Consider the following 144,179-nt stretch of genomic DNA (forward strand, 5'->3'; position numbering starts at 1 on the left):
ATACACAATACATGTATTGCAGGTCCAGGACTGCTTTTCAGCCGAAGACATCGACCTTGCAGATGTTCCGCAACATTTTGGGACAGCATGATAAAGATTATCACAGCTATTACACAGAATAGCGGTATCAGTCTCGATAACAAGTTGATGGCAAGCGAGACATAAACTCGTATCTTTCGAGGACGACATCATAAAATGTAACAAAATTACCAAAAGTGCAGTCTCATGGGGAATGTAGACAGCAAAAGCAACAACAACAATGGTTTCACAAAACACTTCTCACCTAAAAAGTAGAGCAAACGTTAGCGTCGTGCAGTAGCCCCACAAGACTGCGGTAGTGAAGGAGCTGGCTCGTCTTTTTATAGCAGGAGTTCGCAGAAAAAACGTGGACGGAACAACCGACGCATATCAGTGCAGATAAGATGCAGCCCGCTGTTGATCAGGATGTAAAAACTCTTCTTGACATGATGATGATGATACCTTCTTGAACATGAAAGACTTCATAATAATTGGGGTTTACGTCGCGAAACAAAATCTGATATCATGAGCGACGCCACAGCGGTCGGCCTGTGGATTGCTTTTGCCCACCTGACATCAACTTGTATCCTGCCACCAAGTCTCTGGCGTCCTTGGCCCGGTCCGAGCCCGCGATCTCGGGTTCAGTAGGCGAACACACTACCGACTCAGCCACAGATGCCGGTTCACGGGCGACTTGAGCAACACAATTATGTTAACTGTGCCATCAAGTAATTCAGTTTCCTACATATGGTTTGTGATCAATTGAACTTCACTTTGTAAGCCTGAAAGCTAAAGAAGCCCCAATTACTGCTTAGAATCGCCCCCTTATAATTCAGTGACTCTATTTGATGCGTTAATGTGTTCACACACCTTAAGAACTCAACACAATATGACAAACACACACAATATGGCACACAGAACACAATAAGAGAAAATCTTGATGGTTTCTAATATGTGGTATAGATGGGCGTCTTGTAGCTGGCCTTGCATAGGCAGGCCTATACAAGGCCAGCTACAAGACGCCTACAATTAGACATTAGTTTTCATATGTTTACCCGATGTCTTGTAGATCACTAATTTTGGACGTCTAAATAATGGTAAGACTTCTAGATGTCTCGCCAACGTCTAGTTTGGTCTTTAGTCCTAAAGTCTAAGGTTAGAACACGTCTAACTGATTGGACTACCATGTGTTACCTGAGTATCTGCTTCCCTAAAAACAATGTTGCGCATTAGTAAGTGCTAAGAACCAGGACACGATAACCATAGAGACTGACAGTTGCGTGTCAAGTCCCGTGGCTGTGAATGCTCGGTATCACTTAGCATGAACTTTCCATATTCCTTCTTTCAGTGGAGCTGGTAAAACGAATAATCAAAAAGATCCGTTATAGCTCAAAGCGGAACCTATTCATGACTGACTATTTTTCAATAGACCAGGAGCACTAATACCGTTCTAATTGAGGCCCAAATCTTGTCTCCATTCGCTGCTCTGAGTGGAGGTCAGGGGGAATGATCTCGAACGAGTGCCCATGGCCTGCGATGAAATTCAACTGACCGTTAAATGGCGAAACTCGAATGTATCCCAAAGGCAAGGAAAGTATATACATAGTCAAGGAGCCCGACACATAACAAGCGAACAAGCAACTCAGTTCGGCACACTCGAACACAATTGATCCGGGCAGGTGCCTCCCTTCTCCGAAGGAAATTCTGCCTTTCACACACTGCTTACGGACTCGAAATTTGTTGAACAGCACCTTTCTATTTGCAAAATTGATATACTCACATTGTGGTGATATACTCACATTCCGAGAATAAAATAAAGAACATCACCAAGTTTGCGGCTGTGACAGAGACTCAGGAACGACTATGGGTGCCTTAGTCTCCGTCATCGGAATTGATTATGGAATACATCGAGGAAAGAGCATTACAATCTTCACCGAATCACACGAAGGTATTCCTACGCTACGTGGACGATTGCTTCTGCATTCTCAAGAAATCGGACGTGGATGCCTCCTTGACACACATCAACAGCGTGCAGCCTTCCATACAATTCACTGATGAACATGAAACAGACAACCGCCTGCCCTTTCTCGACGTGCTGGTCACAAGGCATGTGAAGAACCTGTAGTTCACTGCCTAGAGAAAGCCAATACACACCGGACGATACCTGCCATTTGACTCCAACCGCCCCTCATGTCGCAAGGCACCGGTTGCCTCATCCATCCTGTTGAGGGCCAAAAGCATCTGCTCCACAGAAGAAGGCAGAAAGAAGGAAGAGAAGGTAGTCATGGCTGATCTGCTAAGAAGCGGCTACAAGAAAAACTTTATTCAAAGAATCTCGCGTCGCCAGTTTCACAAGACGGATGACCGAACACGTGCGTCAGATACTCCTGTACATCGAGTGAAGCGCATTACTATCCCCTATGTGAGAGGTATCAGCGAAGCCTTGGTACGTGTGCTCGCCAAGGAAGGCATACGCGTGCCCCACAAACCTGTGGTTGACGCTCGGACACCTGATACCGCCGCCGAAAGATCGCCCCCCTAAAGAAAAGGCACAAGGTCTTATCTACTGTTCTGACTGCCACGCATCGTACATTGGGGAAACAAAGAACTTCAACCAAAGACTACACAACACAAAAAAGACGTTCGCAAGTATGATCTGGAACGCAACGCGCTTGCTGAGCACTGCCAAGTGAAGGACCACGTCATCGACTTTGACAGTGCTCAGCTTGTCGACTTTGAGAGTGATTTCACGAGAAGGCTTCTAGTTGAGTCATGGCATATCCGGTCGACCCCTGGAAACCTGAACCGGTCCTTGGGAACTTTACTAACCATATACGTCAACGCACTACGACACGTGAACTCCAAAATTAAAGAGGAGTGCGCGACATGAGCGATTTCACCAATGCAGAAACATTCCGGAACTAAGGCTTGGGTGGAATTGCGGAGGATTGTGCAACGAAACCGATGTACAGTTGGCCACACTACACGCAGTAGCGCAATACCTTTTCGTGAAAGCAAGCGCCACCTGTGGCACTAATGGCTCATGGTAACTTAGAGCGTCTTAGAGCATTACCGGACGGCCTGGGGCGGAGTTAGAAGAACCACAGATTGAGAAGTTACCCGTCAAAAAGAACTCGTTACAAGTTAAGTTACCGTGTGAAAAATGTAACTAAGTTAATAACGAAGTTCTTCATCCTGAAATGTAACTCGCAGTTACTGAGTTACTTAAAAAAAAGAACGAGTTACTTCCAAGCTACTTCGGACACAAAATAGGATTACGCAGGTGCAGCGCGCGTGAGCAGTTGAGTTAGACCTTAAGTTGCCTGTGGAGGAGTGCAACACGCTTAGTTGGTTTATGTCCAACAATAGAGCCCTCCCCTGTTTGTAGACAAATGGCGTCATAATATTCGACAGCGCCACAAATTAGATAGAATTGAACTACGCTCGACGCTGGAGGTGAACAAGGTCGCGACCGAAAGCCACGGTCTTGAGGGGACTACGATATGGTTCCTTAAAGGGACGCGACCCTCGGTCCTGCTTTTCTTTCAGTGGGAGGCAGCGAACAAGTGCCTGTTCGTGGAACCCAAACCTCTGCTTCCGATTGGTTTCGGTTTCAATCTGACTACCAATGTCATGATGACATTTCTCTGGTAGAGGTCTATTAGAACGCTTTGCATCTTACTCCCTGTGGGTGCACAATGGTTCAGCTTCATTTCAATGGCAGCGGTTCTTACTTCCTGAATAAAATGCCGACATTGATTGAATATCACGTTTTATGGCAAAAAAATGTCATGAAGGAACCGGAGAGAAAGCAAGAAAATATGTGGACGTGAGTGCAAAGCGAGTTAAAAGTAACTTGGAACTTAACTTAAGTTACTTTGGCAAAGTTACCTGAAAAAGGAACGAGTTCCTCTGAATGTTACCACGGCGCAAAAGTACCGAGTTAAGTTACAAGTTACCAAAAAAAGGAACTTAGTTACAGTAACGAGTTACCTCGAACTCTGAGAAGAGCAACAACACAATTTCCGGTGAGCAGCAGGCTTAACCGTGGTAAACCATAACCGAAGCAGACGACGGAGCACTGTCGCTTAAAGTTCCCATCCTGCTTTGCCCTGCGCGCTTGGTAGCGCGCGCATCTTTGTCAAATCGTCTACTGAGCTACAAACGAACAGAAAGTAAGAACGTACTAGAGCGCCATTCGTGTCTTTCTCCAGCCTTTGCGCTGCCCTCGTTCCACTGTATTTCCCTGTCAGATCTTCCATCGTGCTATCTGCGTATTTATTCATAGATTGTCACCGTGCTTCATTGTTACGGGGGATAGGGCCAAATATATAAAGGTGATTTAAATAAAAATCGATTTGAATAAAATAAATGCGATATTTTTATTTGAAAAATTGCGACGGGCCCAGTCGTGTCCGAGCCGTGGTGTTTCACATGAAAACGTCACGTCTTCGATTCCTTTGCTGCTTTGTGGGATTTTAGTCTCTACAAGTTTCTACAACACAGGTCACTAATACAAGACTCTATTCATTTATTCGATCCATATTTATTAAAACCAAAGAATGACCCGGCAAAACAGGCGCGCGCCGTCTCCCATCGCCGCAGCGCCTGGGGCTCTTTGATGGGCTGTGGCTTCTCCCCCCTTCTGGATGCACTCCGTCGTCTTTCTAGGTCACCTTCATACTCGTACACGTCGAAGTTGCCCCGCTGGCAGAGATTGAGTGGTTGCTGTGCGCGCCGGCAGTCGAAGTCGCGTCCTCCGCTAATTCCCTTCGGCGCTATCGTAGCTCCCTCGATAGCTATAGGCCGGACTTTGGTGTGTCTTTGATTGTTCCTCTCGAGACGCCCTTTCTTCTGATTGCCGTTTCCTCCGATTCTGATCATATTTTTCATATTTTAGCTTCATATATATCGTCAGTCTGGCAAAATTTTGATATTTCAACTTTGCAAATTTGTAAAATTATGGTTATTGCTGTTGAAGCCCATATCACTTAAGGTAGAACCTCTCAAGCGCTTTCCAACAACACCTCGATCGTCGTCATAGCTTCACGTGTTTCCGAGATAGACTACCCAAGGTATATCTAAACCGGTAGCGTAACTCCCGTAGGCCTCTGTGTCTTCAGAATGACGCCATCATAGAGACGGTCAGCGCCATCCATCCGTTGCGCGGATTACTACGAGTGTAAATAAATGACGCCAGCAGTATGACTAATAAGCAGTGCATAAGTAGCAATGTCACGTTTACATTCACGCACTTCGTTTGCGTCGTATTCCCTTTCCGTTTTCCTGACCGAACCATACTACTCACGCAGGGCAAGTATAGCTGACGAGAACAGATGAAAATAAATCATATCAGGCTTAATGACACATATCGATTCGAAGTGCATACAGTTATCACAGATTTTGACAACTCAAAGCAGAAGGGCATCGTGATTACCAGAAATTAGAAAGCTTTACTTAAGGTCCATTTCTCACCTGGAGCTATATTTACACGTAGTGATTAGACGTTTGCATTTCTTCAATGACTGGCCATAATGGGTTCATTGCCAAAAAGAACAAAAAGAAACATGACATTGTTGGTGCACAGCTGATTCCTGCTAGCACTCACGCCATCTTGGCCGGTCGTGCCATGACAAAATTTTTTGTTTTGTTTTTGTTTGTTTCGCGGTGCTTCAACAGGAGATGCGTTGTATTCATCTGTTCACTCGTGTTAATCTTGGTCTACAGCTCCGAGATGTGAACGTCGTTTCCTGTTTAGCCCAAAAAGTGTACGAACTTCTCATTACACGGCACGGATACTACAGATGCACGGATAAACAAGCCCACCGTGACACATGCGCGGGGGAGCGGGATACGGAAATGTACACGGGTGGTAGATGACTTCGTATATGTACACGAGTGGGGGCAACATATATTTTTTTCTACATTGAAATTATGAATAACCTATTAGTACACACACACGCCATGCCCATGTTGCAAAGTTTCTTTTTTTTTACGACCTTACCTTTACTACCAATACCCAGGATCGCTCGCGTCTCATGATGACCGCCTTGCCGATGGATCTGATTTGGTATTTTCGCTTGTTTTCGCTACCAGTTTAGATATACATTGGACTACCTGCAATGTGCGCGCACCTCTACATCTCCCTCTCTCGCATGCGCCCAGAGATTGTGTCAGCCGCCGCAATGACCCTGTTGGATAGAATCCTACATGTTTAAGCTTTCTGGATTTCGCCGGTTGGTTGCCACCGGTTTATGACTCACCGCCGTCAAATTCAGCATAATTTTCTTGCGCCGAAAATTGTGACCTGCATGGCTACCAAACCCTTCCTACAGATGTTTTCACGAAACAAAAAAAAAACACGATTTTTTTTTGCAACCCTAGTTGAAAGTGCGATATTCTCGGTGTGTCCCGTGCTACTCTGTCTCGTTGTCGCTTTATGGCGTTTATTATGTTTAGGTAGCTTTTATGTTTATCTGTTCGTTCGGTGTATCACAAAAATCCCCAGCTCAATACTTCAGAAATGGCTAACGCTATCGAAAGCGTTCTCCTTTGTTTAGTATCCTCGAGACATACACTGTAAGAAAAAAAAGGAGTAAAATAGGCAGTAATTGCAGCTTCTAGTCCCTTAGATTGCAATAATTCCCTATTTTAGTCCCCTAACCCCGACATTTACTCCCCAGGACTGCAAATTGTCACTGAACTTCGCAAATGGTCTTCCGAATGGAACAGACTACGTAAATATGTGCTCTTGGTCAAGTTGACGGCATACCGCTGTATAACTCAGCCAACTTAGAAATTTTCCACCCACACAGATTAAGAAACAGTTAGGGCTTCTTTTTTCGCAAATTGTGCCCTATGTATGTCGGAAGAGTTTATATCATTCGATATATTACAGTTGACGGTTTGATTCCAAGTATTTTCATGCATGCACACGAATTATGTACCTGGAACTGTTTGAACAAAGCGTGAAATGCAATCTCCGCTCTGTGACATTCATTTACTCCCGGAAGGGACTATTTTTTGTGGCAATGCATTTAGTCCCTAAAAGGTGTAAAATTACTCCTTTGTTTCTTAGAGTGTAGGTGAAAAGCTCACTAGGGAGGACCTCATATGCATATACTCATTAATTCAATAGAAATCGTAACTATTGAAGTATACTTTGTAAGTTTTTCGGAACGTCCGCCGTGCGAATTGGGTCGGGACTTTCAGCGAAAAATGTTCCATAAGAAAGAGAAAAAAGAAACGCGCATACACCTGGTGATTTCTTCGAGTAACTACTTTTTTACGGTTTTCAAATTTTATTTGTGGAGGAGCGGAGTAATACGCCCTATCGCTCACCTATCCGGCTCTCTACTGCGTGCGTGTCCATCAACCTGCGTCACACATGGGGCTGACGAAAGATACGGAGACCGGCCTCGGTGGCTCAGTCGGTAGCGTGTTCGCCTTCTGATCCCGAGATCGCGGGTTCGAACCCGGCCGAGGACGGGCCAACAACAACAACAGCCAACAACTTGGTGGCAAGGTACAAGTTGCTTAGACACGCCGTCTTCCGCGAGGGACGTTAAATACGGGGTGCCGTGTGATGAGCTTTCATCGCACGTTAAAGAACCCTCAGGTGGGCAAAAGCAATCCACAGACCGACCGCTGTGGCGTCGCTCATAATCTCAGTTGTCTTGCGACGTAAACACCCAATTATATAAAGATACGGAGCACCCGCAAGAAGTGTTTTGGTATTCCTCCTCCCTCTCTATCTGACTCGGCACTGCCCGTGGTGCATTCGATATCATCGCACAATCCGACCAACTTAATCACAGCACCGCGAGCGCTGTGTACCAGACGAAGAGAGAAGGAGAGAAACTACCCATGCGCATCTTGCGACTGCACCCTGTAGTCTGTTTCCTCCCCTGTGTGGACCAAACTGATGACCACCAAATTCCACCAAATAGCATTGTTGAAACTGATTTTATTAGTTACATAATAGCGCAGCCCAGTTTCTGTGGTGGTGGTAGCTATGGTATCCTAGCACTCCGCGATCTGCCTTTCCATTCGCCAGCGTGTATCTTGAGCGAACGTGCACCTTTACAAAGTATGAAGAGAATCCAGGGTAAACAGTCGATTCAAAATCGGATAATCTCCTGATGAACTCGTTTGATTCAAAACCCGACTTGGTTCGGATAACTGGTTAGGATGTTGCAGGTCCTTGAACCGGATTTTTCATGCGTTGAGCTTTCGTCCCTCGAGTAAAACGGTTGGAAGTGCGATTGTCTCCGTGTATCGAGTCGCTTACATGATCGCATACCATGCGACAACTCAGTTCGAAGCGCAATTGTCGCGTTGATGTAAACGCGGCATAGGATGCACTTCGTCCACATAACAGAAGAGGACAGCTTTGATACAGGCCGGTCATCCACGCCATAAGCTATAGCCTCTGCTTTCCCACTTCGGCAGATAGCACCACGGCAAGCCTTCCAGACGAGATTGCATTTCAAGTTTACGTCGCCTTCGACAACGTCCTGCACACCGCTTTCAGCAACGAAAAGGAAGCACAGAAGTACGCCGTCGTGTTCTTCAATGCGGTAAGCTACTGGTTTGCATCCACAGTTACGTTTTATATGTGGCGGAGAAGAGCCTATTAGAGGCGTTGTGACACCAAGGTGATTGCGGTTTTTACACAATACACGCATTGTTGTGTTCGTGAGAGTATTGAGGCAATATTTATTTTTCTACATCTTGTGGATCGCGAGATACAAGCACCCGAGGAAACTTCGGCGTGAAGCTCTCACGTCAGAGGAGCCAGAACCTCATATATTCCTATGGAATCTCGTAAACACGTCACATCTCAACTCCGCCACGTGTGCACACGCGGTGTTTGGACCACCTCGAAAAAAAGACAAACAAGAAATGCTCAATGCGCGCCAACGGTTTCTGGTGATGATTCCACTGCAAATATTCGCACGTGTCTGAGAACAGCCGTATTGCGCGAAGGGGGCAGTAGTGAAGTTCGGTGGAGGCTGTGCATATAATAATGATGCACGTGGTTGATTCCTGCAACATTGTAAACGAATGTAGAACACACAGCGTAGAAGGTAAGGACATCGGAACGTGCTATATAAGGGTTGCGTAAATACTGGTCGCTGGCGTTGCCTTTATGACGGACGTATCTCGTACGTTTGGTCGCCCTGCAGCCAAGGTCAAACATTCACATGAAGGGGCATCTTCAAGCAGCAAGAGACAGGGACAAGAACACGCAGAACAATACGGTCTGCTTTACTAGCAACTAGGCAACAGATTACAACAAAGGCATTTCTGTTATGGTTGTAGAACTTTTAATAACTGCTTAATTTAATGCTATCTCAGTGTCAACTACCTCATTTTGCAACTTTGCTCAGTTTCATCCGCATGAAGTATGACGTCTTGCAAACAGCTCGAAGGCGGTGTAGAGCTTTTCCAGTGACAACTGGGTTCTAAAATGGAACAGCATTTTCAAGGTTATATATTTATTAAAGTACATCCAATACGGTTTCATTAGGATAAACAGTTGCCATTAAGAATAATTTGGCTTCCTTTGTGTAGATCACACAGTAATATTGGTGCACAATAGCGGGGACACCCTACATAAGCAGTATACGGATGTGCGGTTGGCATTTATGCACAAAACATTTATGGAAAGCGATCAGCGTGCAGAGGACGGTCCAGAATACCATCCGGTGCGACCGCCCGTTTCTTTTGAATAATTCCGCTGCTCCAGTCAAAGCCCGCCCACGCTGGACAGGTGTTACTCCTAGAGTCACTAAATAGGGAGTAGAGAAGCGTCACTGAGCCACGCCGTCGAGCGAGCGGGCCACCTTGTGTCAGGCGCGGCTCCGTCGCCTAGCAATGGGACGCCATTCTCCCCCTTCTCTCACGGAGAACAACGAGCTGTCGAGCCAGCACGCAACTCAGAAAACCAGATGCCAGAAAACCGGTTTCGCGTGGAGGCGACTTAACATGGGTTGTGACTTCTTGGAAGGCGAAACCACGTAACACTATCGGTCGAATCGCGGACACCGAACGACGGCTATGAACGGCGGAAAAGGAATGCGATACGCTGTACCCCTATTTGTGGATCAGTCGACATCCTCCTCTCTCTTCGCGCGATTACTTCCCCATGCAAAAGATACAGAGATGTACGTACATTGAAGCTATTTATATTTACAGAATTTAGGGATCGGCCAGCCGAATCCGCGAACCTCAAATCCTCGAATCCTCGAATCCTAGGCAGGGATTCTAGATTCTTGCATCCAAATCACAGTGCTCAAAACTGCGAATCGGATCTTTCGAATCCACCAAACCTTTGTTTGTTTCTCTTTAAAATTGACGCCTCCGAAGTCCACCAAACGCCTGATTGGTCGGCGGGCCCCGTGGCGCGACAAAACCACAGCATGAAGCTCCGACATTACAATTCTAAAAGTAGCATGGTTTTGCTTTTGATTGTTTCTCAGTTTTATGGAAGAATCCAGACTCGAGAGTGTATGCACGTATTTCCTGTAGTCCATGCACAACATCTTTAATAAATAGCATTTAAGAAGGAATATATAAGTTTTTCTCAATTTTCTCCTGAAACAACAATAATAGGTGATGACGATGAGATGGGATGTTTCACCGCGGTGGTGCTTTACCCAACCCTACTGGGTCATTCCATGCCGAACGTCCCAGGCATTGCGCTCGACCGTCTCGAATTTCTTTCATAAAAATTGTAGTTTATTATTACCTTGGTACAAATGCCCTGCCAGCTTATTTTTCACGAAAAAGAAAATTTCGCCCTCTGGCTGCCTCCCGAAATTTCCGACCGGGCGAGTTACTGCCTCTTTTTAAAAAAATCAGGAAAAATTAATTTTTTTGCCAATCTCAACCAGACATCTTCTGCGTGATCAGAATGAGTGGGGCTTTCACATCACGAACCGTCTGAGTTCGGTCGGCTGATTTATTCACCGGTTTACGCCCACTGAAAATTGTCAAATTTAGGAAATTTCAAGATTTTCTATTTGATATTTACAATCTGTTCAGAGTCGGTTCTACTGCTCAGTCCTCTTCTCCCCGAAGTATTTAACGATACAAAATGTTTGAAACTAGGCGGACGTAAACCGAACAAGGCAAAAATTGTCAAAATCGCGAAAAACTGCTATGTAGCCTACTTTCATCCGCGTATTTCACACTGAGGCGCTCGTAAAAAAATACTACACAAACTGCTATTGACAGGACAGCCCTTCAACATTTATTTTACGAAGTTTCATCAAAACACTTTTTGTTTTAGCAGCGAAAAAAAAAATAAAAGTTTACGATTCCCGCACTTACTCTGGAAGCTCACTTCACTGCACTAAGCGACTGCGCTTCCCCCTTCGGTCCGTGCTCTTTCTTCGGCAAGTGCATCTACTTTGACACGTCGAATGCGTGAGTCACTGAATAGGTTGTCAGGCCAGCAGAAATGGTTGACAAAAAAAGTGGCATGAAATGGTGAAATTTGAGTGTCCCTGTTACGTAGACAGCGGTTTCGAGTCGCTCCGGCAGTTCCAGCTTCCTGTTTTGCACCATGCTGTCCGGTACCCAGAGAACGACTATGCCTTTAACATTGTTCTTCGCCCACGTGTATAGCTGATACGGTGTAAGTATTTGTCCTTGGTAAGGTCTTTGAAGACTTGCCCTTGCTGCTAAACGCTTCACTGTATCGCCGATACCATCATACGCGCTCTTGCCATGGCAAGTCGCAAAAAAGTTCCATTCCGCGTCAACTCCAAAGTCATCATTGTGATAACACAGATTTGCAAAATTATTCTTATTCTTTTATTGCGTTGCCGCGCCGTCCGAAAAGTACTGGATCCTTCTGAGTTTTGGAAGATCGCTATGGAGGAGTACCTTGAAACGCTCACTCTGAAATGTTGATACCTCAACAGTGCTGCTGTCTTCACGAAAGTACACGACAACCGGGTGTAAGGTGGCTTGCGTGTTATCCCAGTGGTACGATTGCGGGGCATCTTGAACAATAAAACTGTAATTTCCGGCAAAGTGCAAAAGAATAATCGCCTCGTCTTCTGTGATTTTTTATTTCAGCTCGCGTAAGTACTTGGCATGTTGCTTACTTATGAAATGGTGGGTCAGCATTTCCACGTGCTTTTCGCAAAAGTCCTCAGGCTTTAGCGCGATTGTCTCGAGACAACGACAGCGCGCGCCGGTGATCCACGGCTGGACCTCCACAACGTAAGGTCGATGATAGTCTATAAGTTCACTGTTATACGGAGGAGCGTCTCAACATGCTCAGTACTCGGACATGAGCCACGCGTGTTAAGCATGCACTCTTCCTTGTCCAGCTGCATGCTATCATCTCAAGGAGCTCTTCGGTCGTTTCTCTGAGGCCTACGGCGTTGACCAAGAGCTTCACGTTCCGGTGTTCCATACAGACACCAACCGTGTGGGTGCCGCAACCCCTAGCCAGCACGCAATGCGGAGGCCGCAGACTTGCAAACGAAGAGGAGCCACATTTCATGCTCGTGGTTGTCGGCCACTGTGTGTACATCTCCCGTAGGTTCATCAACAACTGTCGCTTTTGCTGGCCGTGCAACACGTCTTTTTTTTTTTTTTCGGAAGACAGTAGGAAACAGTGTCGTCTTCATGGAACGCCCTAACAGCAGTCTTGTTTTCATCACTCAGCGGACGACCTACCTTTCTCCTAGGGATGCGAAGAACCCCGGTCTCGTGTCTAATTTTCATCGCTTCTCGCACTTGTCGCTCTGAGGCACCAAAAACCTTCATTACAGCCTCACGTGACCAAGACATCGGAGCCAGTGTTAAGATCTGCAGCCTCCTTTCACTCAGCTCTTCTTCTGAATACTTTTCCTTCAGGTCGTTCATCAGTGACACTTAGCCACTCAGGATGAAATCATCGGTAACTTGATGAGAAGACGTTGATGGTTGAGGAAGCCCGAGATACGAATACACCCTCTTTTCCGCCTTCTTTTGAAGTCTCAAAGTTTTTCGCTTTGCATGTGACTCGCGAGCTTTCTGCCCACGCTTTTTCTTGAGAGGGGCTTCACCAACGGTTTCAAGTACATTGTTTATGTCAGCACCAAGTATATCCACCCCACTTTGGTCCGATGGGCCACTGGCCTCCTGAACTGGGTCCTCAAGTTCACTGGCTTCGTTTTCGTGCTTCTGCATGCTGTACACCTGTCGGTTGCACTCTTGACACAGTCGTTCCCCAGGAATGAGCCCAAGGGCCGGTTGAAGGCTGGCAAGGGCTACCGTTATAACAGACAACCCACGGCACTTCTTGAGATGTCGAGAGAAGGGATCGGAGCATCATTTCGATGCGATCAGTGTCGCATACTTCTTTAGGTACACGCAGTAGTGGTGTCCACAAACTGTACTAAGCGCCTCCGTTTTCTTGCAGCGTAATGTTAGGAGACGACGGTCTGCATCACTCAGTTCCACTAGTTTCAAGAGGTACTGCCGTTTCGTCTGCGATGTCTTCTGGCAACCCTGTGGGCCGAGCGAACACGGAGGAAGTTCGGTTGCTGGAATTAACAGACACAAGGTCGGCTTCAATGCACCACAACTGTGCTCAGCACACACACACACACACACACACACACACAAACAGCAAGGGTAACAATGTAAAGCGTACGTAAGAATTGGCTGTGTTATTGGTACTCACGTTCGTCGCATTGAGCAGAAGTCGTGGCTTCGCCTGCTTGCAAGGACAGGTGTACCTCTCCCATGAGTGAAAAAAAGCTCGGAGAGTTGTGGTGCCGTACACAACATTCGTTTCTCTCACACTGACAAGAGATACCTTGGGCACATTTATAGCATTGCTTCCACGATTGCTTTGCTCCGTAGCAGCCAAAGAGGTAAAACACCGCGCGTCCCCCCAAACTTCATTGCACCAGCCCCGCAAAGTGCCGCGGCTGTAGCCACCTAACAAGATTACGGTTATTCCGCTGTCCACGAAATAACCTTGTCATCGAAAGTAATAATCAGATGCCCCCACAGAGGGACGTTATCTCCCGAAGGGGGTCTGAACCTCGTATCTGTACGTCGCCAATAACGTTGCAGGTGGGAGCCGAACCGCGTCCGTGTGCCCGCGCCCGTGCGTCCGTGTGTCGGCGCGTGGTGCAGTGAAGTCAACTTGCGGAGCAACTCCTGTGTGCGCGGAGGTGGTAGACTTCAAAAAAAAAAAAAAAAAATTCGCTCCTAAAACAAAAAGTGTTTTAGGAGCAAAAAATTTTTAGAGTTCTTTTAATTTTTTTAGTTAATTTTTTTAGAGTTTAAGTTTAAGTATTTTGATAAAACTTCGTAAAATAAATTTGAAAGGCTGCCCTATCAACTGCAGTTTGTGTAGTATTTTTTACGAGCACCTCAGTGTGAAATACGCGGATGAAAGTAGGCTATATATAGCAGTTTTTCTCGAATTTTACAATTTTTTCCTCGTGCGGTTTACGTCCGCGGAGTTTCAAACATTTTTTATCTCTTTAAATACTTCCGGGAGAAGAGCGCTGAGCAGTAGAAACGACTGTGAACAGATTGTAAATATCAAAATACAAAATCTTGAAATTTCCTAAGTTTGACAGTTTTCAGTGGGCGTAAACCGGCGAATAAATCAGCCGACCGAGCTCAGACGATTGGTGGTGTGAAAGCCCCATTAATTGTGATCACGCAGAAGATGTCTGGTTGAGATTGGCGAAAAAGTAATTTTTCCTGAATTTCTTTAAAAAGAGGCAGTAACTCGCCTGGTCGGAAATTTCGGGAGGCAGCCACAAGGCGAATTTCCTTTTTTTTCCTGAAAAATAAGCTGGCAGGGCGTTTGTTCAAGGTAATAATAAACTGCAATTTTATGAAAGAAATCCGAGATGGTCGAGCGCAATGCCTGGGACGTTTGTCATGGAATGACCCTACAGCATTGAAAGTGAACTATTATTTAATTTGTTTTTCATTAAACAAAGATATCCAATTCTGCTTCAAGACCATTTCAGTAGGAGTGTTCTTTTTTTCCTGGCGTTTTAAACTCTTTTTAATGACAGGATTCGAAAGATTCGATATTCGTAAGATTTCTGGGTTCGCAAAACCTTCGTTGGATTCGGATTCGAAAAATGTGTATTCGTCTCGAACAGATTTCAATCAATTCAGCATATTTAATTAAACTCTTACAATAAACGTAGAAAAGATACACGCTATATTCCAGCATTCTTCCGACCACAAACCAACCGCCGGCCCATTAATTACTCTCCGTCGAAGACAATCGTCCCCACATGCAAAAAAAAAAGAAAGGAAAAAAGAACACAAAGAGTTGCACACGAAATACATTTTTACTAACCTAATACAATCAACTCGTGTTCTTTATGCGGAAGGAACTTTTCATTTGTTACTTACAGGTTTATTTATATAATCCCCTAATAATCTACTAATATAAAGAAATGCACACAGGCGAGGGGCACCCGCCAGGTGCGGCCTCATCGTCACACGGGGATGCATCGAAACAGGAACAACATTGAGCATAAAAGATTGTACAGGCGAGCTCCTTTAAACGGGGTTGCCGCATTCGTTCCAGCCGATTTCGCAACCATAGTGTCATTTTATTCCTCGTGGAGCAGTGACCACTGTGTCGAAAATTCCACGCGAAGCTGTAGTGGCGTAGCTTCATTGTTATTCGACGGAAGACATGGCAACAGCAGACGCCGGATGTTGGGAGTGTGCTGAACTCCTGATTCCCTGTCTGGGAAAACGAGAATACGTCACTCCCTAAGAACCGATGAGGGCGCGACCTTGAGGTCCTGCCGCGACCGTGGGCGCGTATCACAGAGTTACGTGGCGTCTGGACGGTGTCTTTCTCCTCTGAGTACATCCCTACTCACGTCTCAGATTAAGGAGTGACGTCACGCCACCGCAGCCTCTACTTCTGCGGTAGAGGCTGCTGGTAGTCTGTTTTTTTCTTAATTTCGTTTTAGCGCCGGGAAGCAGCTGTGGCTATCAGCTGCGTACAGACGAGGACAGATGGAGAGAAGACATAAAGATAGTCCAAATGAAGGGAATTGATATCTTTAATGGGTATGGTACACCGTCAAAGAACAATACAACGAAAAAATTTGGCGTTTCGAAACTCGTTCGAGATTCGTCATCAGAATGGACCCTTTTCACCCAGCTCAACCAGAGACCAAGCCTATGGAGGGCGTGAATGAGCAAACGGAGAACTGAGCAGCAAGTGAGTCAGCATGAGTGAGCAAACGCAGAGCTGAGCAGGGAGTGAGTGAGCATGAGTGAACGGCACTCACGGGTGCCGACCTCTGCTGTTTAATAGAGAGGTTCGTTGTTACACTCTGTCTGGGAGGTTCTAATAAATGCTATTCGCATTCGTTTCAGATAAATCTAATTTTTCAAAACATGACAAATCCGAAAATCAAGTTTGAAGTCGTGATGTTCCACGGTCAGGTAAGAACAAGTGATCATTATCATGATTGATGCGTACAAGTAGCGTTTTCTTTGTATTGAAACTTATCGTTTTGTTATGGGCTTGTGCGGAGGTCAGCAAGGACATGGCGGCTTGCTACTCCTCCTTTGGCAAACATGTGCCGAAGCAGCACACAATATTGGGCCCATATTGGCTGATCATTGGCGATTCGGGTCCAATATGGGACCCGCTACGCCAATATGGGGAAAATCCTGACAATATCGGCCCCATATTGCCCGTGTACAGCCAATATTGACTCAAAATGCAGGAAATGGTACGTGCCTGTCTTGCACAAATGCCCAAGCAGCACGGCAAGATTGGACGTTGAAGTGTGTGAAATGCCAAAATCAATACGTCGTTACATCCAACATCCTCCCGCAGATGATACACATTATTCGAAACTGTCAACATACGTGGCAATCCCATTATAACATTCACTACAACTCAACAACTCAACTATCCACTTTCCAGAGCCGTTTATAGAGAGAGTTTGGCCATTAGGAGGAGCCTAACTTGAAGTGCGTCTTGCGACGTCACGGCTAAGCGACCTCGCTCGCCGTGCTGTATTGTTGTCCCGTCGTCAGCCGCTTGCCGACGCCATATTGATGCTGATCGTTGTTTACGATGCAAGGAGGGAAGACATCTTGCGATGCCAATGCCAATCGGTCGAACCAACTGAGAACATGGTCGTTTGAGCGAAATCACGCGTCCTACAACTAATGCGCATGCTCGACAGACGGATAGGACGTTTCATACGTGCTAAATGATGCTGGTTTCTCTAATGATAACGGAATTGCGGCAGGTCAAGTAAAAAAAGCGCAATGTTTGAAAAGAAGGGATATCTCTTCTGTAACGCTTGGTGCTTTTAAGTTACTGCAGGCAGTGTGAGTTGCTGCGTATGTCCGTCACCGTCATGAAAGTGTTTCGCTCCTTTGTACTCTCGGAGCGGGTTGGAATTTTTTGGTGCATACACTATTGCGATCCCAATGAAGACTCCTGAGGGATGTTTGGCATTGGCAGTTTCGTGGGAGTGCCCGCCTAGCACTGTTGATCCTACTTTTCCTTTTTAGGGCGAGAGCAGTACTATTTTTGAAACGTGATGTGGGCAAGCTCTTGCTTGTCTCGTCCTACAGTTGGTAATACGACTGCCTGGGTGCTTCAGCAAGACGGGCGTAGCACCTGTTCTTCGTTTTTTCGGAGATGCGGTGTTGTTTCTGGAAAGCTATGCAACGTGGATCAATAAGAAGATCTGCAGAAATGAAAAAGCGAAACGAAGAGAGAAGTAATACCAGTGGTGGATATTAAACTGGATAATGCTTTATTATCACACGGCCTCCCCGTTGGCGTTCTCACGAAAATATTGGCGCAAAATGGGCTTGCCAATATGGGCAGCCCATATTGGTCCAATATGGAGCCTGGTTGTACTGCTCATATTGGTCCCATATTGGCAGCCCATATTGGACCAATATTGGCAATCTTGGTAGCCAATATGGTCCAGTATTGGACCAATATTGGCGTGCTGCTTGGGTGGTTAAGCGGCGCGAGAAGCGCGTGACAAACGGAAATGTAGTCGGTGTAGTCGCCTCCAGTCAAAGTGAGGGGTCGTAGGATTCCTTTTATGGCGGTAAAATGCGAAATTTAATATTTCCTCGCGAAAAACGGATATTCCGCGTTTCGAAATTATTGTTATTATTCTTTGGTGGTGAAAACACCTTCCTCCTGTAGACAAGAAAAAAGAATGCTAAGCAGGTCACAATAAATCCTATGCCCAAATTACAATCCCAAAATTCGCGGTCACCCCCCACCGGCGCACTCCGCCACTATGCTCAGTCGCTATGCTGGAAGCGGCCAGGATGTGAATTCAATGGGAGACAGCGTTTATGCCAATTAACAGCAAAATATAATACAATTTTTAAGATGTCATCGTCTAATAAAGGAGAACACCATGTAGAGAACCCCTAGAGACATGAAAGGCGCTAGCAGAATATGAACCTAGTGCACCCTGGCCAAATGAATTTTAGTGCATTGCGCCTATGGGGATTACGTCAATTTTTGCAGAGCGCCCGTGTTTAGACTGCGATTTTTCGACAAAGACAGTCAAATTCTGGAAATGTCATCGCCTATTGTTGTTCAGTACGTCCTCCAGGCCACATACCAACCACGGCACGATGTGTGAGTGTTAATCCTGATGCACCCAGGGCCTTCAAAGTTGCGACTCAGACAGGGCTCCCCTCCTAGGCCGCTCGACGGACTAAGTTCCAGTATTATCGAAGGAGTTCGAAAGGCGAACGGTCATTTTTTTCAGAACTCGAAAGGGCTGACAGGATAGACAACTTTATGCTGAGTGAGTAATATACAAATGATGCCGTTTTGTATTTTATATCGCTTTTATATTAAACTATACAACTTGATAAAAACGTCCATTTCGAGTGACGTTTTGGAAGTGATTTTGTCAACCGCGGCCTTTCAGGGTGCAACAGAGGAACAAGGTACGGGGTAATGTAAGCCCCATTTGGCCATTTCGAGGGCCGTTTTGGAAGCGATTTTGTCAAACGCGCCCTCTCAGGGTGCAACAGGGGGAGATACGCGGTTCTAACCCCGTGATCTTACTTTCACATATACATATTACAAAATCATCTTAGGACATCTTTAATATTTTTTTATATCAAATGATATTAAGTCCCGAAGATGATGAAATTGGCCATTTGGCCATTTCGAGGGCCGTTTTGGAAGCGATTTTGTCAAACGCGACCTCTCAAGGTGCAACAGGGGAACAAGGTACGGGGTTCAAACCCAGTGGTCTTACTTTCAGATATACGTACTACAAAATCAGCTTAAGACATCTCTAATATTATTTTTATATCTAATGATATTAAGCCGCGAAGTTGACGAAATTGGCCATTTGGCCATTTCGACTGCCGGTTTGGAAGCCATTTTATTAAAAGCGACCTCTCAGGGTGCAACAGGGGCGCAAGATACGGGGTTCAAACCCCGTGATCTTAATTTCACATACACATATTACAAATATCAGCTTAGGACATCTGTAGTATTATTGTTATATCAAATGATATTAAGCCCAGAAGTTGATGAAATTGGCCATTTGGCCATTTCGAGTGCCGTTCTGGAAGCGATTTTGTCAAACGTGACCTCTCAAGGTGCAATAGGGTAGCAAGATACGGGGTTCAAATCCCGTGACCTTACTTTCACATATACATATTACAAAATTAGCTTAGGACATCTTTAATATTATTGTTATATCAAATGATATTAAGCCCCGAAGGTGATGAAATTGGCCATTTGGCCATTTCGAGTGCCGTTCTGGAAGCGATTTTGTCAAACGCAACATCTCAGGGTGCAAAAGGGGAAAATGGTACGGGGCTCAAACTCCGAAATAGTATACATTCTGTAAAACCAGCTTAAGACATTTTTTATATTATTTTTATATAAGCTCATATGAAGCTCCAAATTTGATGGCATTTTATTTATTCTTTTTTTTTTTGCCTTCGCGAGTGACGTTTTGGAAGCAATTTCCTCAAACGCGACCTCTCCATGTACAGGGGAAACAGGTACGCCCTGTCACTACGATTAAAGGGGCTTTGCACGTTTTAAAGGACTCGATCTGCTGCCGAACGTTGTGGTAGCTCCTGTTACAATCCAAGTACAAGCCGTTCATAGTATCCTTTTGGCACCATGATGCAAGTCGTCTGAGTCATTGTAAAGGGCCCTGCTGCCGCCTTTTCCAAATTTTGCGGTGGTTTCCGATGCAATCACAGGAGAGGGGCATAACATAGCCGTCGCGTCTTTATATGTGTGTAAAATGTCTGCCACCGTGATTAAAGGGGCTTTTGTCCGTTTTAAAGGGCTCTGCTGCAGCCTTTTATGGAGTTTGCAGCCGCATTCGTTATAATTCCAGTAGAATGGCAATAGCATAAGCCGTTGCGAATACGTATATGACTTTGGAACTATGATACAAGGGGTATCGACCGTTTTAAAGGGCTCTGCTGCCGCATTTTCCGTATTTTGCGGTAGCCTCTGTTACAATCCCAGTAGAAGGGCATAGCACAAGCCATTGATGACATTTGATTGGCAGCATGATACAAGGGGTCTCGCCCGTTTTGAAGGGCAATTCTGCATCTTTTTTCGATATTTGCGGTCGCCTGTGTTATGATATCGGTAAGAGGCGGAGAGTTTTCATTTTCCCAGGGGGGGCAAGGGCGCACCGCGAAACAAGTACCCTGGCGGGGGTGGGGTGGGGGATATGTTTATTAAGAAAAAAAAAAGAAAGGTAAGCCAGATGGATGTCGGCGTGTTATTCCAAAAAATGTGAAAGGGGAAGACAAAAAAGGAAAAGAAAAAAGCAAAAGAAAACAAAAAGAAGGAAAGGAAAGAAAAATGAAGAACACAAAACTAATCACACACTCTGGCGGGATCTTATGATGTATGCAGAACTGGTATAAGAGGAAGGAAGAACAGAAAAAAAGAAAAACAGAGAGAACGTAAACAGTGAACATGTGCACAACTGAAGGCATTACGCCTTTGAAAACTGAGTGAAAGGAACAACAACAACAATAAATGAAGAAGTGATGATGACATGGGATGTTTCCCCGTGGTAGCCACAGGACTCTACCCCATTTCACAGTGGTTAATATGAGAGGATGAATTATGGTGAGAGTGAAGCAACGAACAAGGAACAAAATGCATTGAATCCTCGGTGTTTGACCCGAAATGCGCGCAATATAATGAATATGGTCAATGAAATGGACCACCGGGAGTTGAACCAGCTCCCAACGGATATGCGTTCCGAAGATTCTACCGTTGCACCTCACTGGCAGCTGCAGGTACCTTTTCGACTGCTTTCGTTTCATTGATCTGACTGCTTTGGGCGAAATTCAGTCAATGTGTTATGTCATCCTCTGTGTTTCTTCGCCTCACCTTCTACTGTGATAATGAGTATGGTGGGCGGATACATATTTTACAAATTGCAAGATGCATTTTTGGGGTTGGTGCCTCTTCGCTCTTTTGACCCGGGCGCTCCGAGCCCCAAAGGTTGGTGTCAGTCTCTTAGCGGGACTTCCCGGGGGAGGCGGCGCCCCCCCTAGTTCATGTTCCGGGGGGGCAAGGGCCCCCGCGCCCCCCCGCAGTCGGTGCCTATGATATCGGTGATATCGGTTGTTGATAATAAGTCTTTGGCAGCATGACACAAGGGGTTTTGCTCGTTTAAGAGGGCTCTGCTGCCACGTTTTCCGAATTTGGCGATCGCCTGTGTTGGCTTGTGATCGCCTTTTCCAAATTTTGCGGTCACCACTGTTCCCAGTACAAGAGTCTAGTATAAGTCGTTGATAATGACACCAGTGACTCTCTGTGGTGTATTCCTTGGATGCCCCTGCCATCATCGGGGTTGCAGAAAGGTTACTTTTTACTTTTCTCAAATAAGTTGGCAAGTGATGCAATGTTTCAGAAGGAGACTGTGGGTCATTTTTGGCAGGTAGACGTGTAAGCGAATTATGGACTTCTCTATGCGTGCTGCACTTCGAGAAAAATTGGTCGATTACCATGAACAGTGAAATTCAAACGGCTTCGTATCGAATTGGTATTTTCATCTGTGATGTCTTTTCCTCAGACTTTAGCACCAGTGCTCGTAGGTGTCTGCTGCCGTGTAAATATTCGATTTGCCGTGCAAGTTCACCTTTGTGCCCCGTATATTGGCAAGTTTTTTTCCTTGCCATATCTTCGCGGCTCTCTCATGCTGAATTCAAACGGCAGGTATCAGCTTTTAGTCCGTTGCGCAACTCGTATCAGCACCGAAGAGCAACGACAATTTCTTTTTTGTCATTGTTGTTGAGGCTGGCACTGTCATCAATACGCATAGAAGCCAAGATGCGGTACCCGGCGTGATAAGATGTCTGAGTGATTTCAAGTGGAGCGAACCATACCCAAGCAGCACAATGTACTGAAAGTCGAGTGCAATAGGGGTGGACGGGTAGGTGGAAGACCTTGAACGAACTGATAAAACTAAAGAACATTGATAAGACACATACCGTCCACCCCTATTGCACTCGACTTTCGGTACATCCCAAGCAGCACAATGCACTGAAAGTCGAGTGCAATAGGGGTGGACGGTATGTGTCTTATCGATGTTCCTTAGTTTCACGAGTCTGTTCAAGGCCTTCCACCTACCCGTCCACCCCTATTGCACCCGACTTTCAGTACATTTTGCTGCTTGGGATTGTGCTGCTTGGGATAGGGAGTATATCTTTATGTATACATATCTATGGGTGTATGCATTGGTGGCCAAGCTGTATCAGGAAATCTGATGAATTACAGGGCGGTGGTTGGAAATATTCAGAGGGAGTGTACACCTCCCTGGGGATGGGGGTAATGAAACCTCTGGAAAGGACCGCAATTATAGCAAAGTACCTTAGCGTAAACAGCTGAGCGGTATAGTCATTAGGCATTCGCATATAAAATTCTTCAATGAATAACTTTACTTGACACACCAACAGAAACAAGTTCTTCGTACATAGTTCTTCACGAACGATTATCCCAACGTTCAGGATCACTGAAATTGTCGGTTTACACACTGTATTGTTGATTTTGCTTGCATTTTCAACGTGAAAAAGAAAAAAATTAGGGAATGAGAACTAATTAAAAATTATCACAGAATGACCCTCTACATAACTACACCATCTATCTTTTTTTTCTGTCTGCGCCTCTCTATGCTCCGTATAGTTTTTCGCGCATGATATCCTGAGAGGCTGCCGTTATGCTGCAAGCCCATAAACTTAGTGTAATAATTAAGATGATGTCATTCTATGCACGTGTCTCCACTATTACTTCTCAATTTTCATATTACTTACAGTGTAGTTTATCAAAATGCACGTTCAGACCAGATCGCTGTAGCTACTTGTTGTGGTTCATGAGTCACGAGAACTGCTCGAATGTGAATGTACTTCCTAACGTCGACAGGAGCAGCACTACATCGAGCTTTGTTTATTGTAATGTAACTTTATTTTTTTATGTTGGGGTGTCTAATCGCCACCGGCGATATTCTACCCTGTTCCAGTTTCTACTCCCCTATACAGGCTATACTCAATCCTCTGCCAGTCTTCATACCATGGATCCATGCAACTGGTTATTGGAAATCTACAATAAACATTGGCGATCAAGTTGAAAGGTATAGGCAGGGATTGAAGGAACGGATCGCACTATCAAACCGCGTTATTGTTGTTTCGTTTCAAGTTGATCTAAACTCGCTGATTGCTATGCAATTTATTTTTGGAGCACCTCACATTTTCCACGTATAACTATACTACTCAATACAACAGACATCTGTCGACGTCTGTACGCCGCTCATAGCCGCAGTTACTTCGCGGCGCTAACACGCAATAAAAAAAAAAACGAATGCAACAAGATCCGTACGGTGCATCCGATGCACCCTACATTCGTAGTTGTAAGGGACGAATGTTTTCTCGGTAGAGATACTTTCACCCGCTGAATCATGTCGCGGAAATGTTTCCATTCCAGGCGGGAGGCGCCAGACGCGCATTGTCATTCAGAGATGCGATAACACACCACCGAACGCGTTTCAAAATGAACCCCCAGAAATAAGCTAATTTTCATGTTATTTTTTTTTCGTCACTGAGTTTCCTTTCCCACACTTCAGCCAATCAAATTTTCCTACCTGCGGAAGCCAAAATCTGACACGGGGATTTAAGTTACAACATCTGTTGTAATTGTCTGTTCTTGTGTTGTTGTAAATTCCCGTGTGACCTATAAACCTGCGACTATACCTACAAGTATGGGTAAACAGTATTGTAAATACACTAAAATAAAATTCACTCAGTAATCTCTACTTTTTCACCGCCTCGTGTGACCTTCGGTGTCGGTGATCTCCTGTATTCCTACCCACTGCTGGGATTTGGGCATATACACGCCTTTGATTCTGAATGTATTTAGCTCCGCACCAAAATCTCTGGTCCAACGAAGTCGCGTTTGATCAAATCATTGCCACTCGCAGACGCCACCGCTCGCATCGCCACAGCACTCGCAGACGGCAAATTGTCAATATCTTCCATTTCATTTAGTAATAACTCTGGATATCAACGTGATATCGTAGATGTCATCATTTAATTACGGAGTCTGTATATCCATGCTTAATAGCTATGAGGTCGCGGCCCATACGTGTTTTCCTTGCTACAGCCTGCGAAGTAGCGTTTGGTCAAATCGTTCATTTTCAAGCGACCAAAGAGCAAACAGGAGACACGATCACACACAAGTCGCTCTGTTGTTGTTTCGTGTTTGTTCTTTTGTCGCTTATGAATTTACACCAACCAGCCCAATCTATATACTTCAGACATTTTGCCAAATCGTCGTTCAAGTGGCACTCACTGGCGTCAAATTGTCCGTTTTCTCTATTTTAGCTCGTAATAACTCTTGATACCAACTTGGTACTGACGGTATCATCATAAAATTACGTAGTCTGTGTATCGTCTGCGGACCGTCGCTGTTGTCCTTGCTGCACCCTTACAACTCGCATTTAGTCAATTTGTCGTCCAGAAGGCTATCACAGGCGCAAGCCTGCCAATTTCATCCGGCAATCTCCCGATATCTGGAAAGTCTTATGCTCGTTCCCACAGTTATACATCGTCTTATTCTTTATCTTACGCGAAAGCTCCCGGGCGTGTTATCGGTGTTGTTATCAGGTCGGGGCGTGAAAAGGGAATTGTTCGCCTCAGATATGTCCTCCTCTTCTTGCCAAAATCTGTTCCTCCTCACGTACTCAGGCACCACCCTGTAAACTTAGCTTCCTTATGTAGTCCTCTGCTATCAGGTCAAGCCGGGTTTCAGAGCGGGTGTCCCTGAATGCTGCTCTTGATTATTCAACGTGACTTTCCACTGCAGTTTTCTTTCCTGTACTTGAATGAAGAACTCAGCAAATTACTTTCATTAGAAGTTCGCCTTCGTTATCTAGTAACAGTGACGGTTTTGAACGTGGCATGAGCTTTGTTAACGAAAGGAAACCTGAATCCTTCCAGCATGTCGATCCCGCTAGTATACAGACTGAAAACACATAGCCATATCCTAAAAGACAAAGCTACTGCCCTACATTTTGCCCATATATTTCAGAACAATTGCTACATTTGTTCCAGACTGAGGTTTGAACAAACGAATCCACGAATAGACGATTTTACAAGGGTGCGCGCGCCACCAAGCGCACGGCGCAAAGCAGCATGGGAACTTTGAGCGAAACTGCTCTGTCGTCTGCTTCGGTTATGGTTACCCGGCTGACGCTGCAGCAGCGCACACCGGGAATGTTGTTCTTTTTCTACCTCCGCCTCTTGCTGTCTCGTAAAGCTCTACGACGCTGGAAGTTCCCATGAGCCCTTGCGTGCCACACAAGCCCTGCTCTTCGTTCTTAGGGTGAGGGCACTACTATTTTTGAAACGTAATGTGGGCAAGCTGTCGCTTGTCCCATCCTACAGTTGGCAATACGATTTGTAAAATGGGCTATTCGCAGGTCAGATGGCAATTCGAGATCTATTCCCAGTAACGTTGTGTGCGCGTTTGACCCTGAGCGTTTATTGACATCATAAATATAACATTATTGATTGCCTTCTGTTTCCGCTGACTTTGACACGTTATCGTTGATGTATTAGCCCTATGCTGACGGCTTCTCCTGACAAATATGGCAACACGAACATAACAGATTTTTTATTTTTTTTCAGCCAGATATATGGCCGGGCACACATTCTCTCGACGGGAGTATATAACCACTCTAGGACTAATATCTAAGAATCATTAATTACCTTTTTTTTAATTCAGGGATTTACGATAGAACTGAAGAATGGAAGACATAAGTCGTTGCTAGCCATTCTGTTTCTTTTTTTTTTTTTTAGTCTTGAAATAAACACATGCTTTGAAATACCCATAACGGAAACCGGCGCACACCAGCAGCGCAGATTGCGTTCTGTAAATTATCCGGAACTGCACGGGGGTGTTGCAAAAAAAAAAAAAAAGGGTGCAGTTACATTGTAACAGTAGGAGACAGGAAAACAGGGGCTTTACGTCGCGAGACAACTGTGATCATGTTAAACGGATAGCATCCCTTTCACTTGATCACAGTTTTCCCACGAAGTAAAACCCCGAATTATCTGCGTTTCCGCCACCGAGGCAGAGCCTGGGTAGTACACCATGTTCGAACTATTTCTGTCGCCGCTGTAAAACATAGCACAACACGAGCACGAAAACAGTCCCCTAATCGCGGAATGCCGTTTGGACCCGACAGCAGGAACAGTTAATCGCGTTCTCCCACCAACGACGCAGCCGTGTGTCCCCCAGAAAGGAAAAAAAAAAACGTGACACTACATCCAAATTCGGCGAAGTACAGTCATAAATACAGCAAATATTTACACTGTTTCGCTCAACAAAACGTTCACAGGTCACGTCTCAGGTCACAGTTAAATGTGCTGTTTTGAGTGGCCCCATAGAAGTTCTAACGAGCCTCTCACGTTAGCAGGAGCAGGCCGCATTATTGCCCGTACGGGTGCCACTGCCACAGTATAAGGCTCGTGTATTGTCCCGTATTGTATACACGTAGGCGTGCTGAGGTGACAGTTGTCGTTGACCCGTCATTCATGGTAGTTTAGACCATTGTAGCTGCCATGTGACTACATTTGCCGGTTCTATTGAGCACTCGCAGTTCACCCTATGTAGTAGTCTACTCAGCGAGATCGTAACCTGAACACAATGGGGGAAAATGTTTGCAGGATGCTCACAAAAACGAACTTGTGCAAGAGCCGGGTAGTTCAAACTTCAGTAAACATATCGCCTTAAACTTCCAGTTTTTCTTATGCCGATAAACCAAGAACATCTCGAACGAAAAGTGGAGCTTCTAATACAGAAATCAGTGTGTTTAGCCCTCCACAAGGCACTGTGTGCACCGAACGCTCCTCTGTTTACCTTTACGAAGCGCGTACATGACTCCTCAGGCCAATTAAGAGCGTCCTGAAAACGCCACCCTGACATCATGCGCATTGACCTTGCGGACTTGCGTAACGTATGCTTCTGTACTGTACGAATTAAAGTGAAATTCCTTGGTAACAAGAACCCGTCGCATATTATTGTTCACACCGGGAGCATATATTTTACACCCTCCCGAATTTTTGCAGGTGATATAGAATACCGCTGCTACGCACACCACAATAACAACGAGAGAAAAAGTCGAGGCTCATCCGATGTGCAGGCAATAGACCTCTACCACAGAAACGTCATCAGGACCGTGGTAGACAGACTGAAACTGAAAAAAGATCGGAATTGGAGGACTGGGTTCCACGAATGGGCACTTGTCCGCTGCCGCCTATTGAGACAAAAGTAGGACCGAAGGTCGCGTCCCTTTCAGGGATCATCGTAATCCCCTCAAGACCCTTGGCTTTCGGGCGCTATACCTTGTTCGCATATAGCTTCGAGCGCAGTTCAACTCTACCAAATTGGTGGCGCTGTCGAAGACTATGACGTCATTTGTTTACAAACAGGGAGAGGTCAATAGGCAGAATCAGCTGTAAGTCGTGCAACAGTGCGTGGCGGAAGCTGCCACATTGACTTTTTTTGTTCCTTGCGCGAGTGTGGTTGACGCTAGTCGTATCTACTTGCCCACTTTCTCGTTTGAATTTATTACTTTGTTTTTACTTTTTCATACATTACCTTTGTTAGAACTTTCTTGTTCTAGTTTCTGTTTGTATCAGAAAGTATCGACCGTTTTTCACCGAAGTCCAACTTTCGGGTCGACTTGTTTCCGCTCGACACATACTCACGTTTATACGTTGCTTTACTGGTAACATCTCATTACGGCCCGAGTCTCATTACGGCCGAAGTCTCATTACGGCCGAAAGTCTCATTACGGCCGAAAATCCTTTAATCCCCAAGTGTCTCGTTACGGCCAAAGTCTCAATACGGCCGAAGGTAGTCTCATTACGGCCGAAGATGTCTCATAACGGCCAAAAAGAAAAAAGAAGCATCCACCATAGTAGCTCTGTATATACTGTGTTTTATGCTTCCCAAAATGTGTCCGAGGCGGTGTGCCCCCACAGCTTGTGTCACACACAATGGTTCATGCACACAATATTGCGACAGTGTTTCATGCATCCCTCGTGAAAAATGTTTTTATTGTCATATGTGTCACACGATATTTGTATGTGTTACGCCATTTTCTCTCAGTATTCAAGCAACATCCTACTCGTTGGTTCTGTGAGCAAACTGTGTGTGTGTGTGTGTTCTGAAAAGTACTCCACAAGGGAGCCCACTGGGAGCTCCAGGAGTCACATGACCTATGACCATGATCTTCTCCCCCACTAGCTGCCTTCTACAATTTACGTCCACCTGAAATTTACAAAAAAGTACATAAGCCACTGAACAAAATGACATATGCTCTTGTTTGATGATGACTATAAGACATATGCTGTCAAGCAGACTTTTTTTGCATATATTCGAAACATATTCAAGAATTATGGACAACAATGACAATTACGTCATAATAATGCAGCTGCATAGCCAGGAAACTATTTCAGGAGGTGTTTTATGAGGCTTGACATGGGGTGGAGGAGTCCCCCTCGTCAGTGCTTTATCCAGACCCCCCCTAACTTTTTTGCCTGTGCACCCCCTACAGGGGGTGCCCTTGCGATTTCAGCTTCAGATATGTCTGTAATGATATGTTAAGCTGTAATGACGTAACTATTCCAACAATTTTTTCCAACACCCTTCTCGTGCTTGGGATTCTGGATAAACCACTACCCCTTGTTCATTTTCGTGGGGCACTACATTAGAGCTTATGCCATTGCACTGATGTCACAATGTTAAAAGTGTGTGTCACTCTGGGCATTCGGAATTCTTCTAAGCTACAATATGTAAATTCAGAATATCCGAAGGGTAAACATCAGATGTTACCTGCAGGCTTCATGCTGAAACGCGTGTACGCAAAACACTTCCGCCGTGGTGGGCGACGCCGTTAGTGTAATCATACACGCAAGACAATTGCGGGCACATGGAGTAGTGGCAGCAACCTGAAAACGATACATTTTCTTGTTACATATGAGTAATCAAAAATATACATTCCCACATGTTTCGTTTTGTCGTTTGTAGGAAGCGCTAGTAAGGGAACAGCACTTGGTTGGTCACATGCAAGCCACAATGCGAGAGGTGCCGATATTTCGATTACGCGATCAAAAATTAAAAGTCTAGAACCATGCACACTTCCCCTTGCAACTACTTCCCCAGCATCGTGAGACATGACACCCATGACATGACACCATGTATTCACGCATAGTGTAATGATATGCAGGAATGAAAAAGATGCCAACATACCTGTAATCCAGTGTCCCATAAGTTTGATTCGATTTTTTGGCAGCTACCATGAAGAGCAAACGCACGATTCACAAGTTTCGTTTCGCCATTTTCATTGTGGATTTCGCAAGCGTCGAGCAATCCCACGTGACCTCCTTTGGATCAGTGAAAAGTGAAAATTACTCGCGTCATGAACATATATGTTCATCTCAGCGCAAATCACGTTTTGCATGCTATAGAAGGAGGGGGGATCAATACTCTCCCTTTCGTGTTTTGATATCTTGTTGTTTTGCTACTCTCACTTCGGAGTTCGGATGGTGTCTAGCAACGTTGGGTACCTCGTTTCTTGTGTGTGTGAGTGAGTGGTTGCTGTTTACGATGTGTTCATGTATCGCTTTGTAGTGCTGTAGTGTGCAAATTAGCGGACTTTATAGCGGCTCTCTATTTTCCGTCGTTGTCTTTCGAGTAGCGCCTGTTGTTCCGGTAAAAATCGAGTTCAATGAATCGCCACAGCCCCAACGTATATCGCGCAGTGTTGACCAAGACCAAGTCAAGCAGGAATTCTGGTGAGTAATGCTTTCGTAGATTGCCTGTCTTAGTAGTGTGCTGTCCACGCATAGTTAGATTCTCATAAGAGTAATTTAAATTAATCAAAACAGCTGAAGTGCCTGTAATAGATGTAACTCGGTATCCGTTCGTAGGTTTGCGCCGTTTCTAGTTGGTTGCGCGTTTAGGAACAACAAATTTATTCGAAGACGATAAGATACCGATAATGCATCACCGTACAGCAGCATTTACTCGTATCATTGTGAGCCATATTTCATTTGTTAAAATTTGTCGTCGTATTTCTTCAAAAATAAAAGCGCAAGTCGGCGTACTTGAATTGATCTCCAAGAACTGCTTACGTCGAACGTCTGCAAATGTTGTACTTATGTGCCTTCGCGCACCATAGTAGGCACAAAGCATATCTGATTAGAATAAATACTTCAAGAGGAAGTCATTCAAATACACTGTTATTTATAGCTGGTTTTCCATTCCAGGCATGGTATGTGGCTGCACGAAATATTCCGAAAAAGAAAAACAACAACATGGCTAATAGGATGTTGTTGCCCAGGGAGTCCTGGCGAAGAGGTGAGCTGTTAAGATCATCATAAGGTTCTGTTGTGAAGTGAGAAATTTTGTAGTAGTGCACGAATGTTAATTCGTGCACTACTTTTATAAAAAAGAAACCAGAAATGGAAAGTTATGCATGCATCATTTCGTGAATTGTAATGTATTATTATTTGATATTCACATGTTTCCATTAAGGGAATGAACTACTGAACCTATATTCATATCATGGTCATGCTCTGTGTTTACCTGGAAGTCACATTTTTAAGGCTTGTCATTCTTTTGTCTAAATGAATATTTATGTTAACGTTGTATGAAATAGCAGACACGTATCAACACGTGTGCAGCTTGTGCACATCAAAACGAGCCATGTAGAGACAAATGCTTGTTGTTGTTGTTTTTTTTAAATATTCTAGCCTATTCATGGTTGCTCATCGCTTCTTGCAGGTTTACTCATTCCAGAAGCAAGAATTGTATCATTGTAAGGCGAATGGAAATAAACTGACATCGACTGAGATAGGTGCTCTGTCATGGCCAATGACTGTAGGATGGCTCCAAAAGCGTCTCAACAAAGCCAATATTCATCTAGCTCTCTACAAGTAGCTAACTCCACATAGTAGCCTGCTTCACAGCCTACACTACCTTGTGGGAGTACACATTACACAATATGTTGCATTGTGCTGTGGTATGATAACATACCGTTTGTCTCGCAATATGTGTATATAAATATGATAAGGGCCCTAAGGGCACAGTGCATGGCTTATACCCTGCTGAATATATATCCATACCTGGCTGCGACATTGCATATCAATGCAAGTTACAATACACATTTTGACATTTGGCCGTTATGAGACATCTTCGGCCGTAATGAGACTGCCTTCGGCCGTATTGAGACTTTGGCCGTAATGAGACACTTGGGGATTAAAGGAGTATCGGCCGTATTGAGACTTTCGGCCGTATTGAGACATCGGCCGTAATGAGACTTCGGCCATAATGAGATACAATCGCTTTACTTTGTACGGGAATTTCCCAGTTCTCCAATTAACTTTACCACGACGTTCGTCATGTCGTGCAGTGGATCACAGTCGGATGCTTTCTCGTGATGTTGAAACGAAACGAATCATCAGTTCGCTGTGTCTGTCTTGTGCTTTACACGGCGCTGAAGTTTTTATCGATTCGAAGACGAATCATCTCTATCTGCAGTTCTTAAGCTTTACGGGGCCTGCTCTTACTTTGGAATCCAATGAAGTGGACGCCCACAAAAGCCTCACTTCAATCGATAAGTTCATCATGGACAAAGCGCAGTTTAGTGCCTCAGACATCCTGTTCGTCTTTTCGGGGTAAGAATATTTTGCATCGCTTTACCCTCCACTCTTTTCATAAATCCTACTTGCTCCGTTTTGCAGGCGGAAGGTCTTCACGAAAGGATGGAACAACGAGAAACAATATTCGCCTCAAGGTGCGACAGGGGTGATTATTTATTTTTTTAGTAGCAAAATGCACTATTGGCAAACATCACGCTATATTGAAGCCGATACGAAGGAAACGTCACAATTTTCAACCTAAACAACATTAATTGGTGCAAAACTTTACAGAACACTCGGATGGCCATGCAAAACACACGATCTGTTTGTTGACGGTACCCCCCAGACCATGCTACATAATGGTGGGCTCGAACTTTTCCACAAGGTTTGCTGCCTGATACACTCGAAGATATTCCCGGCATGCTTTCGACACAGATGTCGGCGCGGGTTCCTCTAAGGTTGACCAAGTAGGCATATTAACGACATGTCAATCAATCAATTAATCAATCATAATATTTTATTACACATACCAAGCACGCAAAGTTAAATGTGTGACTGCGAGGGCAGGCCTGTGATGCAGTCCCAAATATATACATGGTTCCAAAACACTGATAACATACAATAGCATGTCTTGTGGGAATAATTTAAAAGCTTTATCAAGATATGTCAAAAAAGCAGAGGGGTAAAAGAGAAAGAAGAATAGATAAATACCAAACATATGCTCAGCTATACCAAGGAACTAAAAAAAAAAGAAAAGATGATGATGAAATTTCTCAGCAACATTACAAGCGTGACATACAAAGGAATTTCAACTGCTCTTTGAATAAAAACGGGTTATTCAACTTCCCTAATTCCCCCGGCAACGAATTCCATATCTTAGATCCAATAAAAGTGAGCTCCTGTGTACCATAGTTTGTGCGAGGCAACGATATCCCCAGACACCTATCGTCTCTTATAAGGGAATATATGGAACTAAAGCGTGTTAAGTGGATAAAATGAGGAACATTAGAGTTATAAATGAGACGATGGGTAAAGAGGCTAAGCTTGTACGTAGTCAGAGCAAATACGTCCATGATTTATAGTAGTGAAAATGCAAAAGTGATTGATGTATCTGATTGAATATTTAGCACTGTGCGTAGAGCACGCTTTTGTAGGATTAAGAGCGGATGAAGAGTACTACGATAAGTGAGCCCATACACTTCTAGACCAAAGCTGATATGTGAGTGCATCAGTGCATATAGTACAGTTTAAGAAGAGCACTGATCGGAAGAAGATGTTTTGTTTCAGCAAGGGCATGGAGCCCTGGTAGTAACTTGCGTCTAATATTCGATATGTGGTTGTGTCAACAGAGGTGTTCATCCAACGTGACACCTAAGAATTTAACAGTCTTCACCCTCTTAAGTGCAATTGATGAAAAGCAAACAGTTAACTGACTTATATTTAAAGACTGTTGGCTAGGGTGAAACACAACATAGTTTGATTTAGTGTAATTTGGAACTAACCAGTTCTGCGACAACCAGAGCGATAGTTTGCTAAGGACAAGGTTAGCTCCATGAAACAAGCCCTCAGGTGTGCTGCCTTGTACGAATATGTTGGGGTCATCAGCGTACAATGTGCAGTCTTTGGCTAGGAACTTAGGCAAGTCATTGATAAAAACGAAACACAGGAATGGACCAAAGATTGACCCTTGCGGCACACCTACTTTGCACTCAGCCAAATCTGATTGGATGTGTCATTCGTTCCGGCTCTACTTTCTCCAGCATGCCCTCACCGTCGCAGTTCGTTACTACTTACCAGTGCCAACAAGACTTTTGGCATTCTCCAGTGGTGCCGCCCAGCGCTCACTCATTATTGCAGCATCAGCGTCGTCATGAATTCTAGGCGATGAACGAGAAGAGGGAATCTGTTCCAGCGTGAAAAGTGACACTGAAATTGGACAGGACCCATATGACGTCACCGCTAGCTTTCCGATCTCAGATTGACAGTTGTCTGCACACGGCTAGTGTGGAGTGTACTTGCGGAATTCACGGATAGATGTACTCATAGCTTGTCAAAAATAACCCCAAAGTGGAAAGCAAAGTTTTATTTTGCACCTGAGGTTACGTGAGAGCTACAGGACTCGAATGAACTTAAACATGCCCCCTATAAAATGCTATTGTCGTTTCCGCTAGCATCTTACACCTAACTAAGAGTATGGTTATCACACATCTGTACATATGAATGCATAGGGTGTCCGTTGCGTCTGGACTATTCAGTAAAGAGAACTCGATGCTATTCGCCTGTGGTGAGCGCAAGCGTTCACCCACCTATTACTCTGAATATGTCCTGGTTGTGTGACGAGTGTAATCTCTGCGCGCCTCAAGAGAGCTTTGTGGAAGAGACAATTCCATCAAATTGACTCTTGGATGACAAAATCTTTTTTTTTCTTTAAGTCGGAAACAGGCGGTGCCGCCTTCGAACGCGAGCTGGAACTTTCATGAATTGGAAGCACGTGTATGACCTGCACTTTTTCTCCCCTGTGAGCATAGAGGAATTGAAAGTGTCCCACCAAGAATAAACTAAGTGATAACAATGCGAAGAGTAAGGATGAAGGGAAATGCTCGTTGGGGTCTATCTTGCTCTGCGAACCCTGCGAGGCTTGTGACTGCATGACCCAACTGGTTGGGGCATTCCTTTCGGGAAACACTCTGATCCGTGGGGTAAACAATGGGCGCCTTCAAGTGGTCCATGGCTTCACCCTCGATGTGTCAACTAATGCGAACAACGATAACCTTATAATGATGCGAAACGCTGACACAGAAAATGTGTTGCCCCGTCCACTTTCCTGGCAGAATGGTTTATCGCATGGTGGTTTCATTGGGTTTGGAAGTACTCTCCAGTTTAAAGAAACGGGATCAACGGAGGTTCGTCTTATTTCCGATTGACGGGTGGGTAGAAGCCGGGAAGTAGAGAATCATGTAGAAAAATGGTGCAGGTGAAGAGGCGAATAAGGTATTTTGGCAGGGCGGCCTGTTCAGCTGCTCCATCGAACCATTAGAGCAGGGATTGCACGGTCTGCCGATGCGATTTTGGATTCGTAGGAATCTGCATCATACTGGACAATGCTGCCAAAAATGCATACTGCATCATGCAAATGTGAATAACTGGGTTCGTAAACCGCCCTTGACGTTCGGTCGTGACGTCAGTCGGTACGCCAAATCTGGATGATCAAGCAGCCGGGAAGGCCATGGTGTTGGAATGAGGTATATTTCGAACCTATGTGCCAACAAATTCACGCGCAGGACGGGGTAAATTCGTATTTTCTGCTGATGGTGGCAGCTGATTAGCCATATTTAGATGTATTATTAGTCGTTATCGTACCACCAGGATGGGTAAGATTGTGGCACGGGACAGCTACTGCGCTAACATCCCAAAACCCACGCCAAAGAAGTATACGTCTAACGAGGGATGTCCTTGACGATGCTTCGCCGGAAACCTTCCGTGACCGGGTACGTGTTGAGTAGCACGGATACCGGGGCTGGCCAAGCTGTGGGCGTTATCAATTACGTGCCGATGAACAATTAGTGAGACATATCGCTGTGTCCCGGTGGATGTGTCAAGGTTCCAGACCTGAGTACACACAGATAGAGGGACCTTGGATATGGCCATGTGCCTCTCTGAGATGTTATTTTCTGCTAGGTTAAGATTCGTATTTTGCTTCATGGGCCAGGGTATTGCAAGGTAATAACATCGCAAGTTGAGATGAGACATACCAGAACTGCTCCAGGTCGAGACACCGGATCAGCGACTTCGTTACAGCCGATTGGGCACTGGCTGAAGAATCAGGTGTCGCATCTTTCGTGGTGTGCAAAGAACTGTGAAACCGTGAAAGCTTTTCGGCTGAGGAAAAGCCGATAGTGTTTCATAGAGAGGTAAACCGTGCCCCGCCTAGACGAAAATCCTTGGAATATCCCTGCGCACACGGTAGGCGACGTATCTACACCACTGCACTGAGAACCACACCATGCTACTGCAGCCTCTCAAAAAATACACGTAAGTGCAGCTTATGCTATCCTGGTTAACTTCTGATAACCAAGGTACCTTCCATGTAGAGGAAACCTTGGTCGATAGAGTGTTCAACACTTTGGGCTGCACTCCTTGGGTAGAAAGGCTTGCAGACATACTCAAAAAGTGAAAATGATGTCCTTATGTCCTGACGTTTCTCGAAGATGCTTCGTGAAGTGCTAGATGTGCTGAAAAAGGTAGTGGTCGGGTATAGTGATGGCGCTGACAGCTGCATATAGACACCGCACTGCCACCACTCTCCAAAATCGTGTATGAGGACCATGTGCTGTGTCAAGGCCCATGGCTGCTGAGCAAAAATACGACACGCTTATCAAATCCTTCATTGCCATAACCAAGGATCCAGGTGGCAGACCCTCCGGCCGTACATGGACTATAGCGGGCCTTTTGTAAGGGTCTTGTCAGTAAGAGAGTGATGCGCTGGGTCATCTGTAGAATCTGCTGGGTCATCTCATCGGGATGGCATCAGGAAGAGCACCGAGAGTGGTGGTGTAGCGAATGGTTTCAGGAGGTACGAATGTTGGGCTGAAGAGTACTTTCACGAGCACGATGGCGACGTGAGTACGAAAGCAACAGTGCCAGGGGCTTGTTAGGCACATGATCATCTGTTCTTACGCCATGTCTTCTCATGTATTCGCTGCGCCTGGGGTAAAGCTGTGCCCTCGTCACAGAATATTTTGTCCTTGACGCATCTTCTCTGATTTTTTGTAGCATCGTCGGGATACTCTGCATTCTACGACGGTGTTTTAACGAATGATTTTCACGCAATCGTCATAGCGCCTGTTGTTGCAACTGGTTGAAATTCACTGGTTCATTGGTGACAAAGTGGCTGCAGTATTCACAGGAGCCAGCTTTTTTATTTATTTATTTTTTGATAAGGTCGTGTAACACGAACTGTAAATGTGGAGAGACCGGGAGCCCTTGTATGGAAAGCTATTATCAGCTATCTTGTGCACTACACAGTTATTTTACTGATATTTTGTTTACAGCAATGCAACAGCAGTCTGCGTTCTCCTTCTAGGTCTGACATGGGAGGGAGGAATATGCAACAGCAGCAGAAAGATAGTTATAGTGAGCGACATAGGCAAGAATTTCGAAGCCTTACCCAATGCTGGGTTCCAGCTCGCGCGTCTGTGAGTACACTACACGACATTTTTTTTTCAACATAACATATCTTCACAGAAATGCCTCCGCCTCAGGGTGGTTTGTGGAAAGACGGAAGGAAGCAAAACTAAAGAAGAAAGACCTCTCGGTGTACAACTCCGTCTCATTTGATCTATTCTTAGCGTAAGATGTTAAAATTTAGAGGATCTTTGGTGAGGATAGTCTATTTTTCGCACGTCATATGTTTAGTTTACGATATGCAATAGTGTGTGATACCTCACTCTAGGAATTTCAAAATGATGAGGTGCCTGGAGGTCATATACTTCCTCTGACTGCATCGCAAAGCTTTTACTTACCTTGCTGCCCCCCCCCCCCGCCCGTGAAACGTGGTAATGTGGAAGTGTCCCAAAACGTCTTATGTCGCTGGAACCTGAAATTATATCGGTTCAACCTGAGTGCACCGGTCGGTTTCGTGATTGGTTCTATGCCGCTATGATGTCATTCTTGAAATCGTTCTTGAGAGCTTGAAAGTGCTGGCGTACTAATAGTACTCTCGTATTACATTCAAAGACACTTCACGATAAAAATATGAAAAACAACCTCTGAGAACATACGTGTAAATAGCATTTGGAACACGTTTTGATTTGCGCACTCTGGAGTGTATCAGCTCTTTCAGGTATTCTCTTTATTACTTATTCGTGTTTTTACGGCTCCTCATCTTCGTAGCTGTCGTTATCGTACCTCCCCTCTTCAGTGCTCTATAATCCTTGATGGTGGAAGGAATAAAATGTCGGTACCGTACGGAACGCACAACCCCATGTAGGAGATGCGCAGCAAAAGACCATAGCGTCTAGCGTATTCGCATTCAAGTTTCTGGGTGCATGGTTTGAAATCGATATTTCAAAGTTGGTAGGGAGTAAGAAGCAGTATGAAAGCGAGAGTAAAAGGTGCCGCATATGTTCATGTGTAAGTGCAATCCGTCGCGATAGTATGTGCTCGTGGTAGCTTTGTTGTCCGTGCTGTCCCTTTGAAATGGTGTCCTCAGAATTCTAAGCTACTGCATGTGTGAAGGTTGCATACTGCTGAGAAGCGTTATTCTCAACGGAGTTTTCTACACCAATAATCTTTTAAGTATTCGAGTTATATTTGTATTATAAATTTTATATTATATAATTATAACTATTTGCGTTATTCTACTTTGTTCTATTTTTCAGGTTGGGCGCACCAACGGCGTGCACACCCCACTTTTACAAGCTAGGAGGCAACGTTGAGCTTTTCCGTCTCTCAGAATGTGCTATGAATAACATTACAAAAAATCTCGAGTAAGTATTACACGATGTGCGCCTGTTTTGCCTTGGAATAGGATCTCTGTGAGGCATCGTACTGTAACGGATACTAGAATATTAAGACATCCACTGCTGTCATATTCATGATCACGTATAGGTACGTTGCGATTTCAAAAAGTGATACAGGTTATTCCGCACTGAATAGCCCCAGCGCCCGTAGGTCCCGCTTTGCCACATAGAACTGGATAAACCAAATATATATATATACATATTTCACATGTTCAGATCCTTTAGGCCAGGTGTTTTAACACCAATGAAATCGTGGGCCGCATCGACCATGAATCACACCATGGAGGGCCGCACAAAAAAAAAGTCGTGAATGTAATAAAATATGGTAATGCAAAAACGCGTACAATAATAGGGGTTATTGTCTACCCAGACGGAACGCGTACAATTCTATACGGAAATGCTCTATTCGACAGATCAAGAGATATAAATGGCTACTCTTCAAAATGGGAGTGCGGATAATATCGAAAACGAGTTGGGAAAAAATATGTTGTTCTTCAATAACGATTGTGACCATGTTCATGGATATTAAAATTATTTCCTACTTACACCGTTTATTGCTGACCTTGTTTACAGTTCTTGGAACAAGGCAGAAATATCAGGGAGAAACAGCAAGCTGACACGTTGTTTCATAAAGGTTGATACATTGTCTTTTTTTTTTCTATGATTCCTACACTGTTAGGAAAATTTATACCTTTTGGGGTATAAACGGCTTGTCCCAGGGCGCATACCTTTTCAGGTATAAACACTATACCTCCTTCGAGGTATAGTAACTTCATACCTCCCTGAAGTTATATGATTTGCACCTCAAGGTTTAAACATATATCCCCAGAAAGTTACGTTTTTAAACCCAGGGTGTAATCTTAGAAAACGGGAAATATTCGACTTATTTCAGCGCTACATCAGAGTGGCACTTTCCTGATGCAGCTCGTAACAATATCATAATAAAATATTGAGCGACATGTGCTTTAACAACAACTACCGCGAGAAGGAAAAACAGGAAGAAAATACCTGGACACGCACACACACAAACGTACCCACAAACTCATATTCACAAAGTGCACGTGTAAAACGGAGAGGAGGGCTCGTGCAGATTACTCATCACGCAAGATGAAATGTGGGGAGGATTTGGTGTTTGGTGGAGAACAGATACTTGTACAATACATCGTTGCTTTGCAAAATGTGGGGGCCGCTTTCGTCCGGTAAGCAACTATATGAGTGACGACGCGCAGATTTGGTGAGATGATACTGTCTCCACCACAAGTTAGTGCGGTGCCACAGGTTCACAGCTAAAGGTATACAAAATGCCGAAGGTATAAAAGTAAGAGAAAAGTACCATATTATACCCTCAACTGCCGTGAAAGGTATAGCATCAGCCATTTATATCTTCCACATGGCTTAGACGAGGTATATACGTTGGTGATGAGGTATAAATATGGTAGTTTAGCCCTGATTTATACCTCCTTTATACTTCATCTATGCCTTTTCTTCTAACACTGTACAATTTAGCACACAATGACCCCTGCACATAACAGTTTCAACACCCAAGTTTTGCATCTTTTCTACCCTCTCCATTCCTTTAGAATTTCCTGTAGGCTGTGGATTCTATACGTTTGCAGACTTAGTACCAATATTAACACTCTTAACTTAACTTCATCTTACTCTGCACATTAGTTACAGTGTGGTTTACTATACGGTGCATGCAAAGACTAGGTTGCTGCAACCGCAAACTTCATGTTGCACTTCTTGGGCCACAAGAGGTGCTCACACACGCGCACGTATGTCCTGAGGATAGACTCGGGGTAGTTAGTACGAGATCATTCGGAATTTAACTTCAGCGTGAAAGACGGGACCAGGGGTGTGAAAACAGACAAGACAAAACCTGTCTAATATGGACAGAGGAGCATACGCCAGGTCAAGGGTAAAAGGAATGCCTGAAGTTCTGGTTGAATGCCTGAAGTTCTGGTTGCCTGATGGTCTATGCCTGATCTGGTGCGCAAGAACCCTGAGACACAGAATAGCTGACCGCGACCCGCGTATTTCAGAGTCGTGCTTCAGGCTTTCTACAGTATATCCTGTTGTTGCCATGTGGCAGGCGACAGGAATGTGCGTAGCTCTGACAACATTTCCTTCTACCATTCTCTAATACCTTTCTTTGTTATCAACTGGTGTGATTGTAGCACCTGCCTTCGCCTTACTCAATGGGATTCGCACAGCATACTACAAAAAATCGCAGGATAATGAGTAGTAAAATTCGTGATAATGTTTGTTTGTTGCGATCATCATCAAGCTTGTACAGCTCCCGTCAACCTTAATAATAACACCGGAAAAAATGGATAGCGATTACACCAACCCTTGGGCACAGGAGGAAATTTTAGTTGAACAAAATTATTCTGTGAGTTTAACGCAAGGATTTTGTTTATTTAACATTCCCCCAGTGCCCCCAGGGTGGCTGTTATCGCGCTCGGAAACGAGACCGAATTTTTTCCAGTGTTAATATTAAGGTTGACGGGAGCTGTAATACTCTAAGACTACTGCGTCATATCATGAGGGCTGATTTTTGTCCCTCCTTGCAACATTGTTTCCCAGTTATCCCGAGTTTTGTGTGATAGACAAGAAGTTGGAGTCCCAAGGTAAAGCCACAGCAGACAAACATGTTTTCATGTGAGAAAGTCCGTAGTCGAAAATATGTGGTATTACTCAGTCAATAAAACCACGCAGAGAGGTGCTTCCCCAATGTACATTGCACTAGAGAAGCAAATTCGCCTTTCATTGAGGCACACAAGTTTGTATTCTACAAACATGTGGTCGAACGCATATCTGATGGATTGTGTAAAGTGGAAATTAGGCCACTAAGTGAGGCTTGTAATAGCTCGATGTATCCAGTGCTCGTCATGAAACTTCATTAATGACATCGTGACTAGTGCGATACTGTTATTGTAATGTTGTACTGGATATGGAAACACACCGTTTATTGCTTATAATCTTGCAACTATGTCTTGTAAAGATAGTAGTGTAAGTGCGATGTCTTCTACGTATCACGGGCTCCTGCTAGCCCTGTGGTCTACATACCTGACACAGAACAATAACCCACGTCGTTATCTAATACATCCTTCGCGCGCACAGGCACTCACGTCATGACGACCACCTGCGGCCCCACGTTGCCCCAACTGACCCTGCGGGCCTACGTATAGACCCCTGCAAGCAAACATTCTCCAGATGGAAAACATAGCCGGATGTAGAACTTAAAACATTTTTATTGACCGCATTCAATGACACACACATACATTAGATTATGATGGGGTAGGCGATTCACCGCCGCTGAGGCGGTACACTGCCCTATTGCGCATTTTGAACGGATGAGGGAATTATGATGGGGGGGGGGCGCTTTCAGAGAGCGAGAGGGAAGACGAGGTGGAGCCGAGACGGTGTTGGAAGGCAGGTGTAAATACAAGGTTGAGCCTCATGCGGTGGGAGAGTGCAGTAAAGGGCCGCGGTAGTCGCAGGGGAAGTACGCGAGAAAGCGAGGGGTCTACATCCGGGAAAAGGGAGTGCGCTATGTCGTGTTGCCACTCAGTCTGCATCTTGGGGCCGGTGAGTGTCGAAAGCAGGTGTCTCCGGTCGCCCGAAGATATCTTTATGGGGGAAAAGCTGCGTGGTGATGGACGCTCAAGGCGGTTTTGTGTGCTTCTTCATTGCCACTGATGCTGACATGTCCGGCGATCCACAGCAATGTGACAGTGTGCCCTGCAACGGCCGCCTTCTCATAAACTTGCAGGATGTCAAAGACAACAGGACGGAAGGATCCATGAATCCCCAAGTTGGCCACACACTGCGCGGGTCATGAGTCTGTAAAGACGACCCAGGACTGAGCAGGGTTGGCTCATATTTTTTGCTTAACAAAGAGAATGGCGTAGAGCTCGGCACACGTAGATGATGTTCTGTGAGAAAGATGGTGACCACAGGAGACTGACTGAGATGGAATGACAAATGCCGAGGGCGAGGTATCCCGAGTAGATGACCCGTCAGTGAAAACCAACGTTGACGCCGTGTACCTGTCAGTCATCATGCCCAGGGTTCTACCATGCAGGACAGGAACAGTTAGGCGAGTGACTGGGCTTGACAGAGACCATGGAGGGGCACCGGCAGCCACTGTCTTCACCACGAAACGCGGAACGCTAGACTTCAGCTGAGCAATCACCGGGCGGACCTTGCAGTGCTTGCGTCTCAAGATCTTCGATACGAGCGGGTGCCGCCGATGAACGTTCAATGCACTGAATGCATTCAATGAACTGAGCATCTTGCATGACATAAGAGCGGCGAATATTTCGAATATGCTAAACGAGCGATAAGTATTCTGCCTGCCATATGAAAACCACGACACTCACTATAAATGTCATACTATGTTTATGTCAACCGAAATCAGAGGGTCGAAACCGGGACGAGCAATAGTTATTCTACTCGACGCATCATCATTATTTCTTAAAGCTAGCTACCACTACAAATTGTACACTATGTTAGCATCTCCAGGGACAGCGTGAAACAGCACAGATTTTGTATATAATGTACAATATAAAAGATTCATACGGGCAAAGGAGCAGAATCAAGGCGAGCGGCATCACCAAGTTTTACACTGCTTTCATGTCAGTCAAAGTCTGACGAACAGAAGGATAAAGCGACAGAATCAAAGTGAGCAGTGATTATCGTACTCGGCACATCGTACTCAACAACAACTTTATTTGATGATGATGACTGCGAATCTCCATCGCCAGGGGCGACACCCTTTCCCATTGCTAATCGTGATGTGGGAAATGGAATAGTGATTCTCCTCACAGTGAGGACCAAAGTCCTTGAATGGTGTCCCAAAACGTCAGAACAGCTTTGAGGTCAGAGCGTTGGTGGGCTGGATTCGGCCATGGACCAAGCAATTTTTCAAAGAGAGGAAGCAAGTGTACAGCTGATTGAGGATCCCAGAAAGTGTTGTTCGGGAAGGTTGGTAGTGTGGGAAATAGAGAAGCATGTGATCTAGATCTTCCAGATCACCTAAGTGACGGCATCTGGAAGAGTCAAAATCTAAACTTCTTCTAAACTACATATCAGAACAGAGCGAAATTTCTCCGAATTCAAACCCGTGTGAGGTGCTTATCCAAGCAATCGCGAATGTTTCGGGATTAAGAACCTCGTTCGCGATGCTTCCCGATGCAGCGTCGCGAACGCATAGGGCGCATCCCAAGTGGTACATGCCTTAAAATAGCCTTCGTCTTAGCACTGTACATATATGGGGTAGTTGGGAACGTGATCGTGTAGACATATCGCAGCATTTTAACCACGAACACAACACAGAAGAAGACAGAACACGATGACTGCATACGATAACATAGGTGTCATGTCTTCTGTGTTGTGTCCGTCGTTAAATTGCTGCGGTATGTCTATACCATCGCTTTCTTGGACAGTGAGATGGCGGCTTCACGGGAAGACACCTCTGGTTCAAGTTTCAATAAGACTGCCCATTTTCCCGTTGTAGTTAACTACATTTTTCAGTCTCTACTTTACATACTCGTGTTATCGAAAATGCTTCTCCCTCTTCTGTTCTCTCTCTCAAACACCTGCGCATGAGAATGATTCAGCAATGTGCGTACTGAATCAAATTTTACACATTCTTCTTTACATATCCCTGTCAAGGACAACTCAGGTTGTGTGAATAGAAATGAGTGAGTTGTATGCAAGCTAGATAAAACTACTAGTCTCAGTCACTAGTATAAATATTGGGGTAATGTAGTAAAATGTTGCACATTTCTACGCCATAGCGAAGGCATATAAAGTCCTCGTGAAAACCCCCCGGTCGCATAATTCTTGTCCGGTAAACTTGCAACGATCGGATTGAATTCCTTGCTGCCTTTGGGCACCACGGAAAAAAAAAGCGTCTTTCAAGACGTTGTTTATGGTTATGGGACAATCGGCTAGAAAGTTTAGTTGTTTTTTATCGACAGCAGCACTCACTCACTCAGCCTCTATATGTAACCCCGTTGGCAAGGTAACCCTATTGGTTGTTGTTGATAAACATTTCGGTCCCTTTAGTTATGCACTGAATGATATATGGTTTGGACGACGGTAAGCTTCATTTTCAAGAGATTCTACTCAGTGCGGAGCTTTCCATGTACTGTTGCATTCAGAGAAACTTCTCCAGTCTTCTAGAACTCTTTTTTGTGGTATGTGGTCTTAACAATGATAATCTTGAACATTCTAGACTTGCTTATTGAATGCGTTGTATTATTTGTTGTTGTTGTTGCACTATTGTCAGGGTGTCACTTTATTATATTTTTACCCCATGCAATGCCGCAAGGCCCATAGAGCACCACCATAAATAAATACAGAAATCCGTCTATTTCATAGACAGGGAAAACAGTAGCCCGCGGAGGTCGATGTGTCGGCTCGTGGGGTCATCTGGTGCAACGCGGGGGGGGGGGGGGGGCGCTGCACGCCGATCGACGGCGTATGTGTTGGGTAACGGCGCGTTACGTCATTGCTATGGTTGTGGTGTGTAGAGTACGGGGGCAGAGATTAGTTCTTTGTTGGTCTGGGCCACCTTTGCCATTACGGATGTAAAATATCTAACGTTGGTTTCTCCTGCAACTAAAGAGAGCTGCATCGAAAGCACCCTGAACACGCAAGAGAATGCTTCAGACGAAGGTACCAAAGAACACTGAGCTTCTATTACCTAGATCTTCCACACACAATGACTGATGAGAACGACTTCTGCACCAAAGTCATAGGAAAGCTGGAGGAATGGCAAAGCAGTGGCATCTGCAATGTGAGTTAACCATGTAATTGATACATATACAACCTAATCTTAATAACTCCGGCTACCCAGGCAGCACGTGATAGGATAATAGATGTCTGTGTGATGTCTAACCTTAGACATCTGGCATAACTGCAAAATGGCTAAGGCTTGACTAAGGCCATTAGCCGTCAATATGCATAGCAGTAGGTGCTACTGGCCATCTAACCTTAGACATTGAATTTCTTCGACCGTAGACGTGATTTACACCTTCTTTAGAAGTGATTCCCAGAATTAGTGATGACCCTTAGACATGTATTAGCACGGAAGTTTAGACCTGGATCTATGCAATACCTCCATTTCGGAAGTATGTTCAGGATTTGACCTCTGCTATTTCTCATTATCGCTACCCTATACGTAGGTTAGACGTTTTGTCTATCGAACCCCCTGGGCATATTAATGTAAAAATGTGATTTGTGTCTGTGTGTGTATATGTGTCTGATATCCCCTCGTAAATAATTCCGGCTGAGAGCACACATTTTGTAATAAATTCATTTCAAGCAAGAACTGTACACAAAGTATGCGAAACTACTGACGGTGATCAACCCCTCAGATCTGTTTCTTACAATTAAGCACACACCTTGGGGAAAAATGTGGTTGGTTTGGGGGGATAAAGACACGCTAATAATCCACCCATTTCTAGTGTCACCTCCCTGAAAGTGTTTGCAGGAAGCACCTCTCAAGTTGCAGCAACAAAGTGGCGCAGATCCTTGAACAAGGGTGGCAGTTATAGAATAACCATTCGCTCTTGCACACCCTGGTTCTCTTGCACATGGACATTGTTACCCAGAAAAACCTGCAGAATAACAAGTCAATTTTAGATAGCATTAAGCAGCTAGCCATATCGTACACATGCATTACAGTCGGAACCAGACAGAGTTGTGTCTCCACCTCTATGGATTTTGCTCAAAAATAAAATGAAGGTTAGTAAAATGATTATTTTTAATCCCTGGAAGGGACGATTGGAACGACTTATTAGCCTCGTTACGTATTCAACATAATGACTCCAGGAATGCGTATTTTTGAAGCGAATTCTCATGTATCTTGCTCCGGATACTTCAGTTAACACGGGGTTCGTTTAACATGTGTTGCGCATATCTTTTGTTGGTGCTGCTCGAAGAGTATCTTTTGACAAGTGACACACACTATTTGAAGCAATAGGTGTTAGTAGTTATTTTGTTGCTGCTTTCCCTTAAAGTACTTATGTATCTTTGGTAAGCTATGCCACCTTACTGCACCACAGCCGGCACCGCATCCGCGCGTTTATTGCTGCGTTCACAGCAGTGCACTTTGCCCTATGTCAGCCAATTGATGTAGTAATTTGATGTCCCCTAACGTTACTGCAATGTGCCACTTTGGTTTGAGCGAGACAGTTTTGTTTGCTGTGATATCTCTCACTGTGATGATATTATCAAGGCACCTGCCGGGTGTTTCACATGAATCCCCCTGCTGAATAATTTAATAAAACAGGTGATACGACTGAATATTTTTTATCAAGACCCTTGGGACATTGGCCAAGAACTTAGAAGTGAAAGGCCCATTTGCATACACTGGCAAACTAAATAAACATCCTAACGTCTAAATTTCACCCTGTCGGAATTGCTGTTTTACGCAATGGCACCTTGAGTGAAACATAATAAAAGAAAACAAAAACGCATCCGTCAACACTTAACGACATTTCCGAGTTAGTGATTGGTTTTGAGTTGCATCCTAAGCAGCACACAATATTGGACCCATATTGGCTGGTCATTGACGATACGGGTCCAATATTGGACCCGTTTTGCCAGGATTTGCCAGGATTGACCATATTTGCTCAAACTTAGGAATATGGGCCCCATATTGCCCGTCTGCACCCCATATTGACTGAAATTGCAGAAAATGGTGCCCGTACCGGTGTTGTACCGAATACCCAAACAGCACGACAAGATTGGACGTTGAAGCGTGTGAAATGCCCCATTCAATACGTCGTTACAACCAAAAACTTCCTGCAGATGATACACATTGTTCGAAACAGTCAACATACGTGGCAATCCCACTGTAACATGCGCTGCAAACGAACAACTCAACTTTCCCCTTGCTGCAAACAGTCGCCATCTTGCTTCGCGATGCCAATGCCAATCGGTCGAACCGACTGAGAGCGTGGTCGTTTGAGCGAAATCACGCGTCCCACAACTAATGCGCATGCGCCATACTTGGGTCGGACGTTTCATTCGGGCTAAAATGTCGCTGGTTTATCTAACGACAACGGAATTGCGGCAGGTCAAGTAAAAAAACGCTACGTTTGATAAGAAGGGATGCCTCTTCTGTAAGGCTAGGCGCTTTCAAGTTAGTGCAAGCAGTGTGAGTTGCTGAGGCATATGTCCGTCACCGTCACAGTAGTGTTTTGCTCCTTTGTACTGTAGGAGCGGGTCGAAACTTTTTGGTTCATGCACTATTGCGCTCCCAATGAAAGCTTCTGAGGTTTGTTTCACATTGGCACCTACTCTTCGCTTTTATGGCGATGCAGTGTTATGTTTGTAAAGCTATGCAACGTGGATCAATAAGAAGATCTGTAGAAATGAAAAAGAATAGTGTAAGTGTGTGTGTAAGAAGTAATGCCAGTGGTGGATATTATACCGGATAATGCTTTATTATTACAAGGACTCCCCGTTGGCGTTATCACGGAAATATTGGTGCAATGTGGGCAAAATGGGCTTGTCAGTATGGGCAGCCCATATGAATGCCCATGGGAACAATATGGAGCCATATTGTTCTCATATTGGCAGCCCATACTGAACCACTATTGGTAATCGTGGCAGCCCACATGGGTCCAATATTGGACGAATATTGGCGTGCTGCTTGGGATAGTACTTGTGGGGACCAGTGCAGCGATGCGCTCTTCGTGTCAGGCATCCCCCTGTCGATTGAGTGTTTATTCGCCTGGTTCACACACCGGGAAGTGGGGGGAGGGTAACGATCAGCAACCGGTGGTTGTCTTCTCGAGAGCTGCTCTTTTAGTTGAGCATGGCAGACAATGTGGTTTTATGCGGTACCAATGATCAGGAGTTAAGCGCTAAACGCGACCAAAGTGATTCCCCGTATGATGTCAACATGCGTGGAATCATTTTGGTCGCATTTCGTTTTTACCTACTTATCATTATCACGATAAGGGCATACTGTCCAGCATAGCCAAGAAATATGCACGACCCTCTGTCTACAAACATGTGAGTCACGAGAAGACTGGTTGGAGGATATATTTTGCTGTGGTGGGAAAGGATCGGGTGAAGTGCGTCCTGAAAGCTAGTATGATAAAGCTATAGTATGCCCACCAGCATGCCTTGCGCGGCGGCGAAACGCAATCAATGACGTGGGGGCTCGGGTCGCCTAGAATACCTCGTGTAGAGACGAGCAGAGTTAACGTGGAAACGTCACCCATGGCTGTTCCCTATCTTGCAGCACCCGTGTGTAACCCTGGCGCACGGAACATTCCAGGCCAGGCCAGAGCGCACGTACTACATCGCTGACAAAGAGCCCATAGGGGCATTGATCTGCACAAAAAATGTGTAGTATACCGAAAGCAAACACTTTCGGAAAAATTGCTAATTGTCGACACTTTTATCTATCAGATATTTTTTTCGCAGAAGGTCTGCGCAAAGCGGGTTCTGAAAGCGTCGAAAATCTAATTTAAAAGTTAGAATGCTTATTTAATGAGTGAGCCTATGCAAATGAGCAGCTCATCTCATGGCGAATGTCCCAAGGATATTTACAAAAAGAAAGTTCTTTGACGGCACCACCTGTTTATGAATTATTCAGCTGGGGGGGAGGGGGGGATATGTTTAATGCAAAGTAAAAAAAAAAGAGAAGGGAAAGGTTAGCCACAGTGTAGGCTCGCTATTCCCAAAAGCTATCAAGCAAACAAAAGCAGATACAAGCAGCTGAAACACAGAAAATTATGAAAAAAATATGTGAAATGTGAATATCTAGCTATCTTTGAGTGGTAATGTATACTTGGTATTTCAGTGAAATACCAAGTATACATTAACGCTCAAAGATCCAAGTGTGCATGAGGCACTTAGCGCTTCCAATTTTGTGAGTAAAGGCACGCTTACCGAGCACATTTGTTGTGTCAGTTGTTAGCGTCTGCAGTCACAGAGTGAAGCGGCTCCTCGAACAAGTCTGGTAACTGTAGGATAATGATTCCCTCTTGCGCCCCACCAGCTGGTATTCCGGCACATGGATAGCGTTACCGAGATTATCCTGCACAAAGAAGAATTAATTTTAAAGAACACCAGCTTGCCATATTGTACACAAGTATTCCAGCCAATACCAGCCAGGAGCTCGACCCGGTTAGATTTCACTGAGAAGAAAGAGATGAACTGAATAAAATGCATCCACTTGTATACTCGATAATAAGTATTCATGCTATTAAAATGAATCCCTGAAAGCTTTCTTGCACGGTAGAAAGTGTCGGCATGGGGCACCACTAACGCAGCATCCAGTGTAGAGGGGATCCCCGAACAAGTCCTCTAACTTGTTTCTAGAACACCATGCCAACCGGTCCTGCAGCACATGGAAACTGCTCAATCGGTGAAGCTGCAGAACAAGTTAATTTTAGAGAGCGTTCAGCAGCTAGCCATATTGCACATGAGCATTCCACCAGAAAATAGCCCGGAGTCTAACTTGGCCCTCTTAGATTTCGTTGTAGAAAAGTGCATTTTCTTAAGGGTGCGTATACACTTGCGCAGTCACGAAATAGACTCATGTTAGTAAAATATGGAAGGTCTTTCAAACCCCTATAGGAGCGTTCCAGGAATTCTTTATTTTTAAAGTTGAATGACCAGTTAGCATTGTAACTAACGGCCGAACTCATGAACGAGCCTCGATCGAAACTCGACTCGAGCTGCTCCTCGAGGCCGGTTTTGTGCTTCATAAATCGACCTTGACTCGAAACGCTCCTCGAGTGGAGGAATTCCTCCGTGCATTCCTCGAAAATCTCGAGGTATCATCAGTGCTACATCGAGAACGCCGCTCAACTTGAGTTTGGCTGGTGTCATGGCGGAAGACAGGTCGTTCGCTGCGTCCATCGACTGCGTTTTGTGGCACGATGGCCTTTTAATGGGTGCGGACAACATTACCACTGAGCGACAACGTTCAATAAGGGGCCATCAAGCTCCTTTTGATCATTTTGATGATCACGAATTCCTTATATGGTATACGGTACCGCTTCATGAAGACAACCATACGAAGCCTTTTGGATATATTGCCGCTGGAGGAAAATGTGGGCAATCGTGGGCTGCCGCTACCTCCTGTGCTACAGCTCCCCGTCGACATGTGATTTTATGGCGTTAGGACTTTTCGAACTGCCACGGGAGACATTGTGAATGTGTCAGAAACGACGGTGTGCCGCGTTGTGGAAAAAAATCCCACACCTTCTCGCAAGCACACTTTTCAAGACAAGGTGTAATAAATTTTCCTTCTGTCGCGCTATTTAGCACAAAGAAGGTGTGTTTGAAGGATGTTTTCACGCAAAAAGTGGTGCAAAAAAGGAAACAGTGCATTGACTGGACATCTAAAAAAATAAACATCTGATCTGCCTCCTCAATGTTTTTCCGTAATCTGTATACTGTATCAAGCTGGCCCAACCCCTGCTCCTGCTATCACTAAAACGACTCAACAAATCTTCCATTCATATTTTTTGTTTTTCTCGTTTTCCTTCTCTTTTTTTTTTCTTTTTGCAGTCGAGGACAAAGCGGCAAAGTGTCCATATTTCGTCTCAAACGGTCGCCAGAGTTCTGTCGCATCCCTCCCCCCCTTTTTAGGGTATTTGGGAGATGTCGCAATAGTGTCACCCCAGGTCATAGTCATGATTTTTTTTTTGTAGTTGTTGTTCCAATAGTACGAATTCCGTTTGTTGGGTGGGATAACAGGCTCCACCGTTTAGGCAGAGCGCGAATGAGGGCCATAAAAGTTCGTACGACATTCTCGCGGTGGCTCCCCAAGAATGGTCTCCCCGATTGTTTGCTCGGGATGTTGTTGTAAAATCTGTTTTATTTGTTTGATTGTTTATAGCTACCCTCAAGGCGTTGGGTAAACGTAGCCATCCGCTAACAAACAGTCATTCACGCCACATATTGTAACATAAAATAGAAGAGTGGCAAGCAGTGACATCATCTTTCATATTATTTGATACGAGGTGACCATGCCATTAAGCTAGCTGCTGCCGTTGTGGTTGTAATTGCAAGACCAGAAAACTAGGAAACCTATCAGTCTATTTCCCTGTTCTGAACACCTGCACCCTTCTTCAAACACTTGCACACCTTTGTGTTTTGTATTTGTAATGCACGTTGGTCGAAATAAAGTAAAGAATTACATTTATTTTTCATGCTATAAGTGTGTTTTAAGCACGATAATTAACATTTTCGAGGGGTCCCGAAAGACGGCTGGGGACGAGAGTACAGCTTTATTCGAGGACGGTCTCTCGAGGACCGCCTTGGCGGAGGAATCCCCGAAGCGAGTTCATGAAACGCATGGTCTCTTTGAGTGGAGGAGCGGTGCTTCCCTCCACTCGTTGGAGTCGAGGCGGAGCGTCGAGTCGAGGCTCGTTCATGAATTCGGCGGTAAGTATTCAACGTAGCTGCTCCAGGAAAGCGTATTGCTCAGACGAATCCGCAAATATATTGGTACTGTAACGGCCAACTTCACTATCATTGACATCGCTTGTGGCCCCGCGAGTTCTTACCTCCAGCGTATGTGTCGAGCGCACCCGCAGTTCATTAAAACATCATTCTTCCTTCGGCCATCACTTGTATCGGACCTCGTTTATTGTAGCGCAACAACAACATATATATTGTGATGATGAAGTGGGGAGGTTTTCCACTCTAGGAGTGGAACGCTACCCCATAGCTAGGGGTCTAATATGAGTGGTGACAGATGACGATGAGAGATGATGGGAATGATCGAAGTGGCGATGACGATGCTGGACGTGATCGTGGTGGTGGCAGTGTCCGAGGGCGCTGCTGGGGTCATAGTGAGTCCTTTAAGCCTGTCGCCTCAAAGAAGTTAACCACGCGACGTAAGGCCGCCCTGGACTCGGCCGCGGTGTCCCAAGGGCCGAGGATGGTCGACAAGTTGAAGGGGCGGCAGCCAAGGGTGACAAGCTGCGACTGCAGTGTACGCCTCTCGTTGACATAGGTCCGGCAGCGGAGGAGTATGTGCTCAACGTTGGCAAGTACGCCACACCCGTTGCACATAGGGCTAGCCTCACAGCCTAGCTGGTATCGATAGGACGGAGTGAAGGCCACATTCAGACGTAGCCTGTGGATGAGTGACTTCAGAGGACGAGGAAGCTTTGCAGGCAGTCGGTATGACAGCGTTGGGTCTACATTCATCAAAGGGGACATAGTTGGAATGTCGTGTTGCCACTGTAGGGTAGACCAGGAATCGGACAAATGCCTGAGGGGGGATCTTCTATCTCCTCTCGAGAGTATAATGGGCATAGAAGGTCGTTGTTGGTGTGCAGCGGCAGCGGCAGCGTCGGCCTCGTGGTTCCCAGTTATTCCGCAATGCCCTGGAACCCACTGAAAGGCAACGTAGTGGGAGCGATCTTGTAGGGACTTCAGGGCGCACAGGATGTCTATCACCACTGAGGCAAGGGAACCGCGGATGCCCATGTTTTTAATGCACAGGAGAGCTGCTTTGGAGTCTGTGTAAATTACCCAGTGCCGGGGTTCACAGTCTTCCGCATATGTCAAAAATAACAAGATAGCATAAAGTTCAGCGGATGTCGATGAGGTACGGTGAGATAGACGACACCCACGTGTAACAGGCTGTGATGGAATGGCAAAGGCTGAAGATGAAGTGTCCCTGGTCGACGATCCATCCGTGTATACAGCGGTACTGTTGCGGTATTGAGCCTCGACGAAATCAAGGGTAAGTTGCCTAAGAATAAAATCAGGATAGTTCTTTTTGTTGTTCTTGAGACCGGGGATGGAGACAGTGACAGACGGCGATGACAACGTCCATGGAGGCACTTTGAATTTGGGGATATGAGGTCTGAATGATGTCACAGCAGCATGAACCGTCGCGTTCCGTCTAGCGTGAAGCTTGCGAATCAGAGTGTGACGGTTATGATGGGCACGTAGACGCAGATAGTGGCGTGCAGTTTCCCGAGTACGGAGAACCTCAATGGGGATGTCCCTGGCCTCAGCCACTACTAGACGGGTTTCAGCGCCTCGTGGGACCCCAAGACATACCCGAAGGCTGCGCGCTAGCATGGCTCGAATCCTTTGAATCAGTGTCTGAGGAAGTCCGTGTAGGACGGGAAGGCTGTACATCACTGAGCCACGAACCAGGGCATTGTGCAGCATGAGGAGATCCTTCTCGTCTCGCCCCCATCTCATACCTGCGAAGTGACGAATCACGTTGACCCGGCGTTGGACTTCCTGTTCAATGACGTCTATGTGGCGCTTCCACGACAAATTCCATCATAGAGTCACGCCTAGGAACATGTGATGTGTCACCTGCTCCGGTGGGCTTCCACCAATATACAGGCGATATCTATGCATGTCTTTGCGCGTGAAGGCTAGAACTGCGCTTTTCTCTACGGATATCTCCATTCCTGCCTGGAGTAAGTAGAGGCGAATGGCATCTAACGTGCGCTGAAGACGCTGACGGAGTGCTGGACGGGAAGTGCCTGTAGTCCGAACACAGATGTCATCGGCATACAGGGACAAATTGACTTTCCGCTGAATGCAGGTTCCAATGCCCGCCATAACGGCATTAAAGAGGAGCGGACTTAGGACGCTTCCTTGTGGTACCCCCTGAGAGATGGGGAATTGCTCTGTGTCGCCTTGTCTTGTCCGGACGAAAATACCTCGTTGACTGAGGAAATCGGCTATCCAAAGCAACGTTGTACGTGAGAGCGCAGCGCTGTATAGAGCATGTAAGATTGATGGATGGCTAACGGTGTCGTATGCTCTCTTAACATCAAGAAATACCGCCGCCGAGATCTTCCTGCCTCGTCGTGCCTCTTCCACCGACGTGACCAAGTCGAGGACAGAGTCTATCGAACTGCGGTGCCGTCGAAACCCAGCTTGCTCTTGAGGGAAGAAGGCACGGCTTTCGAGCCACCACTCAATTCTACGCAAGACCATTCTTTCCATAACTTTCCCCAAGCAGCTGGTCAGAGTTACCGGGCGAAATGATGCCAATTGGGATGGGTGTTTTCCTGGTTTTAGCAACGGTACCACTTGGCCGACTTTCCACTGCCTAGGAACCTGTCCATGCCTCCACGAGTGATTGCAGATGTTCAGCAGGGCCTGAAAGGAAGTAGGGTCAAGGTTTCGAATCACTGTGTATGTAATGGCGTCCGGGCCTGGAGAAGACTTCTTGCATGCAGCTGAAATGGCTGACGAAAGTTCTGCCACGGAGAAGTCCATATCCAAGGCAGGGACAGCTGCTGGGTTGGCATGCTCGAGAATAGATGTCACATGGGCTGTATGGGTTAGGTACTCCTCGGTGCTGGTTACATTGGCTCCCTTCGTAATGACACGGCAGAATTCCCTGGCCACCTCTTTCTCAGACGTAGATGTTAGGAGCGCAAGAGCTCCAAGTGGGTTCCGAACTGGAGGGTTCTCCTTTAAACTTCTTGCGACTCTCCATATCCGAGCAGGGCTCTCAAAAGGTTATAAGGAGTCACAGAAGTGCCGCCACCGTTGACGGTCAAGGTTTCGGAGTTCTTTCTGGACAAGCCTACTCGCGCGTCTTGCTTCCTGTATATCAGAAAGATCTCCTGTCCGTCGAGCTTTACGTTCAGCGCGCCTTCGGACAGCACGTAGTTGCTCCACACGAGGGTTAGACCCTAAGTGACCAGAACACACGTTGACTGTTTTAGAGGACGAGGCAAGGGCATCGGCAATGACATTCTCTAGCTGATCCACAGAAAGCAAAGGGTGGGCCCTATCTCCACATGCTGTACGAAACGAACGCCAGTCTGTTAATTTCGCCGTTCTACATCCCGCTCTCGTTGAATATCCATCATACGTGATGTATATGGGCACGTGGTCGCTTCCCCTGCCATCAAGGTCCGTGTACCAATGGAGCTTCCTATAGATATCTCTTGAGCAGAAGGAGACGTCCAGAACGTCCGTAGTGAAGGACCTCCGCAAAAACGTGTGTGATCCATCATTCAGGATGCAGAGATCCATGCTCTCGATCAGCTCCATCCATATTTTCCCTCGACGATCAGTTTTGGTGCTCCCCCATGCAGAGTGGTGAGCGTTAATATCACCGACCACTAGATAAGGAGACTCTAAATTGTCCAGCACAGCCTTCAGATCGGTCTTGGACACCTTAGCTGACGGCGGCACGTATAAGTTCACCACAGTGACGACAGTTTTACCCAAGCGAATTCTACACCGGATACAGTCTAGACCAGCCACTTTCGGCGTTGGAAGGGCAGCTGCATTGAAATCGCGTCGAACAAGCAGAACCGTCCTTGAGAAATCTGTATCTTCTTGCGTGACCAACCTATAACCGCTGAGTCTGAAGTCCTTCTCAACATAAGCTTCACTAATAGCCAACATGGGAATTCGATGCCGAAGTAGAAATTCTTTAAGATCTGGCAGCTTGTTGCGCAGACTGCGCGCGTTCCACTGCATTAAGACAGCATTCCTATAGATTTGCTCCATGACCGAGGAAAAGGCTGTCAATCTCTAGAAGAGCCTTGACTTCGGGCAACCGCGCAGCCTCAGGGCAACAAGCAACAATGGCCTTCATAGCAGCAAGAACTAAGCGGATGATGACACAGGAGTCATTCGAAGACTGGGGGGAGTGCCATTTCAGCCGTCGAGGCGCTGCTGGCAGAGTCTCGTCGGTCTTCCTTGGACCTCGCACTGCGGCCGCGAAAGTTGCACGGAGAGGAGTGGTAGCATTAGGGATGTCATGCTGGCTATCTAGGAGCCGCACATGCCTACTCGGTTGAGGCTTAAATGCTTGTGGTTTGGGGGTTTTGACTGTTGGTTTTGAGACCTGCTGAGGTGCCCTTTGGGATCTCGCAGTAGTTTGTGGTCGACCATCACTTTTGGCCGCCTGGAGACCTAAAGTTGAACCTCCGTCCGTTTGTGCACTACGTCGTGCCTTCCTGATCCCAGGGGAAGGGGAAGGGGTGTTGGTCAAAACACGAGCCTGAAAGCGCCTTGTAGCTGCCCTCTTCCGGGGACATAAAGAATGCGATGCAGCATGCGGTCCCTCGCAGTTTGCACATTTCGGTTGGCGCCGCGCTGTACATTCCTTGAGCGTGTGCGGCTGAGAGCAGAACTTGCACCGTAGTGGCCATCGACAGCTTCGAGCAAGATGACCGAACCTCTGGCAGTGATAGCATTGCACTGGACCTTCCACGTACTCATGCGCCTTATGCGTTGAGAAGCCAAACTTAACTTCCTCAGGTATCCTTCTGTTGGACTTGAAGGTCAATATGACATTTCGAAGGGGGATGTACTGGTCCGACCCATCTTCATGAGAGACATGCCGCACTTGACGCCGAGCGGCTATGACGCTATCCTCTCCCAAATACGAGGTGAGTTCCTCGTCGGTATACTCCAGTGGGACGTCATAGATTTTCCCCATGTTATTAACGCATGAGGAGGGGATGGTGACAGTAACTGCCACCCCAGCCACTTCACTAATGGTCATCAGATTAGACACTGCCCCTTCCGTCTGGACGAAGATGCACATGGAGCCATCAGCGTTGACACGATGACGGAGAATTGATTCCTCGGCCGCAGAGCGAATAGTCTTCGCTACCACGTTGGGATTGACGTTCCAAAACGACTTTCCAGGGTCAACTGGCTTGAACAATACAGGGATGCCTTGAGGCCTATTTTTCTTGTAAGTCACCAGCGAGAAAGGGTCCCCCATATCTTGGTCCAGTGATTCATCACAATTCATTGGATCACTGGTCTGACTTACGTCATACACTTCTGTGCCTGATGTTCGGTCCTGGGCCAGAGAAGGCTGTTGAGGCGACAGAAGTGTGCGTTCGTAAGGGGCGGAGTTCGACCCGTTTCTCCGTACCGGGGAGCGACTACGGCCTCGGGGAACCGCGTCGTGCGTTCCGGGGAGACCGGAACGACCACCATCACCATTCTTGGCCATCGGCTTGAAGGTGAGGGGTTATTTCGGGTTTAAGATAGCTAGGTTACCTTAGGGCTAACGAAGAGCAGAACAATCCACGCCCGTGCTGCACAGGTGCGTCACGAGCTATTGTAGCGCAGCTACAAATTGGTGACCCGCAAATTGGTGACCTCGCTATTGTAGCGCAGCTACAGTACCTATACTTCATGTAATTCTTATTTGTTTATCATACGTGTTCACACGTTGACATATGTTTCGTTGGTGCTGCTTTAGGATGTGTCTTTGGGCTGTTCATTCAAGCAAGGGCGTAGACAGATGGCAGTTATACAAACGTCAACAACAAATGCGACCTAAGTTTGAGCCATATGTCTCCATCAGGACTGCTCTTGCCTGTGACACAATAGCATCTGAAAATACGCACCTCTTTATTTCTGCTGCGTGTTACAGCTACACCCGGCGTCGGGAACTTGGCGCCCCCATCGTCCGGCAGTAGCCGCAGTAGCCTCCTCCTGCACTCACGGTTGGGTCACCGCAGGAGGGAGACCCCCACGTATAGCTGTGCGTGGCTTTCCTGTGTCTGGGGAAAGGGGGATCCTGGCGGTTGAGTGGACCCGGAGGTTGTTTAGGACCCTTCGGGGCCCCTCCGGGAAAGCAACACACCGCTTTGGCCCCTGCTTCCCATAGTCGGGTGGTCCTGGAAGGCCCGGCCAGGATTATTCAGCTAGTCGCCATCTCACCTTTCATTACTTTCTCTTCCTTGGTCTCCTTCTTTCTCTCCTTTTCCTCTTTTCACCTTCTTTGGCGGCAAGGGTCAACCTTGGGCAGTCTTTCACTCTCCAGAAGCTGCACTAGGGTATAGTGCAGAGGCAAGTGTTAGCGTGTGGGACACGTTCCCTGGTTGGGCTCGATGGTGGGCGACACACCTGCTGCACCGAACCACATCTTCTTTTGTATGGATACTTCACGTTCAAAAAAACATGATCAGCGCCATAAGCGGCGCTGCACCGAAGCACCAGTAAGCTCATTCAGCCTGTCTCCAGAACCATGGTTTCCAAAATTTCTGGTACTCCATGCTGAAGATGAGACAAAGCCACTCACTAAGATATCACCTTTTGTCATTGCCAGAGAAATAGAGAAATTAATCGGAAGGACCTACAATGCAAAGAAACTGTCATCTGGGGACCTTCAAGTCGAGGTTCAAACCAGGGAGCAAAGCTCGGCCCTCCAAGCGGTCAAGAAAATTGGGGACATATCGGTGTCTATCGCAAAACACAGAAACCTCAATATTGTTAGAGGCGTGATCTCCGAAAGTGAGCTTCTCGAGTGCACCGATTCCGAGATTGAGGAAGGCCTGCTGGAAGAGGGTGTCGTGGCAGCAAAGCGAATAGTGATGCGTCGGGACGGTAAAGAAATTGCAACGAAGCACATTGTTCTATCCTTTCAACTACACAAGCTTCCTGCAACCATCAAGGCTGGTTACCTTAACTGTCACGTGCGACCCTATGTCCCTAATCCGCGGCGTTGTTTCAAATGTCAGCGCTTCGGGCATGGGTCTCAGGTCTGCCGTGGACAGGAAACATGTCCCAAATGCTCTGGTAGAGACCACACAGCAGAATCCTGCCGAAATGAAGCGCGATGTGCAAATTGTAAAGGTGACCATCCTGTCTACTCCAGGTCATGCCCCCGATGGAAAGATGAAAAAGAAATCCTTAGAATCAAGGCAGAACAAAATATCTCTTACAAAGATGCAAAGGCGCAAGCAGAGTTCAAGAAAAAGGGCACTTTCTCCGAAGTGGTGCGCAGGGGAGTGGCACCACAGAGGAGGTCTGTGGAGACCCAAACTGCTGGGCCTCCACCCCACTCTCCCCCTCAAAGGGAGGAAGATACGGAAGTGTCTCCTTCTCCTTCTGGTCTCATTACTTCTATGCCTGCAGCGGCCTCAGCTGAGGTTGCTTGCACGGCATCCGTCTGGGATGGATTGCTCAAAGATCCATCCCAGGTACCTGTTGTTAACATGGAGCTCGACGAGGAAGACCGTGCTTCACAAAAGTCGTCTTCGAGTCTCCCAGGCACTTTCTCATAATCAAAAGAGAAACGCGAGAGATCGAGTGGTAGAGGCAGAGGCAACAGACCCACGGACCAGCAAAAACAGCCCCCACCAAGGGTGCTGCCTCCTTAAATGCACATAATGGTCAAAGTCTCTTTGTTTTTCTTAACCACAATCCTTTTCATGGGACAGGTCCTTCTGCAATGGAACTGTCGAGGCCTCTTCACCAACATAGATGACATACATGACCTTCTTGAAAAGTACAAAGCTGTCTGTTTCTGTTTACAAGAGACATACCTGAACAAACAGAGTATAAACCCATTTCGAAGATATAATGTTTTTCGAAAGGATCGTACGGACACCTCACGTTCATCTGGGGGTGTGGCTCTGATTACTCCGCAGTCCATTCCTTCCAATTCTGTTCCACTTGTTACAGACCTTGAGGCTGTAGCTGCACAAATATGCCTCGACAGGGTCATTACAGTGTGTTCATTGTACCTGCCCCCTTCAGTAGTAATCCACCAAAGGGACTTTGAGCATCTTTGCGACCAGCTGCCTCAACCTTTCCTTATTCTTGGGGACCTGAATGCTCACAGCCCCCTGTGGGGCAGCAGAAGGTTAGACGTCAGAGGGAAAATGCTGGAAAGCGTTTTGATGTCAAGGTCAATTTGCTTGCTCAACACGGGACAAGCTACTTACGTTAATGCAGCGACACAAAGCTTTTCTTCTCTAGATATCTCGCTGTGCAGTTCCTCGCTGTTTAGCAGTTTAGACTGGGCAGTTGAACAAAATCCACGAGGGAGTGACCACTTTCCTGTTATCGTGAAATTGTGTGGTGCTACAAATACACTCACAACACGACCACCCCGGTGGAAACTAGCTCAGGCTGACTGGAGCTTATTCCAAAGGGAAGTCAAACTCCAGTCCTCTTCTTTCCAACACATGTCAGTCGAAGAGGCAAACACTTTAGTTACAAGCACAATCATAGATGCCGCCAAACAATCTATTCCACAGACATTGGGTCGGCTCCCCAAGCGTCCGAAACCTTGGTGGACTGACGATTGCGCAAAGACTAGAAAGGAACAGAATCGTGCCTGGGGTACCTTTCGTAGATACCCCACATCACAGAATCTTCTTGCCTTCAAAAAAGCACGTGCCAAAGCAAGGTGGACACGAAAGCAAGCAAAAAGGTCTTCTTGGCACAACTTTGTTTCTTCTTTAACACATGGAACCCCTTCAAAGAAAGTATGGGATAGGCTTCGGAAAATTAAAGGAGACTACCAGAGTTTTTCCATTCCCCTCCTTCAAGTCAATGGTGTTCCATGTCAGAGTTTAGACGAACAGGCGGACCTCCTAGGTGAACATTTCCAAAATGTTTCCAGTTCTGCACATTACAGCAAAACGTTCCTGTCTGTAAAGAACCGTGCAGAAAAGCAAGTCATTTCAACTGTTGGTGGTGAAAATTATCCATACAACCAGCCGTTCACTATGGTAGAGCTCCAGCGAGCAATGTCCTCAGTGAAGGTCAGTGCTCCTGGTCCAGACAGGGTCACCTATTCCATGATCACCCACTTATCAGAGGAATCCAAAGGGTGTCTTCTAAACTTCTTCAACAAAGTCTGGGATAAGGGGCAGATGCCAACAGCATGGAAGGTAGCAACTGTAATTCCACTTCTCAAACCTGGCAAAGAAGCGTCAAATCCCACCAGCTACAGGCCCATTGCCCTCACCAGCTGTTTGGGAAAAACATTCGAAAGAATGGTGAACAACCGACTAGTGTATTATCTTGAATGCAATAACTGTCTTGATAAGTACCAATGTGGATTCCGAGCTGCACGTTCAACGACAGACCATCTTGTTCGTTTGGAGACCACAATCCGAGAAGCGTTTGTCAGGCGGAGTCACTGTGCCTCTGTATTCTTCGATTTAGAAAAGGCATATGATACCGCTTGGAGGTATGGGATCATCCAGGATCTATACCTTTTAGGGATACGAGGCCGGCTTTTACGCTGTATCATTAACTTTCTTCAAGATCGAACTTTCAGGGTCCAACTGGGCAGCACTCTATCACAACCATTTCTTCAGGAGAATGGAGTTCCTCAGGGCTCCGTGCTCAGTGTGACATTATTCATTGTGAAAATGAACTCAATAGCCACTGCAATTCCTCCGTCTATATCGTATTCGTTGTACGTTGATGACATTCAAATTTCATACTCCTCTGCAAATTTGGCAACTTGTGAGAGGCAACTACAACTGGCGATAAACAGACTGGTTAAATGGGCAGACCAGAACGGATTCAAGTTCTCCTCAGAAAAGACTATCAGTGTTCTGTTCACGAGAAAAAAGGGACTATTTCCGAACCCTACACTTTACATGAATGGTGAGAACATTGCTGTCCGAGAAGAACACAAATTTCTGGGAATGGTTTTTGATAGAAAGCTTACGTTTTTGCCTCACATCAAACAACTAAAAGCGAAATGCATAAAGTCTTTAAATCTCATGAAAGTTATCGCTCACAGGTCTTGGGGAGCAGATAAAACAACCCTCCACAAAATATATGCATCAGTAATTCGGTCCAAGATGGATTATGGTTGTGTTGTTTACAGTTCTGCTCGTACGTCAGTCCTCAAGTTAATTGACCCAGTACATCACCAGGGCCTCCGGTTAGCTCTTGGAGTTTTCCGCACCTCACCAGTGGAAAGTTTGTACGTCGAGTCCAGTGAGTGGTCTTTGGACAGGCGACGGGCTTACCTCACTATTCTTTATGGTCTTAAAATTAAAAGCCATCGTCAGAATCCAGCTCTGCCTTGTGTCCAAGGCACACGGCTTCAGCGACTATTTGTAAACAGACCATCAGTGGTACGGCCTTTTAGCATGCGAGCCTTGCAGTATCAAGAGTTTTATAACTTTTTGTATCAGGATTCCTGGATCCTAGAACAGGGTGACGAAAGTGCTCCTTGGCAATCACAACCACAGTTCAACTACTCCTTAACTAAATACAATAAAAAGGATACGTCGCCCTTAGTCCTTCAGCAAGAGTTCTTCGAATTAAAGCATTCCTTTGGCGACCACACTGAAATATACACAGATGGGTCACGGACTGCTGACAGCGTCTCCTGCGCCATGGTATCTGCAGCAGTGACACGGTCGCACCGTTTAAATCCAGCAGCATCCATTTTTACTGCTGAAGTATACGCACTGATCTTGGCACTTAATTTTATATTGCAAACAGGTATTAAATCTGGAGTAATTTACACAGACTCTCTTAGCTCTCTGCATGCTATGAGTAGTCTGCAGCGGACTAAGAACCTTCTAGTTCATAGAGCACGTTCTTTGGCCAATAGGATACTAAACAGAGGTTATAACTTAGCATTTTGTTGGGTGCCCAGTCACGTGGATATCCCAGGAAATGAACTCGCAGACCGAGCCGCAGCAACAGCTCTTTCATCAGAAATTACCCCATTCGACATCCCTTTCCATGACCTCAGACGTGCATTAAAAAAGGCCATTAATGAAAAATGGCAGCAGTTCTGGGATGAACAAACTCGGAACAAGCTTCATCTCACAAAACCACACATAGGGCATAAGGTACATGCAATCCAACAACGCCTCCAGGAGGTGCTGAGACACAGGCTCAGAATTGGGCATACATTTTTGTCGCACGGCCACCTACTTCGTGGAGAGGAGCCACCGCAGTGCACCCATTGTAACGAGCAGCTCTCCATTCTTCACATTCTTATCACGTGCCCACAACACGAACCTCATCGGCAGCGCTACTTCACTGAATCCTACAAGCATTGTACACCTCTTCACCCAGCACTGCTGTTGGGTGATGAGCCTGTCATTCCTTTTGAGAATGTTCAGAACTTTTTTATGGACATAGGCCTGCTTGGGAGCCTATAGCTTTTTAGTTACTTTTCGCAAGAAAACTTTACACACACTTCTTTTAACTACATCAGTATATTTTTAGGTTGAATTTCAGTCACCTTGTTCTGATAACTTGATTCATATGTGTTTATAACCGTGTTTGGCGCATTATGACCTTTGTAGTCGCTGCGCCATAAAAACTCTAATCATCATCATCATCATCAGTTACAGCTACACTGTATGAATGTGCGTCACACCGCCGCCGTTTCAGAAAGAACTGCGGAAATGGATTCCCTTGTCTACAGGAGGCTTGTTCCCTCCCCCCCCACCGTCCCTCGAGTGAACCACTGCAACCACTGAACCAACTGAGCTAACATAATTTTTAATTTTCCTCAGCATTGTCATAATTTGATTGTAAATTAAACGTAGATAATCTGAAACAGAACCGTCAAACTGTTAAGATTGCTTTCGCCAGAACTAGCGGCCTGCCAATTCTGTCAATTCTGGGAGGGCAACTCAGCGACGCATAATGGTAGTTTCGTGGAATCAAAAGGATCAAAAGAAAAGATCAAAAGGTGCTTTGTAAGGTAAGCTATAGTGAACTAGAGTGTGTATTCTAGTACACTATAGGCAAACTTAAATGTCAACAGGTCGTTTGTGATACCGCGATCTACATTGCGGTAGAACAAGCGTCAGTTCGAAAGTGACGTGCTCTGTGACGGATGTAGGACTGACTTCTCTGGGAAGTGAAAAGAGCTTTCCCGAGGGAGGCAGCTGTAACTTGATACGACCCGCCTTGCACGATGTTACAGTGTTTGAGGGGACATGAGGACTCGTCGGACAAACGTTCAGGCACGTGTTTTCGGGTAACAGAGCCTCACCCACATCCTTCCGGTATCCTGTTACAACACAAAGTCCACGAAGAGTGCTTAAAAAGTGGAGCAAAAGGAAGCCTGGGAAAAAGAAGCGAAGGTGACAGTTGGCGGTTGTCTCGGCCACGAAGAGGAAGCATAGGAAACGCTGTATGAGAATTAATTAGAAGTAAGACGAACAGCGAATACTAGCGCATCATCATCGCATTAATTGCATTCATTGCCCTCAAATTTTATTCAACATGCTTGTCATATTGCCAACTGTGTGATGACACAGACTAGGATAAGCTTGTCAAGCCTGGGACAAGGAAAAGCTTGTCCACACCACTTTGAAAGCTTGTATCGCCAACTGTAGGATGGGACAAGCGTTAGGACACTTTGAAAGCTTGATTGCTGAAAGCCTTGAAAGCTGATCTTTAAAACGTGCTTTTGTAACCGTGTGTTTGAATTGAGTCGCGCACTTGTTATTCTTGTAATGTTATGCCAACAATCCTGTGTTACAACTCTACAACTTGAAAACAGAGAACATGCCAAGAAACAGTGTGACAAGGCAATAACTTGTTGTACGGACCCTCAGGGGGTAATAAAGAAGAGGGAAAAGGAAGGTCGCGCTCCAAAGTGGGGTTCTAAGACCACATATGTGCAGGCGAGGGGACCTTAGGACCTTAGGGAGCCGGCGCAGCTTTTAACGTTTTGTACATATGTCTTGTACTGTGTTCTGTAAATAAATTTCAGTGTGTGTGTGTTCAGACTCGGGAGCTGATGGGTGTCTTTTTGCTTCGCTCGAGAGATATCTACAGCGCCAATATCACAGAGCAGTGTAGCTTCAGTTCCTTCTTTTCCACAGAGCGGATCATTTTGTATAGTTTCCGCAATACTTTTTGGTGCCGAAACCCGGGAACTGACTGCGCTGCATTAGCCGAGAGTTTCGCCGAGGAATTATGGAGCGCCTGAAGCATAAGCGAGCCGCACGGCGTGCGCAAGTGACCAAACTGATCAACGAGGTGACAGAGCTTCGAGGCGACCCAACCGTCAGCAAAACCACACTCAAAGGATTATTGGCAAGACTCGTGGCCAGTGACAGTGACTTGCGAAAGACAAACGATGAGATTGAGCCACTCATTAAGGATGACGATCTCGCTGCCGAGTATGAATCCATCATCGCATATGAGGAACAAGCAGCGAATGCAGTTGCTGAAGTGCAAACACGTCTGGGTGGGCTTCAACTAACAGAAATGACTTCACCTGCTACAACTCCACAAGTGCCAGCGGCGTGCCCGCTAGGAAATCAACAGACGCAGTCTTCTGGTGTCAGACTCCCAAAGCTCCAATTGCTGACTTTCACAGGTGAGCTGACACAGTGGCTGCCATTTTGGGAGCAGTTCCGTACGGCAGTGCACGAAAATGGAAGATTGACGAAGACAGAAAAATTCCAGTACCTGAGTACGTTATTGAAAGGACAGGCAGCGTCGGCTATTCGCGGACTGCAAGCGACGGAGTCATGCTACGACGATGTAATTGAGATTTTGACGCAGCGTTTCGGGGACACCGGTCGAATTGATCGTGAGTACCTTACGAGGCTTCGAAATTTACCAGCGGTAAAATCGTCGGCCGATGTGTCGGGACTTCGAACTTTGTATGATCATGTTCAGGCCAATGTGAGAGGTCTCCGAGCGTTGGGTGTGTCGAGTGCCACTTACGCGTGAATGATGGTAGACATCCTCCTGTCGTCGCTGCCTGGAGACATGGTCGTGGAATAGCGACGGATGACTCGATATGGGACGGCTCTGTCCGATGTGGACGGAGTAACAGAGAACGACGCAGCGTCACGCCAGTCGGAATCAAGCACGAGGACAGAGTCAAAGGAAAGTGGTGAGCTGTTGAAAGTCCTTCATTTTGTTCGAGTAGAACTAGAAAGTAGAGAACAGTCTGGATTGAAAATTCGGAGTGCATCACAGCCTGTTCAACACCCACCCAGATTGAAGACCGGCAGAAACATCGCAACAGGCGCTGTACTTCACGCGTTAGTGGGAAATGCCGCAAACTGTGTATTTTGTGGTGCGAATGACCACGACACCGCAGCGTGTAAAAGTGACATGTCCCTGGCAGACAAGGTGAAGAGATTGTCTCGTGATATGCATTGCTACCGCTGCACAAAGAAGGGCCACCGCTCCAGGGACTGTCGTTCAAAGGTGACGTGCAAACATTGCGGAAGGCGGCATGCCTCATCGGTTTGTGATCCGTCCAAGAGAACTTTGCCGAAAGAATAGTTGGTGATGCTGTGACCACCACCAACATGATGACAGCGAACGATGCACCACGCCAACGAAACAGTGAGGTACTGCTCCAGACTTTTCGAACTTGGGCGTCTTCTGCCACAGAATGCACCCACATCCGAGGCATTATTGATGGTGGAAGCCAGCGCATATTTATACGGGAAGACATCGCAAGAAAGCTGAAGCTTAAAGTAATCGGCGAAAGCAAACTACAGCTCAATACCTTTGCTAACGATACAACCTCCAACAGCATACGCAAAGGAAAAGTTGTCGAGCTTTGCCTCCGGAGCCAGTACCATCCGAAGGATTACGTTATCCATGCCACCACGATTCCATTCATCTGCAAAGACCTCGCAGCCACCCCAGCGAATCACGACTTTGTGGAATCCATACGCCGCCGAGGGGACTTCATCGCTGACGACGTGTTGTTTCCCAACGTAACAAGTGAGGTCGGTATTGGACTGCTGATTGGTTGCGACGAAATGTGGAAGTTGCTTACTGGTGATGTGACAAGATGCGAGGAGAATGACAGTTTGGTAGCGGTGGGAACAGTTTTTAGCTGGACATTTCAAGGACCAGCCGCTGTGACAAGCTACTGTACCGAGCAGACGACGACAGCAATATGTGTCTTGAGAGTAGGAGTAGCAGCAGCAGAGCCAGAGCCTGATATTTGGACAAGATTCTGGGATCTAGAAAGTATTGGGATCTCAGTTGTCTCGCGACGTGAACCCCCAATTATTATTAGAAAGTATTGGGAATTCCGATGAGCCGAAGAGCAAAGTCGAACACAACGCATCCGTTCTCGAGGAGTTCGAACGCAACATTCAAGTCAGAGACGGTCGATATGAGGTGGGCTTGCCGTGGAAAACACGCCCGGACGATCTGTATGACAACTACCAGGTAGCGAAAAACAGACTACAGAGCCTGGCTAGACGACTGAACCGCGACGACAACATCGAAGAGTATGACGCAGTCATCTGAAACTACCTGAAAGGTGGGCATGCGGAGAAAGTCACTGGGGACGGGACAGGCTCGACTGCTGTGTATTACATGCCTCATAGGGCAGTAATGCGAAGTGAATCAACATCTACAAAGATACGTGTGGTGTTTGATGCGTCGTCACATGCGCCTGGGGCAACATCTCTCAATGATCACCTCGAGAAAGGACCAAAAGTAAACACAGATCTGGTTCCAATTTTACTTCGTTTCCGAATGCACAAAATTGCTATGACCGCGGACATTCAAAATGCATTTCTTCAGATTGGGATCCGAGAGTGTGACAGGGATGCCTTGCGTTTCCTGTGGTTCTCCAAAGCTCCAGCGTCCAACGAACATCAGCCAGAGATTGAATGCTGGAGAATGACAAGAGTGCCATTTGGGACGACAGCAAGCCCTTTCCAACGCTGCAGCATCATCTCAGCGCATTTGAAGAAACTGACAGAGAACTGGCTAAAAAATTAATGGACTCATTCTATGTGGATGATTTGCTCATAGGAGCTTCCACAGTGAATGAAGCACGTGAAATCGCTCGGAGTTCTCAGGATGTTCTGCGGCAAGCCGGTATGAACCTCACAAAGTGGACTTCAAACTCTACGGAGCTGCAGGGTATCTTCGAGCATGGGAATAACAGCAGAAGCGAGGAAGAAAAATAATTTGGTGAACCCACTGAAACTAAGGTCCTCGGCGTAGTGTGGGATAGAAACAGTGACCATTTGAAGTTTTCAGCAGATCATTTGCTTGGCGTCATTACTGACATGACAGACACCAAACGGTCAGTGCTACAGGCCTCCGCAAGAATCTTTGATCCGCTGGGGTTCCTTGCACCCTACACCATCCGGGTCAAGATCATTTTCCAAGAACTGTGGAAGGCAGGGCTGAAATGGGACGACTCTCTTCCGAGCGACTTATCGAAGATGTGGCGTTAATGGTGTTCTGCCTGTGTGCCTAATCTGCGCAACATCTCACTGGAACGATGCTTGCTGCCAGCTAGTGGATCACAATACTCACATGAACTTCACAAATTAGTGACGCATCTCCTCACGCATATGGGGCGTGTGCCTTTCTTCGAACAACAAGTGAATCGGGAGAAACGAAGGTACAGTTGGTGTTCGCAAAATCTCGTGTCGCTCCGCTGAAGAAGCTCACGCTGCCACGACTGGAATTAATGGGTGCATTAATTGGAATACGCATTCCCAAGATACTGAAAACCTCGCTGACAGTGGTGATGTTGGAGCCGCAATTCTGGACAGACTCAACGATCACATTAAGCTGGATCAAGAGGGATGCGAATCGGTGGAAGCCCTTCGTTCGCAACCGAGTTGCAGAGATTCAGGAGTGCAGTGAAAGGTCACAGTGGAGACACTGTCCTGGGGCTGACAACCCGGCGGACGCTCTCACAAGGGGGATGTCAGTGAAGGCACTCATTGAAGATGAGCGTTGGTTTCGGGGACCAACATGGCTCTCAGGGACAGAAGAATCATGGCCACGGGCATTTGGAGAGGATGACGAAGGACTCAACGGAGCCCAAGACGAAATGATAAAAGCCACAGCCCTTGTGGCGCTGGTAGACAAAACTATTCGGCTCCTGCATTGCTTAATTTGAGCAAGTACAGCAACTACCAGCGCCCATTACGAGTTACGGCCTGGATAAAAAGATTTGTGAAGAATTGTCGTTCCGACTCGCGACTCTGCGGCCCCCTCACAGCTACAGAGCTTGATGACGCCGAAATGTTTTGGGCAAGGCATGCGCAGTGGGAGTCCTTCCCTGAAGAGATGCTCGCACTGAAGCACGGGGACAAGATCGCCGCGACATCGAAGATCGTACGACTGCAGCCTTTCCTGGACGACAAAGAGGTGATGCGTCTGTCTGGACGGCTTCAAAGCTCGGACAATCCGGAGCAAATCAAACACCCGATCTTGCTGACAAAAGAACATCCGCTATCCAAGCTGATTGCGCAGAATGCACATCGGCGCGCGTTGCATGGCGGCGTGCCGACGACGATGACTGTTCTAAGGGAAAAGTGGTGGATAACCCGGGCCAAACAGTTGGTGAAATCCACTATGCGCAGCTGCAAAGTTTGCGCCAGGTTTCGTGCAATTCGTGCGACAGCGCCCACTGCACCTCTACCAGCAGATCGTACGAACCCTACTCACCCATTTGACATCACTGGTGTTGATTTTGCGGGACCTGTGTACATCAAGAATGCTCGGGGATCGCCTAAGTCGTACATTGCCTTATTTACTTGTGCCACCACAAGGGCTGTGCATCTGGAGCCGGTTGCGGATTTGACAACAAAGTCATTCATTATGGCTTTCCGACGGTTTATTTCTAGGAGAGGAGCACCGTCTACGATTTACAGTGACAATGCTCTTACTTTCAAGAAGGCGGCAGGAGATCTTGGAAAACTATGGAACATCATCCGGAGTACAGATTCACAGGATTTTGCTGCCACAAATCGCATCAAATGGAAGTTTATCGTGGAGAGAGCTGCTTGGTGGGGCGGCATGTGGGAAAGAATGGTGCGGACAGTGAAGAATTGTTTACGAAGAGTCCTTGGACGGCAGTGCCTAACCTCCGAGGAAATGTCCACCGTACTGCACGAAGTGGAGGCAATAGTCAATTCCCGTCCGCTCACTTTCCTCCACTCTTCTCCCGATGAGCCCAGCGTATTGACACCTGCGCATTTGCTACTCGGGAGAACATTAACCGCCCTGCCCGAGAGAACAACTACAGGAACAGCTCCACCTTCAAACTCAGCTGAAGTCAACAAGAGGTGCACCTATCGACAGAAGATCGCTGACCATTTCTGGAACAGGTGGAGAAAAGAGTACCTTCTCGAGCTGAGGTCAGCCCACCAATCGGATACGTGTAGCTCCACCAGTCTGTGCAAAGGGGACGTTGTGCTGCTGCAGGAGGACAGGGTTCCACGCCATATGTGGAGAATTGCGCGTGTAACGGAACTCTATAAGGGTCGCGATGGTAAAGTACGCGCGTGTGAGGTGAAACTGCCAACCGGAAATGTAACGCACCGACCGCTTCAGTTATTGTTTCCATTGGAAATGCATGAAAAATGAGTTCAGGTATTCATCTCATTTTTTGGGGGAGGATGTTACAACTCTACAACTTGAAAACAGAGAACATGCCAAGAAACAGTGTGACAAGGCAATAACTTGTTGTACGGACCCTCAGGGGGTAATAAAGAAGAGGGAAAAGGAAGGTCGCGCTCCAAAGTGGGGTTCTAAGACCACATATGTGCAGGCGAGGGGACGTTGGGACCTTAGGGAGCCGGCGCAGCTTTTAACGTTTTGTACATATGTCTTGTACTGTGTTCTGTAAATAAATTTCAGTGTGTGTGTGTTCAGACTCGAGAGCTGACGGGTGTCTTTTTCCTTCGCTCGAGAGATATCTACAGCGCCAACATCACAGAGCAGTGTAGCTTCAGTTCCTTCTTTTCCACAGAGCGGATCATTTTGTATAGTTTCCGCAATACCTGATGGTGTGGAATTCTTCATCGTGTATTCGTGTTCCGCATCTGTCTGTTTGGCCACCACTTGTTATGACCATTCTACATATTTGTTTTTGTGGTTGACGTGACATTGAAGTGTGCACTCCTGTAGATAATTCACGGTGTTGCATAACGCTCGCAATTTGTGAGGACCGCTGAAAATCATTGGAACTTGGTGCTGCTCTTCCATCTTCCTTAAATTATGGCCAAATTCTATATACGTATAGCGTTCTGACTGGCCGAAGGTTAAGCTTCTCCCTTTGCGCTCCTCGCAAATTGCTGTTTAGCGTGCTGGCCATGTCAAGTCGAGACTGGGAGGTAGACGGGTTCGAATCCCGGTGCCGGCTGTGCTATCTGGGGAACTGTGACGACATATGTCTGAAAGCGTCTGACGAAAACCCAGGAAAAACGTTTTTCCTGGGTTTTCCTCAGATGCTTTCAGACATATGTCTGCACAGTTCCCTTAGAAGTCAGCCGAGGATGCACATTCCCCAGGGCGTCAGTCGTGACGTTGCCCGCATCCGTAGGGTAGAAAACGGCGAGCCCTTTCACCGCCACCACCAACACATCACAAATTGCGCTCACACAAATTTGAAGGGAACACGAACACACAGCAAAGAATTCCACACCATAATGATTGCTGGCATTACATTGCAAGTGCACGCCTCAGTTCAGAGACACGGTTACAAAAGCACGTCTTATAGATCAGCTTTCAAGTGAGATACAAAAAGCATATTTAAAGCGACGGTCTCGTACAGATCGAGCGATTCCGAAACTTAGCTGAAATTATATTCAAGAGTGCTACAGAAACACAGTCGCGAAGTTTCAACCAGAACAACGAAGTGGTTTTCGAGAAATTTGAAGGAATGTGCCGTGACAGCAGACGACGGAAGTCGCAGCTGGATTCAACTCCCTCTCATGCAACGTCACATGTGACGTGGTTATGGTATATATGGTGGCAGGTCGCCCATTGGGCGACCGAAGCGCAATGCACAATACAGTCGGAGGTGTATGCGCTTTGCGCTTGGAAGTTGTCACGCGCGACGTCGTAATGTCTGATAGCAAATTTAGCGATAGTGACGGGTCCCTGTCACTAAGCCCTTTTCAGGAGCCCTTTTCAGCCCTTTTAAAGCCCTTTTCAGGACCATCCAACATATCTGCATCAAAGACCATCCTTCTGCATCGAATAAGCCCTTATCATCATTGATGATTATAATATTTCATATCAAAAATACCTAGACGTGCATTACGAATGTGCAAGATGGAACAGCCGTATTTTTGCTCATGCTACACCGGTGTGTTCATGATCCCATACTGGCTCAGATTTTGATTGTGTCAGGAGTTGCACACTAAGATGTCCAGCACGTTGAATATAAAAGATTTGGAAATGTTTGAAAACTTTCAAAAATATCAAAAATACCTAGACGTCCATGACAAATTTGTAAGATGGAACAGCGGTTTGCAACATGTTTACATGTCGTCTGGCTTATTGTTGCTCATCTACACCGGTGTGTTCATGAGCCCATACTGGCTCACGTTTTGATTGTGTCAGGGGTTGCACACTAAGATGTCCAGCACGTTGAATATAAAAGATTTGGAAATGTTTAAAAACTTTCAAAAATATCAAAAATACCTAGACCCCCATGACAAATTTGTAAGATGGAACAGCGGTATGCAACATGTTTACATGTCGTCTGGCTTATTGCTGCTCATGCTACACCGGTGTGTTCATGAGCCCATACTGGCTCACATTTTGATTGTGTCAGGGGTTGCACACTAAGATGTCCAGCACGTTGAATATAAAAGATGTGGAAATGTTTAAAAACTTTCAAAAATATCAAAAATACCTAGACGTCCATGACAAATTTGTAAGATGGAACAGCGGTTTGCAACATGCTTACATGTCGTCTAGCTTATTGTTGCTCATGTTACACCGGTGTGTTCATGAGCCCATACTGGCTCAGATTTTGATTATGTCAGGGGTTGCACACTAAGATGTCCAGCACATTGAATATAAAAGATGTGGAAATGTTTAAAAGCTTTCAAAAATATCAAAAATACCTAGACGTCCATGACAAATTTGTAAGATGGAACAGCGGTTTGCAACATGTTTACATGTCGTCAGTCTTATTTTTGCTCATGTTACACCGGTGTGTTTACGAGCCCATACTGAATCAGATTTTGATTGTGTCAGGGGTTGCACACTAAGATGTCCAGCACGTTGAATATAAAAGATGTGGAAATGCTTAAAAACTTTGAAAAATATCAAAAATACCTAGACGTCCATGACAAATTTGTAAGATGGAACAGCGGTTTGCAACATGTTTACATGTCGTCTGGCTTATTGTTGCTCATGCTACACGGGTGTGTTCATGAGCCCATACTGGCTCACATTTTGATTGTGTCAGGGGTTGCACACTAAGATGTCCAGCGCATTGAATATAAAAGATGTGGAAATGTTTAAAAACTTTCAAAAATATCAAAAATACCTAGACGTCCATGACAAATTTGTAAGATGGAACAGCGGTTTGCAACATGTTTGCATGTCGTCAGTCTTATTTTTGCTCATGTTACACCAGTGTGTTTACGAGCCCATACTGAATCAGTTTTTGATCGTGTCAGGGGTTGCACACTAAGATGTCCAGCACGTTGAATATAAAAGATTTGGGAATGTTTAAAAACTTTCAAAAATAGCAAAAATACCTAGACGTCCATGACAAATTTGTAAGATGGAACAGCGGTTTGAAACATGTTTACATGTCGTCTGGCTTATTGTTGCTCATGCTACACCGGTGTGTTCATGAGCCCATACTGGCTCACATTTTGATTGTGTCAGGGGTTGCACACTAAGATGTCCAGCACGTTGAATATAAAAGATGTGGAAATGTTTAAAAACTTTCAAAAATATCAAAAATACCTAGACGTCCATGACAAATTTGTAAGATGGAACAGCGGTTTGCAACATGTTTGCATGTCGTCAGTCTTATTTTGCTCATGTTACACCAGTGTGTTTACGAGCCCATACTGAATCAGATTTTGATCGTGTCAGGGGTTGCACACTAAGATGTCCAGCACGTTGAATATAAAAGATTTGGAAATGTTTGAAAACTTTCAAAAATATCAAAAATACCTAGACGTCCATGACAAATTTGTAAGATGGAACAGCGGTTTGCAACATGTTTACATGTCGTCTGGCTTATTGTTGCTCATCTACACCGGTGTGTTCATGAGCCCATACTGGCTCACGTTTTGATTGTGTCAGGGGTTGCACACTAAGATGTCCAGCACGTTGAATATAAAAGATTTGGAAATGTTTAAAAACTTTCAAAAATATCAAAAATACCTAGACCCCCATGACAAATTTGTAAGATGGAACAGCGGTTTGCAACATGTTTACGTGTCGTCTGGCTTATTTTTGCTCATGTTACACCGGTGTGTTCACGAGCCCATACTGACTCAGATTTTGATTGTGTCAGGGGTTGCACACTAAGATGTCCAGCACGTTGAATATAAAAGATTTGGAAATGTTTAAAAACTTTCAAAAATATCAAAAATACCTAGACGTCCATGACAAATTTGTAAGATGGAACAGCGGTTTGCAACATGTTTACATGTCGTCTGGCTTATTGTTGCTCATGCTGCACCGGTGTGTTCATGAGCCCATACTGGCTCACATTTTGATTGTGTCAGTGGTTGCACACTAAGATGTCCAGCACATTGAATATAAAAGACTTGGAAATGTTTAAAAACTTTCAAAAATATGAAAAATACCTAGACGACCATGACAAATTTGTAAGATGGAACAGCGGTTTGCAACATGTTTACATGTCGTCTGGCTTATTGCTGCTCATGCTACACCGGTGTGTTCATGAGCCCATACTGGCTCAGATTTTGATTATGTCAGGGGTTGCACACTAAGATGTCCAGCACATTGAATATAAAAGATGTGGAAATGTTTAAAAGCTTTCAAAAATATCAAAAATACCTAGACGTCCATGACAAATTTGTAAGATGGAACAGCGGTTTGCAACATGTTTACATGTCGTCAGTCTTATTTTTGCTCATGTTACACCGGTGTGTTTACGAGCCCATACTGAATCAGATTTTGATTGTGTCAGGGGTTGCACACTAAGATGTCCAGCACGTTGAATATAAAAGATGTGGAAATGCTTAAAAACTTTGAAAAATATCAAAAATACCTAGACGTCCATGACAAATTTGTAAGATGGAACAGCGGTTTGCAACATGTTTACATGTCGTCTGGCTTATTGTTGCTCATGCTACACGGGTGTGTTCATGAGCCCATACTGGCTCACATTTTGATTGTGTCAGGGGTTGCACACTAAGATGTCCAGCACATTGAATATAAAAGATGTGGAAATGTTTAAAAACTTTCAAAAATATCAAAAATACCTAGACGTCCATGACAAATTTGTAAGACGGAACAGCGGTTTGCAACATGTTTGCATGTCGTCAGTCTTATTTTTGCTCATGTTACACCAGTGTGTTTACGAGCCATACTGAATCAGTTTTTGATCGTGTCAGGGGTTGCACACTAAGATGTCCAGCACGTTGAATATAAAAGATTTGGAAATGTTTAAAAACTTTCAAAAATAGCAAAAATACATAGACGTCCATGACAAATTTGTAAGATGGAACAGCGGTTTGCAACATGTTTACATGTCGTCAGTCTTATTCTGCTCCTGCTACATCGGTGTGTTCATGAGCCCATACTGGCTCAGATTTTGATTATATCAGGGGTTGCACACTAAGATGTCCAGCACGTTGAATATAAAAGATTTGGAAATGTTTAAAAACTTTCAAAAATATCAAAAATACCTAGACGTCCATGACAGATTTGTAAGATGGAACAGCGGTTTGCAACATGTTTACATGTCGTCTGGCTTATTGTTGCTCATGCTACACCGGTGTGTTCATGAGCCCATACTGGCTCACATTTTGATTGTGTCAGGGGTTGCACACTAAGATGTGCAGCACGTTGAATATAAAAGATGTGGAAATGTTTAAAAACTTTCAAAAATATCAAAAATACCTAGACGTCCATGACAAATTTGTAAGATGGAACAGCGGTTTGCAACATGCTTACATGTCGTCTGGCTTATTGTTGCTCATGTTACACCGGTGTGTTCATAAGCCCATACTGACTCAGATTTTGATTATGTCAGGGGTTGCACACTACGATGTCCAGCACGTTGAATATAAAAGATGTGGAAATGTTTAAAAGCTTTCAAAAATATCAAAAATACCTAGACGTCCATGACAAATTTGTAAGATGGAACAGCGGTTTGCAACATGTTTACATGTCGTCAGTCTTATTTTTGCTCATGTTACACCGGTGTGTTTACGAGCCCATACTGAATCAGATTTTGATTGTGTCAGGGGTTGCACACTAAGATGTCCAGCACGTTGAATATAAAAGATGTGGAAATGCTTAAAAACTTTGAAAAATATCAAAAATACCTAGACGTCCATGACAAATTTGTAAGATGGAACAGCGGTTTGCAACATGTTTACATGTCGTCTGGCTTATTGTTGCTCATGCTACACGGGTGTGTTCATGAGCCCATACTGGCTCACATTTTGATTGTGTCAGGGGTTGCACACTAAGATGTGCAGCACGTTGAATATAAAAGATGTGGAAATGTTTAAAAACTTTCAAAAATATCAAAAATACCTAGACGTCCATGACAAATTTGTAAGATGGAACAGCGGTTTGCAACATGCTTACATGTCGTCTGGCTTATTGTTGCTCATGTTACACCGGTGTGTTTACGAGCCCATACTGAATCAGTTTTTGATCGTGTCAGGGGTTGCACACTAAGATGTCCAGCACGTTGAATATAAAAGATTTGGAAATGTTTAAAAGCTTTCAAAAATATCAAAAATACCTAGACGTCCATGACAAATTTGTAAGATGGAACAGCGGTTTGCAACATGTTTACATGTCGTCAGTCTTATTTTTGCTCATGTTACACCGGTGTGTTTACGAGCCCATACTGAATCAGATTTTGATTGTGTCAGGGGTTGCACACTAAGATGTCCAGCACGTTGAATATAAAAGATGTGGAAATGCTTAAAAACTTTCAAAAATATCAAAAATACCTAGACATCCATGACAAATTTGTAAGATGGAACAGTGGTTTGCAACATGTTTGCATGTCGTCAGTCTTATTTTTGCTCATGTTACACCGGTGTGTTTACGAGCCCATACTGAATCAGATTTTGATCGTGTCAGGGGTTGCCCACTAAGATGTCCAGCACGTTGAATATAAAAGATTTGGAAATGTTTAAAAACTTTCAAAAATAGCAAAAATACCTAGACGTCCATGACAAATTTGTAAGATGGAACAGCGGTTTGCAACATGTTTACATGTCGTCAGTCTTATTCTGCTCCTGCTACATCGGTGTGTTCATGAGCCCATACTGGCTCAGATTTTGATTATGTCAGGGGTTGCACACTAAGATGTCCAGCACGTTGAATATAAAACATTTGGAAATGTTTAAAAACTTTCAAAAATATCAAAAATACCTAGACGTCCATGACAGATTTGTAAGATGGAACAGCGGTTTGCAACATGTTTACATGTCGTCTGGCTTATTGTTGCTCATGCTACACCGGTGTGTTCATGAGCCCATACTGGCTCACATTTTGATTGTGTCAGGGGTTGCACACTAAGATGTGCAGCACGTTGAATATAAAAGATGTGGAAATGTTTAAAAACTTTCAAAAATATCAAAAATACCTAGACGTCCATGACAAATTTGTAAGATGGAACAGCGGTTTGCAACATGCTTACATGTCGTCTGGCTTATTGTTGCTCATGTTACACCGGTGTGTTCATGAGCCCATACTGGCTCAGATTTTGATTATGTCAGGGGTTGCACACTACGATGTCCAGCACGTTGAATATAAAAGATGTGGAAATGTTTAAAAGCTTTCAAAAATATCAAAAATACCTAGACGTCCATGACAAATTTGTAAGATGGAACAGCGGTTTGCAACATGTTTACATGTCGTCAGTCTTATTTTTGCTCATGTTACACCGGTGTGTTTACGAGCCCATACTGAATCAGATTTTGATTGTGTCAGGGGTTGCACACTAAGATGTCCAGCACGTTGAATATAAAAGATGTGGAAATGCTTAAAAACTTTGAAAAATATCAAAAATACCTAGACGTCCATGACAAATTTGTAAGATGGAACAGCGGTTTGCAACATGTTTACATGTCGTCTGGCTTATTGTTGCTCATGCTACACGGGTGTGTTCATGAGCCCATACTGGCTCACATTTTGATTGTGTCAGGGGTTGCACACTAAGATGTGCAGCACGTTGAATATAAAAGATGTGGAAATGTTTAAAAACTTTCAAAAATATCAAAAATACCTAGACGTCCATGACAAATTTGTAAGATGGAACAGCGGTTTGCAACATGCTTACATGTCGTCTGGCTTATTGTTGCTCATGTTACACCGGTGTGTTTACGAGCCCATACTGAATCAGTTTTTGATCGTGTCAGGGGTTGCACACTAAGATGTCCAGCACGTTGAATATAAAAGATTTGGAAATGTTTAAAAGCTTTCAAAAATATCAAAAATACCTAGACGTCCATGACAAATTTGTAAGATGGAACAGCGGTTTGCAACATGTTTACATGTCGTCAGTCTTATTTTTGCTCATGTTACACCGGTGTGTTTACGAGCCCATACTGAATCAGATTTTGATTGTGTCAGGGGTTGCACACTAAGATGTCCAGCACGTTGAATATAAAAGATGTGGAAATGCTTAAAAACTTTCAAAAATATCAAAAATACCTAGACGTCCATGACAAATTTGTAAGATGGAACAGCGGTTTGCAACATGTTTACATGTCGTCAGTCTTATTCTGCTCCTGCTACATCGGTGTGTTCATGAGCCCATACTGGCTCAGATTTTGATTATGTCAGGGGTTGCACACTAAGATGTCCAGCACGTTGAATATAAAACATTTGGAAATGTTTAAAAACTTTCAAAAATATCAAAAATACCTAGACGTCCATGACAGATTTGTAAGATGGAACAGCGGTTTGCAACATGTTTACATGTCGTCTGGCTTATTGTTGCTCATGCTACACCGGTGTGTTCATGAGCCCATACTGGCTCACATTTTGATTGTGTCAGGGGTTGCACACTAAGATGTGCAGCACGTTGAATATAAAAGATGTGGAAATGTTTAAAAACTTTCAAAAATATCAAAAATACCTAGACGTCCATGACAAATTTGTAAGATGGAACAGCGGTTTGCAACATGCTTACATGTCGTCTGGCTTATTGTTGCTCATGTTACACCGGTGTGTTCATGAGCCCATACTGGCTCAGATTTTGATTATGTCAGGGGTTGCACACTACGATGTCCAGCACGTTGAATATAAAAGATGTGGAAATGTTTAAAAGCTTTCAAAAATATCAAAAATACCTAGACGTCCATGACAAATTTGTAAGATGGAACAGCGGTTTGCAACATGTTTACATGTCGTCAGTCTTATTTTTGCTCATGTTACACCGGTGTGTTTACGAGCCCATACTGAATCAGATTTTGATTGTGTCAGGGGTTGCACACTAAGATGTCCAGCACGTTGAATATAAAAGATGTGGAAATGCTTAAAAACTTTGAAAAATATCAAAAATACCTAGACGTCCATGACAAATTTGTAAGATGGAACAGCGGTTTGCAACATGTTTACATGTCGTCTGGCTTATTGTTGCTCATGCTACACGGGTGTGTTCATGAGCCCATACTGGCTCACATTTTGATTGTGTCAGGGGTTGCACACTAAGATGTCCAGCGCATTGAATATAAAAGATGTGGAAATGTTTAAAAACTTTCAAAAATATCAAAAATACCTAGACGTCCATGACAAATTTGTAAGATGGAACAGCGGTTTGCAACATGTTTGCATGTCGTCAGTCTTATTTTTGCTCATGTTACACCAGTGTGTTTACGAGCCCATACTGAATCAGTTTTTGATCGTGTCAGGGGTTGCACACTAAGATGTCCAGCACGTTGAATATAAAAGATTTGGGAATGTTTAAAAACTTTCAAAAATAGCAAAAATACATAGACGTCCATGACAAATTTGTAAGATGGAACAGCGGTTTGCAACATGTTTACATGTCGTCAGTCTTATTCTGCTCCTGCTACATCGGTGTGTTCATGAGCCCATACTGGCTCAGATTTTGATTATGTCAGGGGTTGCACACTAAGATGTCCAGCACGTTGAATATAAAAGACTTGGAAATGTTTAAAAACTTTCAAAAATATCAAAAATACCTAGACGTCCATGACAAATTTGTAAGATGGAACAGCGGTTTGCAACATGTTTACATGTCGTCTGGCCTATTGTTGCTCATGCTACACCGGTGTGTTCATGAGCCCATACTGGCTCACATTTTGATTGTGTCAGGGGTTGCACACTAAGATGTCCAGCGCATTGAATATAAAAGATGTGGAAATGTTTAAAAACTTTCAAAAATATCAAAAATACCTAGACGTCCATGACAAATTTGTAAGATGGAACAGCGGTTTGCAACATGTTTGCATGTCGTCAGTCTTATTTTTGCTCATGTTACACCAGTGTGTTTACGAGCCCATACTGAATCAGTTTTTGATCGTGTCAGGGGTTGCACACTAAGATGTCCAGCACGTTGAATATAAAAGATTTGGGAATGTTTAAAAACTTTCAAAAATAGCAAAAATACATAGACGTCCATGACAAATTTGTAAGATGGAACAGCGGTTTGCAACATGTTTACGTGTCGTCTGGCTTATTTTTGCTCATGTTACACCGGTGTGTTCACGAGCCCATACTGACTCAGATTTTGATTGTGTCAGGGGTTGCACACTAAGATGTCCAGCACGTTGAATATAAAAGATTTGGAAATGTTTAAAAACTTTCAAAAATATCAAAAATACCTAGACGTCCATGACAAATTTGTAAGATGGAACAGCGGTTTGCAACATGTTTACATGTCGTCTGGCTTATTGTTGCTCATGCTGCACCGGTGTGTTCATGAGCCCATACTGGCTCACATTTTGATTGTGTCAGTGGTTGCACACTAAGATGTCCAGCACATTGAATATAAAAGACTTGGAAATGTTTAAAAACTTTCAAAAATATGAAAAATACCTAGACGACCATGACAAATTTGTAAGATGGAACAGCGGTTTGCAACATGTTTACATGTCGTCTGGCTTATTGCTGCTCATGCTACACCGGTGTGTTCATGAGCCCATACTGGCTCAGATTTTGATTATGTCAGGGGTTGCACACTAAGATGTCCAGCACATTGAATATAAAAGATGTGGAAATGTTTAAAAGCTTTCAAAAATATCAAAAATACCTAGACGTCCATGACAAATTTGTAAGATGGAACAGCGGTTTGCAACATGTTTACATGTCGTCAGTCTTATTTTTGCTCATGTTACACCGGTGTGTTTACGAGCCCATACTGAATCAGATTTTGATTGTGTCAGGGGTTGCACACTAAGATGTCCAGCACGTTGAATATAAAAGATGTGGAAATGCTTAAAAACTTTGAAAAATATCAAAAATACCTAGACGTCCATGACAAATTTGTAAGATGGAACAGCGGTTTGCAACATGTTTACATGTCGTCTGGCTTATTGTTGCTCATGCTACACGGGTGTGTTCATGAGCCCATACTGGCTCACATTTTGATTGTGTCAGGGGTTGCACACTAAGATGTCCAGCGCATTGAATATAAAAGATGTGGAAATGTTTAAAAACTTTCAAAAATATCAAAAATACCTAGACGTCCATGACAAATTTGTAAGATGGAACAGCGGTTTGCAACATGTTTGCATGTCGTCAGTCTTATTTTTGCTCATGTTACACCAGTGTGTTTACGAGCCCATACTGAATCAGTTTTTGATCGTGTCAGGGGTTGCACACTAAGATGTCCAGCACGTTGAATATAAAAGATTTGGGAATGTTTAAAAACTTTCAAAAATAGCAAAAATACATAGACGTCCATGACAAATTTGTAAGATGGAACAGCGGTTTGCAACATGTTTACATGTCGTCAGTCTTATTCTGCTCCTGCTACATCGGTGTGTTCATGAGCCCATACTGGCTCAGATTTTGATTATGTCAGGGGTTGCACACTAAGATGTCCAGCACGTTGAATATAAAAGACTTGGAAATGTTTAAAAACTTTCAAAAATATCAAAAATACCTAGACGTCCATGACAAATTTGTAAGATGGAACAGCGGTTTGCAACATGTTTACATGTCGTCTGGCCTATTGTTGCTCATGCTACACCGGTGTGTTCATGAGCCCATACTGGCTCACATTTTGATTGTGTCAGGGGTTGCACACTAAGATGTCCAGCACGTTGAATATAAAAGATGTGGAAATGTTTAAAAACTTTCAAAAATATCAAAAATACCTAGACGTCCATGACAAATTTGTAAGATGGAACAGCGGTTTGCAACATGTTTGCATGTCGTCAGTCTTATTTTGCTCATGTTACACCAGTGTGTTTACGAGCCCATACTGAATCAGATTTTGATCGTGTCAGGGGTTGCACACTAAGATGTCCAGCACGTTGAATATAAAAGATTTGGAAATGTTTGAAAACTTTCAAAAATATCAAAAATACCTAGACGTCCATGACAAATTTGTAAGATGGAACAGCGGTTTGCAACATGTTTACATGTCGTCTGGCTTATTGTTGCTCATCTACACCGGTGTGTTCATGAGCCCATACTGGCTCACGTTTTGATTGTGTCAGGGGTTGCACACTAAGATGTCCAGCACGTTGAATATAAAAGATTTGGAAATGTTTAAAAACTTTCAAAAATATCAAAAATACCTAGACCCCCATGACAAATTTGTAAGATGGAACAGCGGTTTGCAACATGTTTACGTGTCGTCTGGCTTATTTTTGCTCATGTTACACCGGTGTGTTCACGAGCCCATACTGACTCAGATTTTGATTGTGTCAGGGGTTGCACACTAAGATGTCCAGCACGTTGAATATAAAAGATTTGGAAATGTTTAAAAACTTTCAAAAATATCAAAAATACCTAGACGTCCATGACAAATTTGTAAGATGGAACAGCGGTTTGCAACATGTTTACATGTCGTCTGGCTTATTGTTGCTCATGCTGCACCGGTGTGTTCATGAGCCCATACTGGCTCACATTTTGATTGTGTCAGTGGTTGCACACTAAGATGTCCAGCACATTGAATATAAAAGACTTGGAAATGTTTAAAAACTTTCAAAAATATGAAAAATACCTAGACGACCATGACAAATTTGTAAGATGGAACAGCGGTTTGCAACATGTTTACATGTCGTCTGGCTTATTTCTGCTCATGCTACACCGGTGTGTTCATGAGCCCATACTGGCTCAGATTTTGATTATGTCAGGGGTTGCACACTAAGATGTCCAGCACATTGAATATAAAAGATGTGGAAATGTTTAAAAGCTTTCAAAAATATCAAAAATACCTAGACGTCCATGACAAATTTGTAAGATGGAACAGCGGTTTGCAACATGTTTACATGTCGTCAGTCTTATTTTTGCTCATGTTACACCGGTGTGTTTACGAGCCCATACTGAATCAGATTTTGATTGTGTCAGGGGTTGCACACTAAGATGTCCAGCAGGTTGAATATAAAAGATGTGGAAATGCTTAAAAACTTTGAAAAATATCAAAAATACCTAGACGTCCATGACAAATTTGTAAGATGGAACAGCGGTTTGCAACATGTTTACATGTCGTCTGGCTTATTGTTGCTCATGCTACACGGGTGTGTTCATGAGCCCATACTGGCTCACATTTTGATTGTGTCAGGGGTTGCACACTAAGATGTCCAGCACATTGAATATAAAAGATGTGGAAATGTTTAAAAACTTTCAAAAATATCAAAAATACCTAGACGTCCATGACAAATTTGTAAGACGGAACAGCGGTTTGCAACATGTTTGCATGTCGTCAGTCTTATTTTTGCTCATGTTACACCAGTGTGTTTACGAGCCATACTGAATCAGTTTTTGATCGTGTCAGGGGTTGCACACTAAGATGTCCAGCACGTTGAATATAAAAGATTTGGAAATGTTTAAAAACTTTCAAAAATAGCAAAAATACATAGACGTCCATGACAAATTTGTAAGATGGAACAGCGGTTTGCAACATGTTTACATGTCGTCAGTCTTATTCTGCTCCTGCTACATCGGTGTGTTCATGAGCCCATACTGGCTCAGATTTTGATTATATCAGGGGTTGCACACTAAGATGTCCAGCACGTTGAATATAAAAGATTTGGAAATGTTTAAAAACTTTCAAAAATATCAAAAATACCTAGACGTCCATGACAGATTTGTAAGATGGAACAGCGGTTTGCAACATGTTTACATGTCGTCTGGCTTATTGTTGCTCATGCTACACCGGTGTGTTCATGAGCCCATACTGGCTCACATTTTGATTGTGTCAGGGGTTGCACACTAAGATGTGCAGCACGTTGAATATAAAAGATGTGGAAATGTTTAAAAACTTTCAAAAATATCAAAAATACCTAGACGTCCATGACAAATTTGTAAGATGGAACAGCGGTTTGCAACATGCTTACATGTCGTCTGGCTTATTGTTGCTCATGTTACACCGGTGTGTTCATAAGCCCATACTGACTCAGATTTTGATTATGTCAGGGGTTGCACACTACGATGTCCAGCACGTTGAATATAAAAGATGTGGAAATGTTTAAAAGCTTTCAAAAATATCAAAAATACCTAGACGTCCATGACAAATTTGTAAGATGGAACAGCGGTTTGCAACATGTTTACATGTCGTCAGTCTTATTTTTGCTCATGTTACACCGGTGTGTTTACGAGCCCATACTGAATCAGATTTTGATTGTGTCAGGGGTTGCACACTAAGATGTCCAGCACGTTGAATATAAAAGATGTGGAAATGCTTAAAAACTTTGAAAAATATCAAAAATACCTAGACGTCCATGACAAATTTGTAAGATGGAACAGCGGTTTGCAACATGTTTACATGTCGTCTGGCTTATTGTTGCTCATGCTACACGGGTGTGTTCATGAGCCCATACTGGCTCACATTTTGATTGTGTCAGGGGTTGCACACTAAGATGTGCAGCACGTTGAATATAAAAGATGTGGAAATGTTTAAAAACTTTCAAAAATATCAAAAATACCTAGACGTCCATGACAAATTTGTAAGATGGAACAGCGGTTTGCAACATGCTTACATGTCGTCTGGCTTATTGTTGCTCATGTTACACCGGTGTGTTTACGAGCCCATACTGAATCAGTTTTTGATCGTGTCAGGGGTTGCACACTAAGATGTCCAGCACGTTGAATATAAAAGATTTGGAAATGTTTAAAAGCTTTCAAAAATATCAAAAATACCTAGACGTCCATGACAAATTTGTAAGATGGAACAGCGGTTTGCAACATGTTTACATGTCGTCAGTCTTATTTTTGCTCATGTTACACCGGTGTGTTTACGAGCCCATACTGAATCAGATTTTGATTGTGTCAGGGGTTGCACACTAAGATGTCCAGCACGTTGAATATAAAAGATGTGGAAATGCTTAAAAACTTTCAAAAATATCAAAAATACCTAGACATCCATGACAAATTTGTAAGATGGAACAGTGGTTTGCAACATGTTTGCATGTCGTCAGTCTTATTTTTGCTCATGTTACACCGGTGTGTTTACGAGCCCATACTGAATCAGATTTTGATCGTGTCAGGGGTTGCCCACTAAGATGTCCAGCACGTTGAATATAAAAGATTTGGAAATGTTTAAAAACTTTCAAAAATAGCAAAAATACCTAGACGTCCATGACAAATTTGTAAGATGGAACAGCGGTTTGCAACATGTTTACATGTCGTCAGTCTTATTCTGCTCCTGCTACATCGGTGTGTTCATGAGCCCATACTGGCTCAGATTTTGATTATGTCAGGGGTTGCACACTAAGATGTCCAGCACGTTGAATATAAAACATTTGGAAATGTTTAAAAACTTTCAAAAATATCAAAAATACCTAGACGTCCATGACAGATTTGTAAGATGGAACAGCGGTTTGCAACATGTTTACATGTCGTCTGGCTTATTGTTGCTCATGCTACACCGGTGTGTTCATGAGCCCATACTGGCTCACATTTTGATTGTGTCAGGGGTTGCACACTAAGATGTGCAGCACGTTGAATATAAAAGATGTGGAAATGTTTAAAAACTTTCAAAAATATCAAAAATACCTAGACGTCCATGACAAATTTGTAAGATGGAACAGCGGTTTGCAACATGCTTACATGTCGTCTGGCTTATTGTTGCTCATGTTACACCGGTGTGTTCATGAGCCCATACTGGCTCAGATTTTGATTATGTCAGGGGTTGCACACTACGATGTCCAGCACGTTGAATATAAAAGATGTGGAAATGTTTAAAAGCTTTCAAAAATATCAAAAATACCTAGACGTCCATGACAAATTTGTAAGATGGAACAGCGGTTTGCAACATGTTTACATGTCGTCAGTCTTATTTTTGCTCATGTTACACCGGTGTGTTTACGAGCCCATACTGAATCAGATTTTGATTGTGTCAGGGGTTGCACACTAAGATGTCCAGCACGTTGAATATAAAAGATGTGGAAATGCTTAAAAACTTTGAAAAATATCAAAAATACCTAGACGTCCATGACAAATTTGTAAGATGGAACAGCGGTTTGCAACATGTTTACATGTCGTCTGGCTTATTGTTGCTCATGCTACACGGGTGTGTTCATGAGCCCATACTGGCTCACATTTTGATTGTGTCAGGGGTTGCACACTAAGATGTGCAGCACGTTGAATATAAAAGATGTGGAAATGTTTAAAAACTTTCAAAAATATCAAAAATACCTAGACGTCCATGACAAATTTGTAAGATGGAACAGCGGTTTGCAACATGCTTACATGTCGTCTGGCTTATTGTTGCTCATGTTACACCGGTGTGTTTACGAGCCCATACTGAATCAGTTTTTGATCGTGTCAGGGGTTGCACACTAAGATGTCCAGCACGTTGAATATAAAAGATTTGGAAATGTTTAAAAGCTTTCAAAAATATCAAAAATACCTAGACGTCCATGACAAATTTGTAAGATGGAACAGCGGTTTGCAACATGTTTACATGTCGTCAGTCTTATTTTTGCTCATGTTACACCGGTGTGTTTACGAGCCCATACTGAATCAGATTTTGATTGTGTCAGGGGTTGCACACTAAGATGTCCAGCACGTTGAATATAAAAGATGTGGAAATGCTTAAAAACTTTCAAAAATATCAAAAATACCTAGACGTCCATGACAAATTTGTAAGATGGAACAGCGGTTTGCAACATGTTTACATGTCGTCAGTCTTATTCTGCTCCTGCTACATCGGTGTGTTCATGAGCCCATACTGGCTCAGATTTTGATTATGTCAGGGGTTGCACACTAAGATGTCCAGCACGTTGAATATAAAACATTTGGAAATGTTTAAAAACTTTCAAAAATATCAAAAATACCTAGACGTCCATGACAGATTTGTAAGATGGAACAGCGGTTTGCAACATGTTTACATGTCGTCTGGCTTATTGTTGCTCATGCTACACCGGTGTGTTCATGAGCCCATACTGGCTCACATTTTGATTGTGTCAGGGGTTGCACACTAAGATGTGCAGCACGTTGAATATAAAAGATGTGGAAATGTTTAAAAACTTTCAAAAATATCAAAAATACCTAGACGTCCATGACAAATTTGTAAGATGGAACAGCGGTTTGCAACATGCTTACATGTCGTCTGGCTTATTGTTGCTCATGTTACACCGGTGTGTTCATGAGCCCATACTGGCTCAGATTTTGATTATGTCAGGGGTTGCACACTACGATGTCCAGCACGTTGAATATAAAAGATGTGGAAATGTTTAAAAGCTTTCAAAAATATCAAAAATACCTAGACGTCCATGACAAATTTGTAAGATGGAACAGCGGTTTGCAACATGTTTACATGTCGTCAGTCTTATTTTTGCTCATGTTACACCGGTGTGTTTACGAGCCCATACTGAATCAGATTTTGATTGTGTCAGGGGTTGCACACTAAGATGTCCAGCACGTTGAATATAAAAGATGTGGAAATGCTTAAAAACTTTGAAAAATATCAAAAATACCTAGACGTCCATGACAAATTTGTAAGATGGAACAGCGGTTTGCAACATGTTTACATGTCGTCTGGCTTATTGTTGCTCATGCTACACGGGTGTGTTCATGAGCCCATACTGGCTCACATTTTGATTGTGTCAGGGGTTGCACACTAAGATGTCCAGCGCATTGAATATAAAAGATGTGGAAATGTTTAAAAACTTTCAAAAATATCAAAAATACCTAGACGTCCATGACAAATTTGTAAGATGGAACAGCGGTTTGCAACATGTTTGCATGTCGTCAGTCTTATTTTTGCTCATGTTACACCAGTGTGTTTACGAGCCCATACTGAATCAGTTTTTGATCGTGTCAGGGGTTGCACACTAAGATGTCCAGCACGTTGAATATAAAAGATTTGGGAATGTTTAAAAACTTTCAAAAATAGCAAAAATACATAGACGTCCATGACAAATTTGTAAGATGGAACAGCGGTTTGCAACATGTTTACATGTCGTCAGTCTTATTCTGCTCCTGCTACATCGGTGTGTTCATGAGCCCATACTGGCTCAGATTTTGATTATGTCAGGGGTTGCACACTAAGATGTCCAGCACGTTGAATATAAAAGACTTGGAAATGTTTAAAAACTTTCAAAAATATCAAAAATACCTAGACGTCCATGACAAATTTGTAAGATGGAACAGCGGTTTGCAACATGTTTACATGTCGTCTGGCCTATTGTTGCTCATGCTACACCGGTGTGTTCATGAGCCCATACTGGCTCACATTTTGATTGTGTCAGGGGTTGCACACTAAGATGTCCAGCGCATTGAATATAAAAGATGTGGAAATGTTTAAAAACTTTCAAAAATATCAAAAATACCTAGACGTCCATGACAAATTTGTAAGATGGAACAGCGGTTTGCAACATGTTTGCATGTCGTCAGTCTTATTTTTGCTCATGTTACACCAGTGTGTTTACGAGCCCATACTGAATCAGTTTTTGATCGTGTCAGGGGTTGCACACTAAGATGTCCAGCACGTTGAATATAAAAGATTTGGGAATGTTTAAAAACTTTCAAAAATAGCAAAAATACATAGACGTCCATGACAAATTTGTAAGATGGAACAGCGGTTTGCAACATGTTTACGTGTCGTCTGGCTTATTTTTGCTCATGTTACACCGGTGTGTTCACGAGCCCATACTGACTCAGATTTTGATTGTGTCAGGGGTTGCACACTAAGATGTCCAGCACGTTGAATATAAAAGATTTGGAAATGTTTAAAAACTTTCAAAAATATCAAAAATACCTAGACGTCCATGACAAATTTGTAAGATGGAACAGCGGTTTGCAACATGTTTACATGTCGTCTGGCTTATTGTTGCTCATGCTGCACCGGTGTGTTCATGAGCCCATACTGGCTCACATTTTGATTGTGTCAGTGGTTGCACACTAAGATGTCCAGCACATTGAATATAAAAGACTTGGAAATGTTTAAAAACTTTCAAAAATATGAAAAATACCTAGACGACCATGACAAATTTGTAAGATGGAACAGCGGTTTGCAACATGTTTACATGTCGTCTGGCTTATTGCTGCTCATGCTACACCGGTGTGTTCATGAGCCCATACTGGCTCAGATTTTGATTATGTCAGGGGTTGCACACTAAGATGTCCAGCACATTGAATATAAAAGATGTGGAAATGTTTAAAAGCTTTCAAAAATATCAAAAATACCTAGACGTCCATGACAAATTTGTAAGATGGAACAGCGGTTTGCAACATGTTTACATGTCGTCAGTCTTATTTTTGCTCATGTTACACCGGTGTGTTTACGAGCCCATACTGAATCAGATTTTGATTGTGTCAGGGGTTGCACACTAAGATGTCCAGCACGTTGAATATAAAAGATGTGGAAATGCTTAAAAACTTTGAAAAATATCAAAAATACCTAGACGTCCATGACAAATTTGTAAGATGGAACAGCGGTTTGCAACATGTTTACATGTCGTCTGGCTTATTGTTGCTCATGCTACACGGGTGTGTTCATGAGCCCATACTGGCTCACATTTTGATTGTGTCAGGGGTTGCACACTAAGATGTCCAGCGCATTGAATATAAAAGATGTGGAAATGTTTAAAAACTTTCAAAAATATCAAAAATACCTAGACGTCCATGACAAATTTGTAAGATGGAACAGCGGTTTGCAACATGTTTGCATGTCGTCAGTCTTATTTTTGCTCATGTTACACCAGTGTGTTTACGAGCCCATACTGAATCAGTTTTTGATCGTGTCAGGGGTTGCACACTAAGATGTCCAGCACGTTGAATATAAAAGATTTGGGAATGTTTAAAAACTTTCAAAAATAGCAAAAATACATAGACGTCCATGACAAATTTGTAAGATGGAACAGCGGTTTGCAACATGTTTACATGTCGTCAGTCTTATTCTGCTCCTGCTACATCGGTGTGTTCATGAGCCCATACTGGCTCAGATTTTGATTATGTCAGGGGTTGCACACTAAGATGTCCAGCACGTTGAATATAAAAGACTTGGAAATGTTTAAAAACTTTCAAAAATATCAAAAATACCTAGACGTCCATGACAAATTTGTAAGATGGAACAGCGGTTTGCAACATGTTTACATGTCGTCTGGCCTATTGTTGCTCATGCTACACCGGTGTGTTCATGAGCCCATACTGGCTCACATTTTGATTGTGTCAGGGGTTGCACACTAAGATGTCCAGCACGTTGAATATAAAAGATGTGGAAATGTTTAAAAACTTTCAAAAATATCAAAAATACCTAGACGTCCATGACAAATTTGTAAGATGGAACAGCGGTTTGCAACATGTTTGCATGTCGTCAGTCTTATTTTGCTCATGTTACACCAGTGTGTTTACGAGCCCATACTGAATCAGATTTTGATCGTGTCAGGGGTTGCACACTAAGATGTCCAGCACGTTGAATATAAAAGATTTGGAAATGTTTGAAAACTTTCAAAAATATCAAAAATACCTAGACGTCCATGACAAATTTGTAAGATGGAACAGCGGTTTGCAACATGTTTACATGTCGTCTGGCTTATTGTTGCTCATCTACACCGGTGTGTTCATGAGCCCATACTGGCTCACGTTTTGATTGTGTCAGGGGTTGCACACTAAGATGTCCAGCACGTTGAATATAAAAGATTTGGAAATGTTTAAAAACTTTCAAAAATATCAAAAATACCTAGACCCCCATGACAAATTTGTAAGATGGAACAGCGGTTTGCAACATGTTTACGTGTCGTCTGGCTTATTTTTGCTCATGTTACACCGGTGTGTTCACGAGCCCATACTGACTCAGATTTTGATTGTGTCAGGGGTTGCACACTAAGATGTCCAGCACGTTGAATATAAAAGATTTGGAAATGTTTAAAAACTTTCAAAAATATCAAAAATACCTAGACGTCCATGACAAATTTGTAAGATGGAACAGCGGTTTGCAACATGTTTACATGTCGTCTGGCTTATTGTTGCTCATGCTGCACCGGTGTGTTCATGAGCCCATACTGGCTCACATTTTGATTGTGTCAGTGGTTGCACACTAAGATGTCCAGCACATTGAATATAAAAGACTTGGAAATGTTTAAAAACTTTCAAAAATATGAAAAATACCTAGACGACCATGACAAATTTGTAAGATGGAACAGCGGTTTGCAACATGTTTACATGTCGTCTGGCTTATTTCTGCTCATGCTACACCGGTGTGTTCATGAGCCCATACTGGCTCAGATTTTGATTATGTCAGGGGTTGCACACTAAGATGTCCAGCACATTGAATATAAAAGATGTGGAAATGTTTAAAAGCTTTCAAAAATATCAAAAATACCTAGACGTCCATGACAAATTTGTAAGATGGAACAGCGGTTTGCAACATGTTTACATGTCGTCAGTCTTATTTTTGCTCATGTTACACCGGTGTGTTTACGAGCCCATACTGAATCAGATTTTGATTGTGTCAGGGGTTGCACACTAAGATGTCCAGCAGGTTGAATATAAAAGATGTGGAAATGCTTAAAAACTTTGAAAAATATCAAAAATACCTAGACGTCCATGACAAATTTGTAAGATGGAACAGCGGTTTGCAACATGTTTACATGTCGTCTGGCTTATTGTTGCTCATGCTACACGGGTGTGTTCATGAGCCCATACTGGCTCACATTTTGATTGTGTCAGGGGTTGCACACTAAGATGTCCAGCACATTGAATATAAAAGATGTGGAAATGTTTAAAAACTTTCAAAAATATCAAAAATACCTAGACGTCCATGACAAATTTGTAAGACGGAACAGCGGTTTGCAACATGTTTGCATGTCGTCAGTCTTATTTTTGCTCATGTTACACCAGTGTGTTTACGAGCCATACTGAATCAGTTTTTGATCGTGTCAGGGGTTGCACACTAAGATGTCCAGCACGTTGAATATAAAAGATTTGGAAATGTTTAAAAACTTTCAAAAATAGCAAAAATACATAGACGTCCATGACAAATTTGTAAGATGGAACAGCGGTTTGCAACATGTTTACATGTCGTCAGTCTTATTCTGCTCCTGCTACATCGGTGTGTTCATGAGCCCATACTGGCTCAGATTTTGATTATGTCAGGGGTTGCACACTAAGATGTCCAGCACGTTGAATATAAAAGATTTGGAAATGTTTAAAAACTTTCAAAAATATCAAAAATACCTAGACGTCCATGACAGATTTGTAAGATGGAACAGCGGTTTGCAACATGTTTACATGTCGTCTGGCTTATTGTTGCTCATGCTACACCGGTGTGTTCATGAGCCCATACTGGCTCACATTTTGATTGTGTCAGGGGTTGCACACTAAGATGTGCAGCACGTTGAATATAAAAGATGTGGAAATGTTTAAAAACTTTCAAAAATATCAAAAATACCTAGACGTCCATGACAAATTTGTAAGATGGAACAGCGGTTTGCAACATGCTTACATGTCGTCTGGCTTATTGTTGCTCATGTTACACCGGTGTGTTCATGAGCCCATACTGACTCAGATTTTGATTATGTCAGGGGTTGCACACTACGATGTCCAGCACGTTGAATATAAAAGATGTGGAAATGTTTAAAAGCTTTCAAAAATATCAAAAATACCTAGACGTCCATGACAAATTTGTAAGATGGAACAGCGGTTTGCAACATGTTTACATGTCGTCAGTCTTATTTTTGCTCATGTTACACCGGTGTGTTTACGAGCCCATACTGAATCAGATTTTGATTGTGTCAGGGGTTGCACACTAAGATGTCCAGCACGTTGAATATAAAAGATGTGGAAATGCTTAAAAACTTTGAAAAATATCAAAAATACCTAGACGTCCATGACAAATTTGTAAGATGGAACAGCGGTTTGCAACATGTTTACATGTCGTCTGGCTTATTGTTGCTCATGCTACACGGGTGTGTTCATGAGCCCATACTGGCTCACATTTTGATTGTGTCAGGGGTTGCACACTAAGATGTCCAGCACATTGAATATAAAAGATGTGGAAATGTTTAAAAACTTTCAAAAATATCAAAAATACCTAGACGTCCATGACAAATTTGTAAGACGGAACAGCGGTTTGCAACATGTTTGCATGTCGTCAGTCTTATTTTTGCTCATGTTACACCAGTGTGTTTACGAGCCCATACTGAATCAGTTTTTGATCGTGTCAGGGGTTGCACACTAAGATGTCCAGCACGTTGAATATAAAAGATTTGGAAATGTTTAAAAACTTTCAAAAATAGCAAAAATACATAGACGTCCATGACAAATTTGTAAGATGGAACAGCGGTTTGCAACATGTTTACATGTCGTCAGTCTTATTCTGCTCCTGCTACATCGGTGTGTTCATGAGCCCATACTGGCTCAGATTTTGATTATGTCAGGGGTTGCACACTAAGATGTCCAGCACGTTGAATATAAAAGACTTGGAAATGTTTAAAAACTTTCAAAAATATCAAAAATACCTAGACGTCCATGACAAATTTGTAAGATGGAACAGCGGTTTGCAACATGTTTACATGTCGTCTGGCTTATTGTTGCTCATGCTACACCGGTGTGTTCATGAGCCCATACTGGCTCACATTTTGATTGTGTCAGGGGTTGCACACTAAGATGTCCAACACGTTGAATATAAAAGATGTGGAAATGTTTAAAAACTTTCAAAAATATCAAAAATACCTAGACGTCCATGACAAATTTGTAAGATGGAACAGCGGTTTGCAACATGCTTACATGTCGTCTGGCTTATTGTTGCTCAAGTTACACCGGTGTGTTCATGAGCCCATACTGGCTCAGATTTTGATTATGTCAGGGGTTGCACACTAAGATGTCCAGCACGTTGAATATAAAAGATGTGGAAATGTTTAAAAGCTTTCAAAAATATCAAAAATACCTAGACGTCCATGACAAATTTGTAAGATGGAACAGCGGTTTGCAACATGTTTACATGTCGTCAGTCTTATTTTTGCTCATGTTACACCGGTGTGTTTACGAGCCCATACTGGCTCACATTTTGATTGTGTCAGGGGTTGCACACTAAGATGTCCAACACGTTGAATATAAAAGATGTGGAAATGTTTAAAAACTTTCAAAAATATCAAAAATACCTAGACGTCCATGACAAATTTGTAAGATGGAACAGCGGTTTGCAACATGCTTACATGTCGTCTGGCTTATTGTTGCTCAAGTTACACCGGTGTGTTCATGAGCCCATACTGGCTCAGATTTTGATTATGTCAGGGGTTGCACACTAAGATGTCCAGCACGTTGAATATAAAAGATGTGGAAATGTTTAAAAGCTTTCAAAAATATCAAAAATACCTAGACGTCCATGACAAATTTGTAAGATGGAACAGCGGTTTGCAACATGTTTACATGTCGTCAGTCTTATTTTTGCTCATGTTACACCGGTGTGTTTACGAGCCCATACTGAATCAGATTTTGATCGTGTCAGGGGTTGCCCACTAAGATGTCCAGCACGTTGAATATAAAAGATTTGGAAATGTTTAAAAACTTTCAAAAATAGCAAAAATACCTAGACGTCCATGACAAATTTGTAAGATGGAACAGCGGTTTGCAACATGTTTACATGTCGTCAGTCTTATTCTGCTCCTGCTACATCGGTGTGTTCATGAGCCCATACTGGCTCAGATTTTGATTATGTCAGGGGTTGCACACTAAGATGTCCAGCACGTTGAATATAAAAGATTTGGAAATGTTTAAAAACTTTCAAAAATATCAAAAATACCTAGACGTCCATGACAGATTTGTAAGATGGAACAGCGGTTTGCAACATGTTTACATGTCGTCTGGCTTATTGTTGCTCATGCTACACCGGTGTGTTCATGAGCCCATACTGGCTCACATTTTGATTGTGTCAGGGGTTGCACACTAAGATGTGCAGCACGTTGAATATAAAAGATGTGGAAATGTTTAAAAACTTTCAAAAATATCAAAAATACCTAGACGTCCATGACAAATTTGTAAGATGGAACAGCGGTTTGCAACATGCTTACATGTCGTCTGGCTTATTGTTGCTCATGTTACACCGGTGTGTTCATGAGCCCATACTGGCTCACATTTTGATTGTGTCAGGGGTTTCACACTAAGATGTCCAGCACGTTGAATATAAAAGATGTGGAAATGTTTAAAAACTTTCAAAAATATCAAAAATACCTAGACGTCCATGACAAATTTGTAAGATGGAACAGCGGTTTGCAACATGTTTGCATGTCGTCAGTCTTATTTTGCTCATGTTACACCAGTGTGTTTACGAGCCCATACTGAATCAGATTTTGATCGTGTCAGGGGTTGCACACTAAGATGTCCAGCACGTTGAATATAAAAGATTTGGAAATGTTTAAAAACTTTCAAAAATATCAAAAGTACCTAGACGTCCATGACAGATTTGTAAGATGGAACAGCGGTTTGCAACATGTTTACATGTCGTCTGGCTTATTGTTGCCCATGTTACACCGGTGTGTTCATGAGCCCATACTGGCTCACATTTTGATTCGATATCAGGGGTTGGAGACTAACATGTCCAGCACGTTGAAGATAAAGGTTGCGGAAGTTGAGTGTTGATGCAGTCATCTTTTGCTGTCCCTTATTGTAATGTACGTCCACAGCACTGACCAATCATGTTAAAATTGGGTTGTTGGTATCGGGTAGTCATAATGATGTTCAAGCAGCAAGCTCTGAGCAACCTGTCGTCCTGTCCTGTTGACAAGGTTGTCTTGTCTTTTGCTGCTTGAACATCATATAATCACAACACTGATTTGTGGATTATAACTTACATATTTATATTATGCAATACTTTTCTCACATCAGCAATGTGCAGGGAAAAATTAAATAGAGCTGTGAAGCCTGCGAATTGGAGTTGTTATATTTGTGACCCATTAATAGGTGTTGATTCTGGCACAGGAAGGAGTGCCACTCTCATCAGTTAGTGTCAGCTACTGAAGGGGTACAAGACAACATTATTGAGCATAGTTTGGCGGTATACTGCTCCGGTAAGGATAATACCTTAGAGAGGCTATGTGCAAAACAAACTGATATAGCCTGCTGGATCAAGCACTTCCTTCTCGCAATACTACCGAGGTACGCGGGACTGCCGTTTCGTGTGGTGCCGACAATTTCTGTACACATCACTTTTGGCTATTATCAACAAAGTAATACCTACATTTCAATACTGCACGTATCCAGTTCTTTGGACACCGTCGCCGCTAACAGTTGACTGCGTGACAGTCGACATCTTTTAGTTTGGGCTGCGTCAGGCGCCGTCCCTTACATATCGTGCTCGCAGAACGTCTCTTACCTCATATGCATCGTGAACGAAACGTGCGGAATACACGCACGCGTGTGACAATCAGACCTTTTGTTGAAGATGCTTCGAGTATGTGACTCCCAACAGGTGCTTTTCTATATCCACTTTCGTCACATTGTCGTCGACAAAAGAGTTGTTATACACCCGGGTTACGTTTCCACCACTTCCATACTTAATATTCTTTTCGCAGGCGAACTATGCTCAAAATACCGAACGATACGAGACAAGTTAGTAAATAAGCGTCAACTGCCTTTATTAGGTGGAGTCATCCACGTAAACTCCCGCTCGAAATGAAGATGCGAGACGTATTGACATTGTTGTTCGGCCACATTTTACAATACGCGTCTTTCGTTTGACCAGACCACATGCAGCAAATTTATTGCCGTCGCCGTGATCCTCGAGCACCTTTTGGAAGTCGTCTGCTCTCACCGCTGCAAAAAGGCGCGAGAGCAGACGATTTGTTCATCAAAAAGTGCCTCAATGTCACTTCGGTGATGGTCTCGAAGGTTCTGTGGCAAAGTGCAATGCGTTGGCGCGTATTACAGAGTCTTTCTTTGCCGTCTCCAAATCCACCGCTGCCAAATAACATCGCTATCTTTCTTCGTAAGACTGCTCGGGAGCTCTCGCAGGATTCCGCCGTAAGCTGCGAAGATTTTGCGACGCGTGCCTTCGTGACTTTCTGTCGTAACTTTCCCGTACGACGGAGTTACGACAGATTCCGTCGCACGAGATCTTTGTGAATCCAACCCCAGCGCAGTTAGATGTGAAAAGGTAACTCCTTTCCTTGCCAGCTGAGCTTATCTATATTAGCATACTTCTCATAGAATATGCCACCGTTGCTTTCATCACCCCCGGTTCAAGGTATCACAAGCACCTATAAAACAGTACATAAATCGAAGAGATATGAAAAAATAAACCTGCATTTTGCAACATGTAACATCTCAAATAGCTGCGCTACGTACTGTTTGAACGTACGACTTCATCAATGGAGTAAAGCTTCGTACCCTTACAGTAAAGGCAAAAAATTGGACAAGAAATTATCTCTATTTAGAAGTGTTAAGTGTTCCCTTTCGTTTCTTTTGAATAAAAGCTAAGGTGTACCTCATAGAATGCCACGGTTACCTTGATGTTTAGGGTACGGTCCCTTTTAAAAGCGTAACTCTTATGTAGAGGCTTGTTTAGAGCCTTATGGAATTATCACCGTTACCTTTCTGTTAAGGTTACTGTTGCCTTGAATCATGTACCCTCTTCTTAGAGGCTCTATCGTACCCTTAAGGAAGTATATTACGGTTACCTTTTTGTTAAGGATACGGTGCCTGACAAAAGTTAACGGGACGCGAGGTCCGTGCCGACACGTGAGGACAAATGGGACTTATACGATTAAGACCTTTAGTTAGTCACAAAAACACTAACTATACGAGCCAGTCACGTTCGTCTCAGACGTCAGCGTTTGTGACTGGCTTTCAATAGCTACCTGTATAACGTGGTGATGACGTTGATGTCAACGTACACAGACCACAAGAAATGACAAGCAGTAGTTTTTTTCGTTACATATATTTACAACCATTCTTCGATACAAAATCCAGTTGCACATATTTGTTACGTGTTTGTACTGTGTTATACGTAACTTACAGCCGCACCAGAAATAAATTATTTGCGGATGTAGGTACACTATGGCACCCGTGTTTTCAGTTCAGCTTGTCGGTAAATTCACTTTTAACGCATTAATTTAATCAATAAAATCAACAGTCCGAAACATTCATGGCGTGAGGGAAGTGGTCCTAGGTCGCTTAATATAATCAGGAAGTCTGCCTCGTTTTGGGATCTAGTCAAGTGACGGCAAAACCGTCACGCTGCAAGATCTCTAGAATAGAATCCTCTAGAATTTCTAGAAGGGCAGTGAATTTCACTGAAACTCACCTGAAGCAATTTTCAAGCTGATACATTATATCCAATTATATATTAACCAAGGTACGGTATTAAAACGTAGTTCTCTTTTCCCTTTTGACTTGTCGTTTGCTCTCTTGCTATTTCTTTCACTGTGTCCCGAACGTTACTTTATTTGCTGTTTCTTTTTTCTTTCTTTTTTTATCGAGCATTGAGCAGTGCCTGTTCTTCCTTCTGTGACTAACACGGTGTTAAGCGTTTGTTTTACACGGCATGAGGGAACATGTTCGTTGGGCGGACATATTCGTTGCGCACATGTGCGCGCTGCTATTGTGTCTCTTCATGCGTCAATAAAATTGTTCACATAAAAACTACTTCTTCCTCTCCGTCTTTCACAGACTATTGAACAAAGGTACAGCCTCAACTTAGTCGGCATTCCTACCGATTTCAGAAGGTGCCGAGTGCATTCCGGGTCCATGCTCGCAGTAACAGCACAATATGCGTTTATAATTTCCAGTTCCGTCTGTCTCAGACATGTATTTTGGCCAGTCGCATTCATCTCCTGTGGACCTTCATCGTGACTAAGCAGCACAAGGACGCGGACAAAGAAAGAAGACAGGACGACAAAACATGTTTATGTACGCAAAAGAATATCTTTTGTGTATATAAAGATGTTTTGTGTAGTAAAAACTGCCAGTTGAGAGTTAGCAGTCGTCCTGTCTTCCTTCTTTGTCCGCGGTGTAGTTGGTGTACATTCATCGTGACTAAGCAGCACAAGGACGCGGACAAAGAAGGAAGACAGGACGACAAAACATATTTATATACGCAAAAGAATATATTTTGTGTAGATAAACATGTTTTGTTTAGTAAAAACTGCCAGTTGAGAGTTAGCAGTCGTCCTGTCTTCCTTCTTTGTCCGCGGTGTAGTTGGTGTACATTCATCGTGACTAAGCAGCACAAGGACGCGGACAAAGAAGGAAGACAGGACGACAAAACATATTTATATACGCAAAATAATATATTTTGTGTAGATAAACATGTTTTGTTTAGTAAAAACTGCCAGTTGAGAGTTAGCAGTCGTCCTGTCTTCCTTCTTTGTCCGCGTCCTTGTGCTGCTTAGTCACGATGAATGTACACCAACTACCCGGCCTCCACACACTCCTGTGCACCTTCCACGGCGAACATCGCGAACGTCTGTAATTGAGAACAGCATGACGCCTTAAAAAGCAGTTTCAGCGTTTAGTGACATGCAGAACGTGTTCAGTATAGAAGCAGCTTACCTTTGACACATCAGCGCAGCCTCCGTCAGCAGAGTTACAGTTGGTGACAACCAAAAACCTTCGATATGAAGAATCTCATGCGACGTCACAACTGATAATTTTTCAATGTCGAAAAATGGCGTCCAATATGTGCAGGCAGTTGAATGCCGAGGGGCGAATGATGAAGAACGAGAGGGCGAAAACCACGTGCACAGCGCGCGGCCAAGGCCAGTTCAAGTGAGAGTGAAACTTTTAAGTAACATCGCCGTTACTTCTATAGGTAGGAAACACAAGAATTTAAAAGTTACACCATCTGGCACTCGGCCTCTCACTTATATTACCGACGAGTACCCTCTGCTGTGACATATAGAAGGCGTGTAACGTTGTCAGAAAAGTAGTGTAACTTTTAAATTATATGTTACAGCATTTTCAACGTGGCCATAAAAGCAACCACATTAAGAGTGTGGGAAGGTATTTTCAGAAGCCATATCGTACTAAACACAGACAGCATTAAATGTTTCCCCAGTAGGATCTCATCAGAATATATTTAGTAACCGTTAGGACGCACCAAAATCATATCACACACGCGCATCACACACAGTTCCACAGTTCGCATAAATGCGTCAGCTGACGGATCTCCCCCCGAACTCTTACAACAATCCCTAATCAAATCAGCGTCTGTTAACAGGCATTCGGTATTTACCGGTAGACCTCCTAAAAATAATAGTGATTTAATTTTCACCAATACATATAACGCGTCCTCTCTAATGTGAAATCCGTTCTCAAGAAACACCTAAACATCTTACACGGGGATGATAACCTAAAAACTGTTTTTCCCACTCCACCAATTGTGGCGTTCCGAAGGTGTAATAACTTACGTAACATCCTTACATCACCCCGCATCGCACAACCCCCGTCCGGCTGCCAGCTTTGCGCTAATGTTCCCTGTCAAACCTGTAAATTCAGTTTTCTGTGTACATCCGCCCGGAGCACAGTTAATGATTTTTTCTTTTACCATTAGCCAACAACTGCACTGTAACTCTTTCAATATTTGTTAGTTAATTTCGTGTAACAACTGTAAACTGCAGTACATCAGGGAATCATCGAATACCATGCTAGAAAGGTTCTACGGTCACACATTCCATATTGCCAACACACGACAAACCCCTGTCGCAATTCACTTTAATATTCCTGGCCATAACATAGGCAGAGATCTCAAAATTGTTATACTTGAATCGGGATTTAATACTGAAATTAAACGCAAAAACAAAGAATCCTACTTGATCACGAAATTCAAATCATTAAAACCGCACGGTTTGAATATTAATCCGGGCTCACTGTATCAAATAGTTCAGTATTAACCCAACGCGATCATTTCAGTTTGCCTTGTAATATTTGCAAATAACCCCGGGGCACATGTTCTTCGTAGCCAGTTTTGTGTCCTTGGTTCCAAATAACCGTGTTGTTACTGACCTTCTGATTGTCCTCTGGTGCCCCCCCCCCCGACCTATTTCATCCCTTTTACATCACGTGGTCACGTTCCTGCCTTTCTTTCCCCTCCCTTAGGGTTTCTCTTGATTGATTGATTGATCAATCAAGAGAAAGGGTTTCTCTTTCTCCTGATTGTGCCACTTGTTGTTTTCGTTCGTTCAACAGTTCCACTGGACCAAAGCGTGTATGCATTAAAAGGGTATCTTCAGTGTTTCCGTTTTTTTTTGTGTATGTGTGTGTGTTACAAACCGCAAGGATACTTGACTCCACCGCATCACCATTCAGAAAGCCATCTGAAAAGGTGTCCTTCAGCAATGCCTTCTTTTTTGTAGTAAACCTCCACATATAGTTTCAAAACGTGATTTGTCTAAATTGAAAATTGTAATTGAAGATATACTTATCTGTCTCAATGTCCGAGAAGTCAGAGAGGAATTACAGCCATTGATAGAAAGAAAACCAGATCGTGTTTGTTTTGTGATTTGTGTTTCTGAATTTTTGAATTGTAGAAAGTGATACCTAATTGCCTCATACCTGTTTCATTCCAGCGAACCGATATGCAGAGGTTGTTAGACCGAGTATATGATTCGGTTCACATCAAAAATTTTGTCACATCTAGAAGCAACCAATGCGTCTTCGACTGCTGCATGCTTGACTTTTTCACGTTCCAGTATAAGTTCCAAAGCTTTTATGCCTTTGATGGGAAGCCTTGTGGGGAAATATACGTAAGTATTACACGTGTTTGTACAGAAATTTGTTTCACGAAAAAAAGCATAACCGTCACCACGGAAATATGTATTTTCTTTCTTTTCATTTCATGCGAACATTATTTTTCAAACGAGTTTAAATGTGCTAGCTAGGGCCATCGTTGGCTGTGGAGTTTTTGCGAATCTCTTCATCTTCTGAAAAATCGCTTCTTCTGTCGCGAGTGTGGTGGCTACAGAATTTCGCTTTCGCAGAGACAATGGTGGCAATCACTTTGAGGTGGCGGAGAAGTGTACCACCTGGCAGGTCACGTGGCCTGCAACAGTGGACCTGTACACTGCTGTCAACATTGCTGGACCCCGCTAGAATATTTGCTTTAATAAATCAGAATCGAAACAAATAAGGGACAAAATAAACAAAAATGTAGTTTTAGCCCGGAGCAGACAGTCTGCTATTCAACGAGTTGGACCAGTGTTTCTTTTTGTTCTCGGTACGGTGTCCACGACCACCGCAATTATACTAGCGAACCAAATGCGTATTTCTTTCGAGTATCTGATATGAGACTGCTCAACATGGATTTGGCATCTCCCTTCCAAAAGGACAAGTGCTACGTGAAAAATACTATAGCACATAGCAGCATCGAAGATCGTATATCCCGTCTCTCATGAGCAGGAAACGTGTACTGAAGGATAAGCAATAGTCGACACATTTTATGTATGCCTCATATTGTCACAACTGTTGTACGCAAAACATTCACAGCAACTGACTTCGGAAATTAACACGGTCTTTCAGAACTACCGGAACAGAAGAAACTGTGTTCTTGGCGCGTGTGTGGCGCAGAATTACACCTTGCCTTTGTGACAGAGCCACCTTCCAGTTCGATGTGGAAACTACATGCTCAAACGTGAATGCATGAAAACACTGTTGTACTCTGATAAGTATTTCTCCTAATAAAAGCAGCAAACGGAATGAGAGCTTCACAGCGGCTCATTAATTCGCGTTCTATGCAAGCTGGTATTACCAGCTACATTATTTATTAACAATTTAACCAGTTACGATGCATATAATTTAATGTAATTATTGCTGTTATGTCCTGGTCACGCACGGGCAGCGCTAACCGCGGTTACACGTAATTGCGGTTTGGCCGACAAAACCGAAGTTATGCCACTATCCGTGCAAATCACAAATGGCAAATCGTAAATCGTCATGTGCGTCCGTGTACTTAATTATTGTTAGCCCTTTTCATTACCATTATGCCCGTTTTCTCTTCATGGTATACAGCGTAATCAGAATATGCATGGCGCAATCACACGGTCACTGGTAACATGTCGCAAACTGCCGTGTGACAGCAACAAACTTTGGTTCACGACATCCGCGGTTTGATTAGGTAACGGCGGTTAAGCGTAACAGCGGTTAAGGGCATTAGAGCGCTATCTCTTACATTTGTGACAACTCTAGTCATGTTGAAATGCAAACAGTGTTATTATTGCGCAGGTGAAGCACAGTTCTATTGACGCATACTATAAGCGGATAAAATATACGCGTATAATGCGGGCTGGAGCATCAAGGAGGTATTCGAAGCCTACTGGTTCAGGCTATCTAGTTTCAATAATATGTACAACTGAAATATGGCATTGGTCGAAAAAGCCAGAGAGCGGCGGAATTTGAGCGCGTTCCCCTATTCCATTTCTGCTGTATGTATGTTTGCGTCAATTTCGAAGAAATGTGGGAGAGAATGTGCAGAGGGTGAGTGCGTATCCCGTTTGTTGAATGACGTCCTTTGGTAAGTCGTAGGAAATCAGATTCCTGCGTAGCATAATTCGGATAGTGCACTGAACGGGCAATCGAGATGTGTATGGTTCATGTCGCGCCGTTGCTTGGCTTGTTCAGAGACTGTTATATTTAAGTATTCGTGTTCTTGGGCACCATCATGCATGTGTTGTGATTTGCTGTTAAGTATTTTGGCCCCAGAATCATCAGTTATCATCATGTTGAATAATCAGCTTTCACGCAGGTGACGTGTTGAGGCCCAGCCGGCACACAAAAGCTCGTTAGTCATATGAATCGCACATTCCGGTGTAATTTCCTTTTCGACTTTGCTGTAGACATCAGCCAAGGGAGAATGTAAACTTGACGTGTCCATCATCTTGCCCTAAAGATAGAAAATCCAGCAAACCGCTGACGAAATGTGAAGGTAAGTGCCTCTGGACCAGAGCCGCCGTTATTTTGAACAGGGAGTGCCAGAAACAACAGAAATCCTCGTGCAGGAGGTGGACAGTCTATTGCTCGAGGTATCGGGGCTCTCGTTCTGAGGCTCTTCCCTTCACATTTTACACTACATTTTGTGACACCAGCATATGCTGATACTTTCTTGGTGCGTCAAAAAGTCGAAAACGACCTCCTCGACTGCACACAGATTCGACGAGCTACGTTCAGACGACGCCCACTCGAGCTGCGGTTCACATACTTTTCTCTGGCCACCCTGGTGGGCCCAGTACGACATCCCACACAGTGGTCTGTGACCAAAGCAGTTTTGACGTTCCTGAGCGATACAGGTCTCACGAAAAGCCTGTGAACTCAAGTCAGAACATCTCATTCTTCAGTGCCCCACTCTCACCATCAGCGCATTAACCACATTTTTAGTCACCTTTACCTTAAATCTATATCATCCTTCTTTCACCGTATGTTAGTTTATCCTTTATTTCCAAATTTCTATTTTTATTTATTTTATTCTCCTTTTATTTATTTTTCTTTTTTCTTTGCGGAATATCAAGCTGAGGTCACATTTGGTTGACCTTTCGTTCTTTTCTTTTTTTTCTCTGCTCTAATAAATATATCCCCTGAAAACGACAAATGCAGCATTTATCCATTATTTATGTTATCCAGCCACCCAGAACATCGTTTCTTCACCTTTAAAGCATTCAGGGCGATTAATGCGCAGTAACGCCTATTAGATATTGTAAATTGGGGCAGTCAGGAATAATATATTTTTCCCGTTTTCACTACCTGGGCGCGATAACGGGCGGTAGCACGGTGGGTAGCACCGCTCATAGTGCGTATTATTTCAGTGCGTAATACGCCGCTCCCTTCACGACCAGCACAAAATCGGCAGGATATAACCGTGGGACGCGGGTTTCACAGCTTGAAATGGGAGTGTTTCCCTGCAAGCTGCCTACATGTTTGGTCTCCTTTCCACACAAGACATGCTCCGCCTCCTCTTTCCACACTTTTACACAGGCGCGCCGGTGTCAACGGGTTTCAAAGGGACTCTCGCATCCGTCTCCCGCGATTTCGACACTACGGTGCCGTTTTTCTCCTCGTTCATCACCGACAATAACGCCGAAAATACGACGCGAATTGATGGAGTAATGCATGTAATGCATGGCAAGGGCAGACGTCGGATGTTGAGATTATGGCGCAATTCCCTCTCTGGAAATCAGGGAAAACGTCACTCGGAGAAGGCCAATCAGGTGGTGGTGGTGCTGGTGGTGAAAGGGCTCGCATTATTTCGGCCTTACAGAGGTGGACAACGTCACGACTGAGGCCCCGGAGGAATGTGGGTCCTGTGCCGACTTCTAAGGGAACAGTGCCAACATATGTCTGAACCCTTTGACGTGGATAAGTTGAATGAGGGAGCGGGAGGATGGCCTTTAATGATCGCCGGTGGGTGGGAGTGACAGCGACGGCAGGTCGCGAACAGTCTGTTGTCGGCTCGCGGAATATTGTTTCTGGTTAGCGCCCGAAGTTTTTTTTAACATCAGTTGGGGAATTAAAATTACACTTTTGACTCAAATTATTTATAATTGGGTGTTTACGTCACGAGACAACTGAGATTATTTTGGTGGCGCCACTGGTGGCTAACGAAGAAGCGTGAGAGCGCGAACTTCATATTCTCATTCTGGACTTGGCTGCGTACTGATCACAGCATGTTTATTCCCTGCATCTCATGCATTCCCTGCATTATGCAAGCTAGGCATCAATCTCAACGAGCTGTTTGTTGGTTCCATTAGCTCAATCGCTGCGTTGGACGAGATTCTGGGGGCGTACGAAGATCTTTTTCGCAATCAGCTCGGTAGATGTACCAAGACCTTGGTTCATCTCCATCTCAAAAACGACGCTCAGCCAAAGTTTTTCAAGCCACGACCGATTCCTTTTGCGACTCGTGAGGCAGTACAAGTTGACCTACAACGTCAGGTAAAGAATGGCGTGCTGGAACCAGTCGAGGTGTCGGAATGGGCTACCCCCATTGTGGTTGTTCCGAAGCCGAATGGAGCTGTTCGAGTCTGCGGTGATTTCATCGTCACAGTGAATCCCCAGATTGAGATCGCGCAGTATCCTTTGCCTCGAACCGAAGAGCTGTTGGCAGTGCTAAATGGAGGCCAGAAGTTCACCAAATTGGATTTGTCTGAGGCGTACCTCCAGATGGAGTTATACCCCTGTCAGACGTACGAATCTAGTGTCACTTATTTGAAGTGCACTCCGTCCTGTAATGTCACTTTCACTACGCTCCTGCTACACGGCATAAGTAAGTGCCACTAAGCAGTCATGGTGATGACGATGGGCGAGCTTGAACTCCCACCTAACATCGGGGAGTGCACCATACTTTCCTGGTAAAATCATTTTTCTTACGTCCAGAAACACTTCATAAAGATTTTCTTCACAGTTGAAGTCGATTTAACGTCATAAATATAATTGTTGCGAACCAACACAAGCATATTTATTTGACAAATTTTCAATCTTCTTCTTCACCTCTTTGGTGGTCTTTACTATGTCTTGCGCGTGCAACTGGCCCGCGATGTCAGCATAAGATTTCGCGTTTCGCTTGCTCCTCCCATGTTCTGATAGCATAGGTTTCTATCTCAGACCACGACGCCCTGTCTTTTTTGTATTCCATTATTCAGTGCTTCACTGCGAGTATTTTGCGATTTCGCCGGCGACACTTAACCACCGTGCAATGTCAACAAATATGGCTGCCGCGAAGTGGATTACGAACTCTACTGGGCAGTCTGTGAACGAGAGTACCGGTAAATCACACCAAAAAAATCCTTACGTCTTTCTTATAGAAATCAGCGCTGTCTTAACAAATTTGTCCAAAAGTAAATTCCGATTGGGTTGTTTCTTTCCTTTTCCAAAAATAAGCTTTTTGTTACGCAATCCCTGCCGTGGAGGCTACGTACTTGATTGTCGCAGGCAAAGTGAAGTGAGTTTGGCGAACTCACTTCATCGTAAGTGTACTTTGCATTTAGTGTCACTAAAAGATGCCGTGTGACTCCGAAAGAATGACACTTACTGCAAGTGTACTCGCTGAAAGTGACACTAAATTAGTACGTCTGACAGGGGTATTAGATGACGAAGCGAAGAGGATATTGGTAATCAACACGCACAAAGGTTTATATCGGTTCAATCGAATGCCGTTTGGCATCGCATCTGCCCCTGCCGTGTTTCAGCGCACAATGGAGCAAGTGATTGCCGGAATTCCGTCTGTCGCTTGCTATCTGGACGACATAATTGTCACTTGCAAGAACGACATGGAGCATCTCAAGAACTTTGAGCAAGTCTTAGAGCGCCTTCGACAGTTTGGTTTCACACTGAAGAAGGAGAAGTGTGCCTTCATGCAGCACCAGGTGGAATACTTGGGACATGTTGTTACGGCGGAGGGATTTCGACCATCTGCCAAGAAGGTGTCGGCAATTTTGAACATGCCTCCTCTCACGCAAGTGTCAGAGTTACGGGCGTTTCTCGGCATGATTCAGCACTACGCAAAGTATTTGCCCTCGTTGGCGGACGCCTGCGCTCTAGCTTAACAATTTACTCAGGACATCTGTGCCATGGCAATGGTCGGCGTCTTGCGTGGATGCGTTTGAGGCAATCAAGAAGATGCTCACTTCTGCCCAAATTCTCACACACTACGATCCGCGCAAGGAGATCTTCCTGGCCGTGGATACTTCTTCGAAGGGGCTTGGTGCAGTCATCTACCATCGTATTAACGGCCAAGATCGACCGATTGCACATGCATCAAAGACATTGACACCCGCTGAGACCAAGTACGCTCAGATAGAGCGGGAAGCCCTCGCCATTATCTTTGGGGTCAAGAAGTTTCACCAATATTTGTGGGGGCGAAGGCTTACGCTTTTCACAGACCACAAGCCTTTAACGGTGATTTTCGGGTCTAAAAAAGGCATTCCCGTTACTACAGCAAGTCGTCTACAGCGGTGGGCAATCATCCTCATGAGCTATTCGTTTGATATACAATTCAAGTCTACGAACAACATCGCCAATGCTGATGTACTATCCAGGCTTCCAGAGGGCCCCGATTTGACGTTTGATGAGCAAATGCAGCGAGGAATTTTCAACGTCGAGGACGAAGAGATTAACGCGGTACACGACTTTCATATGTCTACTCTGCCAGTCACCGCTAAGCATATCGCAGACGCCACTCAGAAAGATCACTGCTTGGCGCAAGTCTTGGAGTTTATTGTCAATGGCTGGCCAAAGAATCCGGAGCCACAGTTTGCCATATATTTTCAGAAGCGAACTGAGCTGACATCTCACAGAGGATGTGTCCTTTGGGGACTACGCACCGTGATTCCGGAGAAGTATCGAGCGGATTTGCTGGACACTCTACATGATTGTCATGTTGGACAGACCAAAATGAAAATGCTCGCCCGCTCATACTTGTGGTGGCCAGGTCTTGACAAGGATATTGAAGCAAGGGTGCGACGTTGCGATCAATGTGCATCCGTCGCGGCACAAGAATCTCCGGTGCCACTTCATCAGTGGGAGCCACCAGAGACGCCCTGGTGTCGACTGCATGCTGATTTTGCAGAGCTGCATGGGAATCATTATTTTGTCTTAGTAGACGCTTTCAGCAAGTGGCCAGAAGTGGTACGCATGGTGTCTACCACAGCAATCAAGACTATTGAGGTGTTGAAAGACATCTTTCTTCACAATGGTCTTCCCGAGGTACTGGTGTCGGACAATGGCCCTCCTTTCACCAGTCAACTTTTCGAACGTTTCTTGTCGGAACAAGGAATTCGTCATGTTCGGACACCTCCATATCATCCGAAGTCGAACGGACAAGCAGAGAACTTTGTCCGAACTTTAAAAGCTGCGCTGTCCCGTTCAAGCGTGGAGGACAGGGATGTTTTGAGAAGTTTTGTTTTCAAATACCGGGTAACCCCACATGCGTCGACAGGCCGTCCACCATGTGAGTTACTCAACAATCGGCATTATCGGTCCGTGCTGGATCTTGTACGGCCCGCTGGTCCGTCTTCATTGTCTAGATTGTCTTCATCTCCTCCTGCAACAGACGTCGCCGCTAAGGAACGTCAGAAGCGATGTCACGACAAACGAGCACGAGACAGATCTTTTGGGTCCAACACGTGTGTCTGGATGCATGACCCGCACAAGAAGGGACACTGGAGTAGTGCGACCATTGTGGGCCAGGAGGGGAACGTTATATTCCGAGTGCGAGACGCTGAGGGTAAGATGCATCGCGTACATAAAGATCATCTGAAGCAAAGGGGAAGTCTTCAATCCTGGGAGGACGAACTTCCTAGTGCATCGCCTGCCTCTTGTCTCTCACCAGACTGCCTCTTGCCATTCCCAGAAGTCGATGACACCTTCATCTCCTGTGGCGACAGCCAGACATCGGCTGAACCGTCTCCCGTTCGCAGGCCAACGTCGGCACCAGGAAACGAAGCAACGGGACCGGACAGCAGTGTACGCCGCTACCCCTTACGGGATCGTCATCCTGTCGACCGCTACGGCTCGATCTAAAGGGGGAGGTATTGTGGTGGCGCCACTGGTGGCTAACGAAGAAGCGCGAGAGCGCGTACTTCATATTCTCATTCTGGACTTGGCTGCGTACTGATCACAGCATGTTTATTCCCTGCACCTCATGTCACAGTCATTAAACGGTTACACACCCACGGCTATCTCAATCATGAGCGACGCCACAGCGGTCGGTCTGTGGATTGCTTGTGCTCACCTGAGGGTTCTTTAACGCGCGATGAAAGCTCATCACACGGCACCCCGTACTTAACGTCCCTTGCGGAAGGCGCCTTGTCTAAGCAACTTGTACCCTGCCACCAAGTTGCTGGCGTCCTCGGCCGGGTTGGAACACGTGATCTCGGGATCTAAAGGCGAACACGCTACCGACTGAGCCACCGAGGCCGGTATTCGGCTTGAGAGAGGCTGGCAGATTTGATTTGAATTGGCGGCTTCATTACCGGCAGGATTTCGATATGACTTGAATCACACTTTTACGCAGGAATTTGGATTTGGATGAATTACGTTGTTGCCTTTGCGATTTTGAATTTGATTGAATCACGTTTTTGCTTAAAGACTTCGATTTGGATTGAGTCACATTTTGCTCAATGACTTGTATTAGTAGTGAACGCGTAGTAGCCAGGCAGGGAGATCTCCCTGCCTGGCTACTACGCGTTCAAACTTACCCTTCAAACTTACGTTCAAACTGACGTTCAAACCCTTACAAAAATGTCAAATCTGGCTGTTTGGACCTGACCTGAATAACATTTCCAGATTAATATTATTATCTGACCTGTACAACGTTCGCAGATCTGGGAACGTGATTAGGCCAGATTTGTCCCTTCGAAAACTGGTCAGAAATAAAATAAAAAATCACTGTCGAAATCATGTTGTTGTCATGAGTGTCCTCACCGCAGAAATATAGTTTCAGGATAACCCACGCTGGAATAGTATTCATTCCAAGTCTTGGTGCACCTTAATTTGCTTAATTTGTGTGTGCTTTATAAAAGATATATACATTTATACATACAAATATTAGAAGTGCTTAGAAATGCATTCATGTAGGTTGGTCTTTGACCAGTTGAACGAGCTTAGTGTCTATTGCTGTAAAAAGAGTATTACCTATAGAAGAACGATTGTTTCCACATGACACAGGGTTCAAGTTGCTCACGTTTACCAGGAAGGTTCATAGTTGGAAATCATCGATGTGCCACGTAAGATCACGTATCGGGGTTTTGGACTATGTCTACCTCTCGCTCAATTTCACGGAACTAAATTTGTAGCGATTGCGTTGCACAGGTATAACGTATACATGGAAATGAAAGAACGGAGAGAAGTTTCCATACGAGCCATGCCATTCTCGTCTGTGTGTAGTTTGTCGTTATTACTTTGCGCTAGATTGGTTTTGCTAGTGTACAAAATAAGCATTATGACTTTACAATGCTGTGTATTCTTGTGCTAGCAGCAGGTTGGAGCAAGGGGCTGGGCTGCTACATTTTCGGAATGTTGCAAATTCTTCTTTACCGTAGAACTGACTTGAAGAAAATTATTAAGTTAAATCATTGTAACATTCATTCGAAGTACTTCATTAGAGGACCACAACAAGCGTTAACTACAGTGGACTACACTAAGGTTTTTACATTTTGATGTATTTTAAAGTTCTCACACTGAAAATACGTTCCGCATGGTGCCTTCCGTACTCGAGTCTGGTACTGACTCACACTGTGTGAGGTCCGCTACGTGTTGGCTAAAGCCTGACAAAGTCCGATTTCCCATGATCTGATCCGGTAACCACCTGACTTGGCTTGAATCAGTCCATTGCGTACGTCCGGCGGGTGTCGGATAAAGCAAAATAGAGTCGGATTTCCCATGATCTGACCCCAACCCGGCCTGACTTGCCTTGTACCCGCACATTTCGTTGGCCCGGCGTGTGTCGGTTAAAGCCGGATATAGTAGGATTTGCCATGAGCGCATCCAGATCAGACCTGATCGGGCTGGCATCCGGGCTCGTGTCTGGCCCATCCGGAGTTTTCGTACGGGGACACACTGCAAGCTAGGTGGAAACTTGTTTGTTGCGATAAGGCAGCGGCACGCATCCCGATATCTAAAGATACGCCAGGCAGCGTGTGTGACGTCATGCCGATATTGTTTATCGATTTCCTTTCTTTCCGGTATTAGTTTATTTTTACTTCCATCCTGCGTAGTGTCCCAAGCAGCACAATGTACTGAAAGTAGAGTGCAATAGGGGTGGACGGGTAGGTGGAAGGCCTTGAACAGGCTCGTGAAGCTGAAGAACATTGATAAGATACATACCGTTCACCCCTATTGCACTCGACCTTCAGTACATTGTGCTGCTTGGGGTGGCTGCACCTTACTTATCTTCGGCTTCAATCTGTTGCGATATCGTGGTTTGGTGTAGTATTAAATTTCAGGAGCTATAAGTCTAGTAGTGTCACAGAATATTGCGGAGCAGCATGTTGCAATAAGAATTATCAACCGCACCCGAGTACGTGCAGGGGAAAGGAAATAAATAAGAATAAATATCAGTTACAACACAGGAACTGCAATCAGATGAAAGCCATTACTTGGTTGCTGTTGCTTAATGAGCTCCCACTTCCTTTGACGAACGTCCGGCGACAGGACATGAAACATCGACACACTGTAAAGTGGAAGCTTTCATGTTACCGTGACAGGCAGGCATCCTGTGCAAAGAGTTGGTAGTTGTCGACGACCAGGGAACGGAATTTATACAACAATTTATCTACTCACTTACGCAGTCTCACGGATAACCTCAAATACCTCTCTTGATCCAGTATGTAATGTAACGAGGGGGATCTTATGTTACCGTGTTAATAATTTTATGCCATCCTCCAGGGCAAGCAACCAAGGACCACGCTGGGAATGGTGTATATTCCACCTAAACTACGGCATATGTCGCTAACAGAGAACTACTGAACAGAAGTGGCCCATATGATGGCAGACAGATGGAACCGACGGTGGTCGGAAGGAAACGCACGTGGGAGCACCCCACGCAATCAACTGACCAGAGCAACACTAATACTAATAGTACATTCATACTCCTGTTAAACAGGTAGTCGTCAGTTAAGATTGAAGCCAATGGTCATTGAACATACACGTAGCGCCACCGAGCGTTTAACGTGTCAACTTCTCAAAGAGCATTGGATGCAATGTTTCCTGAAAGGTTGACACATATTACACGCTTGGTGAGGCATGGTAAATGATCATTGGCCTTAATGGTTATTGAAGGCTGGCCGTGCACCAGTGTTATTACTCGCCTATCACAGCCTTTCGAACGAGTCGCACGTCGAACTGCTTGCACCCACACTTTAGTCCTTATGACATTTCATACTTTACAGTACTGTATGTTGCTAGGGTGTTGTAAACTGTTACAGTTCCGGAAGAAACTTGCAATACAGTTTACCACACCCTAGCACCTTGAAACCTTACAACATAACAAATCAGCATATTGTCTGCAACGTTATAACACAAAACCCTGTCATAAGCTCAAAGGTAGCCGATGTCACCGATCACCATGTCTATTTTCGCCAGGCACGCGTCAGCTAACATATAGACCTCTCATTCCAGCAACTGTACCTATTTAATAACAATTTAGAGTTCCCTGCGGAGTTGTGCCATTATGTTGTTAAACGAACCTTGATTTGGCGTGTAGCTCTTACTCGTGTAGCGGCCGATGGACAACGACGAAGCTGGCCACGCGCCGGAGCACCTGCCTCCGTTCCACCGGCGCGGCCATGGAGATAGGCCACCGTCATCGCTTGTCCGTGGCATACCATCATCGCCGGTCGGGACTCATGCAGAGGAACTCCACCTCCTCTACATTTGGTGACCCGAACTATGAACACCATGTTCGGCGTAATTCGGCCCTTTTACCATCCCAAATTTGGCAACCTTCCCGCAAGTTCAGCACCGACGGCATGCTGCCGCGCAGCCTGCACAGTAAACTTTTTTACAGTTTTTTGGTGTAAATGGCTTGTCCTATTGAGCACACCTTTTTGGTGTTGCCTTTCCGCTCAAATGATGGGTGTTTTCTAATACGCCCTTTAGTTAAGTGTATTCCTAATAAAACAGTGTTAAAATGGGCGTCTAAAAAAACACCCTTAAAAGGGGAGTATTCTATCGAAAACACCTTGTATGATGGAATTATTTGCTAGCAAATATTCCCTCGCAAATAGCGTAATAGAAGCTTCTGCGGCAGCATGCCGAGACCAGTGACCGAGACATACAGTTCGACGTTCTTGCTTCTATGGTAAGCGGCAGCGTGAACACGGCAGACTTCCAACCGTGGTTCCATCGTAGAACCTAAACCGGAGCGCAATGCGTCGCAGGCACGCCTCGTCAGCTTGGTAACACTGTGGGACCAACGTGAGCGCCGAGGCTTCAAGAGACCTCGGGCACCCTCCGTAGCCTATATTGGCGTGTCGGATCGATCATATACTTAAATACAATTTCTTGGGGCACGTTCGTTACGTGTGGTGGGGCGGGAAACGTTTGTAACAGTGACGGGAATGCGTTTTTGCAATTAACACCCACGCTTGCAACGAGTCAAAGATATAAGCTATATTTCTAACATCCCTCCTTGTCAAATACTGTGTTTTTCACTCAGGTTATCGTCTATACTGTGATTACTTGCTGAGCGGAGCTGTGCAACCAGCATAATTTTTCTCTCACGAAATATAACACCATTTTTAGCACGATATTCCCAATTCAAATGGGGTGTAAAAAAGGCGTATTAGACGGTAAACACCTGTTCCAACACTCCACTTTACACCCTTAATGATCGACATTGGATAAAACGTGGTGTATGTCGATATTAGACCTTTAGTAATGCTCTTCTTGCACCCTTTGCGGAATAGAAAAGGGTGTTTTTATAAGAATACACATTTTTTGAGCAAATAAAGTGTAAAATGATTTACTGTGTGGAAGCCCTCCATTTCCTGTCCGACGCTACAATGGACCGCTATGGTAGCTCTGTGATACGGCAACCGATCGAGCCTGACGCTCTCCACGTACCCTCAACCTCACCTGTCCAGACCCGCTGCCATGACTCTCATCCGTGCATTGCACTCAACATCCTCTTCTCGTTCCCGAATGGCTTCCTGGGCTCGGCAAGCGGACTGCTGAATACCGACCTACTGACTCTCTCCTACAAAGCGCTACCAACCGGTGCACACGCTCATCGCAGCTTCATTAACCATTGCTTCTGCCCGATGTTCACCGCACCCCGGCGCTGCTTCACTGCCGGCCGCGACATCGAGCCTCGCGCTCATCTGCCGGTCGCGGGAGTCGCGGCAGCCGACGCCACGGCACGCTTCAGCCGGCGTCTCGGCATCTCTCAACGGCTGGCACAGCCTCACCCTCTCCTCCCCTGGGACTCTGAGCTTCGGCTCCCGTGCCGGTAGCGGCACCCCAGGACCTCCACTTCCCCAGCGCCTCTCTTTTCCTCGCTCTTCTCGGGCTACTGGATTACTCATCAGCTGTGATGCTTCGCCACTGTCTGCCGTGCCGTCATCGTGTTCAACCGTGCATGCTAACCATGGTCGCCCTCGCTGCCCTCATCCAGTGAAGTCGCGGACATCATCTGCTTTATCGCCGCTACGCGTCCGAGGGGGGGAGTGATGTAGCGGCCGGTGGACAACGACGAAGATGGCCACGCGCCTGGAGCACCTGCCTCAGTTCCACCGGCGCTGCCATGGAGATAGGCCACCGTCATCGCCTGTCCGTGGCATACCACACATCGCCGGTCGGGACTCATGTAGAGAAATACCATCGTCCTCTACACTCGCAATATTCTTGATACTCCTCATTTCCCAGAAGTGTCTCGATAGTGTCCTGACACTATTATCCCACTCCCTCATGCAAAAAGGGGACTCCCCATGATCGCAGTCGGTGAGGAGATTTGCGGACGTCGAAGAAGTAAACGTGGAGGTGAAGTATTGGGTTTATGTTCAGTACGAGTGTGCGGTAAACAGCAGCGGGGATGGGGCGAATCGTGACTTCCTTCGTGAAAAACGTGATTCTATTCACTGTTTGGTGCCCATACTCCGGACGGCGTCCAAATGGTTTCGTACACCATGCACTACTGCCTAGCTCACACGTTGTCTGGAGTCCCTGTTCCCAGTCTTTATTTTTTCCGTCGTGTATGAAAACTGCGGACGTTTTGATTATTGCAGCCTGTTTCACACGCCCTGCAATTTTCCACCCATCAAAGGTTCCCCATTTCGTGTTCGTCGCAGCGCAGCAAATTCCTCTAGTTTCCGCACAACGTGCCTTCCCAAGCGCTAACATTCGCCGGAAACGTTTCCGCCCGGAGCCTATGAGCTGCAAAGGATGTGGGCAGAACAAGCGGGTCGTCAATAATACACGTAGATCACTTGACGCCTGGAAAAAGTAAGTGCGCCCTTTCTGATCTCTCAGTATAGAAGTAACGGGGATGTTATGAAAAATTATTGTTTTTCTTGTTCTTTTTTCCCACTCCGAAGACATGCACTTGATGAAATATTTACCGCTCACGTTGTGGGTAGTGGAGAAAGGTATGCAGAGAAAGGCTGCTGCATGCATATACTGACTATGTGAATTTAAGAACAGTACCACAGCCGCCGCCTCTTTTCTGGACCTCTAACATCATGTGGTCTAAGTACAGTAGCAGATTGGTAATCGACACATGTTGCTATGGGGTGTCGAAGCCACCTATTATTGGAAGATTCATTCGCGCTTAACCATATATTTCGCTTTTTTTTTCTGTCAGTAAAACATTTTCTGTCAATGCAGTAGTGCATCATTGCAGTACGAATATTCGAACTTGAACGATATCTGGGACGTGTTCAGGTAAGTGCCAACGAAATTTGTGTATGTATCATATATGATACATTATACAGCTGAAGGTAAAAATGGTCACACACAATGACTACGGGATGTTGCATAACCGATATCGATTTTATGCATCTAAGTATGCAGGAACATCACAGTTTACAATGTAAATCGTACAAAGCGAAAAATCCGATATCAATTTCTGTCTCTGTGGAATCAAAGGTCCTAGGTTGTGACTCAGGTACGTCCGAAACAAAAATACGCAGTGTAAACTGCATTTCCACATTTCGGGATCTGCCCACAAACTTCTGGTATGAACAGAAAATAATACTCAAAATTACTGTACCCTTTGGCGTACCGCCAAAGAGGAAGCAGAAGGGCTTCAGCATAGAAACGTAGAGGACGGCGATTTGTTCCATCTCGGGCAAGTCGATGCGTGCGTCGGGGAAAGTTCAGCTCGGGTGAACTGCGTTCTGCTGTGGAATATCACGTGCGCGTCTGTTCCCACGGTAACGCCCGCGGTCGAACGCAATGGAACGTAGTAGTGTAAACCATGCTTAAAACTTCTCGTGAACACACAGTCTGTCATTGTCCTTTGCGTCAGGTCAGCAAATTCACATCACCCAAGATGTCGAGAGTAAACGTCTCCTATGCCTCTCTGCGCTCACGCTGGGTTTCTGCGCGCCCGTGCGTACGTTCGCCAGTGCTCGTACGGCGGTTATACGGAAATATTTCGAGGTTTAGTATGGTTTAGTACTTGTGCAGCGCCACGTGTGTATCGGCTGGCTCCTCCTTCGGCAGCAACGGTAGTGCGCTTTGCCACACGCTGTTTCCTGTCAACCACTGATGTCAGCCACTTCGAAGGAATGAGGTGTTTGGCTTATCGTGTTTCACGGACAGCTATCCTAAAAACTTTCCCACCTGCTACATCACCACCCGCCGGAACGTTTCTTAGCAGCCGTTGAGCGCAATAGAGAAACAAACGAGGGAGGAGAAATAGCGCATAAGATGAATAAGAGGACGCTGAGCTCTACCGAGGCTGAAAAATGCGTTAAAGAAATGCTATCCCATTTAAAACAAATTCTCACAGCGGCAGGTGAAAGAAAAATCTTGCAGCCATGGCTGGTGATCTGGAACAATACCAGTTCGGCTTTATCGCTACTCCGCACGAAAATTACCACACATAAGGTAGAAGAAGCACTGAGATACTTAGCAGAACACCATCAAACGACCACCCCCCGTAAATGCATTGTGTATCACCAGTGATACACATCCGGAAAAATGATAGATAATGACAGAAGAAACAATGCAAAACTAAAACAAAAGTTTGATATACTCAAAAAGACACGTAGAACAACACAGAAAAGTACATAACCTTTAGACATGCATATACTGCCAAAAGATTGTTTTTCCAAGTGCAATATGTCTTCTCACAGCTCACGTGCTGCGTCTTCGGGTTCCTGGCGTCACAATTGGCACAAAAGATGCCTGAATTATTGCACAGCGTCGTTTGACGTCATTAGGACGTGCCAGAGTGGGGGAAATTCGGCCTGTCATTTAAATGTGGGGATATAGGCGTTGAAACGTAATGTTTCAGATACCTAACGTCGTGAAATAAAGGATTAACGAGTTGGGGAATGGTGCCTCCTGCAATTCCATGACAGAACGGCTGCTGATTAAAGGAGTCCTGGAGGTCGAACCCACAGGCGCTGTGTGGGTATGACACCCGCCATTGCTGGGTCCTTTCCAGCAGCACCTGTTTCATTTCATTTCATGTTTAATGCGATATTTGTGATTTCAGATGAAAGAGTGTTACTCCATAATTGACTTGATTATCTTTGCCTCTGGGTATACGTCAACATATAAAGAATTCAATATAATTGGAAGTATTCCATTCCAATACATCAAGACCGATATCATCTGTCGGTAATGTGCGAACAAACATCGAATTCCGGATGCCACGAAATACCTCTCGTCAAGACGCTGAACTAATTTATCGGATGTGACTCAACGTGGATTCTACAACTTGCGACAAGCTAACACTTCAAGATACCGGCACAGCGGTAATCTGGAAGATCTAGAACATCCTTCTCCATTGCCCCCAATACGAACCCTTCCGAACCACACTTCTAGAGCGTCTAAATCAGCTGGACTCTTGGCTCTCTCACAGTTTCACTATGTTTTAAATTTCATTCTCCATGACCTAACACAGCCCACCAACTTTCTGCCCTCAAAACACTTCGGAACTTCTTGTACACCGTACGACTTCCGGTACGACTTCCCTAAAGGAATCCGCACGCAGGGTGCGGTCCTCAGTGATCATTAGGACCAATGGTTATTGAACATGCGGGTGACCCTTCACCCCGTGTGTGAACACATAACGCGCAATTGGCAGCCGTATAGCTGAGGGAAAGATCGCATTCGTACGCTGCTCCGCGCATGAAATATGTAAACCGAAACCAGCTAATCACTGGAAAAAAAAAACACAAATTGTCGATGCGTTTTTTTGCTGGAATATTCTGCGCTGAAGGTTATGGTCAGCAAGCAACACAGACTCCAAAAGCGAATGAAGTAAAGTTTAAAGATAGGGAGTCACTTACTGTTTAGTTCTTCGCCGATGTCTTCGAGCGGATCACTGAAAAGAAAGCTTTTCGGTACCCGCCTGTTTACGAGTTATTCAGTGGGGGACCTTTGTGAGACACCCGGTATAGCGATATTTACAATGTATTTATTTGAGTTAATAGCACGCAATCTCATTGCAGGTCACTCCTGAAAAATGCACTTCCATGGCGTATGTGCAGTCCTTGTGCTGTGCCTTCTTCAAATTGAATCACGCAGTGAGTATGGGCATGCCTGTTGAATGCCTCTTAAATTTAAGAGGTACACGCGCCCTCACATGCGGTACATGCAACGGATAGCGCGCAGCGATTTAGGCCTACCCATCGGGGTGGTTCCCCTCCTCTACGATATATTAACAGCCCCAGGAAGCTACGCTGTACAATAAATATCACAAACAAATACCTTTATTCGAAAATTACATCCATTTCAGGGGTGATGATTGTCCATCGCGAGCGTGCATTGTCATGATGCACAAACGCCGAACACACGGGGCAAAACGTATATGGATGAACGCTGACCACTGCATCTCTCCTTCACCACTGCAGCTGCTCCGTGGTCACGCTTCTTTATCTCTTTCACACCATTGGATTGCTGTTCTTCCCCAACTTCCGTTTCCTCCGCAGAACGTGACACCAAGCACAGATGATGATTGACTCACCCATTTACGACATCGCCATGGCGTAACCTAGGAAAAAATACATTGTAAAAAAATCCTACAACCGAAATAGCTTGCCTGAAAAATATGCCTACCGGCTTGTGTAATCCAAGTATAAAGTGCAATCTAGGGTTCTCTAATTCACGCATCAACGTTCGTGCATGAAGCACAAAGTTCGTTGTCTCCGTCCCTCATTCGTTGTGTCCACCCTGCCGGTGATCAGGACCACTGGTAATCGGAGCGAAGATGAACGAAAATGCGTCGTGAATTATTAATTATATATATATATATTATATATAATTTTTTTATAATAATTTATAATAATTTTATATATATATATTATATATATATTATTATTATATGCGTCGTGACGAATAATTACTTTATAGATATAATACGCACCTTAAATGACTCCAATCTTGAAAGCGTCGAACGAGTTTCTTCAAAGGCCGAGCAGACTCGTCCTCGCTCCCCGACGTCTCAAACCAAACTGATTTGCCAGCGGTTGCAAGAAACGCATTCTTCCCAAACGTGCGATCCCTCACGGTCACGGGTTCTAGTTATTGCACTTCTTTGATAGAATAATAGTGCTGATCCATTAGGCACTGCTGCATAAGGGAATTTATTGACTGGTATTCGGAATCACGCGAAATATTTTTGCGGTGCATGGAGATCGTGAGAAGGCGTTCGTACTCATGCGCCGGAAACACGCGGCACACATGAGGTACAGCTGCTATAGACCGCGCTTAAAAGGTACCTAGCCGGTACGGATGGGTCTCGGAGCCCTTGTACCGCTTGAATTTCGCAGTGGTCGCGAACTGTACCTGCTGGTTGAGGACTGTATCTCATGTGTACCGCTTGGCCCAGGTGCGGGTCCTCTTTCATGCGGTACGTATCGGGTGCCGGATTTAGAGTGTAGAAGACATACAGAGGGCGTGAAAGAGGGCGAGGGTCAGTGAGCGTACTGGGCTGACTGGAGGTGTAATATTAGTGACAACTGCCGCTCAGTCTTCCAAAAACTCAAGGGGGGCCTGAGTGAAGAAAGTCATCAGAATTCATGACATAGCGTCGTTTTGCTAGCATTCTTACCTTCTTCGGCGTCATTTTGCTGTAAAGCAGTATGTTATAATTCAGTTAGATTATTAATCTTCCATCGTTGTTTCTATACAGGTGTGCCAAGAAGAGATGTCTGTGAGCTCCCCCATACTCTAGGAGACCTCTATTGCGCGGCATACTTTCCAATGTACACACACGACCCTACTTTGGGCAGATGTGTTAGGTTTGTGTACGGTGGCTGTAACGGTTCAGCAAACCGATTCCAAACTCTGGAAGAGTGCGAGGAGCGTTGCCCGAGTAGGACACGTATGTACATGTTTTCCCTTTTTCTTTTCGTTTTGTTGTTGTCTTTGCTAAAGGGACACTAAAGCACAGAACGTTGTACTCAACGATGAAAGATGAAAGTCACTGAAAAGGTTAGCCAGCTGTAGGGATCGAACCCACATCTTCTGGATCCCTACAGCTGGCTAACCTTTTCAGTGACTTTCATCTTTCATCGTTGAGTTCTTAGGCAATTTGAGGCTTTGTTTGTATCTGTCCCTTCTATGTTTGTTCCAGCCTCAGAACATCAGTTTCTCTCTTGTTGAACGTTGTACTCGCTAAGTGAGACATGCTGTTACGTCGCAAAAGAAATGAAAAGGGGGTTTATCCCTTGCGTCGTTTGCGGCTTAAGACAGAAGAAAAGTTCAATTTGCACTCTTCCCCTTCTTTACTGCTGAACAGGTGCAAAATACGGGCGACCTTACAATGGTGTATTCAACACTTCCATGTCGAGCCCCTTATGAAGGAGAGAAGTGGGAGAGCGGAACTAGGGGTTTCTTTCGCGCTTATAGGGACTGTTAGGAGCGGCCCGGTGGGATTCGCAAATATACTGTTTTACTGCTCGTTCATCGTCGACGACAACGCCGAACATCTGACGCTGATTTCGATAGATAACGGACTAGATTGCTTTTCCTTCTTAAGTTAAATAAGGCTATATATATTAAATTAGCAAGCAGATGAGTGCATCTATGCGCAACGTATTTTGCGTAATTTTCACCATCTTCGTTTCTCTCTCCCGCAGCCTTCCCTCCTTCGTCGCTGCGCACCCCGGATAGTGGTCGGTCCAGCAGGACCGCAGCTTTTTATTCTGCCTACTTGTACTGACGGCAGCTTCTAATCTGCTACTTCTTTTTTGGCATGGTACCCCTCGAGTGCTGACGGCACCTGGATGTCGCTCATCAGGCGGTCACTCACACGAAAGGGTCTTACAATTGATTGTGAATTAAAGACATTGCACGAGATCCGTTTGACGAAACTAGTATACAGAATGAATTCTTTGGTGTCGCTATCCCATGGCTGTACAATTAGTGTGCGCCATGAAAGGGACTATCAAATTTCCGATCCCCCTATTGTTTATTTTACTTTTATTACCTTTTTACGAGTTTATTTTTTTTTTTTTTGCTGAGAGCAGTTCTTATTGAGAAATTGACATGCTCGAAATTTTTCCGAGGAAATTGCTCAGTTCATAAAAAAAAAAAAAGCGCGGTTGAAGTTTCTCCTCCTTCTCGCCGACATTTCTCTCATGCCTCCACAAACTATACGCGGCTGTCAGATCCCAGGCAGCACATGACGTTGGGCCGCCATCGGCACAAGGTTGGGCATGTCAACCAACGTTGGCCTGACACTGCCAACTTCCAGCTGACATGACAATGATTGGTGAGGCAGTATCGGCTGGACCTTGGCTGACTCTTTAAAAAAAAAACTTGTTTCTCTGGAAATTTTTATTTGAGCAACAACACAATACTTGTTCTTCATGACGAAACATAGTTTCACGCCAGTATTCGTAAGCTTCTATGGATTATCGGCTCGAAGTGGGTATGAAGTTGGCAATATCGCGTGATGTACGTTTTCCTGCCGATGTGTATCCAAAGTCCTAATTTGCTGCCTATGCTCTTGCCACTAATGTGTACTGTGACCATTATCATGAACCGGATAACACTTCAGAGAATGATCATGCTGGATAAGGTCCAGGCTACGCAGTAAAAAGCTTTCTGCGGAGCAGGCTCGATCACGATACCTGAGAATCCAACAACATTTCATAAGCGACACACAGGGTATTTTGCATGTCGATTTTGCAACTGAATGTGTCTCGTCTACCACAGCAAAACGTTCCAGCAAACAGCTAGGATAGCTTGTGATGAACACATCTATAGCAGCACCACCAGCAGCACCACAGCAGCACCGCGGCGTAATTCGAGATGGGGAGTTCAATAATATTAAAAATCACTTTCATTCAGGCAACTGCAGCCAATGTACCAAGCAGCACCATGCAGCACAATGTACTGAAAGTCGAGTGCAGTAGGGGTGGACGGTATGTGTCTTATCAATGTTCTTTAGCGTCACGAGTCTGTTCGAGGCCTTCCACCTACCCGTCCACGCCTATTGCACTCGACTTTCAGTACATTGTGCTGCTTGGGGTAAGTTGTGATGTGAGGAGCGACAGTTGGCCTTGTGTAACAGATAGGGCCCGGATTGTTAGGCACTAACAGAGGGCGCTCTTGACCGCATAGCACGCAGTGTGCCAATCATCATCGAGGATGATGTCGCTCTGTCTCCCGATAAGCTGAGAAAGGGGGCGCGCCCCGTTTTATGTATTAACATTCCTTCCAATCGGAAGATAAAACAATACGGTTCTGAAGGTTGGTTGGCCTAGAATGATTTATCCGACGAAGAGCGCTACCTGTTAGCGCCTAAAAATCCGGGCCCTACCTGAGATAACTGATCACCTGCATCCTTACTACCCCTTTCTTTCGATCTTGGCTTGATAATCGCACAAGTGGGCAACGCCACGGATTCTTATCGAAACATTTTTGTGGCCAGTTACTCGGTAGCTCCTGAACACCGTTCTGTGCGATAACAGCTTCCACAGTCCGGAAAGGCCAGACTGAGTGAACCCCCACCCTCTTTCATACACGTTAGATATGGAATTACGTGGCGAGTGCAACAATCCCTGATCAGGCCAGGATTTCTTTGATTTTTTTTTATTCCGTGTTAGCGCCGCGAAGCAACTGTGGCTATGAGCGGCGTACAGACATGGACAGATGGAGAGAGGACAGCAGGAAGGAGCGGAGGACAGGGGGGTTAGTGTGCGTCCTGGGCCGACTTCAAGGGGAAGTGTGCCGACATTCGTCTGGAAAGTCTTGGGAAAACCCAGGGAAAACCTCAGACAGCACAGCAGGTGACAGGATTCGAACCCGTGTCACCTCCCAGTCTCGGCGTGGAAAGGCCAAGATTTTGGTTCGACATATCCAGAGCATAATTGGCTTTCAATACGCAAGCATAAACGGCGATAGATACAAATGACGCGAACTACATGGCATGGTGGGGTCCCTACAATAACCTGACGGTTCTTACTAGTGTAATTCGGAAAATTTTCTCTCACCTGAAACAGGAAGGGCATATGTTTAGGAAACATTTTCTCCTTGACACCATCATGCCAACTGAAGATTCCCCGGTAAAATCTGTCCATAAATAGCGTAGGTACAGATGACGCTGCTCTGAACTTTCTGGTTTGAAGGCACGACAGATAGGTCAAGGACACGAGAAAATCGCCCTGTATGGTGTTTGACGCCTGGAGCACACAAGGGCAACATCAACAGAAGGTTGTGCAAGTTTGTGGTAACCAAGTGGTAGTTAGTAAGTAAAACACTATCGGCACGGTGAAGACATATCCCCTATACTAATCAACCTTGGTTTCAATCGACGCATCAGAAGGAACTACTATTTAGTACACACTCAGGATGGCAAACGAAAGACTCATAGCTTGGAAGATCACTTCATAGACAAGGGTTGAATAGCAAAGTAAGGATCAAAGTGGCTTCTTTGTCAAAATATACAGTGTATTTCACCTAAAGTCATAAAAAATAATAATTGGCGACGTACTCACGGGATGACTGTGGGACTTCCGGAAATTACCTTTAAGTAACTTGTGCCATGATTGAGGAAGGCTTGAAGTTTGAAAATTGCCAAGCGAACCTCGTGTTTTTTTTTGTTTTTTTTACAGTAATATAAATTCCTCCACGCAAAACCACAACAAGATGCCACAACACAGATAACAAGATGTCAACGTAGAAGTTGCTGGAAAGCAGTGGGGCCGTTTCAGGGTGAGAGTCTTCGGCGGAACGCAAGTGCTGTCTCACTGTTGCCGCAAAAAGGAATGGGCTAGACCTTGCGTAGAAGGGAACGTAAGTCATTCGCAGAGTCTCTAAGGGGGTAGAAGATTTTTCACGTGGTAGAGAAAAAAAAAAAACTTTTCAGAAGCAGTAGCAGTTTTTTTTTTCAGTAGCAGAAATACCTTTTCTAGTTTGTAGAAAAGTGTTCTGAATTGTGCTATATTCTACCGGGTAAGTGCAGGAACGCAAGAGTAGCTCCAGCACATCCGGCTTCAAAATAGGTCCAGAATACATAGCTTCACTAAGCGAGATGGAACCAGATGCCTTCGACGAAGCACCAAAGACGTTGTGAGCCTTGGTGGTTTCATGGTATTTTCTAATGACCGCGTGACGTGGCATGTAGTATACGCTGCGAGATCGACCTATAGGGGGCGAAACTGTCGCCCTTCTAGTGTGGATAACACGTGGGCCGATGTTCGGAATTGGTAGTTCTTTTTCCGTAATTCTAGTATATATTCACGGGAAGATCACTGGTACGATACTGTCCGGTTCTCCAATGCTCCACTTACTGCAGTAAACGCTCAATAAACGTATAAAAGCAGACGACGCGTCCACACAATGGTAGTTAATCGTTTCTCCGCAGCGTGCCCACACTGCTCGATCTCGGAGCCAATACCGGCCCCAAATGAACTTCAGGGTGAGGGACGCGCTCAGCATGACCATTGCTCAGATGCTCCCGTATAGCCTGATCGCATTCCTGTACCAGTGACTGGTCCCGCAACAACTTCTTTGTGATGACCTGGAGGCGCTGCACTGCTAGCGTCTTGTTGTCTCCCAGCGAATGCAGCGTCCCCTCATCCCACGGCAGCCTTACCACGCGCCGACCATCTTCGAACGAAGCTGAGGAATGAAATCGCTGCAGCACCGTGTCATCATCTGGGTATCTGGGTGGGGGATAATGCCCATGCGCTCGAGTTTCCAGAAAGCACGCAACTGTGAGGCAATATCGCCCACAGGTTCTCTAGGTTAAGGCTGACTCACTCGATCGAGTTACTTTCGCTTCCGCCAAAGGATGGCGGCACCGTCGGAAAGCTGTTTTCTTTGTTTTGCCGTCCTCCCGCGCTGCAAGGAAGTGATGTAACTGGCGCCTGCGCGTCTGCTCCCCGTCTTCGCGGCGTTCAAGAAAATTCATTCCTTCTGTTTCTCTCGCTTCTTGCACCGTAGGATTGCAAAGCGAAGACGGCTGCCGGTCGCGCATGGAAGTTTCTCTCCTCGGTGATTCACAGGCTTATGCTCGGTTGAAAGCGCAGCACATACGAGTGCGCGTTGGTATGAGTGACACCGTCCCTTCTTCTTCTTCTTCTTTTTTTTTTTCGTACTTCTGAAAAATTGCAAATGGGTTCTCGCCAAACTCTCATATTCGAGGAAAGCGTTGTCCTGCACAAACAAAGCGAAGCTGGCGAAGGGAGTTCGTTACATGTTCAGTTGTCGCAGAAAACTATCGATAGTACTATCAATAGTCCACTACCGTACACTATCTTAAGATAAGTTGATAAGTAAATTTGAAGGACTATCGTAAGACTATCGGTGTAGTACTATCGATAGTGAAATATCGCAGAACTATATACCACCTGTTTACGACAGTACCTATCACAAGCACAATAAAGCCAACCCGTGAAAAATATTACAAAATCAACTGCCATTAAGTTGTAAATCGAAATAATTGTGAATGTGTAGTAGCACAATGAGAATTCATGCGCAAATAATAAAACGTGACAAGGTATACAAACTCTCGGGGGGGGGGGGATTTGTTTATTAAAGATAAAGAAAGGGGGAAAGGTCAGACAGGCCAAGGCTGACTTGCTATTGCTTGCAAACTCTCGGCCAAACAAAGCATTCAGTCAGGACCCACTCAAGCAACACAATGTACTGAAAGTCGAGTGCATTAGGGGTGGACGGGTATTGGTGGAAGGCCTTTAACAGACTAAAGAACATTGATAAGACACATACCGTCCACCCCTATCGCACTCGACTTTGAGTACATTGTGCTGCTTGGGCAGTCTCTTTGTCGTCCTTATCTAAGTTTCTTCTTTGCACTGTGTTACTACCGATAGCTGACGCGAGAGTGAAAAAATGAAGAGAGGTACAACAACAACAACTTTCTTTAAAGGCGGTGATGAAAGTGAGATGATACCGATAGTGAGAACCAAATCTAGGGAAAAACAAACGAAAACAGAAAGAAGAGAAATTCGACATTACTAGCCAGTGTGTACTACCGTAAAAGTACCGATAATCTGTCTGCAATATCGATATATCGATAGTCGATTTAGCTATAGTTTCGCCTCACTACCATAACAGCGTCGCGTTCAGGTGAGAGCAGTCATCGCGGCACTTATGTTCGGAAACCTAAAATGAACTGACTCACTGCGGGTCGTAGCGCTGCGCCTGTTTGTTGTTCTGCCCGTCGAATAATTTCCTTTAATAAATGGGAGACTCCCAGGTGAAGGAGTATCATCATGTGGTAAGGCACGTATTGAACTGACCCACCGCAAAATATACATTATAGGACCGATTCAAAAATTTCCATTTTCCTTGAAGGTCAAGGCTTTCTTGTGACAGTAGTGATATGAAATAAATGAGCGCAATGAAGCTGAGCTGCCGCAGGTAATGTTGCAGTAGGTTGCACGTTATTGCGTTATTTACGAGTCAGAACAGCATTCATACCATTCAAAGCTATAAAGTCGTGCACATATACAGAACTGACGTTTTATTAGCCTCATGTTTGTCTGCAATTACATGTAAATAATAACTATGATGACCATGAGATGTTTCAAAACAAACCACAACAAATTTGCATGCATCTATAGCACATGACGGAGTTCATCGTGCATACTTGCTTCATTCCTCAGTGTCATGGTTCTTTCCACCCTTGGATCGACGAGTTCTGGTATAGTAAGTATTCCAAATAGGACTTCTTCAGCTCCGGAAGAGTCTTCGCCCAGAAGTCTTCATCCCGATGAATGTCGAGGACTTTGAGGTCTGATGGTGACCACACGGCAAGCTTGCAGAATCGTCGCTTAGTTATGTTCAGCTGCGTCTGTATCTGATAAAAATATTTATGAAACCGGTATTGCATTATTATCGGTAGTTGCAGGCTTCCTTTGTGGAGTTTAACTCCGATTGCATGATGTCTCGAAGCTTCCTCTATGGTGTCATATTTCTCAGCTGACGAAGAACACTATATTTCTAAAATTCTATGATCGTTTATCAGGCTGTCGGGGCTTGTGCATAAAAATGGCAATTCAGGATTGACAACCGGTCCACATTTCTTCACTTTGAGATGCGGGTATTTCAGCTGAAATGCTTCAGCCGCATCATTTTCGTGGTCTAGTCCATATTGCACGTGAGGATTGTTTTTCAAGCTTTCTGGATACAGTATTTCGTTCACCATGCGACTGTACTTGAAAGATATGCTCGATGCGGCCTGCAAATACTGTATACAGATGTTGTAGGGATCCTAGTCCTTCTTTGTTCGTGCCATAGTTTCGTTTCGCTTTGCTCTACAGTAGCCTCTTCAAGGTCCTCAGCTTCCTGTGTAGTTATCCTTATACCAGAGAGAAACTCATTTGCTTTTGCAATATATATCGTTCTGTCCAGATCTGGCTTTGCCGACCGTGCGTCGTAGTCTTTGTCCCCCGCGATGCTTCGGTGCTTGCTTGGGATCTTTGGCCTCTGTAGAGTTGCCGAAGTTGAGTGCCCTCCTACATAGTCGCTGTCTTTTTTGCATCGAATGAGCTTCTTGATCGCAGATCCGGGGCTCCTTCCCACCGTCCTCTTCATAAAAACGGAGTGCCACTTGGGGCCGCGCATGTCGTACACGAGGGCTGCTATTTGACATCGATGTTCGTATCCCCTGCCTTTAGCATAGTCTACTCGCTTCCCTCTAACTGCGCGGGCAACAAGGCTCATGTACGTTTCTGCAGCATTACTTGTTGCATCCAGGTGGAGCATGTCTGATCTGTCGGTAAAGATGTCTACAGCCTTCTGTATTTCCACCATTACATTTGCGCGAAGCAACAGCCTCCCTCTTTCTGTTCGTTGCGGTAGTTCGACAGTTTCCCCCGTTTCACGGGACAGTATTCACTCGGACATACCTCGGAATACCTTGTTGCGAAACGCACACCGCGTCTTTTTGCACCGGAGCGACCCAGCAGTGGGAACGCACCTACCGCCGTTCTGGCAGTCGTTTTTTCATTTTTTTTCATTTTGTATGTGCGGTTCTACAGTCGTTTCCTGCATAAAAGTGGTATACCACTACAAAGGTGGCATGTGATGGGCATGCCTGATATTTTTTAGTCAAGGTCGGATGTGGTGTTTTTGAAGAACCGGTTTACGAATACAGTGCATCTTGCCGAAGCATGGTTTATACTAACGCATATTCCACCTTTCCAGTACAGTTAATAAGTAAATAAAATACATCGCACGAAAGAGTAAAAAATAATGCTATTCTGATACAAAATTTTTATGCTCGAGATGTATACTTTATTTGTAAACCGACTGCAAATATTGAGACAAATCACACTAGGTAGCTTTTTGGCGATATAATTTGTAAAACAAAGTACGCAAAAGTTTTTATAAGTTTTTGCATGCGGTAACAGTCTGTTGTGCGTAGAATATGTGAGAAAAAAAAGTGACTGTGTGGCTTCTTTGCGGGGCGACTCAGGTGCCCTCAAGTTGCAAGGAGAGCGCAGTTTGGGCACGCGCTGTTGTTCACGCGGGGACATTTCATTATTTTCTTTCACGACCACTGCTTCTCGAGCTCAAGGTCCGTTGAACTTGTTCATCACACACGGTGTGGTTTCCTATATACGAAAAAAACAACAACAACAACAACAATGACGCATATCAGAGAGCCCTAGGTGTCAGCCTTGCCTGAATTGAGATGAAATCGCCCCCGTAAACACCTTTCGATGTACTAATGCTCTGTATTCTATAAATTTGTTTTATCGCACGTAATGACATTATCAACAAATATTTCAGTTTATGCTGTTCAGACGCAATTTTTTTTTCGCTTCACGGTAATGACGAACGCAGGGTCCCCTTCCCCATCTGAGGTATAACCTCCACCGGATTGCTTGGACGAGCCATTTTCTAATAAAAACATCGATGGCTCCCATATTTGTATTCGCTGCATTTCTCAACACATAACCATGATGGAAAGTAACCCGGGCGCCCTCGTCAGAGTGGGCGCCGAACGTCAGGCCTTACGTAGTTTGTTGGACAATATAAAGCAGAAATGAAGAAAATTTGAATTTACGATCTCGTCTATTTGTCACATTTGAAATTTGTGTGTGGTATCTGCCCTTCCTAGCTGCTACGCATGCCGATTGGCAGTGCATGCAGTATGAATAAGTATTCATAAAAAAATGAGCCTTTTCTTTTCTTTGTTTGCAGAACTTGTGACAGGGGGGGGGGGGGCTTCAAGTTTACCCTGCCCCGAGCCAAAAATCGCCTCTGCGCGGCTCTGGTTCTGAGGCAGAATCAAACAAACAGACCAATACAACAGGAGCCTCAAGTGCCTAGGAACATGAACAATTGAAATATGGCAGTCGTCGAAAAAGCCCGCCGATGGCTGGCTTTTCCAACGGCTGCCTTATTTCAACAGAACAGTAGTAATGTATCAGCTCAAGAAGCCGGCAAGTCACATCTTCGTCTGGACGCCATTAATTAGCAATTAGAGCTAATTGGGACCCCCCACATTAATCAGGACCCTCCAGAGAGTCATTACACTAATTGGGGACCATCTAAGACACGTCCAGACGAAGATGTGAGTTGCCGGCTACTTGAGCTGATAAAAATTAAAAAAATAGGTAGAAAATAAAATGAAGAGATAGAAATAGAGTGGAGAGAAGGAGTTTAGTTGAAGATCAACGACGTCATCTTGAAGAAAGCGGTCCGGAACGCCCGCTGACCGTCGCTGGGCGACGGAGCACAGAGGCAGGTTGCAAAGCATCGCAGCACCAGTTCCGCACATCCTGTGACGTCAGCTGTGACGTCATCATGGCATGTCTGGGCAAGTTAGGACAGCTCTGGACATGCAAGGAGAAAAACACTCGTAATACAGAGGCTGGGAAAGCAAGAGTATGCAAACCATCAATAGCTAACAAGAAAATAGAATTAGTTACACAACAAATGAGCCCACCAGAACAGGAGCGCAGAATGATGCGACTGCTCCATCCGAGAGGCAGGCAGAGAACTGACTCGTAATGGTTTTTTTTCTCCTGTATAAAGCCCCGCAGCTGCATCCCCTAGCGGTTACTTTCTCAACTAACCTCACAACAAAATTATTAAGAATCACGCCAGCGCTACTCCCGTTCCCAAGGCAGAAGATGATAGAAAATGGCGGGGATGCCCGGACAACAGCAACCAGCACTGGCACGAAAATTGCAAACAAAGCGGGAACAAAGTTGGCGAAAGCATTAGTTACACAACAAATCACCTCACCACAGTAGGAGCGCAGACCGATGCGACTGCTCTCGTCGACAGCCAGGGATCAAGTGACGACGGAGCGAACGACCGCACGTCTTCTCCCAACGAGAGCCAGAGGTGGACTGACGTAAGCGCCACTCTACGGGTGCTACGCATGCGCGCGCTCGTAGCGCCCTCTGCGCGCTCCTACCGCCACCTGCGAGAGGCTAAGAGAGAAGAGCATTCCTGTGCCCCCTGCTGGCCGTTCTCATTGGTCGTGAGGCTAAGTGAGAAGAGCATTCCTGCGCCCCCTGCTGGCAGTTCTCATTGGTCCAGACATCATCCTATTGTCTCAAGCCTACACTGTTCTTTTCCACTAATGCTCCTTTGGTCAATCTGCAGTGAAGCCACGGTATGACGTCATCATGCACCTGCGTGGCTCAAGGACGCGTGCGCTCTAGACAGGGGACCTATTATTTATTGAATCACTATCCCAAGATTATTTTCTTTATTCTTCTATAACGACTGCATAGGAAACTATTGCAGAAGAGCACCATGCATGAAAGCTGATCGAAGGAATTCCAAAGTCTTACTAAATGAGACTTGCAAAAGAACAAAACATCCTAACATGTAACTCCAACAACGGCTAATAAGAGGACTAGGCACTCAACAAATCAACGCGCGCAGAACTCAGGGCAGCACTATCGTCAAGACAACAATGTTCCTTGTCAAAAGAGAAAAAAATACTAAGCGTCAACAAAGGAAAGCATGCATATCGGGGCATGTCAGGACACGTCAGGACAAATCGTACGACTGCTGGGCAACAGAGGAAAACAAACACTTGAACAGAGTGAAAAAGACACTCACCATCATTTTTCCCGTTCACAGCATTCCCTCATTGTAAATCCGCTCGTCACAAAATCCACCTGCATCGTCGAACACCATTCACCAGTGACGAACCACACATCCGCACCCCATCAGAGGCAGACAGAACCCCACCGAAGCTACGCTCTTCCACTGACGGCCAACGCCAGGAGCAGAATTTGTGTGTCGAGACCCGTCAGTGTCCAAGAGAGAAGTGAATCCTTGCGCCCCCTGCTGGCCGTTCTCATTGGTCGTGACGTCATCCTATTGTCTCAGGGCTACCCTGTTTTTTTCCACTAATGCTCCTTTGGTCAATCTACAATGAAGCCACAGTATGACGTCATCATGCACCTGCGTGGCTCAAGGACGCGTACGCTCTAGAAAGGGCACCTGTTATTTATTGAATCACTATCCCTAGATTATTTCCTTTATTCTACTATAATGATTGCATAGGAAACTATTGCAGAAGAGCACCATAGACAAGAGGAGATTGTAGCATTTCATTCCCAAAGTCTTACTGTACAGGAAAAAAAAAAAAAAATGGTTCAGCAAGACATCAAGTCACACACCTGTCCTCCTCGCGGTTACTCTCTGAACTAAATGAATCGCAAAATTATTAAGAATAGCTCTACTCCCATTCAAGGCAGCACTATCGTCAAGAATATGCCTTGTACAAAAAGAAAAAAACTACATGTAGAAGGAAAGCATGTCAGAACAAGCCCAGGCATGTCAGCACATGTTTGTCAGACAAGGGGGGAAAAAGCGAAAAGAAACAAAGAAGGAAACCAGCATCAAACTATTTCTAAGCACACGCACTCCTCTTATTCAAAAACAGTGCTCATCATAAATCTGCCCAGGACAATACACACTATTTTTCTATTGCCACACTTTTTTCCAGTAACGGTCAATGCATTGCTACAGACCACGTGACGTCATCACATCCTGTTTGAAGAAGACACAGACAAAGACTCCTATTATTATTTATTGAATCGCAAGATTATTTCCTTTGTCCTACTCTTAACGACATTGATTCTCTCATTAAAATTCAACAAAAAAGCACCCCGCATATTAACGATTTTCACCCCAAAGGCTCATCATGGTCATTAGAATTACAGTAAACTGCCACTGCTCTTTTAAAATAATAAGTGAGACCACTCAACATCACCTCCAGGCTTATGTAATACATGACCCTTTCTATGCTCACACATTCGTTGTCTGAGGCTACACCTGCGAGCAAAAAAGGCGCGGAAGCTGGGTGGGCAAAGTTCCATTCGCGCATTGCGAGCATAAAGGCGGGAAAAGCCTGGGAGCAAAGTTCTATTCGCGCATTCCAAAGCACAAGACAGAACGCCTTTACGGGAACACGATAGCATTCCTATACTATATTAATGATTATTGCATTGCAGTTTAGAAAAACTACAACTAAACTATAATTTTAGGAGCCCATTAAAATTCTACTTTCTATGGAAACTATAATTGCCCTATTATTTGGATCGCTACTAATGAAGCGCTCCAATTTTTTCTCTCTTCCCATTTCAGCCTTGTCATGCAGGGAAGCAGTCTCATATCCAAAATAATTAATTTACACTGAGGGTGCCGTGCTTCAGGAATTCCTATCCTGCGCTCAGATGCAAGCATTTCTTCACGGATACCTTTAACAGCTGACTTCCTCAACATATCGAACACCCAACAAAATCAAACAAACAACCCCACTTCCACTGGTAGAACACTATTTAGCTTTTACGCAGGAGGCTTTCTTCTACATAAAAAGTAGAGAAAATAAGAAAAGAGCAGCAAAAATTGTGTGCACTTTTGCTTGACTTGAAAAACCTGAAGCATATGCCAATAAACCAAGAAAAAGACACTCATGTCTGGTATCTGATAGTGCCACATACACAGACGCATTGTCGCAAAGAAAGCACAGGACAGGGATACACAAATTTCCTTAGGTGAGCAGGGAAAAGGCTTAAGACCTCAGGAATAATAGCAGAGTCACTGGACATCGCTACGCGGCTAACACAAGATAACAACAACAAGATAATAGCGGCGGGTAAAATTGCAGCACTGCTAAACAAGCCCCAACATGCCATCATGACGTCGCAAACCAGGAAAAAGAAGCACGCGCGCGCACACAGCAGCTCAGGAATGCACAAGGAGAGGTGCTTTATAGGAATTTCTACTCCACACACTCAGATACCAGCATTTCTGCACAAATACCTATAACGGCTGACTTCCTCAACATATCGAGGAAAGCGAATACTGACACTCAACATATAACAAAAAACAAACAAATTCCATTCTCATGAACTCTCTCCTCTGCCGAGCGGCTTTCTCCTGCTCTACCTGGATGCTGACTGTTTCCCCTCATCTACATTCTGAGTAAAAGCCGTGAAAGGAGAAAAGAACCGCGAAAAATTACACGCATGTGTGCTCCAATAGCTGTAACTGCAAGAAACCGTAGCGCACGCCAATACACTGAGAAAAAGACACCCATTTCTGCCACCAGATAATTCTTGCATAATGCCACATACACAGTCGCATTACCCTTGCGTAAAGAAAGCACAGGACAGGGATACACAAATATCCTTAGGTGAGCAGGGAAAAGGCTTAAGACCTCAGGTCACCACACATCGCCACGCGGCTAGCACAACATGACACCAACAACATACTAGCGGCGGGAAGAACTGCAACACTGCTAAACAAGTCCAGACATGCCACGATGACGTCACAAATCAGGGGAAAAAGCACACGCATGCACGCACAGAGGACAACGCATTAAACACACGGAGCGCTCAGGAATAATCGTAGCGTTACCGCACATCGCTACGAAGCTCAACGTCTAACCCAAGACGACAGCAACAAGATATTAGCGAAGAGTAAAAATTGCAACACTACTGAACAAGTCTAGACATGCGACATCGCATACAAAACACTGGTGATCGGGGAAAAGGCCTAAGCCTGCGGCGGATCATCATAGAGCATACACAACTTCATTTTTCTATTTTGCGTAAACTAAACGCGGTCTGCTTGGAAAACGACGTACAAATTTTCTTAGGGAGCAGAGAAATATATAAATTTGTACTCCGTGCTCAGATACCAGCATTTCTGCTCAAAACCCTGCAAAATTAAGCACTGCTTACTTCGTCAAGATATCGAACACCCAACAAAATCAAACAAACAACCCCACTTCCACTGATAGAACACTATTCAGCTTTTACGCAGGAGGCTTTCTTCTACATAAAAGTAGAGAAAATAAGAAAAGAGCAGAAAAAAATTACACGCACTTTTGCTCGCATAGCTATAAGAGAGAAAAATAAAATAAAATATCGACACACACGCTAATAAACTGTGACAAAGACACCCATTTCTGCTATCAGATAATTATTGCATAATGCTAAATACTCATTTGCATTGTCCCTTCGTGAAGAAAGCACAGGACAGGGATACACAATTTATCTTAAGCGAGCAGGGAAAGTCACTTCTACTCGAACAGCTTAATACCATAAAGTCTGAATTTTTGCAAAGCAAATAAAGCTTGAATAGCGCTACGAACGTGACAGGCACATACTAACAAACAAACAAACAAACAAACAAACACTTCTTCGAGTCTGTATTATCTTTAAAAAATAACGAAAGCACACAAAAAAAATCAAATCGGCTAGGTAGCCTACCAGACGTGTGAAGCCAACTTGCGGTTTTGCTGGATGCACATGAAGTCAGATTCCAATTGGAAATCGCGCTAAGGACGTGCCAAACGTGGAATTTTCGCAAGATTAATCACAATACCTGGAATTCTGTTCATTTTAGCGGGAATGCTGGCGCTTGTGCTCCATTATTCGAAATTTTCGAATATTCGAATTTCTCGATTATCAAATTTTCGAATACGAATAGGGTTCGAATATCAACAATATTCCAACGACATCCGAAATTTCGAATATTCGTACACCTCTAGTGAATACTGACACTCATCAACATATAACAAAAAACAAACAAACAAATCCCTTTCTGATGAACTCTCCTCTGCCGAGCGGCTTTCTCCTGCTCTACCTGGATGCTGACTTTTCCCCCCCTCACCAACATTATGAGTAAAAGCAGTGAAAGAAGAAAAGAACCGCGAAAAATTACACGCATTTGTGTCACAGGACAGGGATACACAAATTTCCTTAAGTGAGCAGGGAAAAGGCTTAAGTCGTACCGCTCAGGAATAATCGGAGAATCGCCGCTTATCGCTAGGCGGATAGCGCTTGAACAGCGCTACGAACGTGACAGATACATACTAACAAACAAACAAACAAACAACAGCAGGACCGGCGTCGGGCACTCATAAAATACCCTGCCCAAAACAAAGACTTCACCAGGTTCGCGATTCCATTAAAAACGCTCGTCCTATCCTAGAGATAGCAATGCAAACGCGACTGCCCTTATTTTTTAAAACCACTATTTCACGCAATAGTACATAAATGTATCACTCGTGTCACACGAAAAGGCAAACACTTACCTGTCAAGTGGGGTCCCAGCGCGTGCGCGCGCGCACACACACACACACACACACACACTAACATTTTCACACTCACAAACACAAAGTCTATTTTCACAACCACATAAATCCATATTATTCCTCAGGTCAATAATTATCCTGCCATCGCCAAAAGACGGCACAGACATGTATGCTTACGCAAGACAATCGGTCCTCGTTCCGGATGTAATAGGATATCGCCACTCGGCCGGCGCGAACCAATAAAGAAAGAAAGGAATGCATGTTCGCTACGAAGAAAACGGTGCCGTGCTTCTACGCAGCGATCATTATAGAGACGCGTAAATGTGAACATCATTCGCTACACACTGTAGCTCTAATCATTTTTAAACCAAACCAAACCGTGTTCATAGGTCTTCACTAAATAGGTGAGCCGATAATGACTCAAAATAAAATAAAATAAAATAATCATTCCATCATCGCTGGCTGCAAGCTTGGGTACCCAACAGAGCAGCGCGCTCCTATCAACACGCCTTGGGCTGACCTTACACACCCGAAGCCTTTTCTGAATACAATCTGCCGGCGCTGGAATAAAAGATTTATCGCGAGGGTACTACGATGTCAGCTCTGTTGCTGTTTAAGTGATAAAACAGTGCGCCCGAACCGCGAAGCGCACGCGCGGGCCCGGTCTCGCGGTTTGGACTCGCGACGCGCGCGATTCCCCGCGGCGCGAGCGCAACGCGGACCCGTTCTCGCGGTTTGGACGCGCGCGATTGCCCGAGTAAGCGCACTGTTTTATCACTTAAACAGCAACAGAGCTGACATCGTAGTACCCTCGCGATAAATCTTTTATTCCAGCGCCGGCAGATTGTATTCAGAAAAGGCTTCGGGTGTGTAAGGTCAGCCCAAGGCGTGTTGATAGGAGCGCGCTGCTCTGTTGGGTACCCAAGCTTGCAGCCAGCGATGATGGAATGATTATTTTATTTTATTTTATTTTGAGTCATTATCGGCTCACCTATTTAGTGAAGACCTATGAACACGGTTTGGTTTGGTTTAAAAATGATTAGAGCTACAGTGTGTAGCGAATGATGTTCACATTTACGCGTCTCTATAATGATCGCTGCGTAGAAGCACGGCACCGTTTTCTTCGTAGCGAACATGCATTCCTTTCTTTCTTTATTGGTTCGCGCCGGCCGAGTGGCGATATCCTATTACATCCGGAACGAGGACCGATTGTCTTGCGTAAGCATACATGTCTGTGCCGTCTTTTGGCGATGGCAGGATAATTATTGACCTGAGGAATAATATGGATTTATGTGGTTGTGAAAATAGACTTTGTGTTTGTGAGTGTGAAAATGTTAGTGTGTGTGTGTGTGTGTGTGTGTGTGCGCGCGCACGCGCTGGGACCCCACTTGACAGGTAAGTGTTTGCCTTTTCGTGTGACACGAGTGATACATTTATGTACTATTGCGTGAAATAGTGGTTTTAAAAAATAAGGGCAGTCGCGTTTGCATTGCTATCTCTAGGATAGGACGAGCGTTTTTAATGGAATCGCGAACCTGGTGAAGTCTTTGTTTTGGGCAGGGTATTTTATGAGTGCCCGACGCCGGTCCTGCTGTTGTTTGTTTGTTTGTTTGTTAGTATGTATCTGTCACGTTCGTAGCGCTGTTCAAGCGCTATCCGCCTAGCGATAAGCGGCGATTCTCCGATTATTCCTGAGCGGTACGACTTAAGCCTTTTCCCTGCTCACTTAAGGAAATTTGTGTATCCCTGTCCTGTGACACAAATGCGTGTAATTTTTCGCGGTTCTTTTCTTCTTTCACTGCTTTTACTCATAATGTTGGTGAGGGGGGGAAAAGTCAGCATCCAGGTAGAGCAGGAGAAAGCCGCTCGGCAGAGGAGAGTTCATCAGAAAGGGATTTGTTTGTTTGTTTTTTGTTATATGTTGATGAGTGTCAGTATTCACTAGAGGTGTACGAATATTCGAAATTTCGGATGTCGTTGGAATATTGTTGATATTCGAACCCTATTCGTATTCGAAAATTTGATAATCGAGAAATTCGAATATTCGAAAATTTCGAATAATGGAGCACAAGCGCCAGCATTCCCGCTAAAATGAACAGAATTCCAGGTATTGTGATTAATCTTGCGAAAATTCCACGTTTGGCACGTCCTTAGCGCGATTTCCAATTGGAATCTGACTTCATGTGCATCCAGCAAAACCGCAAGTTGGCTTCACACGTCTGGTAGGCTACCTAGCCGATTTGATTTTTTTTGTGTGCTTTCGTTATTTTTTAAAGATAATACAGACTCGAAGAAGTGTTTGTTTGTTTGTTTGTTTGTTAGTATGTGCCTGTCACGTTCGTAGCGCTATTCAAGCTTTATTTGCTTTGCAAAAATTCAGACTTTATGGTATTAAGCTGTTCGAGTAGAAGTGACTTTCCCTGCTCGCTTAAGATAAATTGTGTATCCCTGTCCTGTGCTTTCTTCACGAAGGGACAATGCAAATGAGTATTTAGCATTATGCAATAATTATCTGATAGCAGAAATGGGTGTCTTTGTCACAGTTTATTAGCGTGTGTGTCGATATTTTATTTTATTTTTCTCTCTTATAGCTATGCGAGCAAAAGTGCGTGTAATTTTTTTCTGCTCTTTTCTTATTTTCTCTACTTTTATGTAGAAGAAAGCCTCCTGCGTAAAAGCTGAATAGTGTTCTATCAGTGGAAGTGGGGTTGTTTGTTTGATTTTGTTGGGTGTTCGATATCTTGACGAAGTAAGCAGTGCTTAATTTTGCAGGTTTTTGAGCAGAAATGCTGGTATCTGAGCACGGAGTACAAATTTATATATTTCTCTGCTCCCTATGAAAATTTGTACGTCGTTTTCCAAGCAGACCGCGTTTAGTTTACGCAAAATAGAAAAATGAAGTTGTGTATGCTCTATGATGATCCGCCGCAGGCTTAGGCCTTTTCCCCGATCACCAGTGTTTTGTATGCGATGTCGCATGTCTAGACTTGTTCAGTAGTGTTGCAATTTTTACTCTTCGCTAATATCTTGTTGCTGTCGTCTTGGGTTAGACGTTGAGCTTCGTAGCGATGTGCGGTAACGCTACGATTATTCCTGAGCGCTCCGTGTGTTTAATGCGTTGTCCTCTGTGCGTGCATGCGTGTGCTTTTTCCCCTGATTTGTGACGTCATCGTGGCATGTCTGGACTTGTTTAGCAGTGTTGCAGTTCTTCCCGCCGCTAGTATGTTGTTGGTGTCATGTTGTGCTAGCCGCGTGGCGATGTGTGGTGACCTGAGGTCTTAAGCCTTTTCCCTGCTCACCTAAGGATATTTGTGTATCCCTGTCCTGTGCTTTCTTTACGCAAGGGTAATGCGACTGTGTATGTGGCATTATGCAAGAATTATCTGGTGGCAGAAATGGGTGTCTTTTTCTCAGTGTATTGGCGTGCGCTACGGTTTCTTGCAGTTACAGCTATTGGAGCACACATGCGTGTAATTTTTCGCGGTTCTTTTCTCCTTTCACGGCTTTTACTCAGAATGTAGATGAGGGGAAACAGTCAGCATCCAGGTAGAGCAGGAGAAAGCCGCTCGGCAGAGGAGAGAGTTCATGAGAATGGAATTTGTTTGTTTTTTGTTATATGTTGAGTGTCAGTATTCGCTTTCCTCGATATGTTGAGGAAGTCAGCCGTTATAGGTATTTGTGCAGAAATGCTGGTATCTGAGTGTGTGGAGTAGAAATTCCTATAAAGCACCTCTCCTTGTGCATTCCTGAGCTGCTGTGTGCGCGCGCGTGCTTCTTTTTCCTGGTTTGCAACGTCATGATGGCATGTTGGGGCTTGTTTAGCAGTGCTGCAATTTTACCCGCCGCTATTATCTTGTTGTTGTTATCTTGTGTTAGCCGCGTAGCGATGTCCAGTGACTCTGCTATTACTCCTGAGGTCTTAAGCATTTTCCCTGCTCACCTAAGGAAATTTGTGTATCCCTGTCCTGTGCTTTCTTTGCGACAATGCGTCTGTGTATGTGGCACTATCAGATACCAGACATGAGTGTCTTTTTCTTGGTTTATTGGCATATGCTTCAGGTTTTTCAAGTCAAGCAAAAGTGCACACAATTTTTGCTGCTCTTTTCTTATTTTCTCTACTTTTTATGTAGAAGAAAGCCTCCTGCGTAAAAGCTAAATAGTGTTCTACCAGTGGAAGTGGGGTTGTTTGTTTGATTTTGTTGGGTGTTCGATATGTTGAGGAAGTCAGCTGTTAAAGGTATCCGTGAAGAAATGCTTGCATCTGAGCGCAGGATAGGAATTCCTGAAGCACGGCACCCTCAGTGTAAATTAATTATTTTGGATATGAGACTGCTTCCCTGCATGACAAGGCTGAAATGGGAAGAGAGAAAAAATTGGAGCGCTTCATTAGTAGCGATCCAAATAATAGGGCAATTATAGTTTCCATAGAAAGTAGAATTTTAATGGGCTCCTAAAATTATAGTTTAGTTGTAGTTTTTCTAAACTGCAATGCAATAATCATTAATATAGTATAGGAATACTATCGTGTTCCCGTAAAGGCGTTCTGTCTTGTGCTTTGGAATGCGCGAATAGAACTTTGCTCCCAGGCTTTTCCCGCCTTTATGCTCGCAATGCGCGAATGGAACTTTGCCCACCCAGCTTCCGCGCCTTTTTTGCTCGCAGGTGTAGCCTCAGACAACGAATGTGTGAGCATAGAAAGGGTCATGTATTACATAAGCCTGGAGGTGATGTTGAGTGGTCTCACTTATTATTTTAAAAGAGCAGTGGCAGTTTACTGTAATTCTAATGACCATGATGAGCCTTTGGGGTGAAAATCGTTAATATGCGGGGTGCTTTTTTGTTGAATTTTAATGAGAGAATCAATGTCGTTAAGAGTAGGACAAAGGAAATAATCTTGCGATTCAATAAATAATAATAGGAGTCTTTGTCTGTGTCTTCTTCAAACAGGATGTGATGACGTCACGTGGTCTGTAGCAATGCATTGACCGTTACTGGAAAAAAGGGAAAAAACTGGAAAAAAAAAATTGTCCTGGGCAGATTTATGATGAGCACTGTTTTTGAATAAGAGGAGTGCGTGTGCTTAGAAATAGTTTGATGCTGGTTTCCTTCTTTGTTTCTTTTCGCTTTTTCCCCCCTTGTCTGACAAACATGTGCTGACATGCCTGGGCTTGTTCTGACATGCTTTCCTTCTACATGTAGTTTTTTTCTTTTTGTACAAGGCATATTCTTGACGATAGTGCTGCCTTGAATGGGAGTAGAGCTATTCTTAATAATTTTGCGATTCATTTAGTTCAGAGAGTAACCGCGAGGAGGACAGGTGTGTGACTTGATGTCTTGCTGAACCATTTTTTTTTTTTCCTGTACAGTAAGACTTTGGGAATGAAATGCTACAATCTCCTCTTGTCTATGGTGCTCTTCTGCGATAGTTTCCTATGCAATCATTATAGTAGAATAAAGGAAATAATCTAGGGATAGTGATTCAATAAATAACAGGTGCCCTTTCTAGAGCGTACGCGTCCTTGAGCCACGCAGGTGCATGATGACGTCATACTGTGGCTTCATTGTAGATTGACCAAAGGAGCATTAGTGGAAAAAAACAGGGTAGCCCTGAGACAATAGGATGACGTCACGACCAATGAGAACGGCCAGCAGGGGGCGCAAGGATTCACTTCTCTCTTGGACACTGACGGGTCTCGACACACAAATTCTGCTCCTGGCGTTGGCCGTCAGTGGAAGAGCGTAGCTTCGGTGGGGTTCTGTCTGCCTCTGATGGGGTGCGGATGTGTGGTTCGTCACTGGTGAATGGTGTTCGACGATGCAGGTGGATTTTGTGACGAGCGGATTTACAATGAGGGAATGCTGTGAACGGGAAAAATGATGGTGAGTGTCTTTTTCACTCTGTTCAAGTGTTTGTTTTCCTCTGTTGCCCAGCAGTCGTACGATTTGTCCTGACGTGTCCTGACATGCCCCGATATGCATGCTTTCCTTTGTTGACGCTTAGTATTTTTTTCTCTTTTGACAAGGAACATTGTTGTCTTGACGATAGTGCTGCCCTGAGTTCTGCGCGCGTTGATTTGTTGAGTGCCTAGTCCTCTTATTAGCCGTTGTTGGAGTTACATGTTAGGATGTTTTGTTCTTTTGCAAGTCTCATTTAGTAAGACTTTGGAATTCCTTCGATCAGCTTTCATGCATGGTGCTCTTCTGCAATAGTTTCCTATGCAGTCGTTATAGAAGAATAAAGGAAATAATCTTGGGATAGTGATTCAATAAATAATAGGTCCCCTGTCTAGAGCGCACGCGTCCTTGAGCCACGCAGGTGCATGATGACGTCATACCGTGGCTTCACTGCAGATTGACCAAAGGAGCATTAGTGGAAAAGAACAGTGTAGGCTTGAGACAATAGGATGATGTCTGGACCAATGAGAACTGCCAGCAGGGGGCGCAGGAATGCTCTTCTCACTTAGCCTCACGACCAATGAGAACGGCCAGCAGGGGGCACAGGAATGCTCTTCTCTCTTAGCCTCTCGCAGGTGGCGGTAGGA

The 144,179-nt window shown here is 44.5% G+C and overlaps 2 protein-coding genes and 4 long non-coding RNA genes across 6 annotated transcripts; 5 read left to right on the forward strand and 1 right to left on the reverse strand.

The window, feature by feature from the left end:
- Positions 1–8,475: 8,475 nt before the first annotated feature.
- LOC135369673 (uncharacterized) lies at positions 8,476–32,275 on the forward strand. Its single transcript, XR_010415111.1, has 3 exons — positions 8,476–8,597; positions 16,408–16,476; positions 32,144–32,275. It is a non-coding gene; the product is annotated as an uncharacterized LOC135369673 (long non-coding RNA).
- Positions 28,636–29,863, reverse strand: LOC135369664 (uncharacterized). Its single transcript, XR_010415109.1, has 2 exons — positions 29,435–29,863; positions 28,636–28,870 (listed from the first exon to the last, which is right to left on the reverse strand). It is a non-coding gene; the product is annotated as an uncharacterized LOC135369664 (long non-coding RNA).
- LOC135369667 (uncharacterized) lies at positions 30,875–31,455 on the forward strand. The gene is made up of 2 exons (XR_010415110.1): positions 30,875–30,961; positions 31,388–31,455. It is a non-coding gene; the product is annotated as an uncharacterized LOC135369667 (long non-coding RNA).
- Positions 32,276–38,630: 6,355 nt separating the features above from the next.
- Positions 38,631–103,684, forward strand: LOC135369678 (uncharacterized). Its single transcript, XM_064603186.1, has 4 exons — positions 38,631–38,732; positions 45,402–45,573; positions 102,548–102,724; positions 103,497–103,684. The coding sequence occupies exons 1-4, from the start codon at positions 38,707–38,709 to the stop codon at positions 103,563–103,565; spliced, it is 444 nt and encodes a 147-aa protein (XP_064459256.1). The 5' UTR covers positions 38,631–38,706; the 3' UTR covers positions 103,566–103,684.
- A 4,473-nt stretch (positions 103,685–108,157) lies between these two features.
- On the forward strand, positions 108,158–110,483 carry LOC135385706 (uncharacterized protein K02A2.6-like). Its single transcript, XM_064615176.1, has 2 exons — positions 108,158–108,468; positions 108,521–110,483. Exons 1-2 carry the CDS (start codon positions 108,158–108,160, stop codon positions 110,481–110,483), a joined length of 2,274 nt encoding a protein of 757 aa, XP_064471246.1.
- A 6,313-nt stretch (positions 110,484–116,796) lies between these two features.
- Positions 116,797–122,950, forward strand: LOC135369686 (uncharacterized). Its single transcript, XR_010415113.1, has 4 exons — positions 116,797–116,903; positions 120,086–120,160; positions 121,768–121,959; positions 122,717–122,950. It is a non-coding gene; the product is annotated as an uncharacterized LOC135369686 (long non-coding RNA).
- Positions 122,951–144,179: the final 21,229 nt, after the last annotated feature.

Source organism: Ornithodoros turicata, chromosome 1, assembly GCF_037126465.1.
Source record: "Ornithodoros turicata isolate Travis chromosome 1, ASM3712646v1, whole genome shotgun sequence".
Classification (NCBI taxonomy): Eukaryota; Metazoa; Arthropoda; class Arachnida; order Ixodida; family Argasidae; genus Ornithodoros; species Ornithodoros turicata.

Bases quoted from the DNA above. Each gene is read 5' to 3' on its own strand.
- LOC135369678 (XM_064603186.1), top strand. From the start codon at position 38,707: ATGAATAACATTACAAAAAATCTCGA. The intron at 45,574-102,547 runs GTGAGTTAACCA...GTTTCATTCCAG, and splicing joins AAAGCAGTGGCATCTGCAAT to CGAACCGATATGCAGAGGTT. The intron at 102,725-103,496 runs GTAAGTATTACA...ACGGTCTTTCAG, and splicing joins AGCCTTGTGGGGAAATATAC to AACTACCGGAACAGAAGAAA.
- LOC135385706 (XM_064615176.1), top strand. From the start codon at position 108,158: ATGGAGCAAGTGATTGCCGGAATTCCGTCTGTCGCTTGCTATCTGGAC. The intron at 108,469-108,520 runs GTATTTGCCCTC...CAATTTACTCAG, and splicing joins ATGATTCAGCACTACGCAAA to GACATCTGTGCCATGGCAAT.